Below are 144,179 nucleotides of genomic sequence, written 5' to 3'. Positions count from 1 at the left end.
TATAGGGTAGATGATCATGGATTTTCCTCCATATTAAACATCTTTTTCCAGAAACAATACATGTTCTTTATATAATTATTTTGGTGGCACATTTCATAAACAGAAAAATTTCCCATAAGGACATTATCTCTATACATGGATTTATTTTACATATTTGTTTCATAACGAATAAGTTATAAGTGTGAAATTGAGCCAAAGGCTTTGTAATAAGCATCAAAATTGCTTAGTTTATTTTTATATGACCTATATATCATGTTTTTTCAATGTTTAATGGAGTTTTTTGACTGATGCAAACTATGAATGCTTCGCATAAGATATATAAACATCAATTGACCAGTATTTGAAGTTAATGGTGTTTTCATATTCTGTTAAGAAAGTGAGATCAGATTTGCATTGTTAACAAGCTTTTTAAAGGATTTTACTAGTCATTCAAGCACTACTACGAAACATTTGACCCACCAATCATTGACCTCTTACAGTCCCACCACTTTATAGTTTGGCATAGAAATTGGAATTTCATTCACATACTCTTTTGTTTATTAAATTAATGGCATATGAGCTTTATGTTTTTCATTTCATCTAACTTCAGAACTTAACATAGTGCCTGGGATACAGCAGGCACTTAATAAAGACTTGTTGACTTGACTCTCATTGTACTGAAATCTTACAAGCACATAGGCAGCCAGAATTTTTGCACCTTTCTTTGTAAGTCCTTACTTGCCTCTGATTTCTTTTTTTTTTAAGTCTTTGGATTTGTAGTAGAATTTTTAAAATCAATGCCAAATTTCCTACTTTTCTCTTTCTACTATTTTCACTCTATTTTTGCCTTGACCTGTGTAATTTACTTTCATTTACTGATTGAATCTAGAATTTCTGACATACTTTCCTATCTCTGGATTCCCCACCTACCACTCCCCCTACTGCCATTATTTGAAAGGAAATAGCACAGATCAATAAACTCCAGGGACCTTGTGTATCAAGGGGAGATTGTGCCTGCAGTTTATCATAGCTTTTGTCCTTGCTATATTTTCTCAGTAAATATCACTTTGTAAAACATAATTGATGAACACTGGCTGGTCATTTTTAGGGGGTGACCACACAGTATGTGGTTTTAGTAAATGAGTATTAAAAACACAGTGAATAGGCCTTTTTAAGAAGTGAGTCAAACTGGGAGGAGGAGCCCCTCAGGGTTGGTGACCAAATTACTATCTATGCACACTCTGAAACAGAAAGACCGTAAACTAGCCATTAAGTGATATTTGGATAGGGACCTCAAGATAAGAACCTGAAAAGACCTCAGTCTAAAAGGGCCAGGGTCTCCCATTGCATCCTGGGCCATGTACAGTCATCCTGATGAATATCTGATCACTGGACCCAGATGGCTCTATGGGAGAAAGTGAGACTGGTGACTTTACATAGTTCTCACTCACTCAAATCAAAGTCAACTGCAAGTCATGTTGTCATCTCCTTAATATCATGGTCCTCCTCTAGAGCAAAAGGACAAACATATTAAAAGCACAATCCTTTGAGAGTTTCCCCTAAAACCCTTAGAGAAGTAGTGTTTTCTTTTCTGGGAACCTAACAGTTCAGTTCTATAAGAGTTGGGAGTGTTAGAACAGAATGGGTACTTTTTTTATTTTGTTTGTTTGTTTTGGGGTGTATATAAGGGGGAACTTGCCCTTTAAAATGTGGCAATGTGACATTCAGTCTTTCTACTTCACACTTTCATTAGGTGATGATAATCATCTGACTTCTTGGCCATTTCCAAAATGTCTCCTTATTCTATCACCCTTCCAAATCTAATTCCTCATTTTTTGTTGTCTTTCCTATTGGAATATAAGTTTCTTTATTAAAGTAAGAGTCTGTCTGTATTGCTTATGTGTCCTCAACACTTAGCATACTGCCTGACTCATAAAAAGCAATTAATAAGTTAACTTATTTTAATTTAGTTAATTCATTCACTCACACACAATTATGCTTAGAGATAAAGTTATTACCCTACCCTGATTCCCAATACTTGGAGCTGATGGCAACATTGGTAAAACTCCTTGTAAAGTCCTTGCCTACAACTGGAAGTACTTTGTAATTATATGATGTTATAATAGTTGAGCATACTGAAAACTTCATGTTTTCAAGCTGTTTCAGGTACACTTATGGTTTACTTGCTTCATTTATAAGCTCCATCTACCCTGAAGCATTTCCAGTGCCTGTGATATTGACATTTCTGATTTAGTCATATATAGATCATTTTCTTGTGGTATCAAACCACAAAAGAATGCAACTAACGTCATTATCCTCAGTGTCAAGCTATTAATCATAACAATTTTTAAAAGAGTCAGTCTGCAACCCTAGGCTGTTCTGTCTCTTTCATTGACTCTCAAAAATAGTCACTGGGTCTTGTTTTGTAAATCTTTGCATTTTCAGGTTCACTGTAAACTGAAGTCAAACTTGCTGGAGCCTCAAAGATCTGAAGGAATGTTTAAGGATTGATTGATTAATTACTTCTTAGTTCTTTGCAGAATCTAGCAATACACATGCACACGTACACACACACACACACACACACACACACACACACACACACACACACACACACACACACACACACACACACACACACCCTCTTTCAAAACCTTGGTTTTGGTGTTGATTAAGCAAGAATCTGCTATAGATTCTTGTTTCAGAGGAAATGTATTTTCTCAAATCTTTTTTGCTTCATGTTGTTAAATCCTGTGCAAAATGATACTAAATTATAACTGCATGCATAAATTGCGAATATTGAAGAAAAACTTTAGTTTTGTCAAGATATATCTACACTTAATAACAATTCTTTAAAAAAACTCACAAAAAACTACGAAAAAAAGGTAAAATACATTTCTTGAAAGTTGCATTTTCAAAAGACATTTAAAATGTATATAAATCTACATCACTGATGTACTTCACCCAAAATCTAGGAACATCCTAAAGTCTTTGAATATTATACATATAGAGAAACCCTTAGATGGAGAGGCAGCTGTGATTGTTATCCTCAGATGATTATTTTATCAGTAGTTTCATATAATACAACAATTATATAAAATATGATGTAGTTCAAATAGATTTACTAACAGAAAAATAATTTCTAATTTTCTTGTTTCTATTTCATATTTTTTTATTGCTTTCTTCAGGTTGAACATCTAAAAGGCACTTGGAAATATTTGAAAGGCAAATAATGAAATAATGAAAGCACATTAATCAAATGTGCTTTAGATTGAATGCACTATAGCAACATCTTTAAACAAAGCAGACAATAACTGAAATCACAGAAATTTTTCCACTATCTGTAAGTGGAATGTATTAGGGGTGAATCTTATAATTGGATGAAATTTGAACACAGGGCAATACTGGTTTTTTAAACCTTCTTTTTGGGCACTTTCTCTTCTTTTCATTACTTACTTTATTGTCTGGTAGGAGTATAACAGGGTAGGTTGCCCAGAGTTCACAGATCAGGATGTTCTGTGGATGTTGGAAATATATGGCACTCTGACTTTGACGTTCCACTGCTGCTATGATTGGATGCCCTAAGACGCATAGTCAGGAGAACTTCCATCCAGGTTGCTCAGAAAACCTTTAAGACAAATATTTTAAGCTCAGAAGATTCAGGCAGGCAGCAGGAACTAATAACTGCTAGTGCTCTGAGTGTAGATGGAACAGAGAAAGTGTAAGCCACTGACAGAAGTCTAGAAATCTAGTTTTAGAATAAACATGGCCTTATGCCACTATCCAAGAGTGATAGAAGAAGAGGATAGCTAATCACAACACAAAATAAAAATCAGCCACAGAGCCTGGGGGAGAGGTATGCTGTAGTAAGGAGGACATTGGACTCAGAATAAGGAAGACTTAGGTTCATATCCCATATGGAATACTTCCCTTCAAAGTGAGGAAAATCAGTCCATCGGTAAGCAACAATGAGGCTCCCAATATTACGGGTACTGTGCAAGGCAAAATTATATATATATATATATATATATATATATATATATATATATATATATATATATATATATATATATATATATATATATATATATATATATATATGGATAGAGATATATAAAACATACACATATATTATAGACAAATACAAAGAGAATAAATAGAAGTGGATATGAAAGAGTAAAATAAGTATACAAGCAACAAGCATATATGTAGGCAAATACATATGAAGTTATATATTTGTGAAGAAGTAAATGTTGTATATATACAAGCACACACACACATATATAAAGAGAGAAATCTTCATATACAATGCATGCATATTTATTATGCCTATGCTTATTTCACTATTTCATATCCACTTGAATTATTCTTTGTGTTTCTTCCATATGTATATGCGTATATATGAGGATATGTATAAAATATACCTATATATATTCACATAAGCATAATTACATTATAGAAGAAACAAAGAGAATACAAGTAGATATGAAATAGTGAAATAAGTATACAAATTTATACAGCAAGTGTATATATGTGTGTGTATACATACATCCTACATATACTCACAACAGTTAAAGCGCAAAATATTTTAAATATGATCCCCTCTCCTTATTCACATAACAACCCTCTAAGCCAAGACTCTCATCACCTTTCACTTAAATGGTTTCAATTTCCTTTTTCATGATAGCCCTGTTCCAAATCTTTCAACAAGATATAATATTGTTCTGAAGTAATTTTTCAGGAACATCCAACTCTTTGTGACCCCACTTGAGGTTTTCTTGGCAGAGATAATTGAATGGTTTGCCATTTTGTTCTCCATCTCATTTTACAGGTGAGGAAAGTGAGGGAAATTGGATTAAGGGATTTGCTTAGAGTCACACAGCTAGTAAGTGTCTGAGGCCATATCTGAACTTAGGAAACAGAGCCCTCCTCACTCTAGCTCTAGCACACTATCCACTGTGCCACCTAGATATCCTAACATAATATATGATAAATATAATAGTATATATAATATAACATTGTACGATGTAGTATAATACACAAGTATCATCTATTGAAAAAATTCATTATTTATTCCTATAAAAATATTTTAAGTATGACCCCTTCTCTCTGCACACACAAGTAACTGCTTAGCCAAGGCTCTCATGAACTTTCACGTATATTATTTCAATAGTATTGTGATTGGTTGACATGCCCCAAAGCCTATCACTGCTCCAGTCCATTCTGAATGCTGATGTCAAAGTGATTTACTTTAAAGAGATATAAAACCATATAATTCCTCTAGTCAGTCCAACCCAGTAGTACCTTTGAGATAAAACTTAAATGACTTGTTTTGTTTTGAATTCCCTTTACAAACCAGAATGAATCCACCTTTGTACATTATTGTATATTATTTTCCCTTCTACTGTATATGATCCAATCCATTTGATTTCCTCTCTAATTCTTACACGTGACACTCCAACACTGATTCTTTAAGTTTTCAGTTGTCATTCTCCCTGTTGAGAATGTCTTTTCTCCTTCCCTTTATCACAGAATTCCTCTCTTCGATAATGTGTACTTCAAGCACTACCTTTAATATGAAGTTGTTGATTCTTTCCAACCACTAGTACTCTTCCTTCCAAACTACCTTGTATTCAACTATTACATTTTGTTGTTGAATTGTTTTTCAGTAGTCTCCAAAATTTTATGAACCCATTTGGGGTTTACTTGGCAAAGACACTAGGGTAGTTGCCATTTTCTTCTACAACTTATTTTATAAATAAGGAAACTGAGGCAAACAGGGTTTAAGTGACTTGCCCAGGATTAATTGATTTGAACAACTTGAGGCTAAATTTGAACTCATAAAGAGAAGACTTCCTGACTCCAGGTCCAGCACTCTGTCCACTGTGCCACTCATTTATTTTCCTTTTCTTTACTTCTTTCATATGCATGTTTCTAAGTATGTGTATATTGAATATATTATTTCAAGAAATGCTAGCTCTGGCTATGCATGTGTCAATCTCATTGTCAATGTGTACATCCCTGGAAAGTATGCTACCAAGGTAAGTGAATGAATCCACAGCATTCAAAACTTCTCCATTTATTGTAACCAATGGTTCCACAAAGGATGGTGTGCTGGTGGTTGATGGAGTACCTGTTTTCTTGGTGTTAATTATTAGGCCAAAATTAGCACAGGCAGCAGAGAATTGATCCATACTTTGTTGCATCTCAGCTTCAGAGGCTGCACTGAGTACATATTCATCTGCAAACAGATAATCATGCACCAACACTCCCTCCATTTTGGTCTTGGCTTGTAGTCTTTTCAAATTGAAGAATCTATCATCAGTACAGTAGCTGACCTTGATATTGCATTCATTCTTATTGAAAACATTTGACAACATGGCAGAAAACATTATGTTAAAAAGCATGGGAGCAAGCACACAGACCTGTTTCACTCCAATGGTGACTAGGAACACACAAGAGCATCATCCACTGTCCAGAACCCAGACAAACATGCCATTTTGAAATTGATATACAGTACTGATGAACTTCTCTGGGTAACCAAGTTTTGACATAATTTTCCATAAGCCCTCAAGACTAACAGTGTCAAATATGTTGGTCAGATCTACAAACATTGTATACAGACTCTGTTTTGCTCCTGCCATTTTTCCTGGAGCTGTCGGGCAATAAACATCATATCGACTGTTCCTTGGCCCTTTCTGAAGCCACACTGGCTCTCAGGTAATATGCTCATCTTCCAGGTGAAGGATCAGCCTGTTAAAGTGGGACCTAGCAAGAATCTTGCCAGCAATGGCTAAGAGAAGAGCCCCCTGTGATCTATTCCCTTTCCCTTTATAGAGATGGACAGTGGAGACATCCTTGAAGTCCTGGAGGTTATATAAGTTTAAATTTCAGTCAGCTTTTGTATGAGCAATTGTCCCCCTACCTTGTAAACCTCAGCTGGAATAGAAGCAGAACCAGGTTTTTTGCCACATGAAAGGAGCCTAATGTCCTTCAAAACCACTTCTTCAGTTGGAAGTTCATCTAAGGAGGGACTGATTTCAACCTGAGGTAAATGGTCAGTGGCCTCAGCATTGATTGAGGATGGTCTGTTGAGAACACTATAGAAATGTTCAACCATCTCTCTAGGATCATTATTACTAATCAATGTGGCTCCATCAACACTGAGTAGTTGTGATGTACTATAGTTTTTTGATCCATAACTAGCTTTCAGGGAATCATAAAAGTGCTTTGGATTGTTACTATCAACATCAAATTGAATTTCATCTGTCTTCTTACTAACCTGGGAATTCTGCATGTCTCTAAGCTTTGCTTGTGCTTTACTTTTGATAGAATTAAATGCTGCCTTCTTAGAAATGGATGAACTATCCTGCTGGTAAATCCTGTAGAGTTCTGGTTTTTCTTTTAGCAGCTTCTGAACTTCCCCATCATTTTCATCAAACCATTCATGGTGTTTGTCAGTATTCTGACCCAGATGAGCAAATGCAGTGCTGTACACCAAATCCCTGAAAGCTGCCCACTCATTTTCTGTTCCACTGTTGCCAGCAGTGTTTTGGTTCAACTTTCCCTCTAAGTTAGCAACAAACTATTTAAGCTCAGAGAATAGCTCTAATTTGTTGATATTAATTCTTCTGGTAGTCATTTTGCCTCAGGGATGGCACTTTTGATAAATGTAAATATTTAGCTCGGAAAGGATAAGTCTATGATCCCTCCAGCACTCTGCACCACACATGGCCTTAGTCATTCTCACATCTTGTCTGCCTCTTCTCTTTACGATCACATAGTCTGTTAGATGCCAATGTTTGCTGTAAGGGTGCATCCATGAAATTTTACTGCATTTAGGGAAATGGAAAAGAGTGTTGGTGATGAGAAGGTCATGTGATGCACAAGTCTTCAGCAGTAGACCATTGCTGTTGCTGTTTCCAACTTCATTCTTCCCTTGGACTTCCTGCCAAGTCTGCTAGTCTGAGCCTACTCTAGCTTTGAAGTCTCCTAGAATTATAAGCTTGTCCTCTTTTGGCACACTGATGATAAGGGTCTCTAGGTCTTCAAAAATGTTTTCTTTGGTTTCATCAGGGTTTGTCATGGTGGGAGCATAGGCATTGATGATGGTGACATGACATTTTCCTGCGAGTGACAATCGCATTGTCATGAGCCTGTAATTCTCTTCTTTTGGCATGTATACCAGCTTGATGACTAGATTAGTTTTGATTGTGAAGCCTTTGCCAGCTTCACAGCACTCCCTTTCACTGTAGGAAGAAAGAGAAAGGGAGAAGTAGAATGTAGTAAATCATCTTATGTAAAAGAGGCAAAAAAAGAGCTTTTACAATGGAGGTGAAGAGAGTGGACATGACAGGGAATATGTGAACCTTACTCTCATTGTGTTTGATTTTAGGAGGGAATAACATACATACAATTGAGTATGAAAATCTATCTTTCCTTTCAGGAAGGTAGGGGGGAAGGAATAGCAGAGGGAGGAGAATAGAAAGGAAACTTATTGGGGGAAGGGATAATCAGAAGCAAATACTTCTGTAGAGGGACATGTCAAAGGAGGGAATACAATATACGGAGGGTGGGACAGGATAGAGGAAAATATAGTCTTTTATAATATGACTGTTATGGCAGTGTTTTACATAGCTACATAAGTATGAGCAATTACTTGTTTGCTTAATGAAGGTGGTTGGTGGGGGAAGGGAGAGAATGTGGAACTGAAAGTTTTGAAAATGAATGTTAAAAATTATTTTTAGATGCATCTGGGAAATAAATTGTACAGTCAAAGGGATATAGAATTCTATCTTGCCATCCAGGAAATTAGAGGGGAGGAGGATGGAAGAAAGGAGGTGATAAAAGTGAGAGCATATTGGAAAAAAAATGTGTTTTGAGTCCATGGTGTCCTGGAGTGGGGAAGGGGAGGGATGAAGAGATTATTTGGAATTCAAAATCTTGTGGAAAGAAATGTTGAAAACTGAAAACAAATACATTATATTATACTTACCTTAAAAAAAAGAAAACCTAAATTTTGTCATGAAGACCTAGATACAAGCAAAACAACTGAACCACAACAAAATTGTATTGTATTGGTAAAGCATTTTTGCTTATTTTTAATGTAATTTGCTTCTCAATGGGAAGATCTTTCCCATTCATTAATAGGTTCATGGGAACTGCTTAATTTACATGGAAGCCTGAGTCACATAACTCAGGTCACATGGAACAAGAAAGGATTGTGCAGGAGGGGTGGAGTAGGAAGGGTAGAAGAGGCAGAGGCAGAGCTAAAGTAGAATGAGAGGAAGACAGCAATATGAACTGTTAAAGGCAGCTGGGTTGTATAGGTGAGAGAATTTGTTTGTGATTTGTTTAAGGGAGCTGGATTGTGGGAAACTTGACAGAGGGATGGCTTTTGGATGGTTTTTCTCTTTGCATTGTTGTTGTGTATAGATTTCTTTGTTAGTATGATGAATTTGGTTTTCTGGTGTTGGGATCTGACTTTTTGATGTCTGAATAAATGTTTTGGTTCTGTCTTACATATGGAGAGTGTTTTATTTCATGAATCAGAATTGTGCTGACATATTTATGGCCATTGTAGGAGCTATGAATGTCATGTTGGTGCTACAAATAGGAATGAGGATGAGATTGTGAAATATCAGACCTCTATTTGGAGACTGAAAATCTTTAGAGGAAGAAACAGATATCCCAAGATGGGAGGATTTACGTTATTCCTCCCCAGTAAGAGAATGGGCTAAAAACACAGTGATCTGTGAAAACTGGGAACTGAAGTTACAGAAGGGAGGTCTCAGAGATTTAGAAAGATGATTGCAAGGAATACCAATGGAACCAGGGAAAGAAATAGCAGGGGTATGTAGGAGAGGATTGTCCTTTCTAACGAGTTATCATATTATGTGTAAAAGCAGAGAAAGTTGTTGAAAAGGAAGACTCAAGTAGAAAGAGAGTTGACTGGTTTGCATGAAAAACTTTTTATGCTGCAACATTTAAATTCTCCTTTAGAAGAGCAAGCTGTAAAGCCTCAGGTGGTAGAAGAAAAAGCTGTTGTTAGTTTAGCTCACCAAAAGAAGCAAAAGGTGAATGCAGCCCTTACACAATCTGGGCTTGATTGGGGCCCAAACACCTGCCAAGAGGAGGCATGGGAGGAGAATGAAACAAAGTGAAAGGAAGAGGCTGAAGTTCATCTAATACAGCAGGAGAATCAGGAGGGCCACGAAGTGTTTGGGGAGGTAATTGAGAATTTTACTCAGCAGGAGGACACAGATATTTTGAGTCAACATGTGCAAAGCATGGGAGGGTAGCTTGGATGGTGAGAATCAATGAAAAAGACACATTTCCTATTTGAGAGAAGAGTAAATAGCCAGCAGATTAAAAGTCAGCAGAGACTGATAAGAAAATAATTGTTTACTTTTATATTGAGAGTAGGGATTGGTTTTGGAAGAATAGATGGCATTTCAATTAATGAACTATACAAAATGTATTGTGAAAAGAGGCTTGATATTAGACTGAGCAGGGAGATGAGAACTGCCCCTACAGATTGTTCTGAAACATTGTATTCAAGTTCTTCACAGCTTTAGGGAGAATGGGCGATTATCTAGGCCTCAGCTGAGATTAAAGAAAGCTCTAGCCATAATTATGACCCCCAAACTGCAAACTGGAAAATAGTAAACAACCATGAATGAGGCTATGATAGTGGGTTCATGGACTTCAGAAGCATGAATGACCCTATATCTAACCTGCTTCTGATTATTGTCTCCTTGTTTCTTTTTGGATTTTTGTCTGTTCAACTTGTTCTCTAAATTTGTTTTCTGCTGGTTTAGTACCCTCCACCTGTAGATGCTTGATCACTTATGCCAAATATCACCCTGGTCCAGGAATATAGTGTTAATGAGATTAAAGAATCTCTTCCCTACCCATTAATGGGCTTGACCATTAAGGGGAGTTTGATTGGGGAAGATTTGTAAGCAGGCCCTGCAACTTTTGTTAATGAGGCACTGGTTCTCAAGGCTTGTGGTGCCCTTTGGCTCTAAAAAATGTAGAAATATTCTGGGGTGAGGTTTTACTTTGGGGCTTAGTTTTTGGAAGGAGGTTTTTGTGCCAGATGAGACTCTAAGAAGCTGCTAAAGAGTACGCTGCCTTTGAAAACCTAGATGCTGGTTCTTCTCTTTCTGGTAACTATGTGTGTTGGATCTGTCTGATGATCTTTCAGGCAACTGGAAGCACTGTCTGTTGATTTTGATTTCTCTGTTTTCTCTGAAGTTCAGGGTTCTGAGTGTTTCCCCTGAACTAAGTGAATGATATATATGCTTGGTGAAAGTCATTGTTGATCCGCCAAGAGTTGCCTTTCCTTCAAGGAAAGCAGATCAAAGAACCTGTGATAGCAGGCCATCCTATGACGTGTCGATATGGCATGGACCAAACTTCAGATGCCAACTAAAGAATTGATCTATTGAGTGGGACTCTTGGGCCAAGGAGAGTTATATGTCCAATTTTAGCAGGAAGTAGATATGGAAGAAGAGACCTTTGCTCCTTACCCCAAGATTTTTGGTCCCATTCATTCAAAGGGCGAATGATGAGGAATTTGTACTCAAGCCCCACCATAAGATGTTGTTTTATGTGCTTATTTTGTGAGATCCCTGTTATATTGCAATAAAGTTCTGTTGACACCAGTTGCCTAAGATATTATTTTATATACTTACTTTCTGTTATCCCTGTTAAAGTTCTGTTGATACCAGTACCTCCTTGACCTATGCAATGGATAAGAAAGATCTGGGGGCTGAATGTATCGATAATGCATTTTTGCTTATTATTAATGTAATTTTGTTTCTCAATTAGAAAATAGTTTCCATCCATTAATAGGCCCATGTGAACTGCTTAAGTCACATGGCAACCTGAGTCACATGAGTCAAGTCATATGGAGCAGAAAGGAGTGGTGTAGGAGGGATGGAGCAGGAAGGGTGGAAGAGGAAGAGGCAGAGTTAGACCAGAAAGAGAGGAAGTTAGTCAGACACAATCCGAACTAAGAAAGGCAGCTGACTAGCGTAAGTAAGAGAGCTGGTTTGTGGGAAACCTAACAAAGGGAGGTTTAGGGATGATATTGCCTTCAGTATTGTTATTGTGTATAGATTTCTTTGTTAGTATGATGGATTTGGTTTTCTGGTGTTGGGATTTGTCTTTCTGATGTCTGAATAAATGCTTCGGTTCTATTTTCCACATGGAGAGTCTGTTTAATTTTGAGATTCAGAATTGTGCTGGAATATTCATGGCCACTATAGGTGCTGTGAATATCTACAGTGCCACTGTACATGGTACTACATGTATCCAAATTCACAGAAAGAATCTAAGCTCTTATATGTGTGTGTGTGTGTGTGTGTGTGTGTGTGTATGTGTCCTTCATTGCCAAAGAAGACCATGCCACCAGAGAAATGATGACATGATTTGCACTTGACTTTGTTTTGAGTGAGGGAGGGCTATGCAGGTCACCAGCCTCACTTCTCCTCCAGAGTCATCTGAATCCAGTGACCAGATATTTATCAGGATGACTGGAGATAACGCAGGATGAGGTAATTGGGGTCAAGTGACTTGCCCAAGGTCACACAGCTAGTGAGTGTCAAGTGTCTGAGGTGAGATTTGAACTCAGGTTCTCCTAACTCCTACACTGGTGCTCTATCCACTGTGCCACCTAGCTACTCCAGTCATCCTGATGAATGGTCACTGGATTCAGATGGCCCAGGAGAAGTGAGGCTGGTGGCCTGCACAGCCTTCCCTTACTCAAAACAATGTCAACTGCAAGTCATGTCATTATTTCTTTGATGGTATGGTCTTCTTCAACAATGAAGGATGAACACACATACACACACATTATTTCAAGTAGCTTTTACTTGATTCTCTGCAAAGGGTAATAATTTAGTTTCTTCTTGACCTATTCTAATTCCTTCAATTTCTTTTTCTTCTCTTATTGCTACATTTAGCATTTCTAATACCATATTGAATAACAGTTGTGATAATGAATATCCTTGTTTCACTCCTGGTCTTAATGGAAATGCACCTAGCTTGTCCCCATTGCTTATAATGCTTGCTAATGGTTTTAGGTAGATACTGGTTATTATTTTATGGAAAGTTCCATTTATTCTTATGCTTTCCAGTGTTTTCAACAGGAATATGTGTTGTATTTTCTCAAAAGCTTTTTCTGCATTTATTGAAATAACCATGTGGTTTCTGGTACTTTTGTTTCTGATATGATCACAATAATGCTAATAGTTTTCTTAATATTGAACTAGGCCTGCATTCCTGGCATAAATCCTACCTGATCATACTGTATTTTTCTCGTGATAAGTTGTAGTATTCTTTTTGCTAATATCTTATTTAAAATTTTTGCATCCATATTTATTAGAGAAATTGGTTTATAATTTTCTTTCTCTGTTTTGGCTCTTCCTAGTTTAGGTATCAGAACCATATTTGTATCATAAAAAAGGATTTGGTAAGACTCCTTCTGTTGTAATTTTCCCAAATAGTCTATATAGTACTGGAATTAGCTATTCTTTAAATGTTTGGTATAAATCCATCTGACCCTGGAAATTTTTTCCAAGGTAATTCATTGATGGCTTGTTCAATTTCCTTTTCTGAGATGGGGTTATGTAAGTATTCAACTTCCTCTTCTGTTAATCTGGGCAGTTTATATTTTTAAAATAAACCTCTATCTCATTTAGATTATTGAATTTGTGGGCATACAGCTGGACAAAGTAATTTATAATTACTGTTTTAATTTCTTCCTCATTGGAGATTAGTTCACCCTTGTCATTTTTGATATTGGTAATTTGGTTTTCTTCTTTCTTTTTTTTTAATCAAATTGACCAAAGATTTATCAATTTTCATTGGTTTTCATAAAACCAACTCTCAGTTTTATTTATTAGTTCAATAGTTTTCTTAATTTCAATTTTATTAATCTCTCTTTTGCTTTTCAGCATTTTAAATTTGGTGTTTACTGGGGGATTTTCAATTTATTCTTTTCCAGTTTATTCAGTTACATGCACAATTCATTGATCTCCTCTTTCTCTACTTTATTCATATAGGCATTCAGAGGTACAAAACTTCCTCTAACAACAACTTTTGAAGTATCACATAAAATTTGGTGGGTTGTCTCATTGCCATTCTCTTGAATGAAGTTGTTGATTGTTTCTATAATTTGTTGTTTAACCCATTCATTCTTTAGGGTTAAATTGCTTAGTTTTCAATTAATTTTTGCTTTATATTTCCAAGACCTTTAATTACATATAATTTTTATTTCATTTTGGTCTGAGCAGGATGCATTGACTCTCTCTGCCTTTCTGCACTGGGCTATGAGGTTTTTATGGCCTAGTACATGCTCACTTTTTGTATATATATCATGTACTGCTGAGAAAAGGGTATATTCCTTTCTATCCCCATTCCATTTTTTCCCGAAATCTCTCATATCTACCTTATCCATAATTTTATTCACCTCCTTAACTTTTTTCTTGTTTATTTTGAGGTTAGATTTATCAAGTTCATAGAGGGGGGAGGTTGAGGTCCCACTAGTATAGTTTTGCTGTCTATCTCTTCCTGTAACTACCTTAACTTGTTTTCTAAGTATTTGGATGCTATACCACTTGGAGCTTATATTTTTGGTAATGAAAATGCTTTGCTGTGTATGGTGCCTTTTAGCAGGATATAGTTTCCTTCCTTATCTCTTTTGATTAGATCTAATTCTGATTTTGCCTTTTCTTAGATTAGCAATGCTACCCCTGCTTTTTGTACATCAGCAGAAGCACAATATATTCTGCTCCAACCTGTTACCTTTACACTGTGTGTTTGCCCCCACTTCAAATGCATTTCTTGTAAACAGCATATTGTTGTGTTATGGTTTTTCATGCATTCTGCTATATCTCAGTTTTATGGGAGAGTTCATCTCATTTACATTCACAGTTATGATAACTATCTGTGCTTTTTCCCCATACCCTTTCCTCCCATCTATGTTTTTAGCTCTCCCTTCTCCCTTTCTCTATAAAATAAAGTTTTAATTTTGATCACAGACTCCCTCAGTCTTCCCTCCCTTCTTTCAGCCCCCTCACTTTCAATCCCCTTTTCCCCATGGTACTTCTTTGCTCCTTTTGAGCCTCCCCTCCCTTTTCTTTCCCCTTTCCCCTCCTACTGCCTATAGAGCTAGTTACATTTCTATACTTAGCTTCATTTGTTGCATGCTCCTTGAACTGAATCAGATGAGAATAACTCTCAAACAATGCTCATCCCCCTCCCCTCTTTCCCTCTACTGTAGTATATTTTTGTGCTTCTTCCTGTCACATAATTTACCTTTTTCTGACTCCTCCTTTTCACATTTCCCATTACAATCCCTTCCCACTCTGAAACCATATTTTTATTATGACAGCATTTACTTTATACCATTCCCTTTATCTACGTATATAGATAGATCCTCTTTATATATATCATAATAAATATACAATTCTCAAGATTGACAAGTATCATCTTCCCTTACAGGGATGTAAACAGATTGCCCATAGTGAATGAGAAATTGGCTTCTCCCCCTCGCTCCCCGTTTAGTTTTCTATCCTTCTCTTGACAACTGCATTTGAAGATCAGGTTTTCTATTGAGTTCTGGTCTTTTCATCAGGGAGGTCTGGAAATCCCTAATTTCATTGAATGTCCATCTCCTTGACTGAAATATTATGCTTAACTTTGCTGAGTAATTGATCCTTGTAACTGTAGTCCTAGCTCCTTTTCCTTATGGAATATTGTATTCTAATTCCTTCAGTCTTTTAATGTAGAGGCAGCAAGGTCCTGTGTCATTCTGATTGTAGCTCCTCGCTATTTGAATTGTTTCTTTCTGGCTGTCTGCAGTATTTTCTCCTTCATTTGATAGTTCTGGAATTTGGTAATAATATTCCTTGATGTTTGTAGATTGGTATCCCTTTCAGGAGGTGAATGGTGGATTTATTCCACCATTATAAAATGACTATTTTGCCCTCTGGATATAGGACTTCTGGACAATTTTCCTTGATGATTTCTTGGAAGATATTTTCCAGGTTCTTTCTTTCATCGTGACTTTCTGGTAGACCAATAATCCTAAGATTTTCTCTCCTGAATCTAATTTCCAGGTCAATTGTTTTTCTAATTAGGTATTTTACATTTTCTTTTATCTTTTCATTCCTTAGATTCTGTTTGAATAATTCTTGATATCTCATAGAATTATTAGCTTCTACTTGCCCCATTCTAATTTTTATCAAATTATTTTCTTCAGTTAACTTTTGCATCTCCTTTTCCATCTGTCCTATTGTTCCTTTTAAATAGTCATTTCCTCCAGTTACGTTTTGAACATCCTTTTCCATTTGTCCAATTTTCCTTTGAAATTCTTCTGTGATTTCTTTTATCCCATTTTTAAAATCATTGATCAGTTTTTCTTCTATTTCTCAAATTTGGCTTTCAAAATCCTTCCTGTGCTCTTCCAAGAATTCTCTTTGTGCTTCAGAGCAGTTCATATTCCCTTCTGAAGTTTAAGATGGGAATACAGGCTCAATGCTGACCTCTTTGATATTTGTGTTTTGGTTCTTGTCCTCATAGAAAGATTCTACAGTCCTTTCTTTTCTACTTTCCTTCTTATTCATGATGATCACTCTTTTCCTGACTTTTAAAGTAGATCTCTGCATCTGGGGTACTGGGGGATATGTCTCACAGTTTTTGCGCTTCAAACTTGAGGCTTTGTGTGTTGTGGCCTCTGTTTTTTTCAGCTAGAAGCTAAAATGCTGCAGCTTACCTGTTGCTGAACTGTCTGCTGTTGGAAAGCAGAGGCCAGATGAAGTCTTTTTGGATTTCCCTAGAGTTACCCTAGAGCTAGCTGTGTTAATTGTGGGGGCAGGGTTGTTTGGCCACAAGAGGGCTCCTCTGCTGAGCTAGAGCATAGGCAAGATCAGTGGTTTGTGCTCCCATCTGCACTAGTGTCTTCCCAATTCCCCTGGGATGCTGAGGCATGTCTGTGGTCCTGGTGTTGGCAGTTGTGGGCTTCACCCTCCTTGGGCTCAGGATCTCTTCCCAGTTTGCTGAGGTGGGGTTATCTGGGACTGCTCTGGTCCTGCACTGCTCCCCTTCATCCACAGCAAGAGGGACCCTCCTTAGAGACTTTCCTAGCCTCAGGGACTAAGAGACCATTTACCCCCTCTGTTACTCCCATTTTTCCAGGATTTTTCCTAGGGAGATATTCTCTGGGCTCTTCAAGGTCAACAAGGGGAGGGAGACAGCAATTACTAATCACTCCACCATCTTGGCTCCTAGAACCAAGAATCTTCAATAGGAATTATTAACATTTTGCATATCAGGCCTCATTTTGAGCAAAATGTTCTTTTCAAGGCAAATAAAATTAATGACAAACAAATGGGACTAACTGCTTTCACACAGTGTGCATAAGATTGGATTTTTCTTTAAATATGTGTAAGAACGTCATGAGATGTTGGTGGAAAAGAATCAATAAAAGTGTTTGCTGGTCATTGATATAGGCATATGTCTAATATCATTAGAAGTAGAACAGTTGCTGATCTGCACTGATAAAAGAGAAGGTTCAAGGAGCTCCCTACACTGATGAAATCACAAGTCCAAATCCCCCTCTGTTTAAAAAAATGGAAATGTCAGTTGTTTGGTTGATGCAAGGAGAAATACAAAACTAACCAGTATAGAGTCACTGCAGCCCTTACCCTCAGAAAGCCTGTAAACTAGCAGAATTATTCCAATATTATAATAATGTTTAAAAGATGAATTTTTGTTCCAAGAAGCTGCTTGAGAATGATGCTACTATTGTACTGTAAATCAAATAAAATCAGCTAACTCCTGCACCTACCAAGCTCTAGGCCTAGCTAATTTCCTTTTGTTGGATATTTCATTTGAATACTTAAGTTGAATAACTCAACCTTGAATTTGTAATGAGTATATTGACTCTCAGCCCTTAAATTACTGTAAACAAGTTCATTGCATAGATCAAATAGCCAGATGCTTATGATGAGCATATGTTGATCATGATTAAATGCTATTGGTAGTGGTCAGAATGGACAGATCTATTTATCATGAGATTAGCTATTCTTAAAATTACAAATCAATTATTTTCTTTCTCTTCATACTTCTTCTACCTTTATTAAATGAGAGAAAAGGAGGAGTAAGAAGGAAGGAGAAGAAACTGTGGGAGGAAATGGGGAAAGAATGGACAGGGTAGATTTGTGGTAGTCTACATAGCTAGGGATGGATTGCTGAACTTCCTACCAAAGGGGCAGTGTCCTCTCTGTCACCTGCAGGAAGGAGAAAGTGAAAAAGAAGAAGGAGGAGGATTTGGTGCCATTTACTTCTAGTAATTTCGATTCTCTTCTTCCTGATTTAGGAAGACTGGTTCCTTTTTAAGCACCAAATACCTGAAGCAATACCTAGCACAAAGCCCTCATCTTCCTTGAAAAAGCACTTCCCTTCACCCATAGGAACATTCAGTGGATTAAGTTTCATCCATTACCAATACAAGGCTCTTCTCCCACCACCAACAGCAGACACTTTTGAATTCTTCCTCCCTTGTATTTAAGCATTCCCCCAGTAGGTACTTCCCTGCTCCAGTGTTGAATAATTTCATGGTACCATAGCCTAGGTCTCTGCTCCAAGTGATTTGGGGCAGAAGGGCAAGTGAATGGAACTGGATCCAGCTGGATTCTGGGATCTTTCCCCTGGGCTTTGTGGAGTTGACCTATATAGAACTTCACACATGGTGTCCTATCCAAGTCTCTCTGCTCCTCAATTTTCTGGGCCTGTAGTTCAGAATGTTGCTACACTGTAATCAGTGTAGTCGAGGATAATTTCTGTCATTTGGAGTTTGGAACTCCAAGCATTTGGGAGGATTGGGGGTGGGGTTGATCCTTCCTTCTGCTCTTCACTATCCTGAAGAAATATTTTATGACATAGAATTCTCCTACTGTGCTGACCACTGAGGTCCCAGAAAATGATCTCCATGGCACAGGGAAGAAGGAGGTGTTGCATTTTGTGTTGCATTTTGTTGTGAGACTGTGGTGCAGTTCACTAGTGCAGTCTTACCGCCAGGAGCATAATGGGTGATGGGTGAGGGAGTTCTTTAGGAGTACAAGTGAGCATCACTTCATGTTTTGTTTTGTTTGTTAGCCTTTTGTGTTCTAGGTTTCTTAGACCAGAGATGTCAAACCCTCAGCTGCCCACAAAATTCCTTCATGTAGCTGGAACCAGATTAAAATAGAATTAGAAAATATTTAACAGAATAAGTAGAACTACAACAAAAATGATCATAATCAGTGATTTTCTAAGTCAATATATAGCCCACAGGGAGCTTTTTCTACTTAAATTTGATACCACAGAGCTACTACAAGTTGTTTTGTATTTGACCTATTTTTTAAAGATGTTTGAGAAGTTATTGGAGAAAACAGCATCCATTTTGTTGATCACATGAATCTGAAGTCCAGCCTATACCTCTTTCTAAAAAAAAAAAATTAACTCAATATTTATTAGGGATATTTATCTGTATACTTCTTTTTAATATTTTACTTCTCTGTGATTTAATGTTCAAGATTTTATTTGTTTCCCAGAAGGATTTTGGTAGGACAAGTTATTCTATTTTTTCAAATTGTTTATGTAATATTGAAATGATATAATATTAGAAATGGTTGTTTTTAAGATCTTTGATTATCAATAGTAGCTGTTGCTGTTTCTCTCCCAACCTGATATCTTCCTTTTTCTTGACCTTATTAAAGGGGCCATGTCCTGGCTACTGCTTAAACAGTCATATTCAATGAATGGGCATTACGTCACCCTAAGGAAGTACCTGCAAAGGCCTTGGTCTCGAGGGGCCAAGGTCTCCCAGTGCATCCTGGGTCATCTCCAGTAATCCTGATGAATATCTGGTCACTGGATTCAGATGGCTCTGGAGGAGAAGTGAGGCTGGTGACCTGCACAGCCCTCCCTCTCTCAAAACAAAGTCAAGCGCAAGTCATGTCATCATTTCTCTGATGGCATGGTCTTCTTTGACAACAAAGGCTAAACACAAGAGTTGTAATATTGGGCACTACCAAGAAATAATATATTTCTTCTTGCCTATTTTGGTAGGGTTCACAGAAGTTCGAGGACTCTTTTTCATTACACCTTTATTTTAAAAGGTTAGTAACCTTGATAATATGGAAATAGGAAATGAATATTCAAATATATAAAAAAGTTTGACTTTTGTGAATTACCGAAAAGAAAATAGTATGTGATGCTTTACATGTGAATAAGCCTATTGGATGTATCTTTCTATAATGATTTTGCAAAGCCATATTCAAACTAGGATACATTTTCCTGAATAAATAAAAGAGGTGCATTTTGCTAGTACACAAATCTTATTTATAACTAAGGCTGTGTCTACATAAAGCCTAACAAACAATAAATTCTGGCAGACAATCAGTCAACCTGATTATATGACTCAATGAATCAGTTCGGTAAAATGTTAAATGTTCACAGCCTAAAGGAGTATTTCTTAAGATCAGAACATCATCAAGACCTGGGAGGAAACTTAGGAAAGAACTGAAATTTCTCTCAATGCTACTTAAATTCTCTCATGTTAATATGATATATATCCAACGTCGAATTAAGCTCATTGAATAGATATTCCTTCAGATAACACCTTCTATTCATCCTAAGTAGCCTAGTGATGTCTATTTTAGTCCTTAAACCTCAGAGGTTAAAGGGGACAGGACGTACTTGCTTTTCTGTTAATTTGTTCATTTCATGTCATTGACATCTTCTATCTAGAATTACACTCATGTCATCTATCTCATTTAAAATGATGAATATCCTGTGAATGTTGTTCTAGCTATACATCTTTGTGTGCCTCTCTTTCTTTGTCTCTCTAATATTTATATGTATATGTATGTGTGTGTACATATAGGTGTGCATATACATACATACATATAAATATATATATATATGTATTAAAACAGATATATGTCTGTATTACAATTTCGTCTGGCAAGAGAACAAAACTCTGGGATAACTATGTACAGTATATTTGTTCAAAATTGCATTGAAAGTCATCTCACATGTAGGATGACATATGTGTTGTGGAGGGATTAGTATTTCTCATTTTAGGTCTTGAATTTTCCTACTTTGAAATGTTGATTTAAGTCATGTGGGAGAGATTTCTCACTTCATCATGAACCTTCTGGCTTTTTGTTGATTGAAAGATCCTTGGCTCTACAATCTAATGAATTAAAAATGAATTTTTAAAACTTAGGTTGACCCTATATTTTGAATATGCAGTAGTATCACCTAAATCAGGACAACATTCATTAATTCACTACAGAAATTTAGGCAATGTCACTTTCTAAACTCATGACTGTTCCTAAACATTATGTAAGTAAACATTCGCAGTACCTTACAATGCATGGTCTTCTATATTCAGAACTAATTTTTCAAGCCTTTTTTTTTTTTAATACAAACTTAATTGATGTCTTCCTCCCTTTTTATTACAGTCATTTTTGGAAACAAAAGCAAAACAAAACTTGACACTCTTCAGCTTGAATCCTTCCTTGTGACCAAAAGTCATTAAACTAAAACATCTCATATAATGACTACATCTCTTAATATATACAACATTCTATTCTAATAGTTCCCAATTCTTTGCCAGGAGCAGGGAGTTTATATTTCATCATCTCTTTTCCAAAACTTCATGGGTTTTCCAGTTCTTAGGAATCATATTTTCTCTTAGACATCTCTTCATTTGGAGGTCATTATGAATATTTTTTCTTTCTGCTCATATTACTCCATATTACTCCATACAAATCATTTAACATTTCCCGGAATTCCTCAAAGGTGCCATTGCTTACTGAACAACAATATGCAAACATATCCATATAATGTAGGGCTTAAAAAATAGCCATTCTCCAATTGATGAACGTTTTATGTACATTTCTTGGCTAACACAAAGAGTGTAGGTATAAGTATTTTGATAAATACTGGATCATTTTTTTCTGCCCTTTGAATATATACCATCTAGTGGTCCTTAATTCAAGCACTCAAACAATTAATCATAAAGCATTTATTAAACAATTATTAAACTGTGCTTGGTGATGAGGGAATAAAGACATGAATTCAAGTCCTTACCATCAAGAAGCTTATATTCTGCCAGTGACAAGAACAGCTACATATATAATAAGGACAACCTTGTTGTGTTTGAGTTATCTATACTTACTCTAGTAAATTCCTTCTTTCTTATCGGTGTCTGGACATCTACCTGCCTGTGAGCTGCACTGTTTTCTACAATTTCCTTTCACAGTGACAGGACAGGTCTTGGTTCAACTACCATGTTGGTATGTAAAAATTCTTTCAGAGTCTTAGGGCTAACCTTCATTTGGGGCAATACTTTCTCCCTTCTACAGTTGTTGTTCAGACTTTCAGTCATGTCCAACTATTTGTTACTCCATGGCTCATAGCATGTAAGGTCCTTCTATCCCACTCTCTATCTTGAAGTCAGTCCAAGTACATATTCATTGTTTCCATGACACTATCTATCCATCTCATCCAGTACCATCCCCTTTTGCCTTTGCCTTCAATTTTTCCTAACATCAATGATTCTTATCTTGTTATTATGTGGCCAGAGTATTTAAGCTTCAGTATTTCACCTTCCAGTGAATAGCTTGAACTAATTTAAGTATTGACTGATTTGATCTCCTTGCTGTCCAAGGGACTCTCAAAAGTCTTCTCCATTACCACAATTTGAAAGTATTGATTCTGTGGCACCCAACTTTCCTTATAGTACAGCTCTCACAGGTGTACATTGCTTCTGGGGAAAAAACACACACGTAATTTTGACCAAATAAACCTTTATTGGCAAGGCAATATCACTACTGTTTGGTATGCTATCCATATTTGCCACAGCTTTCCTTCCAAGAAGTAAGCATCTTTTAATTTCATGGCTGCTGTCACTGTCTGTAGTGATCTTTGAGCCCAAGAATATAAAAAGATAACACCACTTCCATTTCTTCTCTTTTATTTGCCAGGAAGTGATGGAACCATTTGCCAAGATCTCAGGTTTATTTTTATGTTAAGCTTCAAGCCAATTTTTACATTCTCCTCTTTCACCTTTACCAAGAAACTTCTTAATTCTCCTTCACATTCTTTCATTTGAGTGTATCATCAGCAGATAGGAGTTTGTTAATATTTCTCCTGGCAACGCTGATTCTAGCTTTTCATTCAACCAACCTGGTATTCTCCCTACTCATTACTTTTCCCCTCTATTAGCCACTCACATTGTTGATAGTTGTTGATTTCAAACATAACTTAATAATAATGTAAAAGTAAAAAATGTAACATTGCCGGTTGTCACATAATAAACCAAATGGAGAACAGAACAGGTATTATGATAAATGTACCCATAAAGTTTAATTACATTCTCCCATCAGTACACTTAATACCTGTGGGAGAGAGTGGGCACATATTATCAGAAACCTGGTAGGGAAATAACTGAGATAAGAAAATTCATATTTTCTTGAGAACTCACAATTCTGGACTGCAAGCTTTGATGTCATTAGTACATTCAGGATTATCCTTGCTACACAGAACTCTTTCTCTGCTAATTGCTTTTCTGATGATTCTTGCTGTTAACCAACTAGTCTGAACCACAACTCTTCAGAATACAATTAATCAAATCAAATTGTAGCAAATAAAATTTAAAAAAACACTATTTATATTGACACTTTAGGCAAAAGAAGCAAGCTTATTATGCATCTCATCATTCACCAAGTATACATATTTTTTCATTAAACCTCAGCAGTTTTTCCTATATAGCAAAACAGGCTAAATATCTTTCCCCATTCTGTTTTTCCATATAAAACAAGATAGGTGCCAAAAGAGCAACAGGTGACTCTGAAAGACTTCATATCTCTTAATATATAGATGATGCTAACAATGAAAGCTGAAATCTAGGTCTTTATCCAGTCAATCGGAAATTAAGAGTCAAATTTTCCTCTACTCTAACTGATACTCCTACTGTTTTCTCCAGATAGCTCTTAGAAAACTGGGATTTGACCCCTTTCTGAGTATATGTCTTTTACAAAGTTTTCAGTCTTAATCTATGTCCTTGACATTGTATTGTTTCATAATCCCAGCTAGTTTTAGTAAATGAAATTGATTTTTCTGCATCCTTTAGACCATCAAACTTCAGTATGACATCTTGCATACTGTATAGGAAAAATAAGTAATGTTTACATTAGTGTCACAGTTCATTTTCAATCCAAAATTTTTCAAATTCTCACCTCCTTCTATTTCTTTATATTCATATTTATCAGGTTTTATTAAAAGATTTATTTGCCTGTTTGTGATATTGAACTCTGTATCTCTAAAGAGGCAAAATCTTGCATCCCTCACCAGTTGATTTTAACCTCTTTCTTTTATGGAAAAGTACTTTTTCTATCCCTTTTGGCATTAATCTACTGCATATAAAAGGAACAATACCTTTAACATAAATAAAATATATAAAATGAATACCAAGTAATTTTTTGGAGGGAAAGAATATACCTAATTTTGGGGAGTATGGAAAAAGTTTCCATAGAAAGTAATGCTTCCACTGAGTTTAGGAAAAAACTAAAGATTTTAAGAGAGATATTTAAGCAGGAAGTACTTTCCAGGAATGATATGTATGTAGTCAGTTCAAAGACACAGGGATGAAAGAAGAGTTGCATGTACATAACAGCAAGAAGATCAGTTTGACTGAACTTTACAATTCATGAAGAGTAGTGTGTAAAGTATCTGGAAAGGATTGGGATCAAGTTTTGAAGAATTTTAAGTACCAGACTGGAGGCAATAGTGTGTCAATGGAGCTAATTACACTTAATTAGAGTAGTAGAATAACATGGTCAGATCTATACATTATGAGTATTTCACTGACAATTTTGTGGAAGATAGTTTGTAGAACTCTGCTTGAGGCAGAGGCCAATAAGCATAACATTTCAATTATCTAGGCCAAAGGTGATAAAGGCTCAAACGTAGATGGCAGCTGTGTGTTTGGGAAGAAAGAAACAGATGAGAGAGATGTGTGATTGATCACACAGTAGAATTAAGGAGATGAGGAAGTCAAGTGGCAAGTATAGTATAAAAAGTATACTATAGAAAGAAAAGAAAGGAGAGGTCCCAGAACAGAACCCTTTATTCTCATTTATTTTTAAAAATATTGCTTTTTATATTAAGTTCAAATATCCATTTTCAGTTTATTGCAGTCTCTAGTGTAAGATTTGTTCTAGACTTCTTCTGCCAAACTGTTTTCCAGGTTTCCCAGCAGTTCTTATGCAAGAGGGAGATATTAGTAATTTTATGCTCTTGGATAAATTTTCAATTCTTAACACTTTACTCATTACTATAACTTGAAAAAAATTGCTCTGTTTAGCCTGAGTGTGGAATCATTTTACTACTTAGTAATTAACAGATAAAATCTGTCACAGTAATGTCATTATAGATCATTACCAAATAAAAAGCACGTACCAGATGGTATACTTTTTTTGTTTAACAACAGTACACATATATTAAAGCTTTCTATTCCAACCTAGGAAAATTACAAGTTCTTTTTTATGGTAATAATCTTCTTTATGCTGTTGGATGCTATGGAATTGGAGCTATTTTGCTGCATTAATATATGAATATTAAAATCTTCCTTTCCTACTGAGATGATTTGCATTACAGGTTTATATGAAGAAACCAAATATTTTGTCATTTTTTCATATAGACACTTGTCAGAAACATGCTGCAATTCAATTTTTGTGTTTGTAAGGAAAGGTATGATTCTAGTGCCTGCGAGAATGTAGGACAAAAGTCATCTATTCCATCCCTTTCTTCCTATCCTTCTTAAGTAAACACTTGGGTAATTTTCATGGTCCCAGATTTTCACGCTTATAATGGAAGTTGAAATGCTCAATTTACCTCCAATTGTTGATTCAGTTTGAGGGCAGCATCCAAAGCAGAAACAAATGTCATACACATGCATACCTACATGCGTATATTATATGTATGTGTGTGTGTGTGTGTGTGTGTGTGTGTGTGTGTGTGTGTGTGCGCATGCACGTGCATCTATCATGCTGGCTGGTCAGGATAGTGCTTCTGATCTACAAATGAGCTTAAACAGACCTTCATACTATACTTGGAAAGAGCTAAGATCTCTCCTTTGTCTGGAATAGAACACTTAGCCTAAATTCAGCACAAAACCAGTGAATGGCGGTAACATCAAGGACCAGCAGATGTCAGGATAGCAGAAGAAATAGCCTAGGAGACGACACCAGCACATATCAGGTTGGCAGAGAAATCAGTAAAACGCAGTATTAGAATAGAGGGCTTCCATCCAGGATAAAATCCTGAGATGGTCAATTGCTCACATCACACATGTTCTGGAGGCGTCTCTTCTATAGGTGCCCTGGTTGAGTGTGTTCCTACTGTATGTACCCTCTCTGTTGGCAGCATGGGAATTTGTGAAGGAGTGTTCTCCTATGTGTATGCGAGGATTTTCCTTGATATTTACCATGTTTTGCTGTTTCATTGAATACCATTTATATTTCTGATAAAACAAAAGTTTTGGTGCAGACTCAGCCATGGTCTTGAATAGCTGTAAAACCAAAGAGTTCCTGAACCTGAAAGAACTTTTCAAAGGCCCACATGAACTCTGAGAGGCCTGAGTAAATGGAGTACATGAGCAATATCAATTGCCTTTAGCTTAGTTGTACAAATAGTTCATAGCTGAATGTGCTGCCCTGCTTTCAGGTAAACATTACCATTGACTTTTAATAGATGATGCTATGTACTTACCTATAGTTATTAGATAAAAAGAATCAAGTTGTGAAAATTCTATGTAATTCCTTTTTTAAAGTGTCTAAAGCAATTATGTCCTAGTATAAATTTGAATTACTTCTCCCTGTAACTTGCAACTGTTGTTTGTAATTCTACTGTCTGGGCAAATCAGAAGAAGCCTCTTTGCTCCTCTACGTGACAGAACTTTAAATACATGTGTACCCCAAATGTCCTCTTGGTTAGTCATACCCAGTAACTTGATTCAATCTTCATATAGCATTGATTTTTAGGACCTTCACCAAGGTTCTCTTCCTGCAGATGTTTTTTTAGCTTGAACTTCCTAAACTCTAGCACCTAGGACTTAACACTATAATTTAGATATGCCTGCTAGGTATAAGCAGATTGCAGAGCGATCTCTTCCCTACTTTTGGACAGCAAGCCCTTTTTAATGAAGATGAAGATTCTGAAAGCAAATATTTTCTGAACTTATTTTAAATCTGTTATTGCCAGTTTCTTTTCAATTTTTTACACCTCAGTAAGAATCCCAACTTACATTTATACAGTAATTTAAGGCTTTCAAAGCACCGTACTAATCAAACTTTCTGTGAGGTAGGTAGCATAATTACTGTTATATCCATTTTGCAGAGAGGAATCTGAGTCCGTGAGACATTAAGTGACTTGTCTATTGTCACAGAGCTAGTAATTGTCTAGTCGGAATTCAAACCTAGATGTCCTAGTCCAGCGATTTTTCAATGACATCACCCTGCTTCTGTCACTCAGACCTAAGTTTCTGTTCAAAGCTTAATGTACAGAGATATGTTTATCTCTTCTGTGAAAGGAACAGAAGCTAAAATATTGCCTAAATGTACTTCCATCAGTTAACGCTATGATTTTGAGCATCATTTTCTCCTTTTGGGGCTGCAGTTTCCTTATCCATAAAATGAGAGCTGAACTAGGTGTATTCTAAGATCTTCTCTATCTAGAAATCGAACTGTCATTAGATTTTACTTCTGATGCTGACATGGAGGAGACCAGCACTAATCCCTTTCCTGAACCCAAACTATTAAACCCCATTCTTCAGACACTTTCCCACAGGAATGAATTTCTCTCACATCCAGATCAGTATAAATTATGGGAGGGTGGGTCTCTAACATAGAAAGATCACAGAGTCGCCTTTAACTATCAAAGCAACCTTCCTTCACCCGAGGTTGCCTCTTTTAATATTCTTTCAGTCACAACAATAGTAATTAACAATCATATAATACTTTGGAATCTAAAAAGCAATGAAAATTGGATTTTCACAACAACTTTGTGAGGTAGGAACTAAAAATGCTATTTTACTTACAAGGAAACTGAGGTTGATAAAAATTAAATGACTTGCCCAGGGTCATACCTCAAGTATATTTATGAAACAGGATTTGGATCCAAGTTCCAAGTGTTCCAAGTGTTGTAAACAATATTGCTTCCAGAAATGGAAGCTTTCCATCAGACAATACATCTCGTAGTACCTTCTCCAAGAGTGACTACTCTTTCTCCCCAAATCCCTATTAAACTCTTTTTGCCACCTCACTTAGCAACAACCTCTATTCCATCCTGTCTAGATCTTTTTTTTTTTTTTTTTGCTATCATCTATGAACCTCTGGGTCATTCCTCACCATTGTGTATATATTTAATACTTGTCTCAAGGTCTTTTTCACTTCTCTTCTTCTTGCCACTTTTAAAGACCCTGACATCTCAATTCCACAACCTCCTTAATTACTATGACTTAACATGCACCAATCTACATATAACATGACACTCTGGTGCCATCTCTCAGGACCAGGTAAGTTTGTCTACCTGTCAGGCTTCTCAGGCATCCTGAACATCTGTGTAAGTATCTTTTTTCTTTGTTCTTAATTTGAGCCCCCAACTATGCTGCCCCAAGTGATAGGGGGCTAGTGACTAGCACCCCAGTTCTATTTAACCACTTAATGTTGATTATCTTTTACAAAGGGATATTAACCTCAATGATATAGCAAGAACAAACATGCAACATTTCTTCCAACACCTCTGTAAGGGCAAGTAAAATAGGATCTTTTGCTGTTTTTGTTTTAGTATAATCAAGAGGTATAATTCCCCTATTTAGATGTGACTGAGGACGTTCCTTCCCACCCATTGATGGACCTGCCTGTTGTGGGAAGCTCGATTAGGAGAATTGTATTAGAAGAGGGTCCAAAGTACTTTCATTTTTTCTATTGAGGACCTGGGTCTGAGTGTTATGCCCTCTAGCTCTAAAAAGTATATAAATACTCTGAGGGTGAGACTTTACTTTGGGGTCTACTGACTGGAAGTGTTTGTTTGGTCAGAGGAGGATTCTGGGAAAGCCATTAAGAGCCACCTCCCCCCCACCTATGTATATTGGGGTGCTTACTGATACACTTCTGATAAAAGCATAATAACTCTATGCCAATTTTAGTCTCTGTGGAGGGTTAGACTCAAATCCTGGTTCAATTGCTAAATAATATTGGTCCTTCCAAACTCACTTCCAAAAGTGGCATTGATGCAGAAGATTTCTTCTGCTGATCTGTTATCCGGAAGGTCTTTCCAAAAATTGTTCCTTGTTCCTCAAGGTTTTGGTACTGGACTGGCTGTAATATGTAGTCTGGATTACAACTCTCAGATTCTAAAGGCTCATTCTCCAGCCTTTGACACTTCCAGGGTCAGAAACTCTACCCTTTGAGCCTAGAATGGAAAAGGACAAGTGAAAAGGTGAAGGAAGTCCTATTTCTTGGGTGCTATATAACTTAAGAGGGGCAAAGGCCCTGGAGACCTACCCTTTAATGGAATGTTTCCACCATCGGATGCCATCACACCACCAATGGGCAGTAGAAGACAATGAGGGAAGGAGTGACAAAGAGGAAGCTGAAACCAGCACCAGCCTTTAAAAAAAATGCTAACAGTTCTAGCCATACAGCCAAGTAAAAAAGCTCCTCTCAATCAAAACAGGTCAACCAGAAATATTTCCAGAATTTACATGCATTCTCTAGTTTCTTCAAGGAATTTTCCTCACACATCACCTCTATCCTCCTGGAAGCAGCTTTCTAGTCCTCCATGTAAAGATGCCATCTTAGTAAGGTGGAGGAATCTACGCATGAACTAGACCTGAATCAGACATAAATCTTGAACTTCACCTCATCCATTTTCTATTTGATTTAATTTACTCCAAGTTTCAGAATTCCTAGTTTCTATTCTGATTTCAACTGTGACATCATGTGATCTAAATGCTGAACTGAGATTTAGGAAAACAGTTATAGGTCCTGTAAATGTCCCTTCACTTTTCTGGGTTTACTCATTGGTAAAATAAGAGTGTTGGAGTAAATAGTTCTTCACAGATCTTCAATTACTAAATATTTGAGATTCTAATCAGGGCTATTTTGTTATATTGCTTCTTTTAAAGTATATTCTGCCTTCTTGGGGAAGTGGAGATTAAAGGTAGGTAGTTTTTGCCCTGGGGAAACTAAGGGACCTGAGAGACAAAGGGCTAATCTTTGGGAGCTGGAAGAAGGGATTGAGTCAGGTGACTCTAGGACATGGAGAACAGGAAATTTGGAGATGGAAAGTAATGACAAAGCAAGGAATGTCCTATGGAGTGGTCTAGTAAGTGAGCGACTGTAGTGAAATGCGCTAGTGAAATGCACAAGTCCTTCAGCATGGAGTCATTCTGAACACTGCAACCATCAGTGGATATGTGTGGCTATGCCTCCTATTTCTTGCCTTTTCTTTCCACTCCCAGATAGTCAGTCCCTTCTCACAATGTTGTATTATAATATCCAGCAAGGAGGATCTCAACAATACCATCCTTATCCACATGATAGAGCAACTTGCTGGACATGCTGCTCTAGCTCTAGATGACAATGCTGACTGTTTAATACTATCTTAATTATAGCTACTACTATCTAATTCATGTTTACTAAGTAAGGCAAAAGAACTATAGATATTGGATATAAGTTAGAATTGATTGTAAATACAGACAACTCAGTTCTCAATGTATTATATTAACATTTAATACCATATCGATGCTATATTAATTAAAATTAATTATTAATCTATTGAAATATGCTACTGTATCTGCTTACATATTAATTCTATTGTCCTAAAATCACTTCTCTATAGATTTACTACCCAGGGTAATACCAGGCTGATGAGAGTAGAAGCAGACACAGTTAAAGATGGTTCTGACATTCTCCATTATAGAGAACATTTCTTCCTAGGGATCTAAAGCCTTCACTATATTATTATTCAATAAGGTTTTTATTTATATGAAGTTTAATACAGCATGGGATGTTTGTTGCCTCACAGCTCAAAACACCCCCTGAGGATAATATTAAAGAAAATACTTTATTACCTGCCTCTAGTTATCACTTCCCTTCTATACTAAATGCTGACTGATGTAATATAAAGTTTTGTTTTCCAGGGTTCTAAGGGTAGTCCAGGTCAAGGGGGAGCATTTCATGCCAGCAGTAGTCCTCCAAGTCATCTGTCTCCATGTCTCAACAGTTGTCAGTTAGTACCTTTCTACATATTATAACTACCCTGTCTTCCTCACCCAGTCCCTGACACCACTGCTAAGAATTCTCATTGCCTTAGTATCCCACCCCTAGAGCACACCTTCCCACACCACCATACTTCTTACCTGCCAACTCCTCATTTTATACTTTCTTGGGTGGGGGGTGATCTTTCTTTCATAGCCCCTGAGTAGCCCAAATCAATTTTGTTTGGTTTTAGTGACATAATGCATAGGTTAAAGAACCTTTCAAAGACCCTTATATCTAGAAAATTAATACCATAAGCCACAGATTTATATGTAGAGAAAATCAGAAAGAAAATTTAAAAAAAATAAATATGAGTCTCTATCTTATGGGAGCACTTACGAATCTGATGCATCTCAGTGCCTATTTAGTCTATTGAAAAAGTCCATTCATTTATCTTGCCAAGTTAGAAGTGGTAATCCAGGACTATGAAGTCAAGAAAGCAATCAACAAACTCCTACACATCCCTGGAAACCCTTGTTTTATACTTGGCAGTCACTGATACTTAGATGACTCTGTAATCTATAAATGATGAATCACTTGACCAACCAACCATTTATTAAATACCTACTTTGGTGCCCAACACTGTGCTAAGAGAAGTGAATTTGCATTGAAAGTAGTACTAATATTTTCAATATCCAGTTGCCCCCAGCCTAGGTCATCTATCCATCCATCCATCCAACCATCCAACCATCCATCCATCCATCCATCTATCCATCCATCCATCCATCCATCCATCCATCCATCCATCCATCCGTCCAGTAGAAACAAATGAACAAATAAACAAAAATATTCCCTCTTAATCCCCTAATAGTTTACAATAAGTAGTTTAAACCAAGGAGACAATAGAACTTATGGGAAATAAAAAAAAAATCAATAATAAAGAGTGATCTCTGCCTTAGTGAGAACATATTATTCCTAAGTCTAAATCAAAGCCCAGTTTTTCAGCTGTGGAAACCATTGCCAGAGTGCTCCATGCTTAGCTATTTCCTATTGGAATACTGTTATTTCTCAGAGATGTTTGTTCTGAAGTGCTCCTAAGGGATACAACCTGCAGAGAAACTGCAATGACAAAAACAGTAGTTGTTCTGAAGCATAATAAACAGTATATCTATCTTTCTGTCTCATTAAGTGCAATTGCACTTGATGACTTATCTGACCCGATATTTAAATTTCTTACTGCTCACTGTTCCAAGGAATTTGAGAATGCACAACAGCTTTTATAACTCTACTTTAAAGATAAAATGAAAGAGGAAAGTTTAATACCTTAAAATAAATAGAAGTGTCACACCAGAGATTCACTATTTACTCTGAATTATATCAATTTTATTGGCTACTATAGAGCTCTTAAGGTTAAATAAACAGTTTGAGGAATTGACTGACTCCTTCATTTGGATATAGTGTGCTCAAGTGCAGTAATAGCTTTAGAAACTTCATAGTAATGCGTTCTTTGAGCAAATGCAGGCATTGTGTCCTCAGATGCTATTTATTCAACATTTGTCGTGCATTTTCAATGACTGTACATCTCAGTATGCATAGAAAGCACTTCTCTCAGAATCACCATCCAGAGATTCTTATCTTCTCAACAGAAGCCAAGCAAGAGAAATATATCTGAAGAAATCAATGCCACTCTCTGGCAAATACTGAATAAACTTGCTGCCAGTCAAAAATGTGTATTTGAGTAAATTGACTATAAGTAAATTTCAACTAGTTAACATATTCACACACGCATATACACACAAACTGAATTTCAAAACATTCAATGTTTTTGACCTTCTGCAACCTTGCTCATACTCTTGGTCAGAGGATATTGGTTCCCTGCAGAAGCAGAGGCCTACCCCTACTTTTTAAGCCACCCAACATACTTTTTAGTCATTCATTTCAATTCAACTGAACAAGCATTTATTAAACAACTGCTATGTGGAATAGGCTACACTAGGCCCTGGGACTGGTAAAGACAAAAATGAAAGCAATCTCTGCCCTCAAAGGCATTTAGATTGCTTTGAGGGTGAATATTATACATACATCAAAGTCTACCATATATGCAAAGGAAACAGAGAATGATTTTGTAAGTGGGGAAATGTGACAAAGGGTTGTGGGTATGGGTGGGGAGGAGTAGAGTGGAAAGGAAAGGCCAAGTGTAGTTGTCCCTTGAGCTGACCTTTAAAAAGAGCTCAAGATTCTAAAAGAAGGAGGTAAAGAGGAACAGAATTTCAGCCTTGGGGGCACCTTGTACCAAGTCTTGGAAGCAAGGGGCGGAATATTTTATAAATAGCAAGAAAAATAATTTGACTAGAATAGAAAGAAACATTGTGAAGTGATGGGGAAAGGGATTTGGAGCCAGTTTGTGATGGGTGTTAAGTTCTGTACAGAAGAATTATCCTAATGCAGTGTGAAACCTTCGAACTTTGTAAGTAGGGAAGTGAAAATATTTTGGCAGCTAGCTAGAGAATGGATTATGGTGGGAGAGGCTGAAGGCAGAGAAACTATTACAGGTATTGATTAAAAGGGGTAACAAGGGACAGGTTAAAGATGATGGCCATATACATGAATGGATGCTGTAGAGAGGATCATCTTGGGGACGTGACTATAAAACTTGAATTCAATTCAGTGTTTTGTTTTGTTTTGTTTTTTTTAAATTTATTAGTATGCTTAAATTCCTGACCTCAAGGAGCTTACATTCTGACAATGGGGAGGAGGGCAGATAAAGTAAAACAAGGCAATTTAAGGAAGAAGACAACATTAAATAGGTTTGAGGAATGGCTTGTACAAATAAAGATTTCAGGGAACAGGTAGTAACCATTTAGGGAAAATGTAGAGTGTTCCAAGTGGAGTAATATGTCATGAATTTAAGTTGAAATAAGTCAGGAATAGAAGAAGGGTTGTGGATAGGTTGTAGAGTTGTTGTGTTTTGTTTTTTTTTTTAATTCAAGGCTGAGAAAAGTATATTAGCAAGTTTTAATGATGATTAATGACTGTTTTTCCCCCACTGACTTGAAAGTATATGTATTATACAGCTTCTACTTAGTATGCTATATCATTTGAATAACTTTTGTTATTTTCAATTTTAAAAAATCATTTTTCTTGTGCAGTCCTCTTGATGCAAGTTTGATGGATAATCATCTTTAAAATAGATTCTAATTTAACAAAATATAAAACAATTCCTAACATAAGCTTATTATTAGAAACCCAAAATCAGAAAGAAAGGATCAGAACGGAAAAATTAACTCTCTCTTCACTATATGACTATGTTTATAATCTACTCAATAGTTTCAGTCCTTTGTATTCCACAGGATTTCCTTCTGTCATAGAGATCCTTTGAAATGTTTTGCAGCTTTTTAGGTGAAAACAGTTCAGAAATAAGCAAATATGTGAGAAATAATTTTTATTATCATGTGCATCTGGTCTGATTTAAAAAAACTGTTCTTACTTTCACATATAATGTTTTATTTCAAGATTTAATTGCATTTTTGAAGAAAAATTCAAATGATAGCATTAAAGAACAATATTTATTTCATGGAAACTCATGAAAATTTCTTGATTTTAAAGTGTAACTGGGAGAGAAATGTATGTAAAGACAAACTTTTAACAGAATTTTATTTATTTTATTCTAACAGAAGTTTATTGAACTTTCATCATTAGTGGAAATTTAAAAGCAGAATTTTGAAATTTTCAATGGGAAATAAATTATTTCTTTCCTAAAAAAACTAAAAATGGCACATTTTCCCCTAATTCATTAGCATGAAAGCAACAAATGCTTGCTTTTATCATTTTTATAGTTACACAGAAATTTAAATTCTGTCTGGCCAATAAAAAACAAACAAACAAACGTGCCCCGTAGTAATAACATAGAACTAGTATATATGTCATTGGTCATGTAGCTTTTTTTGTTCAAAATGAGACTTATGGTCTTCACAAGTTCATTGAGTTTTAGTATTTCAATCTTCTGTGTGGAGTAATATTTAGCCAGAATACATTTATAGCTCTTTCATAAATATCTATGAATGAAAGTTGATTTATTGGTGATATATCAATGACTTCCAGATATGACTTCTCTACTTCGTGACAAGGTCCATTACCAAAACTGTTGAGTTCATGTTTTCTTCAGGGTCTTATTTAGGGAAGTTTGAATTTTCAAGTTACCGTAATGATAAGGGCAAAGCAGTTGACAGGTGGAAGCAGGAAGACAGCAACTATTGCCAATATTATTGGCACAATATTACTGTCTTACTCAGCCCAGGTGGGAACATACTAGAATATTTTCTTCAGTTCTGGGAGCTAGGTTGTAAAAAGAATAATGATGAATGATGCAATGTATACATGAATTGGATCTGAAGGTTAAAGTTCCTTGATACTTAAGAACTGGTTCTTTGAATTGAAGATCATTTATCCAGGAAAAGAAAAGACTTAGAGGAGGCATGATTGCTCTCTTCAAGTATTTGAAGAACACTAGTGAAAGTGAACTCACTTCTAGCTTTTCCATATTTTAATGACTTTTTTGGGAATCTTTTCCTTGCAGAAAAACATAAATCTGTGTCATTTCATCTTTGTTCCCTTGTTCCTCAGTCTACCTTCTAGTACCACACAAAACAAATGCAATCCCTTTTACTAATACTAGGCATTTTAGGAAAATAATTCATTTAAATAACATGGCAGGATGCGAGAAATCTGGGTAGATTTTGATATTATCACAACTAGAAACACAGAAGCTGAACTAAGGCAGGGTTCTGCCAGCATATTTGAGGTCATAGATGCTGTTGTACAAGCTTAAGAATGAAAATGGTTTGGTGTGGCATTACCCATCTTGATCAAATTTGTAATATTTTTCACAAGGTGAATTGGTAATAGAACGATTAGAAATTTCCTGTCTAACACCACTAGATAGCAATCTCAGGCATAAATTCTCTAAGGACTGATTAAGTCCATAATGGAAAGAAGTCATGCACTTTTTTCTGGTTATTTCAGCTGCTGAAATGGAGCCACTTGTCATTTCTGCATCTATTAATTTAATATAGACACATCATTATAAAAGAATACTCCCTTCTTGGCAAACAAAGTATTGTGTGACCACGTAGGGGAATGGGAGTTGGCATTAATTGTTTTAGGAAATTCTGTGACACAAAATTAAATTTAGTTCAATAAACATTTGTTCATCTTTTTGTAATTACTACAACTTGCACACCATACAAATTAAACAAGGAGGTTGTTGTTCAGTCATTCATTAGTGTCTGATTCTTCATGGCCCTGTGAACCATACTATCCATGGGGTTTTCTTGATAAAGGTACTGTAGTGATTTGCCATTTTTTTCTCCAGTAAAAATGGAGATAACATGGATTAATTTTTTTATCAGTGATTGTGTCATTTTGAAGATCAACTTCCCTAACTGCAATGTGCTTTTTGGTAACATAGAACCCAACAGTAATGACATAGTGAAGTTTTTTCCCATGAGAACATTATGAAAGTATACCACTCATCCACATACATACCTCAAGGCCCCAAAGTAATTTTCTCCTAAACAGATTAAGAATATTTCTGGTTGCAGTACTGTGGGCATAGATTTAGACCCCCACTTTCAGTCCTTAAATACTCCTCTCCTATACCAAATGTTGAATCTTTTCTCTTCGTAAGGAATTTATTTGTATTTCTACTTATACTCTCTCCTCTACACAGACCATTTTAATTCCTGAGCACTGCACTCTAATAGCTTTTTTTAGTCACTCAATCTCATTGAGATTATTTTCCCCAAATAATTACCAACTATGCTACAATACTGACACCCAGTTTAAGTCTCTTCTTCCAGCAAAAATGGAGCAAATTCTAAGAATCAGTACCAATCCTAAGGTGACTTTATGATTGCCATAAATACCTCTAGGGAATCATTGGACTATAGCTTATTCGTCCTTTGAAAATGTCCTCCACATCTGATAATTTTAAAACTAATGACTCAAGAAGTATTAAAATGTTTATTCCATGCCTGGTACTGTGTCTAAATGCTGGAAATGCAAAAACAAATCAAAAGAAAGATAGTTCCATCACTTAAGGAACTTACATTCTAACAAGAGAATACAAAACATATAAAAAAGGGTAGAAAAGGATAAGGGAAAAGTACTCACTCAAATACATGGTTACAGAATTGAAAAAGTAGTGAAGGATTTGGGCCCTTCCTCAAAATGGAAGCTCTGGAAGAAACTCACCAATGAGAGAAGTGAAGATTAATGGTGGGAGAAAATGGTTGAGGCATGGTGGCAAAGTCTAGGTTTACGCCTTCCTACAAATGTTCCAGGAGGAATGGTTCTTTATACATCAAAAATATAGCTCTACTCTTGTCTTTTTAATCTTATTTACTAATCAAAATACTTCAAAAGCAGTTAGTTAGAAAATATTATTTTATTTGTTCAAGGATCTTTTATATTTCCCTGTGCTTTAGCCAATATTTTATATTCATTCATATAATTTAAGAGCATGGGACAAAAATAAGTAGATGTGACATGTCTTATTGATAATCCACTAGCTAGACAGTCTAAAAGATAAGCAGTACTGACAACATCTCAAAATGAATGTGTCCTAAAAACTAATATTGGTTGACTACTTTCAGTAGTAACAGTATAGTAACAAAACAGTAATTACACCCCTTAATCACAGGCAAGCATAGAGCATGTAACCAAACTGAGACCACATTACAATTGTTCTTCTAAGGGAAAGCAATTCACAGAGATGCGTATGCATATGCACACACACACAGAGTTGTTTGTGTCTGTATGTTTGTGTGCACTACCTTTAATATCTTATCAAATTGTTTAATAAATGAATTGGTAGCTATAGACAAAAGGCAGATGGATTTCTCATCATCATTAGGAAGTGTTATCATTAAATAATGTTTGTTTGATAATAGGGGAGTGACATTCTGTAGTGAAAGGAGTATTAGACTTGAAGTTAGTAGAGATATGGGTTAAAATTCCAACTCCTGTACTTACTAGCCATGTGACCATGAAAAAAAGTCACTTAAGCTTGCTAAATGATAGTCCTCTCATCAGTAGATTGGGGATAATACCTTCAGCACTTACCTCATATTTATGCTGTGAGGACGAGTTATAGAGAGTATGTAACATACTTTTCAAACCAGAACTTTTTATACCTGTCTTTTAGCTATCATTTTTACCTATTGACCATTCATTGGCCCATATATTCTTTGGCAACTAAGTGGCACAGTGGACAGGGATCTGGACCTTGAGTCAGGAAGACCTGAGCATAAACCTGACTGTAGCCACTTACTAGCTGTGTGATGCTGGGCAAGTCACTTAACTTCTCTTTGTCTCAGTTTCTTTCATTGTAAAGTGGTGATAACAATAGTAAATATCCACCAAGGTTGTTGTGAGGATCAAACAAGATACTTGTAAAATGATTAGCACAGTGCCTGGCACATAGGTCATATAAATGAAAATTCACCTCCCCTTCCCTTTTCCCTTTAAGAGTAAGAAAACAGACACTATCCTATATCCTGTGAAGAATATGAAACAAGTAACATGTAAAAAATGATAAGGACATTACAGATTATATTCACAGGATTTTAGTGAGTATAACATTAAGATAATATACTTACAAGAACATTATAGATCCTTAAAGAATGATATAAACAACATACACACATAAAACATGTGCTAATATGTATACATATATGCGAACATATGCATAGTTGTATGTGTGATAGGTTGATATAGCCAAATAATTCATCCTCTAGTGGTTAGCTTACAGAATATTGCCAACTAATGTTTTGGGGAAGAAATGCATGGTAAGAAATGAAAGTTTAGTCAGTCATTTAACAACAGTGAGAGGTTAATGAACGAGGCCATTTGCTCTCTCTCTCTTTCTCTCCATAAATATATATATACACACCCATATATATGTATGTATATATGTACACACATATGTATATACACATATGTGCATATGTATTTATACACATGTATATGTGTGCATATATGTACATGCACACATATATAAATGTCAAGACATCTGAATACGGCCCCCAGTATATCGGGCTGCAAATCCATGGAGAATTTGGGCAAGGGTCACAAGATAAGAAAGTATGGCTATATTTTGATCTGCATGCTGCAGTGAACATTCACATCAATGAGATGAAAGATGCACCAAAATAAATTGATAGCAATTGAATAAGTCATCTGAGTTAATTTCTGATTGATCCATTATAAACAGGAAATTAGGTTGCTACTTCATAAAAATCTTACCTCACATTTTAACATACCATGGAGTACGTTTGTACGCAACAAAAATAGTTTTACACAATGCTTTTAGTGAGGTCAACCATCTTGCATTATGTGCTGTTTCTTGTTAGTTAAAGATAGTGCATTTGCTGATTTTTATATCTAATTTTGGAATGTGCCTTCTTTTGCGAAATCCACTCTTCATTAAACATTCTTTTGAAATAAAGAGTACTTCCTTTCTACTAATGTGAAAGCTACACTGGTGATAGGAGAAGAAATAGGAAACATGGTGACATTGTTAAGTCACAGTTACTTAAGGCAAAAACTAGATGAATTAAATATTGTCATATACTTGAACTAGAACAAAAATGCATAAGTATTCTTTTTATTTAAAAAAAAATATTTCTTTACATAGCATTGAGTGTTTTTCCCCTCATTTTTTTAGCTCTTCTGTCATAACCAGATGTTCCTCTTCCTCTATAAAAACTGACATACTTGCTAAAACTGTGGGAAACTATTTCCCTATGTAAAATAAAAACACATCTTAGGTTCAAATCATGTTTCTGACACATACTATCAGAACATATGATCCTAGACAAATCACTTAATTTCTCTTTTCCAACTGCAACTCATTAAGGTTATAAATTACTGAATACTTATAGGTATTACATAGGTAGAGAGAAATTCCTCATCAGTGGTTCCCTGTACCAATGAAATCACAGGTCTGTTTTTTCAAATGAACAAGTCAAAATTCATAAAGATTTTTCTTCTGAAGTTTTCAGAAAGTAATTTTTTTCAAAAACAACACAAAATATTAGCTTTATTAAAGATAAATAATGGAGAGATAGAGTCAAGATGAGAACAGCTGAAAAAAGAGAAACACTTTATACTGAATGACCATTTAGAACGCCAAGACAAAGTTACATTGAGCCATTTTTCCCTCCAGCCCAGGAAATCTTAAAAAAAACAGAGAATTCTATGAATACTGGGATGGGGGCTGCTCAGAAGTGCAGTATAATGGTGACAGTAGCAGCAGAGGCAGCAGCAGTCAGAATGGGGAACAAATCACCCATTTAAGAAGCAGAGGAACAGAAAGAGATCACAAGGGATCCTTGAACCAATGCTGGGAACAGGAATGGATTCCAGTTGGCAGCACTATTGCCCAGCACCAAGTTGTGGCAAAAGTTCCAGGGCATAGAATGGCAGTCTCAAACAAGAGGGGCCTAGGTTCTGTATTGGAGTAAGAAATAAGTTCCAAAAACATAAATGTGTGACTCTAGGCTCAAGAGCAGAAGGGGAAGAAGACTTAGTTCTAACCAGTAGCCCTACACATATGTCTACAGTGGAATAACCAGTGCAGGAAACTGACACCAAAAAGGAGTTAAGCAGCCAGTAGCTCTGAGTGCAGCAGCTGTCTACTAAAATCCAACCACACACAATCCAACAAATCCAAACCTGTGTCTCTCATAAAAATTTGATCTGGAGGGCAGGAACTATTATCCATAGATCACAGCAGCTTGGAAGCTTTGAAAACTTGTAGGATCCCAGAATGAGCTGCGAAAGCAGCAAAAGGTTTAAAAAGACAGAAGGTCTGACTAGGCCTCCCCAAACCCATCCCTGTTCCACCCAGAAGTAAGCAGAATTCAACAATATCACAAAATTCAATTAAGAAGGAGAATGAAGAATGAACAAATAAGCAAACAAATTAATAAACAGAAACATGAGCATAAAAGCTACTTTAATAATAGGGAAGCTCAAAACACAAATACAAAAATAGACAATAACTTGCAAACACCTACAAGCAAACCCCTCCCAAAATGCAGACTGGACAAAAGGCCAAAAAGAAGTTTTAGAAGAGCTAAAAGAAGATATAAATATAAAAAAAGTTAAAATCCATATGCGAACAATAGAGGGATAAGATGAAAATAAGAGCTGTGCAAGAAAGCTTGAAAAACTAAATAATACCTTGATAAAAGATGTACAAAATGTTACTAAGAAAATAAACTTTTTTTGGAGAAAATAATTCTTTAAAAATGATATTTGGGTAAATAGAAGCCAATGACTACACGAGACATCAAGAAATAATAAAATCAAAAGACTAACATAGAGACAGAATATGTGAGATGTCTCATTTGAAAAACAATTGACTTGGAATATAGATCAAGGACAAATAAATTAATCATTGTACTACCTGAAAGCCAAGAAGAAAACACAGCTTAGAAATTATATTATAAGAAATTATCAAGGAAAACTGCTCAGATTTATTAGAACCAAAGAGCAAAATGGAAATCAAGAATTCACTGATCACCTCCCAAAATGAGAACTTCTAGGAACATTGTATTCAAAATCCAGATCTCCCAGATGAAAGAAAAAAAGTAAAGGAAAGAAAAATGCTAAAGAAATATTTCTCCCTTAAAATTTTTGTTTGAGAGAAAAATTAAAGGAATGAAATTATCCTTTTATGGCAATGTATCAAAAAGTATTATGAACAAAATATTTTCATTTGTAACTTTTCTGTTGCACACCAACTATAGATTTGTCATTTTTAAGCTTGCATCTTCTTGCATGTTGATGACACATCAGAAACAACCAAGAGGTGACTCTTAAAATGTCTGCCTAAGAAAAAATATTGATAATATATTGGCTAATTTATGCTTTAAATTAGAATGAAAATGATTTGAACATGTTATTTCATTTAACATTTCATTTCTAAGTATTACATTGATTATGTTTAGTTTGCTTGCATTCTACTGAAATATTCTCTCCTCACTGTTAATATTTCTGCATCCCAAGTCAATCTATTTTCCCGAATGTTCATTTTAACTTCCCTAAAGATTGCATTTTACAGTCTGTCTCTCTGTTGATCTCTGTCTCTGTCTCTCATTAAAAGAAAATGCAAGCAAACAAGTAAACTGCAATGACTACTCTAAATTATTACAAATTAAATTAACATATTGTTGGGAATCACCAATCCATTGATGTATTTCCAATGATAAAAAACAAACAACCTTTTTTATAGGGAGGGTTGCACTGGAGTGCATCCAAAGTAGTATGCACCAAACTCACCCAAATTCAACAGAAATTCCCAAATTATAGGATAAATGATGGCACACATGTTCTATAGAATTTGCCAGAAGAGTTGGGGAACATTCCAGGGGATACATTTCAATCCAATACCCATTATATTCCTTAAAATAAGAACTTTTAAAATTTAATAGCTAAATGCACATCAGCATTATTACAAAAGGGTGCATTTTTAATATCAAACTCATACAATGGTCATTGAATATGTAAAATGTAGCCTTTACTATTGTACTAGTAGTGGTGAAATCTACACTATAGTCAGTTTAGGTTATAGTATAGTATAGGTATACATTAATGCAAGGATCAAGTCTGAAAAAAAAGAGTTTCTACTTCATAGTGAATTGTGAATGCAGATTATATTTTTTAACTTTCTCTTTAAGTTGGAGTTTCATATCTTGCTCAAGAATGAGAGTATATAGCACACTCATATATTAATTAGTATAAGTGAAAAAAATCAATTGGATTTGGTCCAAATATTGATGATGATGATGATGTTTAGCAGCCATGTATACAGAAGAAAGAAGAGATATATTTCTTCTGAAAGCCCAGGGAAGGGACTTGCATACAATATATCCCAACTGATGTATTTTTCAATGATTTGGATACTCCTTCTAATGTACAGATGATAATATATTATGTTGTCATCCTATGTGATTATTGTTATCTAACATAAGTTCTGATAAGTGTTTCATAGAATATTGACTCCTTATACTCAAGGCTAAGCCCTCTATGTCTTGCAGTATTTCACTGATACCCATTTACCATTAAAGTTTTCTATCTTTTTTCCCCTTCTGTAGAAACACAGTTAATCTACTTATTTTTCCTTTGTACTTTCTAAGTGCTGAATAAATGTTTCTTGGTTGCAATTCCAATTTATTATAAACACACTCATTCTCACATATTGAATCACACTACGTCCTTGAAGTTTACACGTGCTTTCTTTCTCATGAAGTAGAGAGAGTTGTCCATGTCTGTATTGATTAAATGTCCCCGTATGGACATTTTAGTCTCTCAAAGAACATAATAAAAACAAAACCTTGTTTCATCTCTCTAGTTCACTTTATCTGCTTAAAAAGAACTATTTTAACTCATTAAAATCGAGGAGGAGATCATTAGACATCAGAACTGGAATTAATCTTTGAGATTATGTAGTCACATCTCTTCCTTTTTGTAACAGAAGAAGCTAAGGCTTAGAGAAGAGAAGGGACTTAATACATTCCACATAATCCTTGGAAAGAGCAAAGACTTTACATTTATCCTTTGTAACCCTTGGAAAGAGATTACCTTACCTTAATAATGAAAAAAATCAAAAATGGTTATTAATAATGAATACAGATTAATCTTTATTATAATGTACATTTCCTTTACATAAGATTTATAATACAATATAATTTTTTTATAAAACATTAATTATTTTGCTCAGGATAGTTCTATTTAATGAAGCTGGGAATATATTAAATTTTATTCACAGGTTATTGAAAACTAAAGTTCAATTTTAAGTAAGATTCCAGTATCTTATACTTCAGTTAGCCTGAATTCATTGCCTACTATGTGCAAAGTACTGTGTAAGGATTTCCTCTACAAAGACAAAAATGAAATAGTTTCTGCCCTCAAGAAACGTCTGTTCTATTTTAACATATAAATAGGTAAGAATACTTTCTGAAACATTCAAATGTACCTTTGATCTCCTGTATGTTGATATTACTTCCAACCTTTTCCTAATACCCATATGTCTATGTCCTTAAGTTCATCACAAAACAGGCTATAAATCTTCGGTAAATTCTCCTTTGATCGATACCACTGAACTGTTGAGACTTTCTTTACCCCATGCCCTGTTATTTGACCAGTCAATAATCTCTTTTAATGGGACGGTCCTTTGGGAATATCCTTTGTAATGGGAGTTAAAAAGCTTCCCTGCCCATTGGCCCATTGATAGGCCTCAGGTGGGATTATTGAGGGAGGATTGATTAGGGGAGGCTTGTTTCCTATGAAGGTCCACACCTTTTGCTGTTGCTAATGAGGCACTGGGTCACCAGTGGTTATGCCCTCTGGCTCTGAAAAGAACATACATACTCTGAGGGGAGGTTTTGCTTTGTGGCTTAGTTTTGGAAGCTTTGTGTGTCAGATGAGACTCTGAGAAACTGGCAAGCAGTCCCCAAGCTTTGAAAAGCCAGATGTTGGCTCTTCTCTCTCTGGTAACTATGTATATATGTATGTAATGATCAGACATTTGGAAGCCTGTCTGTTGGTTCCTGTATAATGAATGTAATTAAAGAGATGGTTGACCCCTCAGAAGTTGCCTTTCCTTTTATAAATACATGTCTAAGAACCTGTGATAGCAGGTCTCCCCATGTAGGTCGGAGTGCTTACTGATTCACCTTTTTATTGCCTCTCCACAATTTCTATTTATTAATCACTTGGTGCTCTATTGTGTTCACTGTGTGCTTCTTCACTGCCTTTTGAATGATCAGCATTAATTTTTCAGAGACCAGAGTTTTCAAGCTCTCCCTCCCATACCATATCACCAGAGAATATCAGTAATAAAAATGTGGGATAGGTCTTGGCTTTAGGAAGAGCATCTGAGTCATGAAAGAATTTTAATTGTCCTAGGACTTAGGTAAGCCTTCCCACTCTTCCTATTTATTTGTAGTGTCTGTTCAGGAGAGAAAGAACACACACACACACACACACACACACACACACACACACACACGGGGAATAAGAAAAGACTTCCTATATGAGACAGAATATTAGGTGAGCATTGAAGAAAACTAGGGACACTAGGAGGTGTAGGTGATGAGAGAATATTCCAGGTACATGCAATATACCACCTGTTCAAAGGTGTGGAATTGGAAATGGAAGGCCAAGTAAAGAAATCAACAAGGAAATTTGACTCAGATATCATAACAGAGTCTATGAAAATTTAGCCCAAGTAAAAATCCTCAGTTTCTCCTGGGAAAATAAGGTTTCATACTTTATGTTTATTATGAAGATTTATCTATATCTTTACTTAATCATTCTGAGTTAGCATGTTACAAAAAAATCAAATGAATATTCATTAAATAAAGCAATATACAGTCTTCAAATTATGGTCATAATTGCAGTCATTGTACAACTATTCTAACTATTTTAATCATTGTTGTGGAAAAATCTCATTCATTGAAATATTTTAATTACATTGCAGAACTACATTAATAAATTTAATCTGCTAAAGTCTATACAAAAATTAAACAAATATGGATGCATTTTTGAAAGCATCTTACTGTAGAAACTCTAATAAAAAGTACTTTTCTGATCATTTTAGTGGTTTTCATCTCAACCATATTTTTCTAAGCATGATTTCTCAATAATCTAATTCACTTCTGAAGTATTTAATTCAAGGAAGAGATTGAACTGAGTTAGTCTGATAATGTATTTTCATGGGTCACTATGACATTCTGTATACTATTAAGGAGTTCATCTTACATGTCAGTCACCTTGAAAAATTGGAGACATGTAAAAATGAAGTGGCAATCTCTTTGTTATTTTTCTTTTTGAGATTCTAAGTTTAAAGAAAAAAGTAGATATATGCCTTTTCACATTTATTAGTAATTTTTCCAAAATTTCCACTCTATTGTTAATATTTTTCAGGGGTCCAAGATATATATTCTTAAACTATCCAAAGTAAAAAGCAATTTTTTCCTTAAAAAAAAATTATATGTAGATTTGTCAGGTTAATGTAAAATTTGTGGTGGGTAGGGCGAAGACTTAAAGATCTTCCCTGCACATTAGTAGGCTCAGACATCTTCTTAATTTCTAATGAGGCACAGGGTCATGAGAGTCATGCCCTCCAGCCCTGAAAAGAGTATATATACTCGGAGGTGAGGTTTTACTTCATGGCTTATTTTTTGGAAAAAGCTTTGTGTGTCAGATGAGATTCGAGAAGCAGCTAAGCAGCCCCTCAGCACCCCAGATGCTGGTGCCTCTCTCTCTGGTAATGATGTATGTATTGTCTATGGTCAGACTGTTTGTATTTTCTCTAAAGTTCAGGGTGCTGACTTCTCCCATGAACTAAGTGAATGATATATGTGCTTGATTAAAGTAGATCATTGACCCCTCTAAAGTTACTTTCCTTTTAGAAAAGCAGATCTAACCTGTACAGCATGCTTTCCTGTGTATGCAGGTGTCCTTGCTGATATATGATTGTCAACAACCCAATAATGTTAGGGAAATTATTCTTCTCTTGCTAGTAGTGGGGATGTTTAAAATAGCTCCAATTTCTTTTAATTGAAAGAGTAGGCTTCTGGAAGAAAACTTATCTAAGTGGGGTAGAAAGGGGTACTTGAGGGCCTGAGAAAAGTGGTTAGAGTTAATACTATGAGTCCAGGAATGGCTTGAGTGTTCATTGAATGCAAGAACAATTTATTCTCTGTTCTGTAAATGAGGTAAGTGTTAGAATTAAGATTGTCCGTCTGATTGAAATATAGAACCCAGCTCAATAACATGGGTCATGCCTCGGGTAAAATAAGTCTGAGAAAGATGCCTACAGAAAGTGATCATGTAGGAATCAGATTGCTCCCCAAAGATGGTTGCCATGAAGATACATGACCTACAGAAGAAATTAAAACTAGATAGTAGCTTAAAGACAGAGGAAAAGAAGTTCAGTTTGACTTAAAAGTTGGTATATAGCAAGATTATTTGTAAAAGGATTGACCTTAACAACAATCTGGGGAAACTGCTTGAAACAAATAAATCAGAGCAAAAAAGGAAAGGATCAAGAGATTTAGGAATTTATGAGTGAGAATCATTGAAGCTTTCAACTGGGAATGTTCTGAAATGCCTAAATTTCCAAGAGAAAATTTTTTTTAAGGTATGACGTAGGAAAGGTTGGTTCTTGACTAGAAAATGTTTGAATCTCAGTGGTACCTAAGAAGAATTAATGATAGTAATAAGCAAAGAAAGGAGCTGATAGGTCTAGCCCCAGGACTGATAGATCTAAGAAAGGATATGTAGCAAGATCCATTTCTGTGGAACTCTGAGCTTCAAAATTGGAGATATTGAATAAAAGTACATCATATAATCTGTTCCTTTAAATACATATGTATGTACACACACACATATGTGTGTGTGTGTGTATAAGTACAGACAGAGGGACATTTACACTACATATAATGAGAGACTGGTCAATGGGGGTTTTGTTGTCAGAGGACATAGAGACACTGGCCTCCTCACTGTTTTTTGCACAAAACAGTCCATCTCTGCTAATTCTGGGCATTTTTATTGGCTCGCCACATACATGGAAGTTTTTCTCTTCTCAACTCTGCTTCTTCATTTCCCTGATTTCTTTCAAATCTCTGCTAAAGTCTCACCTTTCAGAAAACCTTTTTTCCAGTCCTTAATCTTGGTTATTTCCTCTTGAGATCAGGTCTCTAACCTGATCTGTATATACCTTGTTTGTAAAAAATTATTTGCATGTTCTGTCCTTAATTAAACTCTGAGTTTTTGGATGTTAGAGAACGTGTTTTGCCTTCCCTTATATCCCCTGAGGCTGGCACAGTCCCTGGAACATAGTAGGCATTTAATAAATGTTTATTGTTAACTAGACTTAGCATGTAAGCCTCTAGATGGGAGAAAAATCTTGGACCCTGCTCTTCCTCATTGGTCTGACTTAGTAATAATGTGTGTAATGTCAGTTCTCTGCCTCTTCATTCTCATTTTAAGTCTTCCCTGACTTTCTTTAATGCTTAGCTAAAATTTTACCTTTTCTAAATTTTACCTTCAGCTATAATTTCACATTTCCTCTTTTTCTTAAATATTGAGTTACTTCTGAAATTATCTACAATGTATCTTTGTTCTTTGTATCCCCAGTTTTATCATAGTGCCTGGCATATAACTGGTGCTTAATAAGTGCATGCTGATTTAAGACTCTCCCAAACCAAAGGTACACCAGCAGTTTGGGTCCCCAGAATGAGGTTGGATACATTTCTCTACCAACATTCCTAAGATATCCCAAGGGAAAGTGGGGTTGTATTAATACTATTGGCTTAAGTTCTCATTTGGTGTGTATTCCTTATCTCCTACATCAGTTGTGTAATGTCAGTAAATATCTTTTCATTATCATTGATTTCAGTGATTAGTGCCTCATTTAATCAGGTGTTTTTCCTCCTCAGTGTTGATTAGTTCAGTGAATCAGTTTTTACCCTACTGTATTTTATATACATATGTGTATGCATATACAAATATACACATACATATACTTACACACATTTGTGCATATATAATATATGTGTGTGTTTATATGTATGCGTATACCTATATATACATATACCCATATCTGTATATCTATATGTGTACATATATGTATATACACACATGTACATGTGTGCATAATGCTACAGCAAGAAAGAACCCTAGCATAAAAATGCCCCTCCCCCCCCAACCAGGGCACATTCTTCCATTTACGCTTTGGTTTCCAGAGAGGGTGGGCTTAAACTTGAAGTGCTGAAACATTCTTCCCATCATTGAATTCACTTTCAAATGGCATGTGGAGATGTAAATGGATGCATTTCTCCTTTGCTTAGAGAAATATCATCCCAAATACCAAGTTAAGCCATTGTTTTACTGGTCCAGCAGGTCACTGCTTAGGGTTGATTCTTTCTCAGAATTAGCCACTGGAACTCTAGTGGCTCATCTAATCTTTTGAAGCACACAAGAGTGTGGTCTGGTCTATTTTGTCTCAATATTCATTCACTCAAGAGCTAGAAAGAACAGACAGAAAGAAATTAAAAATGTAGACATTTTATGATCATGATCATGGGTTGGATGAGGTCAGAAGAGTACTTCTTCCGCAAATATGAGGCTTATAAAATTTCATCCCATATTAAATAACAGTGATGATAATGGACATCCTTGTTTCACCCCTCATCTTATTGGAAATGCATCTAGCTTATCCCCATTGCATATAATGCTTGCTGATGGTTTTAGGTAGATACTGTTTATTATTTTAAGGAAAGCTACATTTATTCCCATGGTCTCCAGTGTTTTCAATAAAAATGGGTGTTGTGCTTTGTCCAAAGCTTTTTATGCATTTATTGAGATAATCGTATGGTTTCTGTTAGTTTTGTTGTTGGTATGAGCAATAATGCTGATAATTTTCCTACCGTTGAACTAGCCCTGAATTCCTAGTATAAATCCTACCTGATCATAGTATATTATTTTCAAGATAAGTTGCTGTATTATTTTTGCTAATATCTTATTTAAAATTTTTGCATCTATATTCATTAGAGAAATTGGTCTATATTTTTTTTCTCTCTTTTGACTCTTCATGGTTTAGGTATCAGAACCATATCTGTATCATAAAAAAATAATTTGATAGGACTCCTTCTTCATCAGTTTTCCCCAACAGTCTAATATGGTATTGGAATTACTGTTCTTTTAATGTTTGATAGAATCCGGTTGTAAATCCATCTGGTTATATGATTTTTTCCTAGGGAATTTATTGATGACTTATTCAATTCCTCTTCAGTTAATCTGGGCAATTTATATTTTTCAAACATTCATCCATTTCACATAGATTGTCAAATTTATGGGCATACAGTTAGACAAAGTTATTTCTAATTAATGTTTTGATTTCCACCTTGTTGGAGGTTAGTTCACCCTTGTCATTTTTGATATTGGTAATTTGGTTTTCTTCTTTCTTTTTTTAAATCAAATTGACCAAAGATTTATCAATTTTATTGTTTTGTTTTTACAAAGCCAACTCTTAGTTTTATTTATTAGTTCAATAGTTTTCTTAATTTCAATTTTATTAATCTCTCCTTTGCTTTTCAGTATTTCTAATTTAGTATTTACTTGTTTTCAATTTGTTCTTTTTCTAGTTTTTCAGCTGAATGCCCAATTCATTGATCTCCTCTTTCTCTATTTTATTCATATAGGTGTTCAAAGATATAAAACCTCCCCTAAGAACTGCTTTTGCAGCATCCCAGAAGTTTTAGTAGGTTATCTCATTATTGTCATTCTTTTGAAAGAAGTTATTGATTGTTCCCATCATTTGCTGTTTAACCCACTAATTCTTTAGGATTAGCTCATTTAGTTATCACTTAATTTTTGGTCTATCTTTTCATGACCTTTTATTACATATATTTTTTATTGCATTATGATCTGAGAACAATGCATTGACTATCTCTGCCTTTCTGTGTGGTTTTTATGTCCTGGTACATGGTCAATTTTTCATATGTGCCATGTACCACTGAGAAAAAGGTATATTCTTTTCTATACCTATATTCAATTTTCTCCAGGAATCTACCATATCTAATTTATCCAGGGTTCTATTCACTTCCTTAACTTTGTTCTTATTTATTTTGAGGTTAAATATATCACCTTCAGAGAAGGAGAGGTTGAGGTCCCTCACTAGTGTAGTTTTGATGTCTATTTCATCCTGGTTAGTTTTAACAACAAGAGAAGAAAAAGAAATTGAACTATTTACAATAGCAAAGAAGAAACCATATTATCACTCTTTGCAGATGATGTGATGATATACTTAGAGAATCCTTGAGAATCAAGTAAAAAAACTACTTGAAATAATAAACAACTTTGGCAAAGTTGCAGGTTACAAAATAAATCCATGTAAATCATCTGCAATTCTATATATTACTAATAAAGGCCAACAGCAAGACATAGAAAGAGAAATCCTATTGAAAACTAGAGAAGACACTATCAAATATCTGAGAATCTATGTGCCAAAACAAACCAAGGGGCTATGTGGACACAATTATAAAACACTTTTCACACAAATAAAGTCAGATCTAAATCAGTGGGAAAACATCAATTATTCCTGGGAAGGCCAAGCTAATACAATAAAAATGACAATTTGACCTAAATTAATTTACTTATTCGGTGCTATACCAACTAAACAACCAGAAAATTTTTTGCTCGAAGTAGAAAAAATAATATCAAAATTCATCTGGATGAACAAAAGGTTCAGAATATCTAGAGGATTAATGAAAAGAAATACTAGGGAAGGTGTCCTAGCCTTACCAGATCTCATTGTATTATAAAGGACCAATCATGAAAATCACTTGGTACTGGCTAAGCAATAGAGGGATAGATCAGTGGAATCGGTTAGGAATAGAACTAACTTATAGTCAATAAATATAGCAATCTACTGTTTGATCAACCCAAGGACCGCAGCTTCTGGGATAAGAACTCACTATTTGACAAAAGCTGCTGGGAAACCTGGATAACAGTGTGGTAGAAACTGGGCAAAGATCAATGCCTGACACCATACACAAAAATAAAATCCAAATGGATACATGACCTAGTTATAAAGACTGATACTATGAACAAATTAGGGGAGAAAGGAATAATGTATTTATCAGATTTATGGAGAAAGGAGAAATTTATAACCAAATAAGTGATAGAGAACATTATGAAGTACAAAATGGATAATTTTGATTACATTAAATTGAAAAGTTATTGTGCAAACAAACCCAATGCAACGAAGATTAGGAGGGAAGCAGAAAAATGGGAAAGAATTTTTACAACTAGTGTCAGTGATAAAGGTCTTATTTCTAAAATATGTAGAGAACTGAGTCAAATTTACAAGAATATAAATCATTCCCCAATGGATAGTCAAATGATATGAACAGGCCGCTTTCAGAGGAAAAAATTAAGGCTATCTATACTAATATGAAAAAATACTCTAAATCACTGTTGATTAGAGAGATACAAATCAAAACAACTCTGAGGTACCACATCATGCCTATTAGATTGTCTAACATGACAAAACAGGAAGACGATAAATGTTGGAGAAAATGTGGGTGAGTTGGAACACTAATTCATTTTTGGTGGAACTGTGAGCTTCTCCAACCATTCTGGAGAGCAATTTGGAACTATGCTCAAAGGACTACAATAATGTGAATATCCTTTGACTCAGCAATATCACTTCTAGGACTTTATCCCAAGGAAATCATAAAAATGGGAAAGTGTCCCAAGTACCAAAATATTTATAGCAGCTCTTTTTGTGGTGGCCAAGAATCAAGGGAATGCGCATCAATTGGGAAATGGCCAAGCAAATTGTGGTAGACTAATGTAATGGAATACTATTGTGATATCAGAAAGGATGAACAGGCAGACTTCAGAAATACCTGGATTGATTTATATGAACTGATGCTCAATGAAGTGAGCAGAACCAGAAGAATATTATACACAGCGACAGCCACATTGTGTGAGGGCTATTTTTGATCAACTTAGTCCTTCAGAGCAAGACAAGGACCTGAAACATTCCCAAATTACTCTGGAGGCAAAATGCCATGCACTTCTGAGAAAGAACTATGGAATTGCATTCAGAAAGCAGCAGACTATTTTCTCTTACGTTTTGTTTTGGTTTCATTTTTCTCATGATTTCTCCCATTCATTTTAATTTTTCTATGCAACATGACTAATGTGAATATGTGGTTAATAAAAATGTATGTATAGAACCTATATAACATTTCATGCCATCATAGGGAGGGAGGGAGGAGGAAGGGGGAAAAATTTAAAACTTATGGAAAAGATTGTTGAAAACTGAAAACAAATACATTCATTTAAATATAAACAAGATGTTTCACTTTGATTGCCACCAGAAAAGGGAGAGGATGAATTGCTCTGTTGGAGCCTTTTATATGTACTCTCATTTCCTACTCAGCAGTCATGCAATGGGTAGAGAGATTACAGAATACCTGGACATATGCTGAATAGAGGGGAGACTCTCTCCATTGTATGATTGGATCACAAATGAGCACAACTGCTTCTGTCTTAGTGAACTGTGCATAGCTCCCTCTATCTTGTGTTAAAAATCAGCTCATCACTTAAAGGACTCCCTCGCCATGCTTCCCACTCCAAATACTCCTGCAGAAGAACATCCAGTGTGATAATTCTCATTTAGGGAGACTTCAGATTTCCCTGATTTCAAGAATCTGTTTCATCCTTTAGGCCAAGGTGTTTATTCAGTCAACCAGCTCTTGAAATATTCCCTCCCAATCTCTTTTTGCCTGAAGTCTACCCTCTCCTTTGTGGCTAAACGTATATACTCTTTATTCTTTTGCTTCTTCAGAAAGTCTCTGTCCAGTCTGAATGGGGCTCCTTTGCTGTTAAACTCAGCAAAGCCCAAGATAAGTTTGAAACCTTAGGGTCTGGTTATTCATACACGTCCAAAAGTAGGTTTATCAAGCTACTCCCACATGTTGATTTGTGTAAATGGTACACCTTGTGAGTGTTCCGAGACCCAGATTCCCATTGACCAGTCCTATGCATACAGAATAAAGGGATAGTAAATGAATTATGATTTCACTGGCTCAGGGAAGTCCTGGATGATGACTCTCCCTCCCCCCACCAATTCAGATAGGGCCTGACTTCACAAGTTAAGGAAATAGACAGTTGCCCAGAGTCATTTTAGCACAGGTTACAGATGAAATTTGAAAATAGATTTTCCTTGTTCCAAGACTAGCTCACAGTATTAACCAAAATGCCAAGTTTAGACATAATTGAGATTACTAGAGAGGTTACCTTCCATAAAATACATGTATACATATGTATATGTATATATTTATATATGTATACACATTTGCATATGTATGTGCATATATATGCATGTGTATATATATATTATAATTTCATTTATTTATATATAATTTATTGAGACAACTCAAAAAAACAGATGTTTATAGTCGTGTCATTGCAAAACTATTCCACTCCTCAGGATGTTAAATGAAATGGTTAAAAGTATATACTTCTCAGTCTTGTACCTCAGGCTCATGTATCTGACAACATTCATTGCTGAGTACAATGTGACAATCTCATCCTAAAAAATTAATTGGAAGTTACACCACATTAAAGATTTGTCTACTACTTTAATAGATAATGTAAGACAAAGAGGAGTATTCATTAGCCCTCTTGCCCTAATGATTCTGAATCAATTGGTTAATGAGATATAAAGCCAGCAACCATCTCAGTGAAACAAAAATGATAGAACTGACGGCAGGAGGATTTGTTTTTTGGTCTTTCCCACAATTGTGCTCACTTCTTCAACTAACTGTGAAACCCAAATAATGTCCCTCACATCCTTTTCCACCTGTGGCCAGAAATGAACTTGTCTACTCTCATAGGCATAGGAAACATACCATTGAAATATTTTATTTCCATATTTGACCTTTTTATCACTATACATTACGCTATTTTATTTAATGAATGGATATATAAATTATTTTTGTTTGTACCAGAGAACAGGAAATCCTAAACTTGCCTTACCATAAACATACCTAATTATATTTTATGATAATACTACATTTCACTATATAATGCTTTAAAAATGTTTCATATAAATTCATAACAACAACCTTGTATCTGCATTTCACAGATGAAGAAAGTGAATCTCAGAAAACTGATCACTTTTCCAAATTTAATGAGTTATTGTCCAAAACTTGGTCTTCAGACTTCAAGTTCAGCATTTTTTCTAGGTTAAAAATAATTCATCTAGATTTATTGGAAAGTTTCTTAAATAGGAACTCAGTGTATAGGAAAAAAATCTGCATATGTTTAGCAAATAATTAAAGGATGAATATTCATTCAGGCTGTGAGCTAGGTCTGTGGTAATAAACTTTCTTTTTCCACAGGGCCATTCTTGCAATTTTCACTCCACACCTCTGCTAATTATGTAAGTTATTAAGTCACCCTTACCTGTGAGGATGTGTGGTAGGTAGATGGTATATGTTTTCATGTTTTCTCTTGAGAGCAAGGTTGATAGAATTAATAACATAAAGATGTCCCCCTGTTGCATTCCTCCCATTATGCCCTCTCCACAAAAGACACAATTACTGTAACAACAAGCCCCAGATGCTCTAAACACTGTTTTTGGGGGCATAAAGAAATGTCATTGAGCTCACTAAACTTCTGGGCAGCAAATTCTTTTTGTACCATAAAAGCTCTTGACCTTGCAGTATATTAAACTCTAACAAGAGTCTCTACAAGTTCAGAGTTCCAATTATGGCCCACTTTATTGGACTCCAGCTACTAACGCAGTTTGATTTATCCCACTGTGACCTGAACTTTGATTCTGCAGTTTCCAAATGAACATTTAACTGGAGGCCAAAATCTAAATGTAAGAGCTTTTTTTGTTTGTTTGCTGATGAAAATAAGGACTGTGATTCATCTGTACTACTACCTGAGGATGGTATTTATTCTTCTTCCTGAGACAATCTAGCCCTTAACTTTTTATTGACAAGTAGGAGCACTGTAATATTAACTATGTAGATGTATAAGTATTTATTTACTTGGCAGAAATGCATGAATTATTCACAACTTAAATGTCAAATTGCTGTGTTTTTATGTGTGTATATTTTTCTAACATATGGTATATATTTTATGTTTATCCATAAGTATAGACACCATATTTCTTACACACTGTTACGTAACGCTATGAATTATTTGTGTAAATATTAACTAATTGTGGAGAAGGGACAGACACACTATATGTTCTTCTCTACTTCCAAATTCAAAATTATCTTTCTAGCTTCATTGGTGTATTGCTCTAGTAAAAGATTCAATTCTGGTTACAGAAATGAGTGAAACAACTACAAAAATGTGAAATCCTTGTTTGAATACTAGCCCTTAACAGTTTAAACATGGTGAAAATCTATTTACACATTATTTTTTCTGGACAGTCAGATGAGATAGTATTTTTAAACTGTTTCCACATTTCTGGATTTTAAATTTATATGACATAAAATAATCATATAGTAGCTTTTTGAGAAATCCATAGTTTGACTGTAGGGAGTCATGGAGTACATAGAAACAAATCTTGCTATTTATTCAGATAATACATTTTTGAAAAATTGAGAATTGATATAAGAAGAACAAGGAATTAAACAAAAAGATCTAGTATAGAGAATAGGGATAATTGTGCAACAACTTGCATTTAATGTATGATGTTTATTTCTTTGTCGCAGCCTAATGTTTGTTTCTGTGTAATTCTTCAGATCCCAATCCACTGTCTGGTGAGTGTTGCCATAGAGATGTCAGACTGGAAATGGCTAGACAGTGTCTGTTCCAGAATTCATCAGTTTGGTGATTTTTTTAACTTGGCATACAAAGTCATGAAAATAATAGGCTGGAAAAATTCCATCTTACACTCAGTAAGGTGGTGGATAGAGTTGAGAGTATGGTTCTGTCTCTGAATGATTGACCCTTTGGCCTGCTTACTCTGTGGCTCTAACTGGCAGCTGCTATTGGGTGGTGAATAGGAACTGATGGGAAAGACAGATGGATAAGAATTGACTGGCATTCTTCTGAGGAGGGTATCCTCTTTATTCTCAGCTACACTGTGGAATGTTTACAACTAGCTCCAAATTTTTTCCTGCTCAGTTCAGGGAAGAGATAGGAGTGATAGAGGGTGAATTTTCCTGTCTACTAGTCACAGGTAGTCATTCAAGATTTACCTACATTGTTTACTTCCTGACAATAATCTTCCTCATCACAGTTTTTAATGGTCACTTAAATTCTAGTCATGTGATTTATCCCATTATGGATAGAAATTCGAGAAATATTTGGCAATTTAAAAGGGATGGGACCCATTTTTTCCCCCTTTTTAAAATTATTTTAACTGAAGGGCTAGGAGAGAGGTATGGAATGATTGCATTGAGATTTCCAGTAAATAGAAGAACATGTGATCATAAGGTATAATTAAACATCTTGACTTAATATTGCTAAATATTTGAGACAAAAAGTAAGCCTTTAATAAAAGGTTAATCTCATTTTATGTCTAAGGAATCTTGGAAGTACTTTAATAATGAGCACCCTCTTTGGCACCTCAACAAAACAAACCATATTCTTACATGAATTAATTATTTTTAATGGGAACTTTTTACCTAATACATTAATTTTCTGTATATAAGGTGATCTCCCTCCTGGAAGAAAGAAATGAACATACTTGAGGAATGTTTTTTCCATATTCAAATAGTCAGGGACAAGGAAGTGTTCATAAAGAAAATGAACTAAGGCTTTATGTTGATGAAAAGCAATCTGAAGTACAGAAGAGCAAACTTGATCCTTGTTAGGAGATTAGAGAGTGCAAGCATGTTAAAAAAGGAAAATGGGAGAGGAATAAAAGATAGTTGTACTAACAGAATTAAGACCGGAGACCTGTGCCTAAGAGGAAGAATTTGAATGTTCTGAAGAGGAAGCAACTACTTGTCCTTCAAAGAATGATGTAATAGAGTCACAGATCCCATAAGAACAAAGAACACCCAATAAAATGGTAGGGAATAAGACATTGGTAATAATAGATGGGTACTGTCTGTTCAAGGATACTGAAAGAATTATTTGTCAAACTGGTTTAAAAGTAGAGAAGAATGTTGTTTTTTTCTAGCACAACAATCAGGACACATGCTGGATACATCCAGGACGTTGGAGAAAATCTCTTGAGTCTTATCAAAATGGATAATGAGTATTTTAGTGGTTCCTGTGAATATAATTAACACTTCCAAAAAGAACCTAAAATGTATTACCAAAGATTATAAAGCCTTGGGGGAAAAAACCTGAAAGCCATGGCCATAGATTTAAACACAAGGGATACAAAAGAGAAAAAAGAGTTCTTTGAGAAGAACACTGGCTAAGAAAGTGAAATCTTAGAATAGCAAACTTACAAACATAACTTAAAATTTAAAGATGACAATTAACTGGCCAAATGTGGCAAAAGATGCAGTATGATTAAAACAAGGATACAATTTTTGTTCAGTGCTTTGAAAATCGAATGTGAAAGAATTTAGAATAAATGAATTAATTCCTATGTATAACTCCCAACTAGAAACTGCATGGAGTATCCACAGTGAAGTATAAATAGCAGTTTTAATACCCAGAATTTCACAGTAAATAAAATTCCAGAAAAGACATCAAAAAAAGGAATTCCTGGCCTCAACTGCTACAATCTAAGGAAAAAAGAGGACTTACAGATTGTAACACAAAAAGGGAAATTTTAACATATAAGCAATAGTGAAAATTGTGGGGATAAGACACTGGAATGAAATATGACTTTGTATGGTTATGCCATATTAAAAACAAAAAAAAAAGAATAGATAAAAAGGGCCTAAGTGAAGATAGTTTCAAAATTTCTTTTAAAGTTCTATTGATGTGAGACAAGAAAACATAAAAGGCAAGAATTGTGAATTGAGTAAATGTCAATGGAGGGAGAAGCAAAAGATATTTTGTCCTTAGAATATCCCACTGACTATCCAAAAAGAAAGATTAGAGGATTCATTTGGAAAGCATCAAAGTCTAGCATCAAAGCACACAATAAAGGATCTTAACATCACAGATTTAGAGCTAGAAAAGAGAGAGCTAGAAAAGACCTTAGAGGCCATCAATTAGTCGAAACCTCTCATTTTATGATAGAGAAATCTTAAACTCAGAGAGGATAAGTGACTTACCTGGGGTAAAGTAGTGATGGACTCCATGCAAACAGGCATCTACTGAGTTGTTTTTGAGCCAAAAGCAAAATGTTGATAGTTTCTCTATTTGCTTTAAAGAGAATTTTATTGTACAAAAGATGGAGGAAAGAAAATGGAGAAATGATATTCTGGTTCTGAGTCTCCACTATCAGGGATGAAGTGCTTGCAAGAATATGAATGATAGTAACCTTGGATGCAAGAGACCTTTGTCTTGGAGAGTTTAGGATAGAGCAGTGAGAATTCAGGTATAGTATGAAATGCATCCTAAATTTTGAAAACATATATTTGAAGAGTTCTTAAAATTCCACATAGAGTAAAATTCTACAGGTAAATCCAGCCCAAAGCTTTTAGGAAATGCCCAAGAATAAAATTCTGAAGACACAAACAATTTCAATTCAAAAGGAAAATCTAGGCCAGCCAACAAGAATTTAAATGTCAGCTATGAGCTAGGCACTATGTTAAATGCTGGAGATGCAAAGAAAGTCCTTTGACTTTCTTTGCTATCACAGAACTTACAGTTTGATAGAAGGGAAAATATGTAAACAAGCACATATGACCTTGGATGGTTATACCTTACTCATATATACATTATAGATTGGATGTAATCTCAGAGAGAAGTCATAAGCATTGAAGAAGAATGGACAAAACTTCTTGCAGAAAGGGGAATTTGAGCACAAGCTGAAATACTCCAGGGGATCCAAGAGGCAGAAATGGGGCAGAAGAATTCCAGTCATGTGGGACATTTAGGAAACATCTAAGAAGTTAGGGAATGGTGTGTCTTGTGTGAGGAAAAAGGAACCTAATATCATTGGATTGCTGAATATATGAGTGTGAGCTGTATGGAGTAAAGACTGAAAATATAGGAGGGGGTCTGTTTATGAAAAACTTTAAATACCAAGTAGGGAATCTTATATTTGATCCCAAAGGTAATAGGGAAGCCTGGGATTTGTTGAATGGAGGGAGGAGAGGTGCCATGTTTAGATCTGCACTTCAGGAACTTGACTGCTGAGTAAAAAAAAATAGACTAGAGTAGGAAGAGTTGAGCTAGGGAGACAAACCAGAAGACAATTGAAATAGTCTATGTGAAAGCAGTATAAGATGAGAGAATGGAACCTCTACAAGATTATATGAATGTGAATTCAATAGAATTTGACAATTGATTGGTCAAGGGAGGTGAGAAAAGGTAGTGGAAAATGCATGTTGTGGATTTGAGTAACTGGGAAGATGGTGGTGCCCTTGACAATAATAGAAAATTTTCGAAGAAGAGAGAATTGGGAGGGGAAAGATAATGAGTTCATTTTTAGACATGTTGAATTTAATATGCTTACAGGAAATCAAGTTTGAGATGTCCAATAAGCAGATGGAGATGTGAGATTGAAGGTCAGCAGAAAGCTTAGGGCTGAATTAATAAATCTAAGAATCATTAGTGAAGACATAACATTTGAATTTAAGGGAGCTGATGGAATCATTAGGTAAAACAATGTAGAAGGAGAAGAGAGGAGAGTTCAGGACAGAGTCTGGTGGGACACCGAAAATTAGTATATACAATCTTTATGAAGATCCCGACAAAGTAGACTGCGATGCAGCAGTCAGGAGGAAGGACAACAAGGAAACAGCAGTGTCACAAACACCCAAAAAAGAGAGAATTTCAAGAAGAGGAAAATTTATAATGTTAAAGGCTATGTTAATGTTATGTTAATGTTAAAGATCTATAATGTTATAATGTTAGAGGTCAAGAAGGATAAGAACTGAAAAATTATCATTAGAATTGGCAATTAAGGGAGAGTCTTGGCTGAAAGATGAGGTGCACAGCCAGACAACAGAGTTTAGAAATGAGTGAAAGGAAAGGAAAATGGAGATAATAATTGTAGATGGCCTTCTTAGGGAGATTAAGAATGGTATAGTGCATAGGACAATAACTTTTGGAACTGGATGGCTCAATCAGGGCAGAAAAATATAGAATTTTCAGAGATCAATATATCAAAGGGAATTCATGGACCAGTTTAGATTTTAAGGAAATATACAAGGAGCAATGAAACAAGGACAAGTATAAGCAGGTGAATAACAATCTTAACTACATTTATAAAGTCAGGAATGCTAAAATTCAGGAAAAAACTGGGACAATGGAGGGAAGCTAAGAACAACAAAAAGAGTTATGGATTTTTTTTGTTTTGCTTGTTGGTTATTTTAACTATGTGGAGTGAAAAGATAAATAAAGGATAAGAGATTCCATGGGATTTTGGGATGATGATAACTTTCAATAGTGAGAAGACGAACTTCATATATTTTATTTTGCTTTGATTTTCTCTGTTGAGAATGGCATTTACACTGAAAATGACAAAATAAGAGTGATTAATTGGACATTCATAACAAGGATAAGTAAAATAATAGAGCACATATAATTGTACAATATGAATTCATGTCACCTGGTTCATTTGAACTATAGCATTTAATGCAGAAGGAACAGGCAAATGTGATAACAGAACCACTGTCAAAAATATTTAAAAATCATGGGAAACAAGAGAAGTATCACAAGATTTGAAAAGGGGGAATATTATTGTGATTTTTTTAAAAAGAGAGGAGACCAATGAGATTGACTTTAACTCCTGGGAAAACTCTAGAATGGATCATTCAAATGATGGTTGGTGAAGATCTAAAATGGAAAGCTGTGATTACAAAGAACCAACATGGCTTAATGAAAAATGGATCATACCTGAATAATTTTATTCATTTCCATTTTTTACTAGAGTTGCTAAACTAGCATTTAAGGGGAATGTTGTAAGTATAATACATGTAGATTTTATCAATGCTTTTAATAAATTATCTTATACTATTCTTGTGGGTAAGATGGAAAAATGTGGTATAGACCAAGGTTCAACAAACTACAGCCTGAGGGCCAAATTTTACTTGCTCCTTTTTTTGTGTAGCCGGATCTTTATAATTTTTCTATATTCATTTGATGTATGTGTGTGTTTTTTCCATCTACACTGTTGTAGTTACCATGTAATTTGTTTTCTTGGCTATGTTTATTTCCTTTTGCATTAATTCATGTGGATGTTTCCATACTTTTCTGTGTTTAATTTTTTTGCCTAGGTTTTTAATTTTTGAAAATTTCAAATTATCTGTCCCCTCCTATTCGTTAAAAAGACAAGAAAAATAAAATACGTTGGAAACATGGAGAGTCATTTTCACGTTCACCATCTTTTTTTTTTTTTTTGAAAAAACAATAAGAGAAAAAGAAAGAGGTAAAAATGCTTTAATCTGCACTCTGAGTCTGTCAGTTCAATATCTGGATATGGATAACATATTTTGCCAAGAGTCCTCTGAAATAGTAATGGATCAGAGTTACTGTATTTACAGTTATTTTTACAAAATTGCTGTAGCAATGTAAATTGTTTTTCTAGTTCTGTTCAATTTATTTTGCATTAGTTAATATTTGTCTTTCCAGGTTTTTTTTTTTTCCTGAAAATACCCTCTTCATTATCTCATAGAACAGAAGAGTATTACATCATATTCATATAACATAACACATTCAGTCATTGACCTTTTAATGGGATGTGTTTTCTATTCTTTGTTGCTTCAAAATGAACTGCTCTAAATGTTTTTGTTTATTTTGGACCTTTAATACTTTCTCTGATATCTTTGGAGTATAGACTTAGTAAAGAACATGCACAGTTCAATGGCTTTTAAAACATTGTTCCTAATTGTCTTCTGGGATAGTAAAATTAGTTCATAATTCTACCAACAATGCATTAGTATACCTGTTTTTCTATATTTAATTCCATATTTGTCATTTTTAACAATGTGACGTGATACTTCAAAGTTTTAACTTGAATTTTACTAATTATTAGGGATAACTGATATTCTCCTCTGAAAATTACCTATTCACATCATTTGAACACATAATTTAATTGGGGAATGACTCTTATTCTTGTAGATTTGACTCAGTCCTCTATATATTTTATTTCATACACACACACATATTCTGAGAGAGAGAGAGAGAGAGAGAGAGAGAGAGAGAGAGAGAGAGAGAGAGAGAGAGAGAGAACTTCAAGGAAAGATTTTTTTCTAGTTTTCTAGTTTCCTTATTTTCTTTTAATTTTCGATGTATTGATTGTGTGTGTGTGTGTGTGTGTGTGTGTGTGTGTGTGTGTTTGTGTGAAAAGCGTTTTTCTGCTTCCTTTCTGTTCTGGAATTCTCACCTGCAACTTATTCATGCGCAATATGCCTTCTGGTTTGCACTCATTCTTAATCTCAACATTGTACCCCATGGAGCTATGTCATGTGCTATTTTACATTTTTATCACTGACTTGAATATAGATATGGATTTTTGGCTTATAAAATTTGCAAATGACTTATCAGGTGGAATAGCTAATACAAAAGATAAGTATCTAAAAAATCTTGACAGTCACTGGGTTTAATCTAATAAGATGAAAATCAATTGAGATAAATGTACCATCATACACTTCATTACACATATTTAATTTCATCAATATAAGATGGGAGAGGTCTATTTAGGTTTCAATTTATTGGGAAAACATCTAGGGATGGTAGTGAATTGGACTTCTGTTATAAGCCAGTAGTATGACATAGTAGTCAAAAAGCCAGCATGTTCTTGGATTTCCTTGAGAGGAATAGATTTAAGAAAGGAGGAGGTGATGATTCTTCCCCACTCTGACCTTGTCAGACCTAATAGAGAGCATTTTGTCAGTTCTTGGAGTCACAGTTTTAAATGTGACATTGATGAATTAAAGAGTGCTCAGAGGAGCCTAACTAGGATGGTGAAGAGTCTTGAATTCAGGTTGTATGAGGAATATTTGAAGGAATAGGTCTTTTTTAACCAAGGAAAAGATGAGACTCAGGAAGACATCATAGCCATGTTAAGTACTGGAAAGATGTGCTGGATGATTAAATTTGTTCTTTCCAATGGGGTCCATTTAGGCTCTATGTCAGAAAAACTTCCTAAAAATGAAAACTCTACTGAAATGGAATGGCTTTCCTCAAGTGTTGGCAGTTTACCTCATCTTTAGCGGTTTCTAAGCATTGAATATGTACAGTCAGGTATGTTGTAATTCATTCCTTTTGAGAATTAGGTACTTTCATAGGTTCTTTCCAGCTCTCACATACTGTAGAAAGTGATCTGTGCTATAATAGACTTCTCTACAATTAATTATTGCTTTGTAGCATCTATATGAATGGCAAGATTGGCAGTTATATAAGCTTCACAATTTCTGGGTACAAAATAAAAGTCTATCAAAAGTTACATTTATGTAAACTCTTACCATATATATATATGAAGTAAGAGTTTACATATATATGTATACATACATATATATATATATACACACATGTATATATATACACCTATATATCTGATTTTCTTGAAAAAGAAATATATTTCTTGTGGACAATATGGTAGGAAATTTTTCCATGTTTAACATGAAATAGAAATATTTGTACATTTTATATGGGACAGTACTCATTTATATTAAGAAAGCTAAAAGTTTGTCAAGTTATTTTTTAAAAGTCTATTAAATAGAAAAAAAATACCATTTAAATTCATTGCATAGCATTTGACTGTTTCCTTTGTTGTGTGGTTAGATGTTCAAAATAATAGTCTTTTTAGAAAATTTCCTTTACATCCTGGAGGAAAAGGAGAAAAAAATGATGGTATGTTTCAGTATAGAGAGAGCAAAGAATTGCCTGGAACAAATATTGACAGTCAGGTAGTCTGGAGGAGATCTGTAAAGCAGAGCCATGAAAGACATCAATAAGGGCTTATTTGACCATAGGGATGGAGATAGACATATGGCATTCACTCTATATGCTCACAGTGACATTTCTTTGTATGACTGATGGCATACTTTTTCCAATAGGACATTCATTGACAGTTCTTTTTCTTTATATGACCTTTCCTACAATTTTAGGGATCAAATGCATCAATAGTGGTAGGACTACCTTGGGAGCTTATGTCACAGAAAGAGATATATGGAAGTAATTGGATTCAATAAATTTCTTTTGTCTTCTATGGAGAATGTGTCTCAGAAAATAATAATCAAGACAATACTTGAAATGAGTAACACTTGACTGGAGTTTGAAGCTTAATCTTACAGAAAACCCAAGAAAAATTTCATTTAGATAAGGAAGGGCAAAGTATGTATTAGGGAAAACCACAGAGTATACAAGTAGTGCCCTAAAAGTGTGTAATTAAAAGCTACATGGCTCATTAGATGTTGGATCATCTTTTAAGAGAAAGCAATCATAAATGCTATCTGCTCAGCCTGTTTATTTATATTTCTGATAATAGAGTAGCTATTGTACAATGAAATGAGGTCATTCTCAAGGGTCTATAATCTGTTCTATCTGTAGTTAGTAAGAACTTAAATATCCTTAGTGCAAAATACATTTTTTATTCTTGGTTTTATTTGTGATGATGAGTTTCCCTATTTTAAACTAACTGGAAGTTTAGTGACCACTTATCCTTGATCCCACAGCTTGATCCCACAAAAAGCAAGCACAAAAAAAAGCAAAACAAAAATGAAAACACAAAAAACAAAGAAAAAAAAAGCCTATATCGTCCTTTTCACACTAGTCATCTTAGCACCCAGCAACTCAGAACTCCTGAGCTCAGGAGATCCTTCAGTCTCTGCCTGTAGAAGCAGGAATAATAGACTTATGCCATCATGCCCACCCAAATACATTTTAAAGGTTAATAGATATCCCTCAGAAGGAGTCAAAAGATAACAAGAAAGTCAGTACCTTGACACAATTTATTGATTTCCTTTTTCATCTTTTTTCTTCTACCCAGTCTTATTCAAGAGTCTGTGTGGAAGTTGAGGTAAGAAGTGTTAGCAAGCACAAGGCCAGAATTCTGATGGAAAGGTGAGGGACATAGAAGGAATTATAATGTAGTGTAGAGAAAATAAAGAATGACACAAAAATTTGAGATTACTCATTAGGGAAACTGGTTTCTTATCCAAGCTCAGTCACTAGCTAGTTGTGTGACATTGCATGAGCTACCTATTCTTTGGATTTCAGTTTCCTCATCTGTAAAATGGTAGAATTAAACTGTATGACTGTTAAAATCTCTTTCAATTTCAGATCCTGTAATCTATTGTCTATCAGTGCAGATAAAAATCTAATGTATACCCTCAGAAGTTAGCTGTGGTGAAGAAGTACTTAGTAAAAGTTTCTTAAATGATGCAAAAAGGAAATGTTGGGTTGATATTGACTAAAATGTGTAGATGGAATAAAAATGAATTATAAACCTCTATTTTGTGTTTATCTTATTGATAATATTTATTAGTAAGTATATTTGTTATATAAATATGTCCATATATATTAAAGTCTTTAAATAACTAAGAATTTATCTTAGTTAATATGACTTCCCAGTCATAAATTATCATGGAGTCTCTAAACTTTGAATGAAACCGTTGATCAAATTTATCTGTGAATTAAATGAAGATTTTCATATACAGCATTAGCCTCAGTAAAGAGTTCATCAAAGAGACACAAGGGAAACTGTGGCACATTTTTTTTTCTGACGATGTCTTAACATCTGTCAATGGATCCTAAATACGTCTACAGAGATAGATATAATTCAATCAAGAAAATTCTATGTGCTTATATATATATATATATGGCACCATAGTATGACTAATAAGAGCTATTGTTTCCTAAAGCTTTCAATAATTAATGAGAAAAAAGCAGAAACCATGTGAAAAGGACACTTTGAAAATAAACATTACGATGAAAAAGGCATTTATTTTTGGAACTGTCTTTGCTGTATGACTTACCTCATCCCCAAGTTTAACTGTTTCTATTATCATGCTCCTTTTTTTACCCCTCAAATCAGGTAAGTCCTTGCTCTCTCACTCTAGGAATAAAACTTGCAAGTCATAGCTTTTCTAAAAGCAGGAAAATTGGCATCTCCTGATCTAGAAGACAAGAGAAAGAAAGAAGGAAAGAAGAGAAAGGAAGTAAGTGCATATTGGTATGGGGTTGTCAATATAACCTACTACTATATCAGGAAACTGGAAAAGCAGGGTATGCTGGAAAAACATTGCCTTCATCCAGAAAATGCATTGTACATATGTAACAGTACGTACAAAACTATCCAGTTTCTCCCTCTCCTGCATACAGAATTTCCTTCTCTGTGGCCTCCTGCCTTATGCTGAAATTATGATAATGATAACATAAACACACTAAGTTTTGTACTTTACATCTTTTATTTCATTTTTTTTCACTTGATCTTCACAATGACTCAGGTAGATGCTATTGTTATCCCCATTTTATAGATGAAGAAATAAGCTGAAAGAGGTTAAGCGATGTGTCACGTAGCAAGTAAGTGTTTGAGGCAAGATTCATACTCAGATTTCCTTATACTCAGCCACCTTGTAGGATGGAAGAAATTTTGAAAGATTACTTAATCCTTCTGCTCTAGCTAAAGGTAGGTAAAACGAGTAGCTCATCAGGTGTGACTAGGCTACTGCAGTTACCAAGCCCCTTTGACACAGCTTCCAGTGGTTGAAATTCTACTTCTTCAGAATTTTCAGTGACAGAGAGAGAGAGAGAGAGAGAGAGAGAGAGACAGAGAGAGAGAGACAGAGACAGAGACAGAGACAGAGAGACAGAGACAGAGACAGACAGAGACAGACAGAGAGACAGAGACAGAGAGAGAGGGAGAGATTTCTACTTTCATTCATCTATTTCAGAAATTCATATCTTCAGTTATACACTGGCTGCCTCAATCAATTAAAAGTCTTTCACACAGCATATAGTAGACAAGAAAAAGTAAGAGAATACTTATACATGATCTGAAGTGGAGACATAAAGGGTCTTCCCTCCATCATGCAATTCTGGAAGAAGGTACACTAAGCTTCCACAGGGAGTGACACCAGACAGCGTTCAATGTTCATATTCAAAAGACTGCACCCCTATTAGCCCATTGTCCCATTACACTGACATTAGCCTGATTGCAATTCAATGAATTATTTATTATTGTTATGATTATTATTATCATGTTGTGTTTTTTTTTACATGCTCCTTTAGTCTATGGATTGGAAGATCTCTAAGAACTTCCTAACGTTACCATCCCTGCCCCTCATGAAAGGGTTCTGTTTATAACTTCCTTTCTCTCAATTAGGCACTTAATGAAACATGAATAAACTGAACTCTCTTAGTGACAGAATCATGTCAAGAAAGCCCTCAATGTGAATTCCCTCTTTGCTGAATCTTCATTGGCTAATGACGCCTATGGAAAATTTGAGTTGCTTTCCATTTTGTCTGGGCTGCACTCTGTCCTCCTGTTTGTTTCACATTGTGCGGTTAATTGAGCTTTTCTTTTTCCCTTGGTGTTTCTTTGGATTTAAATGGGATTAACACTGTGAAAAGCTCTTTTTAAATAATTAAGTTAATAATCTGGAAATTATGGCACTTCAAACAAGGCATCAAGGAGACTACTAATGTGAGTATACAAAGTGTGTAGTTCATTCAAATTCTCTTTGTGTCATGCTATAGATTTCTAACACGTACTTTCCCTGTGGGGGTACTGAGGACCTTGTTATCATTTGCAACAACATATATTGATATCCAGAGATCATATCACAACTTTTTCCATCATAAATCTTATTTAAAAGAATGTTTATACCTGATTGATATTTCCCAATGCCAACATAAAACACACGTGAATCCCTGCTTTTATTTTCTTGAAAGTACTAGAAAAATGCTGACATGTTATTTTTCACATATATTGTGCATTTGTTTGCTTAGGTTGCATAAAAAATTAGCTTGTTGGTCTTTTAGCGAACCATGGCTTTTGAAAGAATAAAATGTGCATAATTGCCTGATCTCAGGATAAGTAATTAATTGATGTGGGTACATTTGTATATTGGAGTGTTATATAAGATAGGTAGCCTAAGTTATTATTTCTAATGAAGAATCATTACTTAATATCCAAGATTTTAGTACTGACACTCATATACAGAGCTCATCATTTCTAACCTGGTATTCCAGGTTGTTTTAGTTTGAGAATGCCTGCCAAAGGATGTCTTGTTTTCGTATTTCATTCCTAAGGTTCCAGCTAATGCCGTTAATGCACTAGAAGAGGATTTAATATTGATGCTACCTTTAAATGCAAAAGTTTGATTATGATTGTTGTAATGACTGTCTGAGATAAATACATGCATATACAATGTGTAGGATATAGTGAATATTCACAATACAGAGACATCCATTTGTTGGCTATTACTGTTGTTGCTCTAAAGGGGACTACTACTGATTTCCCATTTATATATTAACTTATAGAAGCAAAGGAAAATTAAGACCCAGTTTTCCAAATTAAAAACAACAACAACAACAACATAGAACTATAAGGTTAATATTATGCAAAATATATAGAGAGATTCAAGATTTTCAGAAAAATTATTATGAAAAATCAGCTACATTTATATTTTTTTTCAGGTAATATTCCTACTTTTCTAAACATAGAGTTCCTATCTTAGAAAACAATCTAAAATACATTCAGCATATTTTCACACATTCATAAAAATCCACATGAGATGATGGCAATATAATGGCACTTGCCTAAGGAGACAACTCACTGATCTCTTGACAAAATATTTTTAATAGGTATTTTATATAGAAGTCATCTCCTACAAAAAAAGAACTCTCTCTTGTCTTGTTGCAAGTGTGTACATGTATGTATATCCATATACATGCAAATATATGTAGATAAATTTAAAGTAGGAGTTTTGTTAAATATTTGAGGGGTGGCTACTGTTTCAGATTTAGTTCAAAATGAATGCACTTAAATGAGCTATATTTCTTCCTTACTTGGAACTTTGCAAGGTGTAAAGTTTTCTGACAAATTTTACTATGATAAAATTGAAATTTATTTTTCATGGGGTCATTTTACTAAAATTCTATTGATGTTTTTAAATAACAAACGTCTACTCATTTTTAAGGAATCCCAAAAAAATAAACAAATAAAATTTTGTATAGTCCTTTTGAGGAAAGCAAGGAAATTTTTTTTAAAAAAGTAGCTCTACCTATTCTTTCATAAAAGGTATACGTATGAGTATGAAAATGTGTATGTGTGCATATATGCAAGCACATATACTCATATAATTATGAAATCTCTTTTAATTTGATCCTTTTAAACCTTTATACTTAGCTCTTTCTAGAAGATATAAAATATACCTACTTTTTTGTGTATTACTATAATGCAAGGACCCCGGCATATAGTGGGAAGGGGGAACTCCTGAACAGGTGCTTTAATCTACTTTTCTAAAAGGAAAGGTAACTGTTGAGGAGGCCAACAATCACTTTATTCAAGAACATGTATCATTCGCTTAGTTCAGGGGGAAGAAGTCAGCACAATTGAACCTCAGAGAAAATACAGAGAAATCAAAATCAACAGACACAGCTTCCAAATGTCTGACAGTAAGCAATACATACATCACAAATCAACAGACAGATAATTTTCTAACCATACATACATAGTTACCAGAGAGACAAGCACCAACATCTGGGTTTTCAAAGCTGAGGTACTGCTTAGCAGCTTTCCAGAGTCTCATCTGGCATGTAAAATTCCTTCCAGAAACTAAGCCCCAAAATAAAACCTCACCTCAGAGTATTTATACACTTTTCAGAGACAGAGGGCATGACAATCCTTGATAACCAATGCCTCATTAACAAAAGAGTGGAGAAGGTCTTTATTCAATCCGAGGAACTTGAATATACTAAAAAATATGTCAAAAAATCAATAAAATTGCTAACATATTTGGTTATATATAAGTCATATATAATAACTAAACTAAATTCAAGAAATTAGAATGTACTAAGACAGTTCTCTCAAAAGCTCTTTAAAAGGTGTATTTTAAAATTGAATGATTTTAAGAGCAGAGCCAAGAAGGTGGAGTGAAAGCAGGGACTCATATGAGCTCTCCCACAGATGCCTTCTAATATCTCTGGAAAGTGAATCTGATCAAATTCTAGAGCAGTAGAATCCACAAGCAGATAGAATGTGGCAGACTTCCAGCTGAAGACATTCTAGAGGGTCAATGGGAAGGTTCTATGCACCGAACTGGGAGAAGAGCACAATCTAGCACACAGGTTGCACCAGCACCATAGCAAAGCCAGAGTACAGACAAGGAGTCTGAATCACTAGAACTGGTGGTGATTCCAGATCTCTCAGTGCATGAGGAGGGTCTGTCAGAACTGGGTGTGAGAGAAACAGAGAAACACAGTCCTGCAGCTGCAGCAATTCCTTCTAGGGCTATTAGCCCACAGACTGAATGTTTGAATGTCACCTATTTAAACTTTCTGGATCAAAGACGGCAGAGTAAGCAATAAGTTGCTCTCACTCTCCCTTATACACTTTGAAAAACCCAGAGAATAATGGCCCAGGAAAAATCCTGAAATAGTGCAGCCAGCAGAAAGACAGGGTACAGAAATCTTTTAGCTTGGGTGGTTAGGGGGATTAATGGCAATGCTCCCTATTGCTGTGCCTGAAGGAGACCGAAACAGGGCAGGAGGCATCCCAGCAAACCAGCAGCAAGCCCCACCTCAGAGGACTAGCAGGAGTTCCTGAGCCCCAGGGTGGAGGAGAAGACAAGCACCCCCAGACACACATCAGCCACCAGCAGCAGCTCCAGTTCAGCACCAGGTAAACTACCAGACCACTATAACATCCAGTTGCCAGCACTTAAGGCCCCAGCACAGAAAACTAGTAACAAGGTCCCTATTACCCAGCATGAGAGATCTGGAACAGTGACCCCTGGGCCTCAGGAGCAGAGATCAAATTTGAAAGTCAGAAAAAAGGCAAACAACATGAGCAGGAAGAATCAAGGAAAACCAATAACTATAGAGAAATGTCTTGGTGACAGGGAAGATCAAAATAGAAATCTAAGAGAGGACAACATGGTAAATATACTCAGAAATGAGACTTCAAAGAGGAATATGGAATGATTTCAAACCCAAAAATCCTTCCTGGAAGAGCTCAAGAAGGATTTTTAAAAGTCCAGTAAAAAGGTAGAAGAAAAAATTCAGAATACAATAGATGCAATACAAAAAAAGTACACTGAAGAATACAATTCCTTAAAAAAGTAGAATTGGCCATATGGAAAAGATGATACAAAAGTTAACTGAGGAAACATTTCATTAAAATTTATAACTGGGCAAGAGGAAGCTGATAACTCTATGAGACATCAAGAATCAGTCAAAATTTAAAGAATGAAAAAATAGGAAAATAAAACATAAAATACCATATTGGAAAAACAACTGCCCTGGAAAATAGAACCAGGAGAGATAACTTAAGACTTATTGATCTATTTCAGAAAAATGATTAGAAAAAAGAGACCGCATAGCATCTTTCAAGTAATTTTCAAGGAAAATTGCCCTAAAGTTCTAAAACCTGAAGGTAAAATATTCATTGAAAGATTCCACCAATCAATATAACACAAAATGCAGCAGCTTCTACATTAAGGGATTAAATGGTTTGGAATATGATATTTGGAGGTCAGAAGAGCTAGGATTAAAATCAAGAATCACCTATCCAAAAAAACTGAGTATCATACTCCAGGAGAAAAAATGGAATTTTAATGTAATAGACAGCTTTCAAGCATTCTTGATGAAAAGACTAGAAGTGAATAGAAAATTTGACTTTAGATACAAGAATCAAGAGAAGCATGAAAAGTAAATAGGAAAGAGAAATTATAAGAGACTTACTAAAGTTGAACTGTTTATATTCCTACATGGAAAGATGATATTTGTACCTCATGAGACCTTGCTTAGTATTAGGGTACTTGAAGGAAATATAGATTGATTCGATAGATAGAAAGATAGATACATGGCACAGGATGAGTTGAATATGAAGGAATGATATCTAAAAATAAAATTAAGGGATTGATAGAGGAACATATTGGGAGAAGGAGAAAAGGAGAGATAGAATGGGGTAAATTATCTCACATAAACGATACCAGAAAAGATTTTACAATAGAGGGGAAGAACAGCAAGGTGAGAGGGAATGCATGAACCTTACTTTCATCAGATATGGCTTAAGGAGGGAATAACATACACACTTAATTGGGTATTTTACCCTACAGCAAAGTAAGGGGGAAGGGGGTAATGGTGGGGGAATGATAGAAGGTAGGACAGATTGGGGAAGGAGATAGTCTAAAGCAAACACTTTTGAAATGGGACAGAGTCAAAGTTGAAAATAGAATTAGTGGGTGGCAGAATAGAATGGAGGGAGATATAGGTAATCTTTTACAACATGAGTATTATAGAAGTGTTTTGCAGAACTACACATGCATAACCTATATTGAATTACTTGACTTCTCAATGAGCCTGTGTGGGGAGGGAAGAAAGAAGAGAATTTAGAACTCAAATTTTTAAAAGGAAATGTTAAAAATTGTTTTTACATGCAACTGGGAAATGAGATATATAGGCAATGGGGTATAGAAATTTATCTTGTCCTACAGGAAAGTATGGGGGAAGGGCATGAGTGGAGAAAAAAGGGAGGGTAGACTGGGGAAAGGGGTAATCAGAACGGATGCCATATAGGGAAGTGGGGAGGGTTTAGCGGGTTTGCTTTTTAACAAGACACATTTTAGATATTTACTGCTTGTCAGCTGCAAAACGCATCAACATATGGAACAAATGCAATTTTTGCATGAAAATGTTGCAGGTATGCAGAATCAAAGGCCTTCTTGAGTGATCTCTACACCATTTCTGTGACTTAAAGCAGGATTCATTTCAATACATTCTAAATTGTCTTCACCCCTTTAAGTGCAAATTTTCCAACTCAGTGAATATTTGTTCAAAAAGCCATTGAATAAACCCAAATTTATGAGGATAAAATAAGTAAAAAATATGAAATAATAAAGGTTACTAGGTGGAAGAGTGGATACGGTGCTAGACTTGAAAGCAAGAAGATCTGGATTTGATTTCTGCTTCTGTTAGTTTCTAACTACATAACTCTGGACAAATCACTTACACTCTATCAGTTTGAGTTACCTCCCATGATTGCTGGGAAAATCAAATGGAAAAATAAATGTAAAGCAAACACTAAAAGATTATATAAATGCTTTACATTATTATTAAAATTGTGTTTTAATATTAGGAGTGAGCTAATATTTTGGAAAATACACAATATTCCACCAAAAGTAATCAATTTTCACAGGTGTTCTTTTAGTATAAGGTCATACAAATTAATCTATTGACAGGTTATTGTAATTTTCTTCAAAGTATAGTTATTAATGATAGAAAATATCTCTCTTTGCTTAGTGACTATAGATAGTTTATTTTCTAATACCCTATGTGTGAGAAGTGCTTCATCCACCATCTCTAGAATCATTACCAAAAGTACCACCAGAAGAAGGGAAGCGATTTTAAGCTCACCTATCTTTGATTGTCCTTCCCCAATCTCAATGAAATGATTCCACTTTGATCGTGCTAACTGTTCCAATTTTTCTGGGATAGCCCTGACTCAATTTAGTTGTAGATTCATTTATATTCAATAATGCAATGAAATAAGGCACTAGCAGTTTATTTAGTAGTCAACAAAGGGAGATTTAGTTACCCCTAGCAAGAGAAGAATGTTAAGCAAGGACTGACATTTAGGACACTTAAAATTCTTTGAGATAAGGAAAATTCCTGTGCTTCTGAATTGTTCATAATAATCTGATAACCAAGCATCAGAACTTAACTGCAGCAACTTATGACTGTTTTATACTCAAGGAACCAGGAAATAATTTCCATAGCCTGGACCATTTGTCCTCATAGCTTACTAAATATTCATAATGCAATAATTTTTGGATGGCAAGACTAGCCTAAATTATGTGGTGAATGATGGGAGAGGGGCGACTGATTAGGATCTTGTTTAAACCATATTTACTAACCTGATTCATACAAGGTGGAGGATCAGAGTAATCTTAACTTGAATTTCTCTTATAATTACTTATTTGAAGCCTTTTTCATATGATTATTAATGCATTTCATTTCTTCATGTGAGAACTTCTTGTTCATGACTTTTGATATTTGATCTACTGGAAATGACTTGTATTCACATGTATTTGAATAAGTATGTATATGTATATTTGATATCAGACTTTTATCTAGAAAAAAGTTATTACAAAGATTTTCCCAATCAATGCAAACTTCACTGAACCAATTTGTGCAGAAGCTTTGCAACTTTGTATAATCAAAATTTTGCATCTATAATTCTCCCTTTCCATTGTTAGGTCAATAATCATTTCTTTTCCATATTTCTCAAAGGTATCTCCTTCACTGATCTTCTATTACACAAACACATACACACATATATATGTACATACATATGCACATACACACATATGTTGTAACCCTGCATATCTAATATCTAAGTCATATAACCACCTGTATTTTATTGTGTTATATGATATGAGTTGTAGATTTTAAAATAACTTCACTCTGACTTTCAGTTTTTCTAATATTTTTTTCTCAAATGATGAGTTCTTATGCCATTTGTTTGGAACTTTGGTCTATTTTAACACTGTGTTACAACATTAAATTGCTTTTGTGATATTGTAAATTTAACTTATTCTATTAAATCAGCTTTTCACCTTTGAGTTCGAAATGTCTTGTGGATTATTAGTTTGTAATACAGTTTCAGATGTATTACTACTCATCTTTCCTCTCTTTTTCTTCATTTTTTCCTTAATACTCTTGATCATTTGTTTCCCCAAATATATAATTTTATATTGCCTAGTTATTTAAAGAAGTGCTTTGATAGTTCAAGTGGTATGGCACTGAATTGTTCAGCTATTTTCATCAGTATATTGGTTATATCCTACTGATATAATGCGACAGGACCATTTCTTTTGTAATAATGATTAGCTTTCCCTATAAGACAAAAAAGCTGTCCCTGAGATTTGATTGGTTTCTGACTACCCTCATTTAGCTGGTCACCTAAGGGCATAAAAAGTCTTACCAAGATGATGGAGTGAGAGCACAGACTCACCTTAGCTTTGCCACAAATTCCTTCCTCAGGAAGGAGAATCTGAACAAATTTTACAATGGCAAAATCTGTTAGGAGACAGAGTGTGACAGATTTCCAGACCAGGACAGACTGGAAGGTTGATGAGAAGGATCTGTTGCATGAGGATGGGGGAGCACAGAGCACACAAGCTGCACCAGCACAGACCGCACCATAGCAGAAGGGAGCAGGAGAGCAGAACACCCAGTAATAGCAGCAGCTATTTCAACTACTTGAACTTCAGGGAAGCAAGATGGTGGAATAAACAATAAGTGCCCTCACCCTCCCCTTGCTGTCTTTGAAAAACTCAAAATAGTGCCCTAGGAAAAATGCTAGAATGGTGGGATCAGCTGAAGGGGTAAACCAATCTCTCATCTCCAGAGGCTAGGAAGATCGTGAAGGAGAGTCCCTCTTGCTGTGTCTGAAGGGAGCAGTGCAGGACATGAGTTGTCCCCAGCAGCCTCATTTCAGCAAACCAGGAGGAGATCCTGAGTCCCAGGAGGGTGCACCCAATAAGCACCCACACCAGGACCCCAAGCATGCCTTAGCATAGACAGGGGAATTGGGCAGATACCAGTACAGAAGGGTTTTCACCAGCCACTGAACTTGTCTGTGCTGTAGTTCAGGGAAGGAGAAGACCTCCTGCATCCAGACAACCCCTCCCCCACACCTAATTCAGTGAGCTTCAGGGCAACCCCAAGGAAACTAGAAACACCAGTTTCCCTGAGGAAAAATATCAGTTGCTCATGAATAGGTTGAGGTAATATAAAAAAAAATAGCAATTCCACCTAAATTAATTTACTAATTCAGTACTATACCAATCAAACTACCAGAAAAGTATTTTCTAGAGATGGAAAAAATAATATCTAAATTCATGTGGAAGACCAAAAGGTCCAGAATATCAAGAGATCTAATGAAAAGAAATGCCAGGGAAGGTGGCTTTAACCTATCAGATGTCAAATTGTATTATAAAGCAACAATCATCAAAACAACTTGGTACTGGCTAAGAAATAGAAGGGTATACCAGTGGAAAAAGTTAGGTGCTCAAGACACTCTAGTTAATGATTACAGAAATCTACTATTTGATAAATGAAGGACCCCTGCTTCTGAGAGAAAAACTCACTGTTGGACAAAAATTTCTGGGAAAACTTGATAACAGTGTGGTGGAAACTTGGCATAGACCAGTGTGTGATACCATACATAAAAATAAAGTCCAAATGGATAAACGATCTCGGTATAAAGAATGATACTATAAACAAAAATTAGGGGAGCAAGGAATAGTGTATTTGTCAGATTTATGTAGAATGGAGAAGTTTTTGACCAAACAAGAGACAGAGAAAATTATGAAGTGCAAAATGGATAATTTTGATTACAATGAATTGAAAAGTTTTTGCAGAAACAAACTCAATGTAAATAAGATTACAAGGGAAGCAGAAAGCTGGGAAATAAATTTTCCAACTAGTATCTATGATAAAGGCCTCGTTTCTAAAACATATAGAAAACTGAGTCAAATGTATAAGAATACAAGTCATTCCCCAATTGATAAATGGTTAAAAAATAAGAGCAGGTAGTTTTCAGAGAAAGAAATTAAAGCTATCTATAGTCATATGCAAAAATGTTCTAAATTCCTATTGATTAGAGAGATGCAAATCAAAACAACTCTCAGGTACCACATCATACCTATCAGATTTGCTAACATGACAAAACAGGAAAATGGTAAATGTTGGAGCAGATGTGGGAGAGCTGGAACACTAATTCATTGTTGGTGGAGTTGTGAGCTGATTCAACCATTCTGGAGAACAATTTGGAACTATGCTCTAAGGGCTACAAAAATGTGCACACCCTTTTACCCAGCAACATCACTTATAGAACTGTATCCCAAGGAAATCATAAAAGTAGGAAAGGATCCCACATGTGCAAAAATATCTATAGTAGCTCTCTTTGAGTTGGTCAAGAACTGAAAATCAAGAGGTCATCAATTGAATAATGACTGAACAAGTTGTGATATATGAATGTAATGGAATACCATTGTGCTATAAGAAATGATGAACAGGAAGACTTCAGAGAGGCATGGAAGGACTTATATCAACTGATGCTAAGTGACAGGAGTTGAACCAGGAGAATTTTGTACACAGTAACAACCACAGTGTGCTAGGAAGTTTTCTGGCAGACTTAGCCCTACAGAACCATGCAAGGACCTAAAAAATTCCCAGTATACTCTTGAGGCAAAATGCTTTCCACATCCAGAGAAAGTACTATGGAATTGAATCAGAATGAAACAGATCATTTCCTCTTGTGTTATGTTTCCTCTTGTTTTTATTGTTTCTCCCATTACTTTAATTTTTTTTATGCAACATGGCTTAGGTGAAAATGTAATAAGAATACATGTGTAGAATCTATATAAGACTGTATGCTGTCTTGGGGTGGGAGGGGGGAAAGAAGAGAGGAAGGGGGCAAAAATGTAAGATATTTGGAAGTGATTGTAGAAAACTGAAAATAAATATATTAATCAAAAACTTATTTCTCAAATATGTAATTAACTGAATCCAATTTATAAAAATAAAAGACATTCCACAACTGATAAATGGTCAAAGGATATGTACTGTTAATGTAATATTGATTGGAGTTGAAAGATCTTCCCTGGTCATTAATGGGCCTTAGGTGGAGCCCATTAAGGGAAGCTTGAGTAGTGGAGGCTTGTTCTGTAGGAAGACCCACATCTTTTGTTAATTGCTAATGATGTACTGGGTCAAGAGGGTAGTACCCTCTGGCACTGAAAAGTGTATGCATACTCTGAAGTGAGGTTTTGCTTTGGGGTCTTACTGCTTGGAAGAAGGTTAATGTGCCAGATAAGACTCAGGGTAGCCTTTAAGGAGACCTCCAGTCCCCACTCCCAGTTTTGATAATCCAGATGCTGGTGCCTTTCTCTGGTAACCATGTATGTATGTAATGTTGAGGAGGTTGGATCTGTCTGTTGATCTGTGATGTAAGTATTGCTTAGGATCAGACAATTAGAAATCTTGTCTATTGGTCTTTATTTTTCTGCTTGTATTTTTTCTGTTGGTGAATGTAAATAAAATAGATTGTTGACCCCTCAATAACTGCTTTCCTTTTAGAAAAGCGTATCTAAGAACTTATCAGATCATCCTGGATACGTCAGGGTGCTTGCTGGTACAGGATATGAAGAGGCAGTTTTCAGAAGAAAAAATCAAAGCTAGATATAGTCATATGAAAAAATGCACTAGAGAATGGGAAATTAAAATGACTCTGAGGTACCACCTTAGACTTAACAAAAATGACCAATCTTGGAGAGGATGAGAGAAAGTAGATATAAAACTGTCTGTAGCATAGTGAGTTAGCTCTGTTCATTTCACTTTGCATCTGTGTACAAGTCTTTGCAGGGTTTTTTTTTTTTTTTTCTGAAATCTGCCTGTTCATCATTTCTTATTGAACAATAGTATTCCTTTGCATTCATACACCACAGTTTGTTCATCCATTCCCCGTTTAATGGTCATCCCCTCAATTTCCAGTATTTTCCTACCATGAAAATTATTTTCCTTTTAGTGGCTTTAACCCATATAAACTGTATAATGCTTCCTTCTGATTCATGGATTTCATTAAATGATTATTCCTTAGTAATATGCCTTGTTAATCTCTGCTTCTGACTCCAGTCTTTCCTTCCTTCCTTTCCTTCCTACCTTCCTTTTTCTCTTTTTTTCTCTCTTCTTCCTTCCTTCCTTCCTTCCTTCCTTCCTTCCTTCCTTCCTTCCTTCCTTCCTCCCTTCCTTCCTTCCTTCCTTCCTTCCTTCCTTCCTTCCTTCCTTCCTTCCTTCCTTCCTTCCTTCCTTCCTTCTTTCCTTCCTTCCTTCCTTCTTTCCTTCCTTCCTTCCTCCCTCCCTTCCTTCCTTCCTGTTATCCAATCCTTCCTTCTTTTTTGTTGCTTTTTTTCTTTCTTTTTTTTCCTTTATTTATTTATATGCCTAAACATCTTTGTATAAACATTTGAGATCATAGCTATTCCTGATTCATTTCTTGAATTTTATCTTATGTGAAAATTTAGGTTTTTCAGCAGCATGGAAGATATACCTAAACACGATTATCCATCTCTCATTATGATTTGGGTCATATATAGAACAAGAAAAAAAATGGGGAAAAAAGCACAGAAGCAGTAATCTGACAATTTAGTTTGAGCTCCAACCTGCCACTTACTTGTTTTATGTCCTTGAGCTTATCATTTAATTCTTTTGTATTTTAGTATCATCATTAGTAAAATGTGGCTAATAATAACAATAATAATCCCAAATTATCTCATAAGATAATGTATAGACATAGTGCTTTATAATTATAAAACTATGTAAACGTGAGCCATTATTTTTATTATCCTGCAATGATTCAGATTGTAGAATCGTGATCAAATGATAATGAAATATGAACCTTAAGTTCTTTTCATTCTTCTAAATGATACTGAAAATTAAAAAATAACTATGGACAATGAATAAACCATCTTATACCTTTTTGCAAAGAACTCATTTCACAGTAGTCTTTTATGCATCATAGGAAATGAACCTACACTAAATGAAACAATTGGCCTATAGTGAAAGAAACGAGAGAACATGAGAATAAGTTGGTCTTCAATTTGCTATTTTTCTTCACTGATTTAATTAGAATAATTTTGCTAAGATATTTCTTGAAAAGGAACATGTAATGTACCAGAAAAAATAGTTATATAAAGAGATCAAATTGTCAATCAGCTGGAATAACATTTAATTGTGGTTGACCTGAGAATTTTTGCAATGGAACTTAATCACTAATGCCAAAAGAACAAGACACAGGAATGTGCTGATGTTAGCATTAGCCAAGTGCTGCAACTGCCTCGATATTATCCTAGAAGAACATGCATTGGTGTGCCAAAGTGATGTGCAGCTTAGTGTCAATGTTCTTTTTCCCCTTTCTTATAAGAAATGTGATCATTGCATGAAATTAAAAATAGTATTGTCAAAGAATTTTTCAAATTTTAAATTATACATATGATACATACATGTGCTCAATATTCATGACTGCATATTCACATATGTATCATATTCATATCTATACTGCATATATCATACGTGTATATATGCATATATACACAGAAGTTATAGCCTCTCAGGTAATGCCTTTCACAGCAGCTTTCTTTTTAACTGCACAAAAATGGGAAATGAAAAATTAGGTGTCAAAGAATAAATGTTCATTTTATAAACTGATTAGATTAAAATATCTAAAATATATAGTAAATGCATTGTATTTTCTATGTATTTTTATTTAATTCCCACAGCAAAATTGTATATGTTATAAATACATAAACCTATATGTATACATATGTACACATAGATATAAAAATATTTATGTATGGAGACAGAGAGAGGGAAAGAAAGAGAATGAGAGAGAAAGAGAGATAGAGAACTCTACCATTTAATAGCTATAAAAAGCCAAACTATGTAAGTTTGTTAACTTCTAAATGTTCAGATTAGCATTCACAGTTCAGAGGGTTTCTTCTAGCTTTGGCTCCTCTACTATAGGTCTTTGATTAATCTGTCATGTTCAGTGTGCTTACTCCTGACATTGTGGTTTCGACCATCCATTTCCACTCATCCCATTTAGTTCTTTTCCATTTCTTCTTGAAGGCCTTCGTAGGGAATTCCCTCAACATACATTAATGGAATTAGGTTATCTGGCACTTCTGTTTAGGTACTTTTAAGTTCTTTAAAGCCTGATTCAACTCTAGGTCTAGTCAAAATCCTACCAATAACACAACCACCACTACCACTTATGTGTTTTGTTTTATTTTTTAACAAATTGGCCAATGAATTCTAGTTCAAAGGGGAAAATACATTTATTTATACAGTTTAAATTGAACAAGTGATAAGAAATGGTACTGCATGCACATGGTTCTCTATTTCTTCATAAGGTAACATATTGCCAGTGAAACATAGATACTTGTTTGTAGGGAACACACATGTAGGAGGGTCATAGGTATATAGGGGATTACATATGTGAAATATGAGTGATCTAGAAAAACACAATTTATGCTCCTAAGATATTGTCCCCTTTGAAGCCTTCTTTATTTCTCCTATTCTTGATAGCATACCCGCCCTCACCTGTGCTTCCCATGAACTCTGCAGATACCATGTGCTGTTTCTGTGTATTCTGAGATCTGTTATTGATCTCTTTTCTCTTCTGTGCTGCTGCCTGCTAGAATCTTCATTGGTCTGTTCTGTGATTGTCTTTTGGGATATCTCTGCCGAGCAACTCTGCAATGAAATGGGCTCATGTGGAATAGCTCTGAGATATTTTTCCGCTAAGAAGTTGAACTTAACTTGTCTCTTTTAAATCATATACCCAAAATTAATCTTATTTTTAACCTTATTTTATATAATTCTCCGCAGTCTCAGCTATCTAGCTGGATAATCCCTTACATATTTAAATTTACCGTTAAATTCCCTTTATATAGTGTAATAAAATCTTTTTCAACTCCTTTCCACTTTCATGATAACAATTGTGGTCTAGGTATGTACATCTCAACAAAGGAACATAAATGAAATGGACTTGGTGGAGCTGACAACTTTTGTCCTATTTTCTTGGCAGTAACAAAGTGACAGTATATACTGCATGGTGTAAAGTATGCAGAGAACTTCATACACTGGAACTGAGAAGCCCTGGATTCGATTCCTGTCATCAACCCATACTAACTTTGTGACTAGTTGCAGTTCACTTAACTTCTCTCTACTTTGGGAAAAACTTTAAAATATATGGATTTTTTATAATAAATGTCAAACACACTGAATGCAACTTGATCCAACTTAAAATGCAATTGAGAAATGTTTAATAAAGTAAAATACAATTGAACATGAATGATATTAATATGTGGTTTTCCAAATCAATACATTTCCCACAGGGATTTTTATGTATACTTAGTGTCCCTGTTTCTCCCTGAGTTTTACATCACTGGCTTATAGGAGAATTGCTGCTCTGTATCAGGATGTATTTTCCACACTGAGAATTCCCTTGAGAACTAAAATCACAAGAATGCACTCACACATACCCACAAACAACATACAAATAAAACATTTTAAATCCAGTTTTGCTCTCTACATAGTTCTCTAATGAAGTGTCGTTGGAAAAAAATAAAATGCCATTGATTTATTTTTAAAGAAAGGGTCCTTGATGCTGTTTCTCCTAGACAACTATTCACCACCAATATGTGGCAGTCAAAGTACACTCTCCGTGTAAAAAACCTCTCCATTTTTCTTCAGATAACTCTCAACTTTAATTCTTCAGAGACTGCAGTATTTCATGATTTTTAACCTTGAAAGGCGAGCTGAAGAATATTAACATTGAAAAAATGAGCTTTTGATTCTGGAAGAAACTTGGAGTCATTAAAAGCACTATAAGGTATCTCAAAGAACACCTACCTCGCCCTTCTCCTCTCCCTGTTCAGTTCTAGGCCCAAATTATTGTCAATGGATCTATCTATCTCTCTATGTATCTATCTATGCATCTATGTATCTAGCTAGCTAGCTAGCTATCATCTATGATCTATCTGTTATGTATCTGTATCTACCATCTATCTCTGACTCTAACTCTAGTTATTTCTATCTTTGTCTACTTAGATATAGATAAGAAAAAGATATAGAAATAGATATATGCTTACATATATAAAAATATATGTAATATGTGGTTGTGTACATATACAAATGTCTGTAAACATATGGGTATATACATGTAGATATGTACATAAATCCATATATGGCATAGATTTATGTGTGCCTGTGTGTGCATGTGTGCATGTGCATGTGTGTACGTGTGTGTTTGTGTGTGTGTATGTATGTGTGTACCAGAGAATCAGTTTTCTGGTCGGTCTATCCAATTGCATCATATGAACAATAGACACTAATTGTTGACTTCTTTTTCCCCTTGTGGACAGTTTGGCTAAATTCTTTGGAGTGATTATGATTTTCATTTAGGAGGCCCTGAAATGTTTTGGAGCTCAATATAATCAACACAATATTATCTTCAAGAAGAAGCATTTAAAATCATTCACTGCCTATAGCAAATCACTATACTTTTAGACTCTGCACTATATATGCTTTATAGTGGCAAATGTCTTTTGTGAACACACATTTCGCTATTTTTCAACCTCAACCTTTACTGATTACAAGGTCGTCAAAGTTTTCTCCACTGCTTGATTCACTCAGGGAATCCTATAAGCTTTTGAAAAATACATGGCAGATGCTTGTAAGGTATTATTTTACTCTACCAAATCAATGTTCTGTTTTGTTTCTATTTTTAATTGTCAAAAACTGATAAATATAAAGGAATCTTATATGTTCTGTTCCCTTAGTTAAATCATATGACTATAAATATGTCATATGCCCATATGCATCATTTGGAAAAGGTTTCTTTCTTAAATTTTAATCAAACATACCATCAAATGCATACATAGATTATTCTCATATAGATTGTGTAGATAAAAGAAAATAAATATATAATTCATTAGTTATGGATCTTTTCTTGGGAGATGCTTTTTGAGTAATGACTAGGTGGGTGATTTTTACCCAGTACCAAGTATTTACCAATAGATGCCTTTTCAGAAAGCTTAGGAATTAATGTCCACAAAATTGAGTAACTTCCACCATGGACTTGCACACAGTTGAATTCAACTGCTCTTGATATATTTTTGCTGCTCTTTTACCTCCTTATGCAGTATATATTAGATTGTAAAGGTGATAACTACATTATCAATGATGGGGCGGGGATGCTATAGAAATATTTTTAAACATATTTCCACTTTATTCATATTGTGAAAGAAGAGTAATAACAAAAGGAAAAAACCACAAGAGAGAAAAAAAGTGAAATAGTCTGCTTTGATCTGCATTCAGACACCATAGTTCTTTCTCTGGATGTGGATAGCATTTTCCATCAGGAGTCTTTTGGAATTGTCTTAGATCATTGCATTGCTGAGAAGAGCTAAGTCTATCAAGTTGATTATCACACAATGCTACTGTTATGCCTGCTGAACTCCTGGTCCTGTTTATTTCTCTCAGCATCAGTTCATGTGACTCTTTTCAGGTTTTTCTGAAATCCACTTCTTCGTCATTTCTTATAGCACAATAATATTTCACTACATTCATATGCCACAATTTGTTCAGCCATTGCCCAATTGATTGACTTCCCCTCAATGTCCAATTCTTTGTCATAACAAGAAAGAGCTGCAATAAATATTTTTGAAATATGTGGAACCTTTTCCCTTTTTTATGATCTTTTTGGGATACAGAGCTGGTAGTGGTATAGCTGCATCAAAGGATATGCACAGTGTTATAGCCCTTTGGGCACAGTACCAAATTGCTCTCCAGAATGGTTGGATCAGTTCACAATTCCACTAACAATGCAAGTGTTCCAATTTTCTCACATCTTCTTCAACATTTATCATTTTCCTTTTCTGTGATTTTGACAATCTGATAGGTATGAGGTGGTACTTCAGAATTGTTTTAATTTACATTTCTCTAATCAATAGTGATTTGGAACATTTTTTTCATATGACTATAGAAAGTTTTAATTCCTTTCTCTTAAAACTGCCTGTTCATATCATTTGAATATTTTTCAATTGAGAAATGACTTGTATTCTTATAAATTTGACTCAGTTCCATATATATTTGAAAAATTAGGCCTTTATCTGAAACACTACAAGTCCAACTTATTTTCCAGCTTTTTTCTTTTCTCCTAATCTTGGTTGCATTGGCTTTCTTTGTGCAAAATCTTTCTAATTTAATGTAATCAGAACTATATCTTTTGCATTTCATAATTGTCTCCATCACTTGTTTGGTCATGAATTCTTTTCCCATAGATTGACAAGTAGAATATTCTTTCCTTTTCAAATTTGCTTATGGTATTACCTTTATGACTAAATCATGTACCCGTTTTGACCATAGAGGATGTGGGATGTTGGTCTATGCCTAGTTTCTGCCATACTATTTTTCCAAGTTTCCCAGTAGTTTTTGTTAAATAGTGAGCTTTTATCCGAGAAGCTGGAGCCTCTGGATTTATTAAACAGTAGACTACAATAGTCATTGACTACTGTGTTTTGTGTATCTAACCTATTTCATTGATCCACCACTCTATTTCTTAGCCAATATCAGATAGTTTTGATGATTGCTACTTTATGATATAGTTCTAGGTCTGGTATGTCTATGCCACTTTCAAATAAAATATTCATCATTTTCTTCTATTTTACTCATTCTTTTGCTGTTTTTGTTTAATAATTTTTTTTGATGTCTCATAGAGTCATTAGCTTCTACCTGACCAATTATAATTTTTAAGGAATTATTTTCTTCAGCTAGATTTTGTATCTCTTTTTCCATTTTACCAGTTGTACTTCGTATTGAGTTGCTTTATTCAGTGGATTTGTTTTCCATTTTGACCAATTGTATTTTTTAAAGTATTTTTTTCTTAAGTTAGATTTTCCCTTCTTTTTCCAAGCTGTTTCCTCTTTTCTGCATACCTTTCATTTCTTTCCCCATTTTTTCCTTCCTCTCTCATTTGATTTTTAAATTCTTTTTGAGCTCTTCCAAGAAGGCTTTTGGGGCTTGAGGCCAATTCATATTGACCCTAGAGGTTTTCTATGTAGGTATTATGACAATATTGGCCTCTTCTGAGTTTATATTTTGAAGTATAGTTGACTATTCCTCAGTCACAGTGGGGACTGTCCCAAGCTTCTTGACCAGTCAGAGGCCTGGTCACTGGCTTTGTGCACTAGGGCCTCAGGTGCTGGAAGCTTGCACACTGAGCTGAGGATGTCCAGCCTAGTCATACATTTTCTGATCTGGTTTCCAGGGTTGACAATTTTCCTTCTGTGCTGGGGTGGAGGCCTCATAGCTGGCCTGCTGTCCCACTGGCCTCCTGATCTAGAACCAAGGGGCCTTGACTGCTAATCTCTGCTGTGGCTAAGATTATTCTGCTGGCTTACTCCAACACTAAGCTGCATTCACCTTTTATCCAAGTGAGACAGACTTTTCCTGAAGTTCTTCTCAGTTATCTTAAGCTGAAAAGTTGTTTCACTCCACGTTTTGTAGGTTCTATCACTCCAGAATCCATTTAAATGCTTGATTTAATGTTGCTTCTGAGGGAAACTGGGGAGAGCTCAAGTAACTTTTCTTCACCATTTTGGTTCCACATACCCTATAAAAATCTTTACAGATATTTTCTATTTAATATCAGTTCATCCTCCTCCTCCGAGTTTAATTTTTAAATGCTTTTATGATGATTTAGTTTATTTGAGATTGAATTTTGCCAAGCTTGTATAAATTGGTATTATTCATTTGACTGATTTTGGCTCTTTTACATGGCAATACTATTCATACACTTCCACCATGTTCCTTCATACAATTTTACACATAATTTTATATTCTAAATTGCTACTGTCATTGACAATCATGCTTTTTTTTGGCAAAGCAATCAAGGTTAAGTGACTTGCACAAGATTACATAGCTACTAAGTACCAAGGTCTGAGTCTGGATTTGAACTCAGGCCCTTCTGATTCCAGAGCATATGCTCTATCTCCTGCAATATCTATTTATTTTTCAAAGAAATTAAGACAAAATTTTCCAGGTCAAATGAACACCTAGACACAGGCCTAGCCGTTTTCTCTTATACCAATAGCCTTTCAAAGTTCTTTAAAACAGAATTTCATGCAACCAAAATAAAGCAATTTCAGGTATTTTCATGATCTAGGACATTCAAAATTTAAACGAAAAGGTTAAGAAAAATGTGCTGATATTCACTAACTCAGAGCTCATTCCACATTCTTCTCCCACCTCCCACACTACCATCAGGAAAGCTCTGTAAGCTAGGACCTAATGCAGACTTATAATAAAATCCAAGCCCAAATTTCATCCTTCCTCTCTCTTTCTAGTGGTTTGGAAACCCTCACTCCAGTCTTAAAAATTTTGTCTGAGAGGTAAAAGACAGCAAGCATGAATTCAGATGTTCCGGATCAAAAGCTAGCCACGATCCTCCCTGAGAGCCAACCTGGAACCCTTCGATATTTACCTGCAAACAACTGTGAAAATTGCTTCAGAACCAATTTAGAAGTGGGGAAACAATTTAGCAGCAAAGCTGGAACAATCACTTTTACGGGGAAGGGAGAGGAACTCAGTAAAAAAACCAAAAACCAAAAAAACCAAAACAAAAAAACAGAAATGGCAGGTCACATCTTAGAGGACCAACAATGAATTTAAAAAAAAATAATTTTATTTGTTTTCAGTGTTCAACAATCACTTCCAAATAACTTAGATTTTTTTCCCCTCTCTCCCCATTCCTCCCCCCAACCTCCCCACTCTCTCTCTGATATGACATAGAATTTTATATATGTTCTACACATACATTCCTATTAAATACATTTTCACCTAAGTCATGTTGCATAGAAGAATTAAAATGAACTGGAGAAACCATAAAACAAACCAAAACATGATACAAAAGAAAATGATCTGCTTCACTCAGCAATAGAATTCCATAGCTCTTTCTCTGGATGTGGAAGGCATTTTGCCTTAAGAGACCATTGGGAATTTTTTAAATTCTTGTATTACAATGAAATACTAAGTCTACCAGAAAAAAATTCTAGCACACTGTGTTTGGTGGTGTCCTACGTTATATTTTCAAGCCCCAGAGCAATCTACTAGCAAGGCTGTGCTGCACCACCACCCCAAGCAAACCAGAGATCCAGAAGCAAGGCAGCAGTCCCAGAAGAGCAGTAAAGTGAGGCCTGGCCTCCCTCTGCCACAGTAGGTCACCAGCAAGGCCCTATCCATAGTGCTGACTAGGAGTAAGATCCTGCCTTCAGAGCCTGCCAGAAGTGATATCCCACCTCTGGGTCCAGAAATCAATGAAATTCTACCTCTTTGGCTGACTAGAAGTGAAACCTCACCTCCAGCATAACCCAGCAATTAGACCCTCAGGCCCAGTGAAGAGCAGCAGGAAGACCCCCAAGTCTTGGTGGAAGCAACTTGGAACAGTGCAGGAACAGAGTCCCACTCTTACATATAAGTCCAAAGTCAAAAATTAGGTAGAAAAGATGAGCAAACTAAAAAGAACTTCTCTATATAAAATTATTGTGCATGGAATTAGAAGACAACAGTATCAAAACAGCTACATGCAAAGAATTAAAGAAAATGTAAATTGCTTTCAGCTCACAAAAGAACTCTCAGAAAAACAAAAAAAAGGATTTTATTTATTTATTTTTTAAATTTTTAAAACTTTATTTTTTCTTGAGGTTCTTTTTTTTAGTCTATGTTTTCTTTCACAATATGAATAATATGGAAATGTTTTCCATGACTACACATGTACAACTTACATAGAATTGCTTGAGTTGGGGAATGGGGAGAGAGGAAGGGAGAGAATTTGGAGCTCAAAGTCCTAAAAGTGAATGCTAAAATTGTTTCTACATGTAACTGGGGAAAAATAAAATACTAAATAAAAAAGGAAAGTCATGTTGGCCAATTTTGTTGAATTACAGAATGTATATAGGAGAACAATAGTCTATAAACCTTGAAAGTTTCCAGCCTAGGCTGAAGATGAATTATAAGGGGCTTCAAATAAAAAAAAAAAATGTGTGTCTGGGAACAGAATTGTTCTCCAGATGACATCTGAGGGGAGAAGAGTAAAGTGAACTCTCACTTCCCCATTCTTAGCTGTGTCCTTCAGGAAAGCCCAAAACCAAATGAGTTTTTTTGGCTACTATATAACCCTTCCACTTGGTTGAGCATGGAGTCCACTAAAACCTCCAGATCTTTTTTGAAATAACAGATTCAGCTCTTTATTAATCATGTTAAGTGTGTCCTTCCCAGTCCAAAGATCACATTCCTTGGGACAGAATACAGAAATAAAGTGAGAGTTGTTGTTTAGTTGTATCTGAACCTTTGTGGACCGATTTTGGGTTTTCTTGACAAAGATACTGGAATGGTTTGCAATTTCCTACTCCAGCTCATTTTATAGATGAAGAAACCAAGGCAAATAGGGTGAAGTGATTTGCCCAAGGTCATACAGATAGGAAGTATCTGAAGCTGGATTTGAACTCAGGTCTTCCTGACTCCAGACTCAGCACCTTATTTTATTTTTTAAAAATTAATTAATTAATTAATTAATTTAACTTTTAACATTCGTTTTCACAAAATTTGAGGTTCCAAATTTTCTCCCCTTTTGTCCCCTTCCCCCACCCCAAAACACCAAACATTCTAATTGCCCCTATCACCAATCTGCTCTCTCTTCTATCATCCCTCTCTGCCCTTGTCTCCATCTTCTCTTTTGTCCTGTAGGGACAAATAACTTTCTATATCCCTTTACCTATATTTCTTATTTCCTAGTGGCAAGAACAGTACTTGACAGTTGTTCCTAAAACTTTGAGTTCCAACTTCTTCTCCTCCATCTCTCCTCGCCCCTTCCCTTTGGAAGGCAAGCAATTCGATATAGGCCAAATCTATGTAGTTTTGCAAATGACTTTCGTAATAGTCATGTTGTATAAGACTAACTATATTTCCCTCCATCCTATCCTGCCCCCCATTACTTCTATTCTCTCTTTTGATCCTGTCCATCCCCATGAGTGTTGATCTCAAATTGCTCCCTCCTCCCCATGCCCTCCCGTCCATCATCCCCCCCACCCTGCTTATCCCCTTCTCCCCCACTTTCCTGTATTGTAAGATAGATTTTCATACCAAAATGAGTGTGCATTTTTTTCCTTCCTTTAGTGGAATGTGATGAGAGTAATCTTCATGTTTTTCTCTCACCTCCCCTCTTTATCCCTCCACTAATAAGTCTTTTGCTTGCCTCTTTTATGAGAGATAATTTGTGCCATTCCATTTCTCCCTTTCTCCTCCCAATATATTTCTCTCTCACTGCTTGATTTCATTTTTTTAAGATATGATCCCATCCTCTTCAATTCACTCCGTGCTCTCTGTCTCTATGTGCGTGTACATGTGCGTGTGCATGTGTATGTGTGTAATCCCACCCAGTACCCAGATACTGAATAGTTTCAAGACAAATATTGTCTTTCCATGTAGGAATGTAAACAGTTCAACTTTAGTAAGTCCCTTATGACTTCTCCTTGCTGTTCACCTTTTCATGGTTCTCTTCATTCTTCTGTTTGAAAGTCAAATTTTCTTTTCAGCTCTGGTCTTTTCATCAAGAATGCTTGAAAGTCCTCTATTTCATTGAAAGACCAATTTTTCCCCTCAAGTATTATACTCAGTTTTGCTGGGTAGGTGATTCTTGGTTTTAGTCCTAGTTCCTTTGACTTCTGGAATATTCTATTCCATGCCCTTTGATCCCTTAATGTAGAAGCTGCTAGATCTTGTGTTATCCTGATTGTATTTCCACAATACTTGAATTGTTTCTTTCTATCTGCTTGAAATATTTTCTCCTTGACCTGGGAACTCTGGAATGTGGCCACAATATTCCTAGAAGTTTCTCTTTTTGGATCTCTTTCAGGTGGTGTTCTGTGGATTCCTTGAATACTTACTTTGTCCTCTGGTTCTAGAATCTCAGGGCAGTTTTCCTTGAAAATTTCATGAAAGATGATGTCTAGGCTCTTTTTTTGATCATGACTTTCAGGTAGGCCCATAATTTTTAAATTGTCTCTCCTGGATCTATTTTCCAGGTCAGTTGTTTTTCCAATGAGATATTTCACATTATCTTCCATTTTTTCATTCTTTTAGTTTTGTTTTGTGATTTCTTGGTTTCTCAGAAAGTCATTAGCCTCCATCTGTTCCATTCTAATTTTGAAAGAACTATTTTCTTCAGTGAGGTTTTGAACCCCCTCTTCCGTTTGGCTAATTCTCCTTTTGAAAGCATTCTTCTCCTCATTAGCTTTTTGAACCTCTTTTGCCAATTGAGTTAGCCTATTTTTCAAGGTGTTATTTTCTTCAGCATTTTTTTGGGTCTCCTTTAGCAGGGTGTTTACTTGTTTTTCATGCTTTGCTTGCATGTCTCTCTTTCTCTTCCCAGTTTTTCCTTCACCTCTCTAACTTGATTTTCAAAATCCTTTTTGAGCTCTTCCATGGCCTGAGACCATTGAGAGGGCTGGGATACAGAAGCCTTGACTTCTGTGTCCTTCCCTGATGGTAAGCATTGTTCTTCCTCATCAGAAAGGAATGGAGGAAATATCTGTTCACCAAGAAAGTAACCTTCTATGGTCTTATTTTTTTCCCTTTTCTGGGCATTTTCCCAGCCAGTGACTTGACTTCTGAGTATTCTCTTCACACCCACTTTGCCTCCAGATCTGCTTATGTAACTAAGGCATACATGATACTATATAAGTTCCTGAGCTGGTTTGAATAAACGGAGTTGCCTTACAACTTTGCCTCCCGCCTCATCCGTTACTCATAGTGAGCTCCTTCAGGGTCGACAGGCCCTGCTGGTCAGATAAACCTGTCAGCTCAGGGTGAACGGCCCCGATAAATCCCGTTCAATTTACCCTACAAAACACAGTATAACTCTTCAGGGGAAAAGTGAACATTTCACAAAATAAAATACTTTTAAGCATTCATAATTAAAAAAATGATCTCAACATAAAAAATAAGTGGGTCAAAGAACAAATCATAGCAACAATCAATAATTTCATTAAAGGGAATGACAGCAATGAGATAGCTTGCCAAAATTTATGGAAAACAGCCAAAGCAGTATTTAGAGGAAGAATACATCTTTTAACACTTATGTCTATAAAATAAATAACAGAAGAATGAATTAGGCCTGTAAGTGGAAAAAATGGAAAAGAAACTAATTAAAAATCCCCAACTAAACAGCAAATTGTAGATCATTAAAATCAAATGAGAGATTAATGAAGTTGAAAGAAAGAAAACCATTGAACTAATAAAATTAGAACCTGGTTTTATGAAATAGAAATAGCAAAATAAATAAATCATTGGTTAATTCAGTTTTGAAAAAAGAAAACCAAATTGCCTGTATAAATAAATGAAAGAGATGAATTCATTACCAGTGATGAGAAAATTAAAACAACTATTAGAAGATATTTTGCTAATTATATGCCAATAAATCTAATAATATAAGGGAATTCAATGAATATTTACAAAAATACAAATTGTGCAGATTAGAAGCAGAAATATCATACTTAAATAATCTTTTCTTAGAAAAAAGATATTGAATGACTCATCAATGAAATCCCAAGGAAAAATTCCAGAGTCAGAAGGATTCATAAGCAAATTCTAACAAACATTAAAAGAGCAATTATTTCAAATATTACATAAGCTATTTGGAAAAATAGGTGAATGAGAACTACCAAATTCCTCTTATGATGCAAATATGTTGCAGATATGCAGACCAGGAAGGGTGAAAACAAACAAACAAAAAAAGAAAACTATATGCCAGTTACCTTAATTAATATTATAGAAAATTTTTAAATAAAATATTAGCAAGGAGATTACAGCAATATATCATAAAAATAATTCACTATAGTCACGTGGGATTTATGACAGGACTCTAGGGCTGGTTCAATATTGAAAACAACTGTCAGCATAACTGGTCATATGAATAAAAATTTTGCATGATTAGCTGAGTAGATGGAGGAAAGTCTTTTGACAAAATATAACACTCATTTCTTTTAAAAACACTAGAGAGAATGGAATAAATGGATCCATCTTTAAAATGATAAAACCAATTAAAATTTTTGTCTGGATCAATCAGCAATCATTACATGCAATGGGATTAGCCATTAGCAACACTTTATGCAATATTGTACTAGAAATGTTAATTACAGCCATAAGAGACTGAAAATAAATTGAAGGAATTAGAATACGCAAAAAGGAAGCAAAACTACCACTTTTTACAATTGACATGATGTTATACTTAAAGAAGCAAGTAAAAAACTAGTTGAAATAATTAACAATTTTAGCAAAGTTTCAGGATATAAAATAAATCCACACAAATCATCCATATTTTTATATATTACCAAAATAAAGTTCAGCAGCAACAAATAGTGAAATTCAATTCACAAGAACTATAGACAAAATAAAGTACTTGGGAGTCTACCTGCCAAGACAAGCACAGGAATTGTATGAACAAAGTTGAAAAACACTTTCTCCACAAATGACATTGTCTCTAAAAAATCGGGATAAAAAGCATAATTGCTCATGGACAGATCAAGACAATATCATAAAAATGATAATTCTACCTAAATTAGTCTATTTATTCATTGTCATGGCAATAAAACTGCCAAACATGTTTTCTAGAGCTAGAAAAAATAACAAATAAATTAATCTGGAAGTATTAAAGGTCAAGATTATCAAGGCAAACAATGGGGGGAAAAGTGATAGAAAGTGGCCTCCTGTGCCAGATCTCAAACTGCATTATAAAACAATAATTATCGAAGCAATGTAGTACTGGTTGGCTGGAAATAGAGAGGTAGATCATTGTAATAGATTAGGTACACAGAACACTGTAGTCAATGTCCATAGTAGCTTTGTGTTTCAGAAATTCAAGTATCTAAGTTTTGGGAACAGAAATATATTATTTGACAAAAACTTCTGGGAAAATTAGAAATCATATGGCAAAAACTAGATATAAACCAACATCTCATATGATATACCAAGAAAAGAATAAATATACAATTTACACATAAAGGGTGATGTCATAAGAAAATTAGGAAAACATGGAATAATTTACTTGTTAGGTCTATGGATACAGGAAGAATTTAGGACCAAACAAGATATAAAAAGCATTAGAAAATAGAAAATAGATAATTTGATTATATGAAATGATAACATTTTTTATCATTTTTAAAGTTTCCAATGATAATTGGAAATAAAAGACAATTGGGATCGGAGGGAGGAATTACAGCAAGTATCTCTGATAATGGCCTCATTTCTCAAATACATAGAGAACTGAGTCAAATTTATAACAATATAAGTCATTCCCCAATTGTTAAGATATGAACAGGGAATTTTCAGACAAGAAGTCAGTTATCTATCCTTCAAGCCTGAGGGAAAAGACCAGCATTTAGCTGAAGTCAGGCTTGATCACTCAAAAATCAATTAAGGCACAGTCCTAAGCTAGTGGAGCATCGATTTTCCAGTGTTGAAGGAGGTTGAAACACTTTGACATCCAACCCCCAAGGAAACCATCATTATGGGACTGTCCCTTCTCAGGATAAATTTGGGGTCTTGAGACCATGTGTGGTCTTCCAGTTCCTTGGGTGCAACCTTTTGACTGAGTTCATATTTTACAGAACAAATCTCTTTTATTAAGGGGATTTGTTCTTTGAAGTCTGGATTCAGTCAAAGGGGCACACCCAAGAACCTAGAGGGCCATATGTGTCCCCAAGACCTGAGGTCCCACTCCTGGGATATTTGATAAAGGGTAATCTGATGTGGAAAAAAGACCAAAATTAGCCAATATCTCAAGATGTTGAAAACTCATAGACCTTGAACGTAAGCAAATTAAAAAAAAAAAAACCGTTGAAAGATTTACAGCATCAGGAAGTATGGCCTCCAAATCTAGAGAAGAATTTAAGGTATCTGTGAATATTATGATATAAAGCAAAATTATCTAACAACTGATGAGACAAAGAAACCTGTGTAACATGAGGAAAACATGTATCCATCACACACTGTTCATGAGTAGTTCACAAGGGAAATAAGACTATGAGACAAGTTTGAAATCATACTGAACACAAATAATGAGCAGTATAGAAAAACTTAAATTTGTAATGGCAAGCCTCACCAAAGAAATTTTAAAGAGCTCAAGATTGGAGGTGCAAATACATAGAAGTGAAGGGCAATCTAGAAAAAAGAAGTAAAAACAATAACATTAAATGAAATAGTGTAAGGAAAATATATTGATATTAAAGACAGATGCATAGTAATAACCTAAAAGTCCCAGAAAAACACATTACTACAATCAAATAGAAGTGCCCAAAACTTTTAAACTTAGAAAGTGAAATAACAATTCAAAGAATTCACAGATGGACTCTAGAAAAAATGATATTTTTCAGTCACGTCTGAAACTTTATAACTTCATTTGGGGTTTTCTTGGGAGAGATACTGGAGTAATTTGCCACTTTCTTATCCAGCTCAATTTACAGATGAGGTAACTGAGACAAACAGGGTTAAGTGATTTATCCAGTCATACAGCTAGTAAATTTCTCAGGCAAGATATGAACTCAAGAAGATGAGTCTTCTTAACTCTTAGTCTGGCATTCTGTTCACTGTGCCACCTTGCTGCCAATAGGACAAAAAAAATTACAAGACAAGAAACTCCCTGAAACATAGTGTTTAAATTTAACAATTAAATTGTGAAACAAGAAGTTCAGGAAAATGATGACAAGAAAGAGTTTTAAAATACAAAAGAAAGGAAGTTCAAATGTTCGAGAATATTCTGAACATCAACATAAAACACAGAGGAAATGGAATAGGATATTCCAAAGAGTAATAAATTTCAAGGTGCATTTCAAGTTGACTTAGCCTCAAATCTGAACTTAACCACACATAACAAAGATGGACATTCACAAATAGAGGTATTTGAATCATTTTTAGAAAGAAAACCAGAACTAAAAAGATGATTTGCATCTAAAACATCCTAGACAACAGTAATGCAGGAGTGAATAAATACAACCACCGGAGACAGAAATAGCAAAAAAGTGCCACCAGAAAGATCAGTAAGAAATCTCTTTTTTAATATACACAAGGATGCTGAGGTGAAGATGGAAAGGTGCAGTGAACAGGTGGGCAATGGCATTTAGGACTGAAATAGAGACATCCTATCTACAGGTGAACCATTTTGGAGTAGAGGACCACATGACAAAATGGGAAAGTACATAAAAGGGGAAGGAAAAGAAGGGGACAGAAAGGAATGTGTGATGTTCTGGGATCAAATAAAGCCCTGGTAATGAAGGAAAGGAGAACCCTGCAGTCTAGAAAAAAGACCCTACAGGAGAATGAGTTGTGAGAATGAGAAAAAGATTTAAAAGGAGAACGTGGAGAAGGAGACCTTGCTTTGGTGGTGGGAAGTGGTTCCACTGAGGAATAATCCTACAGGTAAAGAGAGATATTCTGTGAAGGGAGAGGGAGACCTTTTACATGATGTGGCCTGGGGGACATAGTGCTTAAATATTCTAGTTGTCCAACTTTGGAAGGAGAGGAGTTGAGGCTTCTGGTGGCAACTGGCACATGGAAGGAGTGGCAGAGCATGGACTGATGTGGTGATATTTGGGAGCATATGAGGGAACAGTGTTATCAGGAGAGTATATAGAGCAATGGTAGTTTGTAAAATCAGAGATATATTGAGGGAGGGGCCTTATCATGATATATGCCCTCGCTGACATTTACAATGGTTAGCATTTCTCTAGGAATGAGGCAAAACGGAATTGAGGAATCCACATGGTAAGCTCTACAAGGCAGTGACAGGAACCATCTTAAGGGAAGGGAATGGAGTGGTTACCTTGCAAGCTTTGCTTACATGTAGAATACCAAGAAAAGAGGGAGATCAGATAATTTTATAAGTCATAAATCGGAGAATGGGGGAGGATCTTGAATAGACAGAAAAGATGAATAGAAAAACAAAAAACTAATGAGCAGGACTGGTTCAGAGGAAAGAAAAGAAGGGGGGGAATCTGCTTGACTTAGAGTGAAAAAAGTAATATAACAGGATAAATGCAAGAGATAAAAGGAAGAAATAATCAAAACCCTAAATGGAAAGAAGAAAGAAGGGGAACTGATCAAGGGTAAGGACAATAGAGTCAGTGGGAACAGGATCACCTTTTAAAAAATTATGGTAAGGGTAAGTAAAGGAAGACAGAAATGTGTTCAATTATTTTTTATTTTTTTGAGAAATGTGTTTATAGCAGAAGATGGAGAAAATAATAACTGGAAAAATATTAAAGGCAGATGGAGGGAAATATAAACTTAACTCTCATAACATTAAATGTGGATAGATTAAACAACCCAAAAAATAAAAAAAAAAGAATGAGAAATTTGATAAGAAAACAAAACCCTACTATCTGTTGTTTACAAGAAACATTTTTTTAAAGAGAGCAACAGAAAATAAAATTGAGAGACTGGAAAAATGTTTTTACTGTGTTTTAAATGAATCCAAAAAATCAGGAGTTGTATCATTCTATCTGACAAATGCAAAATAAACATTCAAGGGAATGGGAAAGAGAATAAACAAGGAAACTTTATTATGCTCAAAGGAACCATAGACAGTAAACCAATATTAGTAAAAACGTATATGCTCTAAATGCCTTAGCATCAAAATTCATAAAAGAAACTTTATCTGAACTACATAAGACACAGCCAGTAATGCAATAATAGCAGACAACTTCAGTATCCCTTTCTACTTGGATAAGAAAAGGAAAAAATAAACAAAAATCAGTTCTTACTCTCAAGTCACTTACAGTTTAATAGGAGGAACAACAAGTAAACAGCTATGTATAAACAATATAATTAGACAAATAATGTATGTATGTATGTACGTATAGGTATACATATGTACATATGTGTGTATATGTGTATAATTTGGAGATTATCATTAGATGGAAGACATTAGCATAAAATGTGATTGGGAAAGGCTTCTTGTAAGAGACTGGAGCTTTGGAAGGTTTGAATTCATCCAGGAAAACCAGGAGATGGAAATGAGAAAGGAAAATTCCAGGCATTGAGGGATAGCCAGTGCAAATTCCTAGAGTTGGAAGATAGAGTATCTTGCTTAAGGTACATCAATGAGACCAGGATAGCTAATTGGTGGAAGCTATATGGAAGATGTATTGGTGTGATGAAGGAATTGAAAAAGGAAAAGCTATAAACAGGCCCTTGCAATCATTTAGAAGATAAAAGTGGTGACAACCTGAACCAAGTCAGTAGCCATGTAAGCAGAGAGACAAGGGCAGATGAAGAGAGGTTTTGGAGGTAGAAACATTAAAATTTGCAAATGACTGAATACATAACATGAGGGAAAGTATGAAGTTGAAGACAATGCTGAGGTTATAAAATTAGAAATTGGAAGAACTGTGGTGTCTTCTGTAGAAATAAGTTTCAAAGAGGGATGAGTTTTGGGGGAAGATAATATAAAATTTGGAATATACAATAAGTGACTCATGTGATTAGAGCTAAGTAAAGAGAATAGACCTAGGTAGATAGAAAGATGATAGATAGATAGATAGATAGATAGATAGATAGATAGATAGATAGACAGATACATACATACATACATATATACATACATACATACATAGTTGATGGACCGATAGGAAATACATAATTATATATGTATATGTCACTTACACAGAGGTGAAAATCTCATAGTATCATAAGAGATCATCAAGAGAATGTAAAGAAATAATATTACAGGCCTATGATAAAATTGTTACTTGAAGAATAACTATAATGAGGAGGAATGATTTGAATGAGGAATCAGCAAAGGAGCCTGAGGAGTGGGCAAATATGTAGAAGGAGCACCAGGAGAGAAAGATGCTATAAACATGTAGAAGCATGGTGTACAGGAGGAGGAGAGAGTGGTGAAAACTCTCAAATGCTGAAGCAGAAATAACTAAAAATTGAAAAAAAAAAGACTTATTTCGGAATTGAGAGATCATGAGTAATTTTAGAAAGATCAGTTTTAGACAATGTGTGTGACAAATCGCAAAGAGCTGAGAAATGAGGGAGAGGGAAAGAAGTCAAAGCAATTGGCAGGCTTTTCTAGGAATTTGAAATTAGAAAGGAAAGAGACTTGCATACAGTAGAATAACAGAATGATTGGTTGAGGGATTGCAATATCTAATGATGGTTTTTGGTTTGTTGTTTAGATTTTGATAGATGTGGGGGATGAGTATGTTTTAATATATTAAGTTAGGAACCAAGAACAAAAATCAGTTAAAAAGTGGGGCTGATGGAGAGGACAATCTCTTGGAGAGTAAGAGAGATGATGGAGTTATTTGTATACTGTGCATTGGTGAGCCTTGGCAAGGAGGAGAAACACTTCCTTATGAGAGAGTAGAAAGTGGTGTCATTGGGTTTTGAGATAAAAAGGAGAGATGAAGGTGCTCATGGCAAATGTTCATCATTATATCCAGAAAGTAAGAAGTAAGATGCTTAACTGAAGGCAGATGTTGAGAAAGTGAGTGAGTCTCGAATAAATACAATGTCTGGAAAATCTTTTTGGGGTAGTGAAGTTAGGTTGAGTTGAGGCAGCTATAGCAGCCTCCATGAAGGATGGCATGTACTGGGGCAGCAGTTCTGATTATAGATAGTTTAGACTCACAGAAGCAACAAAGGGGGGATTATGATATAATGATGTTTATAGACACTGAAAAACCACACAGTTATTTTGTGCTATGAGGTCAGGATTTAGAGTTCAGATATTGAAGGCTTTGCAGCTTACTCCAGTATTCCCAGTATGGAACTAAGAACTATGATGGGGGGAAGACTGGAATTGCCTGATATTGTTGGTTGTGGTCATTTATTGGGATCATCAAGACAACAGTAAAGTTTTAATTTCTTCTCCAGTGCTTATCCCATGTGAGCTCATTTTACATGAATTTTGCTATTTCTTTAATCTGTTTTCACTACCAGAATTTTGTCTTTTGTAAATACTGACTTTTATAAATTATTTTTTTAATTTATTTATTTTTAGTTCTCAGTATTCACTTTCACAAGATTTTCAATCACAAATTTTCTCCCCATCTCTCCCATCTGCTCAGCCCAAGAGATCGTGGATTCCTATTACCCCCTTCCCTCAATCTGCCTTCTGTTCTGTCACACCTCTCCCTTTTCTCATCTCCTTTCTTCTAATTTTTTTTGTAGGGAAAGATAGATTTCTGTACCCCATTGCCTATATATCTTATTTCCCAGTTGCAAGTAAAAAACAATTTTTATCTTTCATTTTTAAAACTTTGAGTTCCAATTTCTCTCCCTTCCTCTCTCCCCATCCATCCCCACTGAGAAGGTATGCAATTAGATACAGGCTTTAGATGTGTAGTCTTGCAAAACACTTTCATAATGGATATGATGTGAAAGACTAACTATGTTTTCCTCCATCCTATCGTGCCCCACCATTTCTTCTATTCTCTTTTGACCCTTTCCCTATCCAAAAATATTTGCTTCTAATTAACCCCTCCTCTCTTTTGACCTCCCTTCTATTGCCCCCCACCCCCACCGCACTTATCCCCTTCCCTCCTGCTTTCCTGTACTGTAAGATAGATTTTCATACAAAATTGAATGTGTATGCTATTCCCTCCTTAAGCTATATCCTATGAGAGTAAGGTTCACTTTTTCCCTCTCACCTCCCTCTTCTTCTCCTTCATTTGAAAAGCTTTTTCTTGCCTCTTTTATGTGACAGATAATTTACCTCATTGTATTTGTCTCTTTCTCTTTTTCCTAATATATTCCTCTCTCACCTCTTAATTTTTAGATATTCTTTCATATTCTACTCACCCTGTGCCCATTATATACGTATATAATTCCTCCAACTGCCCTAATATTGAGATTTACAAATATCAGTTCAACTTTAGTAAGTCCCTTATGATTTCTATTTCTGGTTTACCTTTTCATGCTTTTCTTTGTTCTTATATTTAAAAGTTGAATTTCAGTTCTGGTCTTTCAATCAAGAATGCTAGAAAATCCTTTATTTCATTGAATAACCATTTTCCCCCAGAAGAATTATACATGGTTTTTCTGGGTAGGTGATTCTTGGTTTTAATCCGAGGTCCTTTGACCTCTGGAATATCATATTCCAATCCCTATAATCCCTTAACATAGAAGCTGCTAGATCTTGTCTTGTTCTGATTATGTTTCCACAATATTTAAATTGTTTCTTTTGGGCTGCTTGAAATAGTTTATCCTTGACCTGGGAGCTCTGGAATTTGACTACAATATTCCTAAGAGTTTTCATTTTGATATCCCTTTTGGAAGGTGATCAGTGAATTCTTTCAGTATTTTATCCTCTGCTTCCAGTATATCAGTCAGTTTTCATTGATAATTTCTTGAAAGATAATATCTAGGCTCTTTTTTTGATCATGGTTTTCAGGTAGTCCAATAATTTTAAAATTATCTCTCCTGGACTTATTTTCCAAGTCAGTTGTTTTTCCAATGAGATATTTCACACTGTCTGCTATTTTTTTCATTCCTTTGATTTGTTTTATAATTTCTTGATTTTTTTATAAGCTTCTATCTGCTCCATTCTAATCTTTAAGGAATCATTTTCTTCAGTGAGTTTTTGGACCTCCTTTTCCACTTGTGTTAGCTTATATTTTAAGCTGTTATTTTATTCAACATTTTTGGGTTCTCTTTAGCAAGCAGTTGACTCATGTTTCATGATTTTCTTTCATCATTCTCATTTCTCTTCCCAATTTTTCCTCTACTTCTCTTGCTTGATTTTCAAAATGCTTTTGGAGCTCTTTCACGGCCTGAGAGCAATTCATATTTTTCTTGGAGGCTTTGAATGGAGGAGCTTTGACTTTATTGTATTCTTCTGTTTGTATATTTTGCTCTTCCTTGTCACTAAAGTAAGACTCTGTAGTGTGATACTATTTCAAATTTTGCTCATTTCCCCAGTCATTTAATTGATTTTTCAGCTCTTTGTCAAGGTATTTCTCTGCTTCCAGTGGGAATGAGGATGGGATATACTGTCAGCTGCTCGATTCCCCCTCAATCTGTGGATCTGTATCTCCAGAAACAGCCCCACTGCCTCTGCTCCTTCCGTAGCTACCACAGGTTCCTCCCCCAACCACCACTACCTGGGACCTGGGGTCTGACCATTCTACTCTCTCACACAAGTCCAACAGGCTTTTTTCCATTCACCTTCCAAGTTGTCCTTGGAATTTTGGGGTTGTGAAGTCTGGAAACTGCTACAGGTGCCAGAGATTCAGTACACATGGGGCCTGCTCAGGTCCCATTTGTGCCAGCACGGGCCATGATGGACTGCACTCTGCTTTCAATGTGGTGCAATAGACATTTCCCAGTGACCTACCAGGCTGTCTTGGGCTGGAGTTTTGCTTCATTCCATCATTCTGTGCGTTCTGCAGTTCCAGAATTTGTTCAGTATAATTTTTTATAGTAATTGTCTATGTTTAGGGGTAGAGCTCCAGCAAATCTCTGCTTCTTCTCCTCCATCTTGGCTTCAACCCTATACCTTCTTACTTTAAATTAGTCATAAATGAACCAGTGAATTAATCTTGTTGCTTATTTGTGGGGCAAAGGAGAATGCAATGGAGAATGTCAGTTATTAGCTGTATATGCACAGAACTAAAAGAGATCAGAGGTATGAACATTTATTTAGAAGACCAGGATTTCCTTTGCTAGGGACTGAGTTTGAGACTTTTATGGTTGTGAATTTAGTAATAACTTTTATAAGGTACTAAGAACAGAAGTAGACAAAGCACATGACGAGTCTATGCACCTTTAATCTACTATAGTCATTGGTGAAGCAGTTACATGTGACTTAGAGCTTTATCCCTAAAACAGTGGGGTGGGGGAAAGTGTACAATAATGAACTGAGGGAAAAATTACTTCTTTGGGGCTTCCTGTAGTAGCTGAAAGGTGTCTCCTGGGAAAGAAGACTTGGCTTTCTTTGTCATACTCAGCTTCTTCTGAATTTCTTTTCTTATACTATTTCTGATACTATTTTTAAATAAAGTACCATGCTTCTTTATTCTTCCTTCTATACTTGTTCTAACTTCCATCTTCTGTACACGTATTTTAAAAAGCCAAGTTGGATGATCAAATAAATTGATGATCCATATTGCTTAATAGACAATACACCTTTATCCTCATTGTAAAGATTATTAATTTTTGTCTTTGGAAGTATATTGTCCAGAACTTCACAATAATGCTTTGATGACTTCTGCTTAATCGATTCATGGGCTCTTGTTTAGCATATATCTGAACCAATTTGCTATCTACTCTGTCCAGATGTAGAGTATGTGTCAGATTAGCCATCTATTCTTTCTTTGTCCTTCAGAAATTCTAAGACAAAAATGTCAATTTTCTTCTGCTTGGTAAAAATAATTGCCAGAAGAGCATTTCCCCTTGTTGGTGCCCCTACTTTTATTAAGTATGAAGTTGTTTTTAAAACGAGCCAAGACAGTCTTCTGTCAGAGTAGTGTGTGTGGGGGGGTGACTTGCTGGAACTTGCTAGAGCTGTTCGCCCAAGAGGGAGGGGGAGAGAATTTTTGGATAATTGAAGTGATCCATCACTACTCTGTCATATCTCATTGTCAGGCTTATGATCTCTTTCCTAAAATACTTTTTCAGCTCCATCTTCTGTTCATGTGGTCTATGTTATATTTTTATTAGAATATTTATTTTGTTTGATGAACTTTTATTGCAAGTTTTCTTCATACAAGTATTTGTTTTTAGAGTGTAATTCTACTTTTTAAAAACCTATATATTCCCTATGAATGAAATATGCTTGCCTAGGACCACATTCTAGTGTGTTTCCATCCCATCTAGTCTCAGTGAAATCTGTAAGTTATCATTATGATATTTATGTTAAAATCACCATTTTGTCTTTCAGTGTACCCACATTTTGTGCATTTTTGTCGAAACATCTGAGAACATGGGTTTTCAATTTTATTTTCTATAAATTTTTAGATGTTTTCTTCCTACCAACTGTAGCTATGTTTTATGCAATCCAGTATGCTGACTTTAAGGAAGTATAAAGTAAATCATGACAGAATACCTGAGCACTGCTGCTGTGAATGATTTTAAGGGTCCAATCATGTAGTACAATGAATTCTTTATTCAGTAATAAAATAAACATTATTCAACAATGTAAAACATGACATTCATTACAACAGCCTCAAGCAAAACAGGTCATCTAATACATATATGTATCTCATAACACTCAGTATTTCATATAGTGCATTGTATCCCCAAACTCAGAGAGTCCCAGGTTAGAGTCTTCCCTAGCATGATGCATCCTTAAAAGGTAGTGGAAAATACCATACTGTCCACTCCTAAGTCACTTAATCAATCTTAATCAATACAAAGTGTATGAGTAAAGTCCTCTCTCATCTTGACAAGAGATCTCTGCTCCTGCTCCTTATCTCAGCTCACAGAGACTCTTCCACTCCAAACTCCTCCTGCTTCTTCCTGGTAGCAAGGTCTAGGGCCCCTGCCTGGTGCTTCTGTTTCTAGGAAAACAAAGTTTAACAGGGATATAATATTTATACACCTTACCAGCACCATCATCTCAATCCACTCATGAATATCAATAGACAGGATCAACAGACAGAGCATTGACATCACTAGTATTCTTTCTCTAAGGCCTCCCCACAACTAAGTTCCCCTAGGCTGTTCATGGTCACCTCTGTCAGCTCTGCTTCTCTCTCTACTCCCTCTCTCCCTCTCTCTCATTCTCTCTCTCTCTCTCTCTCTCTCTCTCTCCATATATATATATATATATATATATATATATATATATATATATATATATATATATCCTATTTCTAATGAAAAACACTTGATTGATTTAATCAAAGGCACTCAAGTGGCTAAAACTCAATCCAGAAAAACAGCAAAATATCCTGCTTTGCTTGCCATTACATTAAGAAAGGATTTTTCCTTAATGAATTATTTTCAGTTACAGTCCTATCAATTAAATTTTCCAAGATTTCAAAAAAATGTATGCTTCCCAGTCACAGTTAGGAGCACTCCAACAAATGTTCAAGAGAATCTCATACTTTTACTTTTAACTACAGTCCAGAAATCTTAGCTCTCATCTTCTTAATATAGTAGCTTCCTAACCTTAGAATTATCATTTATTTTGGTTATTTTTGTTTACTTTTTGGTGTAGGGGGTAGAGAAACATATTTGTATTTTTAGCTATATGGAAGATTTTCCATGTGGAAAGTCCCTCCACCTATGTGGATGAACAATTACCTGAAATATATGGTCTTACTTAGATGCCTGAATCATGAAGCAGTTTAGTGATTTACCCAGTGTCAAACAAATAATATTGGTGAGAGACAAAGACTGACACCAATTCTTCCTTATCCCAACATTGGCCCTCCATTTGTTATTGTATCAATATTGCTTCTAACAGTTATTATTAATGTCATTTTATAGGTGAGTAAATGCAGTTGTAAGGGGTTATTTTATTGGCTCAGGGTTAAAAAGGACATATCCAAACACAGACTGGTGCTCAGAGCTCTCTGGACTCTAAGCATTCTCTCTCTGTCTCTGTCCATCTCTCTCTCTCTCTCTCTCTCTCTCTCTCTCTCTCTCTCTCTCTCTCTCTCTCTCTCATCTTGCATCTCTTTTCCTGAATGTTCTTGAAGCAAGCCTAATTCAATTGAATGCATTGCTGTTTCTGTTGTTACAGCAAAATCTCACTCAGAGACTGAAATAAATTGTTATAACTATTCAACATGTGAATATCTTTAACATGTGAAATTATATAGCATTACATTTATAATTTTAATTATAGTAAAAAATTTGAATAGCTTAAATTAGAATATTTTTGGATCCACATACATTAGAAATAAGTTTTTCCTCAATATAACATAAAAAGTTTAATTTTATTACATAACTAAATTCCAATTTATCATAATGACATTTTCTTTCTACCTTAAACAAAAAAAAAAAAAACTGTGTTGACACACATAAGTGGGGGATTGAGCCTTCAAGAAGAAAGGAGGAAAATAGTTTGCCAACATCATGTATATCCTTGTAGAGAGAGAAATGATTGCACTATAGTCCACAGTCGGCATTTTTTCAATCTAGAGATCCTTTTTTAATGAAGAGTGTTCATTCTACATGTTATGTTCTCAAGCTACAGCTTAAGTTTGTGGTAAAGAAATGCCAATGGAAAGGAATTTACATTCTGGACTTATGTGAGGATAGTAAATCAAAACCAGATGTGAATGGTTTTCAAAAGTAAGATTTTATTACAGAAAATTTACTTAACTTTTGAAATATTGAAGTTTAGTCTGAGGTTTGGAGAGACATAGAGAAAAGTTCGAAGGTTATAATTTTGCCAAAATACAGATTTGCATTTTAGTCCAAATGCCTTGTCCCCCTTCCATCATTGTGGACACAAGATTTTGTGCTCAGTAGGACTTTTAAGTTGCTATTTAAGATACGACTAACAATATTGAAATATAGCAAACAATATTGAAAGTTGTATTCTGAAACAAACACTCCAATCTAATTCAGATGCTGAGTTGAGATTACCACCGAGAAGTATCAGTCTGGATTAGTCAATATATAAGCAAGATCAATAACTTGAACTGGTCTTCCTTAGAGAGCAAAACCAAAGTTTATTATAGTTTGAATTTGTAGAAATTGGGACAAAAGGTGCAGTAGAGGGCTTCTTATTAAGACTGTGGAGTGAGTAGAAGTAGAATAAATAGTATGAATTGGAATTTGTTTAGCACTTCGCAAAAATGATCTCATTTTATTTCCTCATGGTAATCCTGGGAGGTAGGTGATATTATTTTCTCCCTTTTAAAAGTGATAAAAGTGAGTCAGGCAAGGGAGAAGTGACTTTCCCAGGGTGACACAATCTGTAAATGTCCATGATCTCAAACAAGTACTCCAGCAATTTTTTTAAAAAATCAAATCAAATTATGTCCAAGAAATCAAAAATAGAATTACTGTACGATCTTTCGTCCCAGGATTGGAAAGTGAAACAAATAGCAACAACAAAATGGAAGCCTATAGACAAAATGGAAGGGATCCATGCAGGAAGGGTAGGTCAAACACTGAACTCAATCCTCCAGTACAAATCTGTAACATCTGGAGCTTATGGTACTATGGGATGAAAAATATAAAGACCAGAATACTTCACCTAGAAGTGGCCAGGTCAATCAAGAAACCAGAATACTCTATCACTGGATCTAGGAATAGGAGAAGGAGGTGTAGAGCTCTCCAAAGAGGAAATGCCAGGGCATTAAATATCCTGAATGTTGTAATGAAAATCACCAATATGTATGACATTAATCAGTCTATGTGACCTAGGGATTCTTCAAGTTTGTAATACACTGAACCATTTAGGTGAACCATGAATAATAGATTTAAAAAGGCAGCATTATATTCCTAAAGGATGCAAATATACTTGTAACCTTACTACACTGTGAATGCAGACACCAGTAAAAGTGAAAAGCAGTAGCAGAATTCCAGTTAGTTGAGACTGGGACCAACAGGAACCGAATATACCCATGTGACTTCTACAAGAAGTCACAATTCAGGAATTAAATAGAAACTACAAACACACTAAAGAAATGTTATAGTAATTTGGGCAAACTGGCAGGACATAAAATGAATCTGCTAAAATCATCAAATGTCCTGGATAAAAATGGAAAAAAACTCAGATAGAAATACTGAAAGGAATTCATTTCAAAATAACCATAAAATTATAAAATACTTGCATATCTAGCTACCAAAACACATGCATGAACTATATGATTACTAATAAAAAGTACTATTTACAAAAGTAGATCACATAATTAGAGAAATATTAATTCCTCAAGTGTTAGAGAGCCAAACCTAACAACAGGAATCAGGTAATTCTATTTTGATGTTGGGATAAAATGTGACACTCAAAAATCATGAATCAGTAAATAAAATGAAGGTTATTTGGCCTTAATTCAGGAAGGATTTAGAACAAGCATATAGATGCACTTAGTTTCTCTGGACTTACCCCTCACCTTACCTTCATATGACAACACACTGGGTGTGCAAAGAAAGGTATGGTGACTGGTGATTTTCAGAAATCCGCTAAATTGGAAAAGCCTCTGCTGTACCTGAGTCAGACTTTTAAAGAATATAATTAATTCATTTGTTTGCAGTTATCAATAATTACTTCCATATGTCTTAAATTTTCTCCCCCTCCCTTTCCCCATCCTCCCTGAGACAGTTACAGTCTTATATGGGTTCTACTCATGCATTTTAATTAAGCACATTTTCTCATTATTCATGTTGCATAGAAGAATTACAACAAATGGGAGAAACCTGAGAAAAACAAAAACAAAACAAACACAACACAAGAGAAGATAATCTGTTTCATTTTGTGTTCTGATTCCATAGTTTTTTTTTTCTCTGGATGTGGATGGTGTTTTGCCTAAGGAGTCCTTTGGAAATGTTTTCGGTCCTTGCATTGCTGTGAAGGGCTTAGTTCATCAGAAATAGTCCTCCCACACTGGAGCTGTTACTATGTATAATGTTCTCCTATTTCTGCTCATTTTACTCAGCATCTGTTCATATAAGTTCAGGTTTTTTTAAAGTCTGACTGTTCACTGTAAGAAATTGCAGCACAATAGTATTCCATTATATTTGTATACCACAAGTTGGTCAAACCTGCCCCAGTTGATGGGCATCCCTTTGATTTCCAGTTCCTGGCCACCACAAAAAAGAGCTGCTACAAATAATTTTGTACATGTGGGAAATTTTCCCATTTTTATAATCTATTTGACAGACAGCCCTAGAAAGGGATAATGCTGGGTCGAAGGGTATGCACATTTTTGTAGCCCTTTGGGCACAGTTACAAATGCCTCCCCTGATTGGTTGGATCAGCTCATGGCTCCACCAACAATGAACTAGTGATCCAACTCTCCCACATCTCCACCATTGATCATCTTCCTGTTCTGTCATGTTAGCCAATCTGATTGGTGTGATGTGGTATCGCAGAGATATTTTGATATTTATCTCTCTAATCAAAAGTGATTTAGAACATTGTTTCATATGACTATAGATGTTTTTAATTTCTCCCTCTGAAAACTTCCTGTTCATATCTTTTGACCATTTATCAATTGGGGAATGACTTGTACTGTTGTACATTTGACTCAGTTATCTATATATTTTAGAAATGAGGTCTTTATCACAGACACGGGTTGCAAAAATTCTTTCCCAGTTTTCTGCTTCCCCCCAATCTTAGTTGCATTGGATTTCATTGTGCAAAAACGTTTCAGTTTAATGTAATCAAAATTATCCTTTCTGCACTTCATAATGCTTTCTTTCTCTTCTTTAGTCAACAATTCTTCCCTTCTTCATAAACCTGATAAATACACTATTCTGTGCTCTACTAATTTGTTTATAGTATCATTCTTTTTACCTATATCATGTACCCATTTGTACTTTATTCTTGTGTACAGTGTCAAGCAGTGGTCTTTGCCTACTTTCTGCCACACTTTTATCCAGTTTTCCCAGCAGTTTTTGTCGAACAGTGAGTTTTTATCCCAGAAGCTGGGGTCCTTGGGTTTATCAAACAGTGGATTGCTATATTCATTGCGTACTATGTCTTGAGTACCTAGCTTATTCCACTCATCCAGCCTTCTGCTATTTAGACAGTACCAAGTGGTTCTGATAATTGCTGCTTTATAATACAATTTGAGATCTAGTAGATCTAGACCACCTTCCCTAGCATTTCTTTTCGTTAGTTCCCTTGCTATTCTGGACCTTTTGTTCTTCCAGATGAATTTTTTTTTTTATTTAACTTTTAACATTTATTTTCACAAAATTTTGGGTTACAAATTTTTTCCCCTTTTATCCCCCCCCCCCAAACCCAAGCATTCTAGTTGCCCCTGTGACCAATCTGCTCTCTCCTCTATCCTCCCTCCCTGCCCTTGTCTCCGTCTTCTCTTTTGTTCTGTAGGGCCAGATAGCTTTCTTAACCCCTTAACCTGTATTTCTTATTTCCCAGTGGTAAGAACATTACATTTGATCCTAACACTTTGAGTTCCAACTTCTTTAGCTCCCTCCCTCTCCACCCCTTCCCCTTAGAAGACAAGCAATTCAATATAGGCCAAATCTGTGTAGTTTTGCAAATGATTTCCATACTAGTTGTGTTGTATGGGACTAACTATATTTCCCTCCATCCTATCCTGTCCCCCATTACTTCTATTCTCTTAAGATCCTTTCCCTCCCCATGAGTGTCGACCTCGGATTGCATTCTCCTCCCCATGCCCTCCCCTCCATCCTCCCCGCCCCCTGCTTGTGCCCCTGTCCCCCACTCTCCTGTATTATGAGATAGGTTTTCCTATCAAAATGAGTGTGTATTTTATTCTTTCCTTTTGTGGAATGTGATGAGAGTAGACCTCATGCTTTTCTCTTGCCTCCCCTCTTTATCCCTCCACTAATAAGTCTTTCGCTTGCCTCTTTTATGAGAGATAATTTGCCCCATTCAACTTCTCCCTTTCTCCTCCCAATGTTTCTCTCTCACTGCTTGATTTCATTTTTTTTTTAAGATATGATCCCATCCTCTTCAAATCACTCTGTGCACTCTGTCTCTATGTATGTGTGCATGTGTGCATGTGTGTGTATGTACTCCCACCCAGTACCCAGATACTGAAATGTTTCAAGAGTTACAAATATTGTCTTTCCATGTAGGAATGTAAACAGTTCAACTTTAGTAAGTCCCTTATGACTTCTCTTTGCTGTTCACCTTTTCATGGTTCTCTTCATTCTTGTGTTAGAAAGTCAAATTTTCTTTCCAGCTCTGGTCTTTTCATCAAGAAAATTTGAAAATCCTCTATTTCATTGAAAGACCATTTTTTCTCCTGAAGTATTATACTCAGCTTTGCTGGGTAGGTGATTCTTGGTTTTAGTCCTAGTTCCTTTGACTTCTGGAATATCCTATTCCATTCCCTTCGATCCCTTAATGTAGAGGGTGCTAGATCTTGTGTTATCCTGATTGTATTTCCACAATACTTGAATTGTTTCTTTCTAGCTGCTTGCAATATTTTCTCTTTCACCTGGGAGTTCTGGAATTTGGCCACAGTATTCCTAGGAGTTTCTCTTTTTGGATCTCTTTCATGCAGTGTTCTGCAGATTCCTTGAATATTTATTTTGCCCTCTGGTTCTAGAATCTCAGGGCAGTTTTCCTTGATAATTTCATGGAAGATGATGTCTAGGTTCTTCTTTTGATCATGGTTTTCAGGTAGTCCCAGAATTTTTACATTGTCTCTCCTGATTCTATTTTCCAGGTCAGTTGTCTTTCCAATAAGATATTTCACATTATCTTCCATTTTTCGAATCTGCACCCTATGTTCTGAGATATCTGTCTTTCTCATAAAGTCCTTAGCGTCCATCTGTACCATTCCAGTTTTGAAAGATCTATTTCCTTCAGTGAGCTTTTGAATCTCCTTTTCCATTTGGCTAATTCTGCTTTTGAAAGCATTCTTCTCCTCATTGGCTTTTTGAACCTCTTTTGCCAATTGAGTTAGGCTAGTTTTCAAGGTGTTAATTTCTTCAACATTTTTTTGGGTCTCCTTTAGCAGGGAGCTGATCTGCTTTTCATGCTTCTCTTTCATCCCTCTCATTTCTCTTCCCAGTTTTTCCTCCACCTCTCTAACTTGATTTTCAAAATTCTTTTTGAGCTCTTCCATGGCCTGAGCCCATTGGGTGGGCTGGGGCACAGAATCCTTGATTTCTGTGTCTTTGCCTGATGGTAAGCATTGTTCTTCCTCATCAGAAAGGAAGGGAGGAAGTGTCTTTTCTCTGAGAAAGTAGCCTTCAATAGTTTTATTTCTTTTCCCTTTTCTGGGCATTCTCCCCAGCCAGTGGCTTGACCTCTGAATATTCTCCTCACACCCACCTCGCCTCCTGGTCCTCCCAGCCATCGTTTGGGGACTGAGATTCAAATGCTGCTTCCCGCCTTAGGGCTTTTGGTGGGGGCAGGGCTGCTATTCAGTGTGAGAATTAAGTTCAGATGGTCAGGTCGGGGCAGGGCCGCCTCTCAGGCACCCTTCCCTTAGGGGGTTTATGCACAGACCTTCCACAATGGATCCAGGCTCCCTCCTGCTTGGGGAACCCCTGTCTGCAGCCACCTTTCAGCTTCTATCTCCTGGGGGGGCCCGAGCCATGGGGGCACCCTACTCCCCTCTCGAACCACCAAAGAGACTCTCTCACCGACCCTCGTCACCTGTGGGTGGAGGGGCTTGTGCCGCCGCTGGATATCCCGTCCCTGAAGCCTGCTCAGATCTGTACTTCTCGGAGCCCCAGCTGCCGCAGGTCTGGACTGGGCTCCTCATCTGCAGCTTGACGGACCTTTTGCGAGAGGTTTGCAGGTCCCTCTGTGGGTGGAGGGATCCGCGTGGCCGTTGGAGATCCCGTCTCCGTAGCCCGCTCGGATCTTTTCCTCACGGTGTCGCGGCTGCTGCAGGGCTGCCCTCTGCTCCCATTCCGGCGCCCAGTCCACAGTGCGAAAGACCCCCCGCGAGAGGTTTGCAGGTCTCTCCAGAACAGAAATCTCCCTCGCTCCAATATTCTGTGGCCTCTGGGTGCAGAATTAGCCGTGAGTTACTCCCCTCTAGCTGTTCTGTGGGTTGTGGGTTCAGAGCTATGTGTATGTGCATCTTTCTACTCCGCCATCTTGGCTCCGCCTCTTCCAGATGAATTTTGATATTATGTTTTCCAACTCTAGAAAATAATTATCTGAATATTTGATTGGTATGACACTAAATAAGTAAATTAATTTAGGTAGAGTTGTCATTTTTATTACATTGGTTCAGTCTACTCATGAGCAACTGAGGTTTTTCCTCTTATCTAGAGCTGACTTTATTTGTGCATAAAGTATTTTCTGAACAACAATAAAAAAAACAAAACTTTTTCTGCTTCTATTGAGATAATCTCATGGTTTCTTTTAGGTTTGTTGTTGATATGATCAACAATGCTAATAGCTTTACTAATACTGAACCAGCCTTGCATTCCTGTTATGAATCCTATCTGATCATAATGTATTATTCGAGTGATAAGTTGCTGTATTCTTTTTGCTAAAATCCTATTTAAAATTTTTGCTTCTATATTCATTAGAAAAATTGGTCTATAATTTTCTTTTTCTGTTTTGTCTCTTCCTGGCTTAGGCATCAAAACCATATTTGTATCATAAAAAGAATTTTGGAAGAATCCTTCTTCCCCCATTTTCCCAATTTGTCTGTATAGTATTGGAATTAACTGTTCTTTAAATGTTTGTTAGAACTCACTTGTAAATCCATCCTGCTATGGAAAAATTTCCTAAGAAATTTATTGATGGCTTGCTCAATTTCTTTTTCTGAGATAGGATTGTTTAAGTATTCAACTTTCTCTTCTGTTAATCTGGACAATTTATATTTTTTAAAGTAATCATCCATCTCATTTAGATTGTTGAATTTATGGGCATAAAGTTGGGCAAAGTAATTTCTAATTACTGTTTTAATTTCCTCCTCATTGGAGGTGAGTTCACCCTTTACATTTTTGATATCGGTAATTTGGTTTTATTCTTTCTATTTTTTTAATCAAATAGTCCAAAAATTTATCAATTTTATTTGTTTTCAGTAAAACTAACTCTTTGTTTTATTTATTAGTTCAATAGTTTTCTTAATTTCAATTTTATTAATCTCTCCTTTGGTTTTCAGTATTTCTAATTCGGTATTTATTACCCCTCTGTTTCTTAGCCAGTACCAAGTGGTCATGATGATTGCTGCATTCTAATACAATTTGAGATATAGTAGGGCTAGACCACCTTTCTTAGCATTTTTTCATTAATTCCCTTGATATTCTGGACCTTTTGTTCTTTCAGATGAATTTAGTATTATTTTTTCTACCTCTAGAAAATATTTTTGGTAGTTTGATTGGTATGTCACTGAATAAGTAAATTAATTTAGGTAGAATTATCATTTTTATTATATTAGCTCATTCTACCCACAAGAAACTGACATTTTTCAAGTTGCATCAATCTGACTTCATTTGTGTGAAAGGTGTTTTGTAATTGTGTTCATATAGTCCTTGGGTTTGTTTTGGCAGGTAGACTCATAGATATTTTATAGTGTCTACTATAATTTTAAATGAGATTTCTCTATCTCTTGCTGTTAGGCTTTGTTAGTAATATAAAGAAATGCAAATGATTTATATGGGATTATTTTGTAACCTGCAACTTTGTCAAAATTGTTTATTATTTCAAGTAGTTTTTTTTTTCCTAGTCATCTAGGATTCTCTAAGTATAACATCATATCATGTGCAAAGAATGATATTTTTATGTCCTCTTCTCTTAATCTGGACAATTTAAATTTTTAAAATATTCATCCATTTCACTTAGATTGTCAAATTTATGGGCATACAGTTGGGCAAAGTGATTTCTAATTATTGCTTTAATTTCCTCCTTGTTGGAGGGGAATTCCCACTTTTCATTGTTGATATTGATAATTTGGTTTTGTTCTTTCTTTTTTCTAATCAAATGACCAAAACCTTCTCAATTTTATTGTTTTTTTCATAAAAACAACTCAATTTTATTTATTGGTTCAATAGTTTTCTTAATTTCAATTTTATTAATCTCTCCTTTGGCTTTCAATAATTCTAATTCGGTATTTACTTGGGGATTTTCAATTTGTTATTTTTCTAGCTTTTTCAGCTACATGCCCTATTCCCTATCTTATTCATATAGGCATTCAATGAAATAAAAATTCCCTTAAGAACCGGTTTTACAACAACCCACAAGTTTGGGTAAGCTGTCTTATAATTGGTATTCTCTTGAATGAAATTATTGATCATTTCTATGATTTCTTGTTTAATCCACTCATTCTTTAGGATTTGATTATATATTTCCAATTACTTTTTGTTGCATCTTTCCATGGCTCTTTATTACACAAAATTTTTATTGCATTTTGATCTGTAAAGGATGCACTTTCTATCTCTGCCTTTCTGCACTTCATTGCGAGGATTTTATGTCCTAGAAAATGGTCATTTTGGTTAATGTGCCACATACTGCTGAGAAAGAGTTATATTCCTCTCTATCCCCATTCAATTTTTCTCCAGAAATCCATCCTATCGAACTTATCCAGAGTTCTGTTCACCTCCTTAACTTCTTTCTTGCTTATTTTGAAGTTAGATTTATCAAGTTCATAGAGGGGGAGGTTGCATTCTCCTAGTAGTATTGTTTTGCTGTCTATTTCTTCCTGTAACTCCCTTAACTTCTCCCCCCAAAATTTGAATGATATACCATTTGGTGCATATACGTTTAGTAATGATATTGCTTCATTATTTATGGTGTCTTTTAGCAGGATATAGTTTCCTTCCTTATCTCTTTTGGTTAGATTTATTTGTGTTTTTATTTTGTCTGAAATTAAGATTGCTACCCCTGCTTTTTTACATCAGTTGAAACATAATATATTCATCTCCAATGTTTCCCTTTACCTTGTCTGTATCCCCCTCTTTCAAGTGTGTTACTTGTAAAGAACATAGTGTAGGATTTTGGTTTTTAATCCATTCTACTATCTGCCTGTGTTTTATGGGAGAGTTCATCCCATTAACATTTACAGCTTTGATTATTACCTGTGTCTTTCTCTCTGTCCTATTTCCCCCAGTTTATGCTTTAATTTCTCCCTTCTCCTTTCTCTTCCACGAGTGTTTTATTTTTGACCACCACCTCCCTCAGTCTTCCCTCCCCTCTATCAGTCCCCCTCTCTTCTATTCACCTTTTCCATTACTACTTCTTCCCTCTCTTTTAACTTCCCCTCCCTTTTCTTTCCCCCTTCCTCTCATACTGCCTATAGGACAAGTTAGATCTCTATACTCATCTGAGTATGTTGTTCCCTCCTTGAACCAAATCAGATGAGAATCTCAAACAATGCTCATCTCCCTCCCCTCTTTCCCTCTACTATAATATGTTTTTGTGCCTGTTTCTGTGATGTAATTTATCCTTTCCTACCTACTCGTTTTCTCTTCTCCTGTTATAATTGCTTTGCAGAATTGAATCACGTTTTTATCACATCAATTAAATTTTATTCACTCCCTCTATCTATGTATATCAGTTTTAAATAACATAGTAAATATATAGTTCTCAAGAGTAACAAGTATGATCCTCACATATAAGAATGTAAACAGTTTCCACATATTGAATAACAAGTTTATTTTCCTTCCCTCCCCTCCCTTCTGGGAACCTTTAACCTACTGCACTCTGAAGCTGGGACACCAATGGGTCCCTGCCTAAGTGTTCCTCTAGACCCTCCTAGCTTTAGAGTGATTATCAATAGCAACTATTGCTGTTTTTCTCCCACCCTGATGTCTTTTTTTATCTTGGCCTCATTAAAGAGGCCATGACCTGGCTAATTCTTAAATAGGCCTTTCCAATGAATGGGTGTTGCCTCATCCTAAGTACCTTGGCCTAAAGGTCTCAAGGTCTTCCAGTGCATTCTAGGTCATCTCTAGTCATCCTGATGAATATCTGGTCACTGGATTCAGATGGGTCTAGAGAAGAAGTTAGGCTGCTGACTTGCTCAGCACTCCCTCAGTCAAAACAAATTCAAGTGCAAATTATATCATAATTCCTCTGATGGCATGGTCATCTTTGGCAACAAAAGATGACCACACAATCATATTCCAATCCTTCTGATATTTTCATGTAGAAGCTGCAAGGTTCTGTGTAATCCTGACTGTAGTTCAGCCATGTTTGGGTTGTATTTTTGGGGTTTTTTTCTGGCTACTTGCAGTATTTTCTTTTTAACTTGAAAAATCTGGAATTATTCAACAGTATTCCTTGGTGTTTTCAGTTTGGAATCTCTTTCAGGAGGTGGTTGGTGGATTTTTTCGATGACCATTTTGCCCTCTGGATCTAGGACCTCAGGACAGTTTTCTTTGATGATTTCTTGGAAGACATTGTTCAGGTTCTTTTTTCATCATGACTTTCCAGTAGACCGATAATTCTTAGATTGTCTCTCCTGAATCTATTTTCTCCGGGTTTTTCAAGATCAACAAGGTTGGGTGGGGAATAACATTTTCTGATCACTCCACCATCTTGGATCCTGGAAGTTCAAGTAGGTGACTTACAGACATTTAATATGTCGGCTGATCTCAGGAGCGGCTGCTGCAATTAACTAGGGTTCTGAATAAGTTTTTTTCTTATCAGAGTAACTTCCTGTTAAATAGTTTTATATCACTTCATTATCTTTTTAGTGAAATGTTTTCTTTTTATTTCCTTCAATTAGATCTATTCTTACTTTTGCTTTTTCTAGGGTCATGACTACTATCACTTCCCTCTCCACTTTAGCTAAGACATAACAGACTCTGCTTCAGCCCTTCTTTTCAACTCCATGTGTGACTTTCTTTATCAAGTGTGTCTCTTGTACATAATATATTATTATATTCTAGTTTTCAATTCACTCTACTATTTGCTTCCATTCTGTGGGTTACTTAATTATATTCATATTCACAGCTATCATTACTAACTGAGCATTTCCCTCCATCTCATTTTTCTTTGTTTATTCTTTTCTATTTTTCTGTCATAATCTCTTCAAAAGTCTTTCTTCTGATCACTTTCTTCTGATCACTCTCACTTATATTATCCCCCATGTACTATCTCTTATCTGCTTCCACATTTATTTCCTTACTGGGTAGGATAGAGTTCACACACATGCACATACATACAATTCCCTCTGAATCAGTTTCAATGACAGTGAGATTAAACTATATGCTATCCCCCACCATTTTTTCCTCCACTATCAAAGCTATTCCCTGCAAACATCTTTTATGTGAGAAAATTTGCCCCATTCTTCAACTCCCTTTCCCCTTCTCCAAATGTATCTCTCTTTTTCGCCCAAAATTATTTTCTTGGATATCGTCTGAACATAATTAATTTACAACCATGGACTCTGTTTATGCAGACTTATTCTAACTGCCCTAATAATGATAAAGTTCTTAAAGGTTGCAATTATCTTCACTTACAGGAATCTGAATAGTTTAACTCTATTGAGTCTCTTATAATTACTCTTTCATGTTTACCTTTTTTTATTTCTCTTGACTTTTGTATTTTAATGTCAAATTTTTAATTTTGTTCTGTTTTTCTTTAATGAAGAATGATTTTTGAGGAAGAATTATTTTTAACATTTCATTAAATATCCATTCCCTCCCTAAAAGATCACACAGAGATTTTCTGGTTAAATTATTTTTGTTGGCAATCCTAGCTCCTTTGCCCTCGAGCATTCCAAGGCCTTTCCTCATTTAATGTGTAATCTACTAAATTTTCTGTGATCTTAACTGTGGCTCAATGATAATTTAATTGTTTATTTCTGACTGCTTGAGTTATTTTCAACTTTATCTGGGAGTTCTAGAATTTGATCATAATATAACTGTGAGTTTTCATTTTGGTATTTTTTCAAATAATCAGTGGATTCATTCACTATTTTACTTTCTGCTTCTGTGATACGAGTGCACTTTTCCTTGATAAATTCTTGAAATATGATATCTAGACTCCTTTTTTAATCATTGCTTTCCAATTTTCCAGTGATTCTTGAATTATTTCTGCTTGATCCATTTTCCAGGACAGTTGTTTTTCAAAATAAATATTTCACATTTTTTTCTATTTTTTTCATTCTTTTGACTTTGTCTTATTGTTTCTTGAAGGCTCATGGTATCATTAGTTCACAATTTAATTTTTATAGAATTATTATCTTCAATTTGCTTTTGTACCTCCATTTTTTTTTAATTTTTCCAATTCTGCTTTTTAGTAAGTTCTTTCCTTCAGTGAGTTTTTGTGTCTTTTTTTAAACATCAGACATTCTCTTTAAGGTGATATTTTTCTTCACTATTTTTTTTTTGCATCTTTTACTAAACTATTCTCATTTCATGGTTTCTTGTATTATCCTCTTTTCTTTTCCCAGTGTTCATGTCTACAAATTTTATCTCTTTCTTTAACTCTTCCACGAATTCATGTTGGTGTTGTGTTCAATTAATATTTTTTCTTTGAAGCCTTGATTGTAGCTATTTTCACATCATATTGTTGTTTTCTAAGTTATTATCTTGGTCTATCCTGTCACTGTAGTTTCTTTTTATGACAGAGGTTTTTTTTGCTCATTTTCTCAGACTATTTTTTTCACTTTAAATTTTATTTTTTAAAGCAACAAATCACTTCACTCTAATTATTTGTCAAAATAATTTTAACATATTTTTTAAGTTCAGAGTTCCAAATGCTATTGTTCCTTCCATACCACTCTTCCTCACTCTCTGAGATGGTAAGAAATCCACAATAGATTATTATTATTATTTTTTAAAGATGTTCTGTAAATAATGTATTTTCATTTCTCAACATTCAATTCTACAAGATTTGAATTCCAAATTTTCTCCCCATCTATCCCTTCCCACCACTCCAGAACTGCATGCACCCCAAGTACTCAATCCTTCAATTTGCCCTCCCTGCTATCACCCCCCTTCTCCCATTCCCCATTCTCTATTTTCCTGTAGGTCAAGATAGATTTCTATACCTCCTTGTCTGTACATATTATTTCCCAGTTGCATTGAAAAGCAATTTTTGATATTTATTTTTAAAGCTCTGAGTTTCACATTCTTTTCCTCCCTTCTTTCCCACCCACTCTTACTGAGAAAGCAAACAATTTTTTATAGGTAATAAATGTATAGCCATGCAAAACACTTCAGTAACAGTCACGTTGTGAAAGACTAAGAACATTTCAACCTATCTTGGCCTGCCCTCCATTTCGTCCATTTTCTCCCTTGCCCAGGCCCTCACAATAGTATTTGCTTCTGATTACCTCTCCCTGCAATCTGCTGTCCTTTCTATTATCCTTCCTCTCCTATTTAATTCTCTCCTGCTTTCTTTCATGGTAAGACAGATTTCCATACCCTATTGAATGTGTGTTATTCCTTCCTTAAGCCAAATCCAATGAGAGTAAGGCTCATTTATCCCTCTCATCTCTCCCCTATTCTCCTCCATTGTGAAAGCTTTTTCTCTCCTCTTTTATGTGAGATGATTTGGTACATTCTTCCTCTCCTTTTCTCTTTGTCCCAGTACATTCCTCTATTATCTATTATTCCTCTATTATCTATTTATTATCCATCATTAACACATATATATACACACACACACACACACACATACACACACAAACATTATATATATATATATATATATATATTTGGAAGTCCTCTATTTCACTGAAATTCTATTTTCCCTTATGTATTATACTCAGTTTTCCTGGGTAAGTGATTCTTGGTTTAATTCTACCTCCTTTGACCTCTGGAATATCATATTCCAAGTCTTCTGATCCCTTAGCAGAGAAATTGCTAACCCTTATTTTATCCTGCTTGTGTTTCCACAGTACTTGAATTGCTTCTTTCTGGCTGCTTCTAATATTTTCTCCTTGACCTGGGAAATCTGGAATTTCACTACAATATTCCTGGAAGTTTTTGTTTTGAGATCTTTTTCAGGAGGTGATCAGTGCATTCTTTCATTTCTATTTTACCCTCTGTTTCTAGAATATCAGGGCAATTTTCTTTGAAAATTTCTTGAGAGATAATGACTACACTCTTTTTTTCATCATGGTTTTCAGGCAGGACAACAATTTTAAAATTATCTCTCTCCACCTATTTTTCCAAATCAGTTGTTTTTCCAGTGAAATACTTCACATTGTCTTTATTTTTTCCATCCTTTTGATTTTCTTTTATAATTTCTTGATTTCTCATAAGTCCATTTCTTGCATTCTAATTTTTAAGGAATTATTTTCTTCAGTTAGCTTTTGGATCTCCTTTCCCATTTGGAAAATTCTGTGTTTTAAGGCATTCTTCTCCTATTTTTGGACTTTGGCTTTTTGGACTACTTTTGTCATTTGAGTTAGTCTATTTTAAAGGTGTTATTTTCTTCAGCATTTTGGGGGACCTCTTTTAGCAAGCTGTTGACTTGTTTCTCATGATTTTCTTGCATTGCTCTTATTTTTCTTGCCAAATTTTTCTCTATATCTCTTACTTGATTACCAAAATCCTTTTTGAGCTCTTCCACGACCTGAAGGAATTTTATATTTTTCTTGCAGGCTTTGGATTTGGAAGTCTTGACTTTGCCTTCCTATACATGTTGTATGCTTTGATCTTCCTCCAGTTGTATGCTTTGATTTTCCTCATCTTCAAGGACATAAGAAAATGCCTTTTGACCAAGAAAGTAACCTTCTACAGTCTTCTCCCCCTTTTTGGTCATTTCCCTAGCCAATTACTTGACATTGAGCTCTTTGTTAAGTGAAGGGTGTACTGCACCAAGTTTCAGGGGTTTTGTGCAGCTGTTTTCAAAGATATTTCTAGATACCTGCAAATTCTCAGTTACTCCAAAGTGGTATGATCAAATGAGAGATATTTACTCCTCTCCTGACCTGCACTCTGGTATGTGAGCATCCACAAGCACTCTTTTCTGCCCTGAACTGCGTTTAAGATTCCTTCTACACAATTGCCACCAGTTCTGCCCAGCCAGTGTTATTGTCACCTCAGGACCACCACACAGGAGAGTGACCCAGATTAGTCACTCAATTATCCCATTGTCTGTTGTGTGAGAGCTCCAGAAATAGCTATTTCTGCTGTAGTCCCTGCCACCACTCTAGAGCTGGGGCCATATCATGTTCATTTCTCACCCAGGAGACCTTTCCCACTGAACTTTGAATCTGTCCTTGACATTTGTGCGTTGACAAGTCAGGGAACTTCTGCAGCTACCAGTGATTCATCACCCTGAGGTCTGCTCCAATCCCATCTTTGCTGACATGGCCCAAGCTGGGCTGTGCTCTGTTCTGAGCCTGGTGCAATATACCCTTCCTGTAAGCCTTCTGGAATGTCATGAGCTGGAAATCTGTTTCACTGTCTTTTTGTGGCTTATGTTGCTATGGAATTTTTTGCAGTCATTTTTATAAGCATTTTAAGGAATTTGTGGGAGAACTGAAGTAGGTCCCTCCTTCTACTTCACCATATAGGCTCCACCTCCTAATGTGGATTATACATGTGCATTCATGTAAAGCATTTCCATATTAGTCATTTTGTACAAGAAGACTAGAAAGAAAGAGAGGAAGGAAGGAAGGAAGGAAGGAAGGAAGGAAGGAAGGAAGGAAGGAAGGAAGGAAGGAAGGAAGGAAGGAAGGAAGAAAGGAAGGAAAGAAGGAAGGAAGGAAGGAAGGAAGGAAGGAAGGAAGGAAGGAAGGAAGGAAGGAAGGAAGGAAGGGGAGAGAAAGAGAAAGAGAGAGTATGCTTTGGTCTATTTAGAGACATAATTAGTTCTTTCTCTGGAGACAGATAGCATATTTCATCATGAATCTTTTTGAATGAGTTTGGATCATTGTAATGCTGAGAATATCAAAGTCATTCACAGTTCTTCATAGTATAACATTGATATACAATGTTCTCCTGGTTCTGCTCACTTCACTTTGCATCAATTCTTATAAGCCTTTTCAGGTTATTCTGAAATTATCCTCTTCTCATTTTTTGTAGCACAATAATATTCCATCACAAACATAAATTGCCTCATGCTAAGTCATTCCCCTATTGATGAACATCCCATTGATTTCCAATTCTTGACCTCCACTGAAAGAGCTATTGTAAATATTTTTGTACAAATGGGTCCTCCCCTTTTTTGACCTCTTTGAAATGTATACCTAGAAATGGTATTTCCACTTATTAAGGGAGAGCACTTTGGGCATAGTCCCATATTACTTTCCAGAATGGTTGAGTCATTTTACAGATCCACTACCAATGCATTAGTATTCCTTCTGATATTTATTAATTTTCTTTCATTTGTCATATTAGCTAATATGATAGGTATGAGTTAGTACCTCAGAGTTGTTTTAATTTTGCATTTCTCTAATCAATAATGATTTAGAGATTTTTTTTTCAAATTGTTATAGAAAGCTTTAGTTTATTTGTCTGAAAGTTGCCTCTTTATTACCTTTAACCATTTATCAACTGGTAAATGACACATTCTTGCAAATTTGATTCACTTCTCCATATATTTGAGAAACGAGGTCTTTATATGAGAAACTTGCTATAAATCCCCCCCCCCTCAGTTTTTCTGGTCTCTTAATCTTGGTTGAATTACTTTTATTTATGCAAAAACTTTATGACATTTTACAAGCAAAATTATCCAATTTGTCTTCCATATTGCTCACTACATATTGTTTACTCCTAAATTCTGCCTTTTTCCAAGGATCTGAAAGGTAAATTTTCCTATGGTATTCCAATTTGCTTATGATAGTACGCTTTATGTGTAAATCATGTTCCCATTCTGACCTAATCTTGGTATATAGGGTAGATGCAGGTCTATCTATACCTAATGTCTGTCCCCCATTTTTCCAGTTTTCCCAGCTTTTTTGGAAGACAACGAATTTTTGTTGTAAAAGTTTAGATCTTTGGGTTTATCATATACAATTATACTATGGTCATTTACTACAATATATTGAATTTTTATCTATTCCACTGATTCACCTCTGTTTCTTAGCCAGTACCATATTGCATTGATAATTACCATGTTATAATATACTTTGAGATTTGCATACAACTAGATCACCTAGCTTCACTTTTTTCTCATTGGTTTCATACACACACACACACACACACACACACACACACACACACACACACACACACACACGTTCTTCTTCCTAATGAATTTTGTTATTATTTTTCCTAACTTTATAAAATACCGGTTTCCATAGTTTAATTGGTATGACACTGAATATATAGAATAATTTAGGTAGAGCTGTCTTTTGCTTTAATTGACTTGGACAACCCATGGACAATTAAGATTTTCCAAATTGTTTAGATATAACTTTGGTTTTATGGAAAGTGTTTCTTAATTTTATCCATATAGTTCCTGGGTTTATCTTTGATGGTAGATTCCCAAGCATTTTATATTGTCCATGACTATTGCAAGTTGCTATAATCTTTTGCTAATATCTTTTTTAAAATTTTTGCATCTGTATTCATTAGCAAAATTGGTCTATAAATTTTTCTCTGTTTTGGCTCTTCCCGGTTTAGGCATCAGCACCATATTTGTGTCATAAAAGGAATTTGGTAGGACTCCTTCTTTGTCAATTTTTCTAAATATTCTATATAATATTTGAACTAACTTTAAATGTTTGAAAGAATTCACCTGTAAATTCATCTGGACCTGAACATTTTTTCCTAGGGAGTTCTTTATTGGATTGTTCAATTTCTTTTTCTGAGATAGGGTTATTTAAATATTTTACTTCCTCTTCTGTTAATCTGGGCAATTTATACTTTTGTAAACTTTCATCCACTTCACTAAGATTGTCAAATTCATAGGCATATAATTGGGAAAATAACTTCCAATTATTGTCTTAATTTCCTCTTCATTGCAGGTGAATTTATACTTTTCATTTTCAATATTTGTAATTTGGTTTTCTTTTTTTTTTTAAATCAAATTGACCAAAAGTTTATAAATATTACTGTTTTTCTGATTAAAACCTGCTCTTAGTTTTGTTTATTAGTTCAATATTTTCCTTAATTTTAATTTTTATTACTGTCTCCTTACATTTTCAGAATTTCTAATTCTATATTTATTTGGGGATTTTCAATTTGTTCTTTTTCTGGCTTCTTTCAGTTTCATACCCAATTCGTCGATCTCCTCATTCTCTACTTTATTCATATAAGCATTCAGAAGTGTAAAAATTCCCCTAAGAACTGTTTTTGCTGCATCCCATAAGTTTTGGTATGTTGTCTCATTATTGTGATTCTCTTGAATGAAGTTATTGATTGCTTTTATAATTTGTTGCTTGACCCACTGTAATGGTTATTTAAATGGAAAGATCTTTCCCATTCATAATGCACTCCTGTGACTTGCTTAAAATACATGTAAGCCTAAGTCACAAGTTGTGGGAGGATCTTGATGAATGGATACAACAGGTAATGTGGAGCAAAATGGGATGAAATTGGTGAGAGAAGCTTGGAGCAGAGAAGAGAAGAGACAGGGAAGCACAGCCAGTCTTATGAGTCTCTGTTTTGGGTAAGGCCCCAGCAAGGGTCGGAGGGAGGCTTGGGACCGGTTTTATCACTTGCAGTGATAATGTTTATTGCCTTCTTGGTTACTATGACAGATTTGGATTTCTTGTGTTGAAATTTGCTTTCTAGTGTCTGAATAAATGATTTTTTTCTGCCTTGTATATGAAGAGTTTGTTATACTTTGTCATTCAAAACTTTACTGGCATATTAATAGTCACTGTTGGTTCTGTGAATATCACCTTGGTGATACATTTGGCGTCACAAGCAGGATTGCTGGGTATAAAATCTCTATTTGAAGGTAGAACAGCTTTAGAGAAAGAAATGGATATCCCAGGATGGGAGTATTTACCTTATTCCTCCCTAACAAGGAAATGGGCTGAAAGCACTTAACCCCTGTGAAAACTGGGAACCGAAGTTACAGGAGGGGAAACCTAGAGATTTGGAAATATTTTTGCAAGGAATGTTTGTGAGAAATTCCCAGTGTGGGTTGGGGGAGACTTGGAAATGACTTTGTCCCCTGCAGTCATAATGTTTACTGACTTCTTGGTTACTGTGATGGATTTGACCTTCTGGTGTTGGAATTTGGCTTTCTGTTGTCTGAATAAATGTTTTTTTCTTTTGCCTTGTACATAGAGAATTTGTTATACTTTGTGATTCAGAACTTCCCCGACACATGCATTATCACCCTCAGTGCTGTGACTATTGTCTTGGTGATACACTTACTCCTCTTTTAGAATTAGATTATTTAGTGCTGATTTTTTTTTTTTTTTTATCTTTCAATGGGACCCAAGAAGTCCCATTTTGAAAAGTCAGTTCTTTAGTTGGCATTTGGAGCTTGGTCGACCTCAGGTCCAGGTATGATATGTCACAGTGATGGATAGGGGGTGTATATAAGGCCAAGTTTATCTTTGACTCTTTCTTTGTTACATATAATTTTTACGCCATGATGTGAAATGAATGCATTGACTATTTCTTCCTTTCTGGACTGGATTGTGAGGTTTTTAATACCTTAGCACATGGTCAACTTTTGTGTATGTGCCATGTACCACTGAGAAAAAGTCATATTCCTTTCTATCCTCATTCAGTTTTCTCCACAGGTCTATCTTATCTGCCTTTTCTAAAGTTCTATTCACCTGATTAACTTCTTTTTTCTTTATTTTGAGGTTAGATTTGTCAAGTTCAGAGAGGGAGAGGTTGAGTTCCCCCACTAGTATAGTTTTCCTGTCTATTTCTTCCTGTAACTCTCTTAACTTCTCCTCTAATAATCTGGAGGCTGTACCACTTGGTGCATATATGTTTATTAATGGTATTACTTCATTTTCTATGGTGCCTTTCAGCAGGATATAGTTTCCTTCCTTCTCTCTTTTAATTAGATATATTTTTGCTTTTCCTTGTCTGCGATGAGGGTTGCTACCTCTTTTTGTTGTTGTTGTTGTTGTTGTTTTGTTTTCTTTTACTTCAGCTGAAGCATAATATATTCTACTCCAACCTTTTACCTTTATTCTGTGCGTACTTGCCTTTCTCAAAAGTGTTCCTTGTAAACAAAATATTATAGAATTACAACTTTTCACCCATTCTGCTACCCAGTTCCATTTTGTGAGAGAGTTCATCCCATTCACAATCATGCTTACTATCTGTGTCTTTCTCTCCATCGGATTCCTCACCTTTGTACTTTTATTTCTCCCTTCTCCTCAAAAGATTTTTGCTTTTGACCATTGCCTCCCTCAATCTTCCCTCCCTTCTATCAGCTCCTCCCTCCTTTTCTTTCCCTTTACCCTTACTATTTCTTCTCTCCTTTCTTTTTTCTTTTTTCCTCTTACTGCCTATAAGGCAAGACAAATTTCTGTATTTAACTGAGTATGTTACTCTCTCCTTGCACCAAATCTCATGAGAGTAAAGCTCAAACAATACTCTTCTCCCTCCTTTCTGTCTACTGTAATATGGGGTTTATTTTTGCCTCTTCAGATGATGTAATTTATCCTTTTCTCCCTCCTCCTTTCATCTTCTTCCTTCACATCCCTTAATTAGTTTTTATCATCACATCAGTTAATTCATACCCACAACCTCTGTCTATGTATATCACTTTTAAATGTAATAATTAATATACAACACTCAAGATTAACATGCTTCATCTTTCCATATAAGGATGTAAACAGTTGAATAACAAGTTTATTTTCCCCCCTTTTCTGATTTACCTTTCCATTGTCTCTTGAGTTCTGTGTTTGAAGACGAAATTTTCCATCAAGTTCTGGCCTTTTCATCAGGAAGGTCTCGTAATCCCTTTTCTCATTGAACGATCATCTTCTTGCCTGAAAGATTATGCTCAGTTTTGTTCTTAGCTGATCCTTGATTGGAGTCCCAGCTCTTTTGCCTTGTGGAATATCTTATTCCAATCCCTCTGTCCTTTTAGTGTAGAAGCTGTCAGGTACTGTGTGATCCTGACTGTAGTTCCATTATATGTAAATTTTTTCTTTCTGGCTGTTTGCAATATTTTCTTCCTGACCTGATAATTCTGGAATTTGGCGAGAATATGCCTTGGCATTGTCAATTTGGGATCTCTTTCAGGAAGTGATTGGTGGATTCTTTCAGTGACAATTTTGCTTTCTGGTTCTAGGACCTCAGGGCTGTTGTCCTTTATTTCTTTTTACTTATTTACTTTTTAAATTTATTTATTTAACTTTCAATATTCATTTTCACAAAATTTTGGGTTCCAAATTTTCTCCCCGTTTGTCCCCTCCCCCCACCCCAAAACACCAAGCATTCTAATTGCCCCTATCACCAATCTACCCTCTCTTCTATCATCCCTCCCTTACCTTGTCCCCATCTTCTCTTTTGTCTTGTAGGGCCAGATAATTTTCTATACCCCTTTACCTGTATTTCTTATTTCCTAGTAGCAAGAACAGAACTCAACAGTTGTTCCTAAAACTTTGAGTTCCAACTTTTCTCCATCCCTCCCTCCCCACCCATTCCCTTTGGAAGGCAAGCAATTCAATATAGGCCATATCTGTGTAGTTTTGCAGATGACTTCCATAATAGTCGTGTTGTGTAAGACTAACTATATTCCCCTCCATCCTATCCTGCCCCCCATTGTTTCTATTCTCTCTTTTGATCCTGTCCCCACCAAGAGTGTTGACTTCAGATTGCTCCCTCATCCCATTGCCCTCCCTTCCCTCATCCCCCCCACCCTGCTTATCCCCTTCTCCCCCACTTTCCTGTAATGTAAGATAGGTTTTCATACCAAAATGAGTGTTCATTTTATTCCTTCCTTTAGTGGAATGTGATGAGAGTAAACTTCATGTTTTTCTCTCACCTCCTCTCTTTTCCCCTCCACTAGAAAGTCTTTTGCTTGCCTCTTTTATGAGAGATAATTTGCCCCATTCCATTTTTCCTTTTCTCCTCCCAATATATTTCTCTCTCACTGCTTAATTTCATTTTTTTAAGATATGATACCATCCTATTCCATTCACTCTGTGCTGTGTGTGTGTGTGTGTGTGTAATCCCACCCACTACTCAGATACTGAAAAGTTTCAAGAGTTACAAATATTGTCTTTCCATGTAGAATGTAAACTGTGCAACTTTAGTAAGTCCCTTATGACTTCTCTTTGCTGTTTACCTTTTCATGCTTCTCTTCATTCCTGTGTTTGAAAGTCAAATTTTCTTTTCAGTTCTGGTCTTTTCATCAAGAATGCTTGAAAGTCCTCTATTTCATTGAAAGACCATTTTCCCCCTGAAATATTATACTCAGTTTTGCTGGGTAGGTGATTCTTGGTTTTAGTCCTAGTTACTCTTACTTCTGGAATATCATATTCCACGCCCTTCAATCCCTTAATGTAGAAGCTGCTAGATCTCATATTATCCTGATTGTATTTCCACAATACTTGAATTGTTTCTTTCTAGCTGCTTGGAATATTTTCTCCTTGACCTGGGAACTCTGGAATTTGGCCACAATGTTCCTAGGAGTTCGTCTTTTTGGATCTCTTTCAGGAGGTGATCAGTGGATTCCTTGAATACTTATTTTGCCCTCTGGTTCTAGAATCTCAGGGCAGTTTTCCTTGATAATTTCATGAAAGATGATGTCTAGGCTCTTTTTTTGATCATGGCTTTCAGGTAGTCACATAATTTTTAAATTGTCTCTCCTGGATCTATTTTCCAGGTCAGTTGTTTTTCCAGTGAGATATTTCATATTATCTTGCAGTTTTTCATTCTTTTGGTTTTGTTTTGTGATTTCTTGGTTTCTCATAAAGTCATTAGCCTCCATCTGTTCCATTCTAATTTAAAAAAAAATACTGTTTTCTTCAGTGAGCTTTTGAACCTCCTTTTCCATTTGGCTCATTCTGCTTTTTAAAGCATTCTTCTTCTCACTGGCTTTTTGAACCTCTTTTGCCAATTGAGTTAGCCTATTTTTCAAGGTGTTATTTTCTTCACCATTTTTTTGGGTCTCCTTTAGCAAGGTGTTGACCTACTTTTCATGCTTTTCTTGCATCTCTCTCATTTCTCTTCCCACACGGGGCTCAGTTCCCTCGGGGCCTTTATGCAGAGACCTTCAACAATGGATTCGAGCTCCTGCCTGCTTTGGGAGCCCTGGTCTGCTGCTGCCTCCACTGCTGCCTTCCGAGGGGGACCGAGCTATGGGGACGCCTCACTCCCCTCTCAGGGAGCTGAAAAGACCCTCTCACTGACCTTTGACACCTATGGGTGGAGGCCCCCAGGTGTCTGTTGGAGATTCTGTCCCTGAAGCCTGCTCGGATCTGCTTCTCTCGGTGCTGCATGGCCAAGGCTGGACTGGGTTCTGCTCCAGGTCTGGTGCACGATGAACCTTTCATGTCAGTTCTTCAGGTCTCTCGGGAACAGGAAAATCGTCCACTCCATTGTTCTGTGGCTTCTGATACTCCTGAATTTGTTGGGAGTTCTTCTTTACAGGTGTTTTATGGGCTGTGAGTTTGGAGCTACCATATGTGTGTCTTTCTACTCCACCATCTTGGCTCCTCCCCCGTTGTCCTTTATTGCTTTGAAGATGCTGTCCAGGCTCTTTTTCTTCTTCATGGCTTTCTGGTAGACCAATATTTCTTAGATTTCATCTCCTCAACCTCTTTTTCAGGTCAGTTGTGTTTCCAATGAGATATTTTTTGTCTTATTCTATTTTTTAATTCTTTAGATTTTGTTTGACTGATTCTTGATGCCTTTTAGTCATTAAATTCTACATGCTCTATTCTCATTTTTAACAAATTGTTTTCTTCACTTGGCTGGTGCTGACCTGCCCCAGGGCCACAGCCTTGCTATGGAAATAGAACTTCACTGTTGCCTGGCCCTGGGAGAGTAATCATGCTGCTGGGCAGCCTCTGAGGGCATGATATTATTTTTGCCAATCCCCATGTCTGACATCTCTCTGCTGTCCTGTGACAAGGGCAGGGTTTCACTACTGGTCAGCATGGGGGTGAAGTTTTGCTGGCATTGTGTGTTGGGTTGGGGCTTCCTGTGCTGCACAGATGGCTGTTGGTGTGGCGATTGACCAGGGCTTGGAACCTTGCTGAAGGATGTATGCTGTGAGACTGTTTCCTGATCTCTGATCTAGCTCCCCACCCACTCCAGTGAGACCTTTCCTGCAGAGCTTGTAAACATATCCTCCACCCCTAAATCAGTTCTGAGATGATTTTCAAGTTATTTAAAAGGGAAGTTAAAAGAGTTCCGGGGAGTTCCTGCCTCACTCTACCATCTTAGTACTGGATGTGCACAAGAACTGTGCCAAGATTAAGATATTTTTCTTTGCACTGCTGTTTTCAGAGCTAGTTCTGGGGGGTCTGCAAACTTTCAGTACTTCTAAGGTGTTATGACAAAGGAAAAGATTTGGTGATTGCTCTCCTGGTCTGTGTTCTGTTCTTTAATTAGGATGGGTCCCTTCAACTATTGTAAAGCTAATATGATTAAAGAACTTCCCCTCCCTTTATTGGGTCTGCCCATTAAGGGGAGTTTAATTAGGGGAAATTAGGGGATTTGATTAGGGGAAGGCCCACACCTTTTGCTAATGAGGCACTGGATCTCAAGGGTTGTGATGCAGTCTGGCTCTGAAAAATGTATAAGTACTCTGAGGTGAGGTTTTACTTTGGGCTTACTCATTGGAAGTGTTTGTTTGGCCTAATGAGACTCTGGGAAACTGCTAAGGAGTCTCTTGGCCTTGAAAATCCAGATGTTGGTGGTTCTATGTCTGCCAATTAAGTATGTATGGTTAGAAAGTTGTCCGTCTGTTGATCTGTAATGTAGATATTGCTTATGGTCAGGCAGCTGGAAGCCCTATATGTTGATGATTAATACTTCGTATTTTCTCTGAAGTTCAGGGTACTGACTTTCTCCCCTGAACTAAATGATATATAAATAATATATTTGTGCTAGATTAAAGTTGCCCTTCCTTTTAGAAAAGCAGATCTAAGAACTAGTGATAGTGACCCTGTATGTCAGGGTCCTTGCTTTTACACATCTGCAGCCAGAAGTACTAATGTTCCCTGGAATTGTAAACCTGTCTCTTGGTCTCCTGCAGACTCAAGTGCTAACTCTTCTTTTGGTCCTGGAAGAGTTACCAGGGATGTTGCTGTCTTGTAAAATATTACAAGTGCTCCTCTCCATCCTAGAAATGTGACCCAGAATTACTCGTGAGAAATAGAGTTTCCTATCAGCATAAGCTGTGCCTAGATCCATCAAAGGGTTCCTTGCAATTTTTTTCTGAACACTTGAATAACCCATTTACCATGTCTGGGCTGAGAGTTTCCAAAGCTGTTGCTACTCCTACTGTAATGGCTGCCTCCAAAGTCCACCACTGATCTGTTTGTCATTCTCTAGACCTGCATCTACCCCAAATTTGTAGATCTTTCCTGTGGACTTCTTAAGTTGTCTTGGACTAGAAAACATATCTCCCTCTGCACTTTTGTTGCTTCTGCTGCTCAAAAATCTGTTCTTAAGCATTGTTTTAAAATAATTTGGAGGGGAATGGTGGGAAAGTTCAGCAGGCTCTTCACCTGCACTCCACTATCATGGCTCAGTTTTCTAAGCAATCCTTTAAAACAACATGAGGAGTGCTAAAAATTAATACTGAAATGTGACAGTGAGGAAGGTAATATTATAAATAAAAATGATAGGACTTTAGCTTGGGTAGATGGAACTATTATAAATTTCACAGAGAGAAGGCAGAGCTTCTCAGTTTTTATTTTGCTTCTTTTTTTCTCTGCCAAAGAATATAACTGGAGATGACAGAATAGAAAGAACTAACATGTAGTTGATACTATAAGTAAAGAGATAACAACAGAACACTCATCTGTTTTTGGTATAATCAAGTCACCTGGTCCAGAGAAGCTATATCCTTTGACACTGGCAGATATAATTGTTGAGCTACTATTAATTATATTTTCAGGATCATGGATATAAGGAAAGTTATTACCACTTTGGATACTGGAAAATGATATGGTGTTATTAAAAAGGTGGGAAGGTGAGAGAAATGAATCAGAAAACTATAGACCAGTAAGCTTGTCTTTAATTCTTGAGAAAATTTTAGAATGCATAATTACAACATGGTGCTAAAAAAAATCTAGAAAGAGAAGTTGAAGTTACAGAGTCACATTTCCCTCCTTCACTAGTTTAATAATCAAGGGGTCAGAGGGAGGAACATTTCCAGTCATCCTGATCTATATCTTGCCACTGGACCCAAATGTCTCTGGAAGAGAAAGTGAGACTGGTGACTTTGCACTGTACTCCTTCACTTAAATACAACTGACTTGAAAGTCATGACATCACCTTCTTGATGTCATGGTTCTCTTTGAGAATGAAGGACAAGCAGTAACAACTATCTAGGACAGAGGAAAGAAGGAAATCAGTTCAATTTATGATGACTAGTGGCTGAGGACAATGACCTAGATATGCTTTTATTAGATTTATTGAAAAGCTTTTTACAAATTTATTTTTATGGAGCAATACATACTAGACAATATTAAATTGGATGGATTAGAGCTGATCCAATGATCTTACTTGAATCATAGTTTGCAGTGGTTTACCAACAAAATGGCATGAGGGCTCCAACTGTACACCTCAGAGGTCTGTTTTTGGCCCTGTGCTTTTCAACATACTTAAAAAAAGCAAAAGAATGTTTCAATAAAGGCAGAAATATCAGGGTCATCAAATTTTCAGATGACATAAAGCTGAGAAGGTAAGCTAACAATGAACTATATAATCAGAATCCAAAATATCTTAACATACTTGAGTATTAGATAAATTATACAAAGCCAATATTTAATATAAAACCTCCTGCTTGGTTAAAAAATAATTAGTGCAAGGTGGAGAAGGCAAGTAAAGACAGTAATTTTCCTCAAAAAGATCTGGTGGTTTTAGTAGATCCAAATCCAGCAGGGTGATGCATCATATGTTGGGTGGGGTGGAGAAGCAGAAACAATATGTTTCTCAATAGTATCTCATGGTTTCCCACTAGCATTATTCCCCTCAGTTATTGTCAAGAGTAGTCAGAATAAATTATTTTTTGAGAAATATTTACTAAAATGATATGTTAAAAAGTTGATAAAAGCCACTGTGGTGGCTTTTTAACAGACACACTGTTGGTGTGTCTGTTACACTCTCCCACAAATATCCAGGGAAAAGTGGGATGAAACTTAGAAAACATATAGTAGAAAAAGGAAAATTCACAGCTTCTGGTTGTTGGAAGTTCTTTATACATGAAGTTCCCCTTAGTTATCATGTAGCTCTTTTGCTCTTTCTTGCAAAACACTCAAAACTGCCTTTCCTCAGTTTATCTACTTTATCCTAAACTCTAAATGATGATTCCATAACTAGCTACTTTTGCTTTGGGTGCATTGTTAAGATTCTAATGAATTATGCGAAATCTCCTCACCCTTGGAAGTTCCAAAGGTCTTCCTCTATTCAAACATCCTCCTCACCAGCCTTGGGGACTTGGCTGAAGGCTTCTACTGCTAACCAACCACATGCTTAAATGTAAAATTCCTACCAATCTCAAGGATTCTATACAAGCTCCACAAGATCAAGTCTCTATCCATCTGAAGGAACTTCTTGTCAAACCTAATTAAAATGCTTTGATAAATTGATCATCAACAGAAGTGTGCAGACCTTTATATATAGTTGAAACTTCCCATTGATTGAATTGATTTGGATGTGTTCTCAACTGATAAAGATACAAAGACTAAGTGGGGACATGGAGTGGAGAGGGAGAGGATGACTGATTGATTCAATCAGCCTCAGTCCTTAAACTGAGATTGGGTAAAAAAATGAAATATTTTTAACTTATGAAAGAGAAATTATAGTGGAGATAAGATAGATATGTCCCATTGCTTTAAAAAAAAGTGACATATGGAGAAAGGGTAAGACTTATTCTGTTTGGTCTAAGAGGCGAGCCAAACCAGGAGCAATGGGTAGAATTTATAAAGAGAAAAAATTAAACTTTATGTTGTGAAAGACTACTTAACAATTAGAGCTATCCCAAAGTGGAATAGGTCAAAACAAATGATGGTGGGTTCTCCTTCCTTGTATAATTTGAATGAAAGGATAGATGACCATGTATAAGGCATGGCAGATTTGGAATTTCTTGTTTGCATGTGTTGGATTAGACAACTGCTGACCTCTACTTCATCTCTCAAATTACGTGCCTTTGATTTGGCAATGACGATGCAGCATTCTCAGCTTCGAAAGACAACCTAAGTGGGTTTCAGGAATACAACATGATGTAATTGGGATTTATGCTGCTTAAAGGCCTGGAATTTAAGCTGATTGCTTTGAGTTCTGTTTGCTTCTTTTGATCTATAATTTATATTCTGGGCATGCTGTTCTACAAATTGTTTACTGTTATAACTATTGTTAAAATAAAGTTATAGAGAGAAGAAGCTAATTATAATATTATAACTTTATTAAAAGCATCTGGGTGGCCTAGTGGTAGAGATGACAGATTTGGAATAAGCATGAGTTTAATTGGTGTCTTGGATAATTTATTAACCTCAGGTCATTTAACTGTCTGCCTCAGTTTATTTATAAAATAAGGTAATAATAGCACCAACCTTATCAAATTGTGCGAAGTTCAAATTAGATAATATATTTACAGTACTTTGAAAAACTTAAAAACCTAAGCAAAGGTTGCTCTGATCAGCCACATGTCATAGAATTGCAAAATATAAGAATTGCAAGGGACCTCAGTTATAACAGGTAGTCCAAGACATACATGAAAAAATGCCTTTTAAATACCTGATGCCCTGAAATTTCTACACCTTTATAGCTGTCCACTTGGGTGACATCATTATAGGAAACTTTTCTGTAACATCACACCTGAATTTGCCTCTTTGCAGTTTCAACCTATTGGTTCTGATTTTATCCTCTAAGGCCAAAAAATACAAGTTTAATTCTTCCAAAAGACAGTCTTGAAATATTTGAAGGTACCTGTCATGTGCCTTTTAAGTCTTATTGTCCCAAAGGAAGAAACAGTTCAAACCCTTTAAATACAACTTCATGAGAACAAAGATCAAGAGCCAGAAAGGACCTCAAAAGTAATTTACTCTACTCTCTGAAGTTTGCTGCTGGCTTGCTTGGATCCCCACCCCCATCCTATACTGTTCTCCTTCAGTCACAGCAAGAGGGACCTTGATCCTCCCAAGCTAAGTCTGCTGTAATTTGTCTTTCTAATGGCTCCACTATCTCAGGATTTTCCCTGCAGCAATATTCTCTGGGTTTTTCAAGGTCAATAAGGGAAGGTGAGAGTGACTTACTGCTTACTTTTCCATCTTGGCTCCAAGAAGTTGAAAAAGGTTACTTTCACATATTCTGTCTGTGGACTGATAGTTCTAGGTGTAGCTTCTGTCTCTTGCTAATTCAGTCGCTCCCAAGATCTACTCCGCATTTGCTGAGGCTAGGGCTAGATTGGCTTGCCCTGCTCTGGACTGGGCTTTTCTCTTACCCAGTTCTGGTAGATCACTCTAACTCACCTTCTAAGTTGTCTCCAGTATCTGTGGGTTAAGAAGACTGCATGCAGCCACTGCTGCCAGTGATTCAGTCCCCTGAGGTCTGCTCCTGCTTTACTGGGGTCAGTCTACACTGGCACAACCTGAGCTAGATTTCCCTCCTCTCATAACCTGGTACAACTGACCCTTCCTGTTGACTTTCCAGGTTGTCTTTGGCTGCAAATCTGCTTCACTCTGTCTTTTTGTTAGTTCTACCTCTCTAGAAATTGTTCAATATCACTTTTTAAAGGAATTTGAACGAGTTTAGGGGAGAGCTCAGGAAAGTCCTTGCTTTTAGGCTGCATTCTTGGCTCTCTTGTTACATGTCATTATGATATGAACTGGAGATTCTTTGCTTTCTTCTGGACATGTTGCAGTTTATCTATGCCCAATAGGTCAACCAAAATTGAACATGGTACTCAAGAAGTGATCTAAGTATTACTGGCCAAAATATATTTTGTATCTATTGAATAATGTTTTATCATGCAGAATGACTTATCAAATAAAGGGAAAACTTTCATTTTTTTGCTCTTTGCAAACAGATTTTTTAAGGCTAGAGAAGATACCCTCTTCTTCCTAGTAATTGGTCTCTCATCTAACATGTCAATGTATACATTTTAAATAATATTTAAGCTTTGTTGAGGAGTACTAGGCCATTGTCATCCTTCCATGTCACTTTTATTTCACTTTACCTTTAAAAGAAAAAAATGTGGAAATGATGAAATGAATTCTACACCTGCATAGCTAAAAGGGATTTTATATTTCAGAGTCTCTGGGGCTTTTCAGGTCTGCAGATTATAATGTACCAATTAAAGTTAGCACTGTAGTAGAACTCTCATTATCTGAGTAGAACTCTATCATCTGTAATTGACAGAGAATGTTTAATTCCAGACATTCTTAAATACTGTCTGGAACTCTTGAATTAAGTAAAGGAGAAGCCATACAGTGGGTCACATCACTCTCAGGAAGATTAAAGAAGGCATTATGGTAGAGAAACTCAGGTTACTTCCTTGTTACAAGAAATGAAGGTAGGAAGCTCTTACAGGAAGATTTCAAATGCCTGTTTAGTGTTAAAGTGGCATGTGAGTAAAGAGATTAACTGATGGTATTGACAGCATGTAGCTACTAAAGCTAACCATGCATTTTCTCCATCTAGGTACTAGTTATCAGTGTCAGTTTATGAGCATGAGTACCTTACTGTCAAGAAGGGAATTAGGGAATAGAAAAATGAAGACATAAGAAAAGAACCTAAATCAAAGGTTCCTTTTTTTGATTCTTGCCATCCGAGAACAAAAATATATGAAACCTCCCTTCCCCCCCACCCAAGGGGGAAGAATTACATAAAAAAAAAAAAAGGTAGCCATAACCTCTTCTCACTATAGCTAAGCTTCAATTATTATCTTTAATTTGGAAATTTGCAGTGATTCTTATGCTAGGTGCATTTTCCAAGAAGGCAAAAGACAGAAATATACTATACTATATTATATACTATACTGTATACTATATACATCAAAATATTCACATTGTGAGCAAAAAAATGAAAATAAATTTGATGTTCATTGGTTGAGTAATATAACAACAGGTTTGTGAATATGGCAGCATATTAGCACACCAAGAGAAATGATTAGTATGGTTGATTCAGAGAAGCATGGAAAAACTTAAACTAATATAGATTCTAACAAGAACGTAGAAAGTAACATACAGGACTACAGCAACATAGATGAAATGAACCAAAACAAAATTGAGCACTGAATATTTACAATGACTAAGAAACTTAGTTCAGGAAAAGCATTGAAAAAATATGCTTTCTTCACTTCTTTGAAGAGATGGGATGCTATCGATAAGAATATCAGATATACTTGCAAGACTTATTTAAGATCATTGGTTTTGCTGAACTGCTTTTAAAGTACATTTTAAAAACCATTTATTATAAAGTATGGTTTATTGAATAGGGAATATGCTCAGACATAAAGGTTAGGTTAAAAAAAAAAACCTAAAAGAAAATTGTGATGATACATGTTCTGCTAAGGGTCACCTGACCTCTGATATATCACAGACATACTTTAGAAAATAAAGGAGCCATTGCAAGTTGTCAAGACTAGAAATGCTATTGAAGCCTTGTGACTGACATCAACGACCACTATCTCTATTTTTTCAGTGCCTAAACTCTTAAGCAACTTGCAGCAAATTTTGGTACATGGGACATCTTTGAGGATACACACAACACAGTAGAACACTGAAACACATACAGTATACCACAGAAAAATTATACATCCCTATGATACACTGTTCCACACTGAAATATCTCACTTGGCTAACTTTTTCTCCTTCTTTCCAAAATAATTAGGTTCTGCAATAGAAATGGAATGAGCCAGCTAACGGCTAGTAATCCAGATGTTTTGATTCCCCTCAGAGTTAATAAAAGGCTAGTGGGCTACCCTGGCCAATGTCTACAGCTGCTTTTTTGCACCTCCACACTCAGCTGTTAACTTGCTTCAGGTGTCACGGGCATAGTAAAGAGATTTTTAAAGAACAAAAGATCCTGAATTCTTTCATGTAATATTAATCAATGGAGTTAGTTTATTGAGTATGATATTAACTACAAGTATCTATAAATGTTTAAGGTCAGAGTTATTTGATAATCTACTTTGAAAAAAAAAAGTCTGGGCTGATGTGCAATTGACTGTGAAAGGTTACCCTGTTCAGTTCCATTTCTTCTGGCTATGACTCATTCACTTGTATTAAACTGCAAGAGTACTTCATAAAATAAAGACATTTTATCAAGATCAGGAACTTGTTAAACTAAATGTGAACTGTCATGTTCTGCCTGGAACTCAAACCCACAGCTCCTATTTTAGGAGATTATTATCTTTTCCATCAGTTCATTTGCTAGATGTCATTGGCTTGATTCTAAACAGATTCCTGTTAGCTGAGAGAGAGAGAGAGAGAGAGAGAGAGAGAGAGAGAGAGAGAGAGAGAGAGAGAATGTGTGTGTGTGTGTGTGTGTGTGTGTGTGTGTGAGACAGAGACAGGACACACATACAAGACAGACAGACAGACAGACAGACGGACAGACAGACTGAGAGACATAGAACAAAACACGAGAAAGAGAAAGAGACAGAGACAGAGAGATAGAAACAGATTGAGACAGAAGAACAGAAATACACAGAGAGATGGAGACACAGAGAGAGAAAAACACAGAGACACAGAGGGAGACAGAGATAAAGAAAGAGACAGAGACAGAAGCAAAGGAACAGAGAAAGAGATAGAGACAGAGAAACAGAATGACAAAAGGGGAAATGGTGATGAGAGAAGTGAAAGGCAGATTTCTAGGTGTGAAACTCCTGAACAAATGAGATTAAGCATTTTTAAAATTTGTATTTTATTTAATTTTTGTTTTTCTATTGTTTTATATATTTTCCATTTATTTTTAATATTTTCCCAGAGGCAGGAAAAGATAACTTTTAACATTCATTTATAACAATGAGTTTCAAATTTTCCCTCAAATCATCCCTCTAGCTGCCACAGTAAGCAATTTTATGTAGTTTACACATGCTGATTCATGTAAAACATATTACCATAATGGTCATGTTGCGAAAGAAAACAGGTCCAAAGAGGGGAAAAACACAAAACAATACAGAATGTCAAAAATAGCATGCTTTCATCTACATTCAGACTCTCTCAGTTCTTGTATGGAGGTGGATAGACTTTTTCTTCATGAATCCTTTGGAATTGTCTTGGGTGACTGAATTACTGATAGTAGTTCAGTCATTGATAGTTGATCATCACAGAAGTTGCTCTTATTATGTACAATATTCTCTGGGTTCTATTCACCTCACTTTTCATCACTTCATAGAAGTGCAGCTGAAAAAGCTTGAAGAAGAGCAAATTTAAAATTCCTAAGCAAATATCAAATTAGAAATACTGAAAACCAAAGGAGAGATTAATAAAGTTGAAATTAAGAAAACTATTGAACTAATAAATAAAACTAACAGTTGGTTTTATGGAAAAAACAATAAAATCAAGAAACCTTTGGTGAATTTGGTTTAAAAAAAGGAAGAAAACCAAATTACCAATATAAAAATGAAAGGGATGAACTCACCTCCAATGAGGAAGAAAGTAAAACAATAATTAGAAATTACTTTGTCTAATCTAAATGAGATGGATGATTATTTTAAAAAATGCAAATTATCCAGATTAGAAGAAGAGGAAGTTGAATACTTAAATAATCCCATCTCAGAAAAATAAATTAAACAAGCCATGAAGGAACTCCCTAGGAAAAAATATACAGGGCCAGATGGATTTACGAGTGAATTCTATAAAACATTAAAAGAATAGTTATTTCCAATACTATATAGAATATATGAGAAAATTGTGGAATGAGGAGTCCTCCAAATTTCTTTTTATGATACAAATATGGCTTTGATACCTACACCAGGAAGTGACAAAGTAGAGAAAGAAAATTACAGACCAATTTCTCTAATGAATATAGATGCAAAAATTTTAAATAAGATTTAGAAAAAAGAATACAGCAACTTATCATGAGAATAATACATTATGATCAGGTAGGATTCATACCAGGATTGCAGGACTGGTTCAATATTAGGAGAAGTATTAGCATTATTGATTGTATTAACAAAAAACCTAACAGAAAGCACATGATTATCTCAACAGATGCAGAAAAAGCTTTTGACACAATACAACACCCATTCCTATTAAAAACACTGGAGAGCATAGGAATAAACGGAACTTTCCATAAAATATTAAGTAGTATGTACCTAAAACCTTCAGCAAGCATTATATACAATGGAAATAAGCTAGATACATTTCCAATAAGATTGGGGTGAAACAAGGATGTCCATTATCATGACTATTATTCAATAAGGTAGTAGAAATGGCAGCTGTAGCAATAAGAGAAGAAAAAGAAACTGAAGGAATTAGAATATGCAAAGAAAAAACTACGTTATCACTCTTTGCAGATGATATGATGCTATACTTAGAGAATTCCTGAGATTTAATAAATAACTACTTAAAGTAATAAATAACTTTGGCAAAATTTCAGGCTACAAAATAAACCAGCACAAATCTTCTGTATTCCTATATATTAGTAACAAAGCCCAACAGCAAGAGATAGACAGAGAAATTCCATTTAAACCTAGGGTAGACATTATAAAATATTTGGGAGTCTATCTGCCAAAACAAATCCAGGGACTACATGAACACGATTACAAGACATTTTTCACACAAATAAAGTCAGATCTAACTAAGTGGAAAAAACATCAGTTGCTCATGGGTAGGCCGAGCCAGTATAATAAAAATGACAATTTTACCTAATTTAATTTACTTATTTAGTGCCATACCAAACAAACTATCAGATAAATATTTTCTGGAGGTGGAAAAAATGATATCAAAATTCATCTGGAAAAACAAAAGGTCCAGAATAACAAGGGAACTGAGGAAAAGAAAAGCTAGGGAAAGTGGCCTAGCACTACCAGATCTCAAAGTGCATTATAAAGCAGCAATTATCAAAACCACTTGGTACTGGCTAAGAAACAGAAGTGTAGAAGAGTGGAATATGCCAGGTACTCAAGACGCAGTAGGTGATGAATATAACAGTCTACTGTTTGATAAACCCAAGGACCCCAGCTTCTGGGATAAGAACTCACTGTTTCACAAAAATTGTTGGGAAAACTGGATAACAGTGTGGAGAAAACTAGGCATAGACCAATGTCTGACACTGTACATGAGAACAAAGTCCAAATGGGTACACAATCTAGGTTTAAAGATAGATATTACAAACAATTAGTGGAGCAAAGCATAGTGCATTTATCAGATTTATGGAGAAGGGAAGAATTTTTTACTAAACAACAGATATAAAGTATTATGAAGTGCAAAATGGATAATTTTCATTGTACTGAACTGAATAGTTTTTGCACAATTAAACACAATGCAACTAAGATTAGGAGGGAAGTAGAAAACCGCGGAAAAAATTTTGCAACTGTGAAAATGCCTCATTTCTAAAATATATAAAGAACTGAGTCAAGTGTACAAGAATACAAGTGATTCCCTAATTGATAAATGGTCAAAGGATATGAAGAGGCACTTTCAGAGGATGAAATTAAAGATATCTGTAATCATATGAAAAAATACTCTAAATCACTATGGATTAGAGAGATGCAAATCAAAACAACTCTTGAGACACAACATCACACCTATCAGATTCACTAACATGACCAAACAGGGAAATGATAAATGTTGGAGAAGATGTGGGAGAGTTGAAACACTAATTTGTTGTTGGTGGAGCTGTGAACTGATCCAACCATTCTGAGGAGCAATTTGGAACTACGCCCAAAGGACTACAGAGTTGGGCATACCCTTTGGCCCAGCAATACCGCTTCTCGAACTATATCTCCAAGACATAAAAATGGGAAAGGGTCCCACATTTATAAAAATATTTATAGCAGCACTCTTTGTAGTGGCTAAAAACTGGAAATCAAGGGGATGCCCATCAATTGTGGAATGGCCGAATAAATTATGGTATATGCATGTAATTGAATACTATTGTACTATAAGAAATGATGAACAGGAAGACTTCAGAGAGGTCTGGAAAGATTTATACATCTGATGCTGAGTGAAAATAGTAGAATCAGGAAAACTTTCTACACAGCAGCAACCACAGTGTGTGAGGATTTTTTCTGGTAAACTTAGAACTTCACTGCAATGAAAGGACTTAAATAATTCCCAATGATCTTTTAAGGCAAAATGCCTTCCATATCCAGAGAAAGAACTATGGAATTGAATCACAGAATGTGGCAAAACATTTTTTTTGTATTATGTTTTGGTTTGTTATATGATTTCTCCCATTCATTTTAATTCTTCTATGCAACATGACTATGGTGAAAATGTATTTAATAGGAATGTATGTGTAGAACCTATAAAAAATTGTATGCTGTCTTGAGGAGGGAGGAGGTAAGCAGAGGGGAAAGAGGTGAAGGAATGGAAATAAAAATCTAAGTTATATGGTAGTGATTGTAGAACACTGAAAATAAAAAAAAGAAGTCTTATCAAGTTTTCCTGAAATCCATCTGCTCATCATTTCTTCTTTTTCCTTAAAAGCAATTTTTGAAATTATATGTAATGATACTTTGCAACATTAATTTTATAAAGTTCTGAGTTTCATTTTTTCTCTTTCCCTCTGTTCCTTCTCCCTTCCCCAAGACGGCAAGCAATATTATACAGGTTATACATGTACATGTTTGTGACATTCAACATATTTCCATGTTAGTCACTGTGTGAAAGAATCAGAACAAAAGGGAAAAAACACAAGAAA

This window comes from Notamacropus eugenii, chromosome 3 (assembly GCF_028372415.1).
Source record: "Notamacropus eugenii isolate mMacEug1 chromosome 3, mMacEug1.pri_v2, whole genome shotgun sequence".
In the NCBI taxonomy this organism is placed as follows: domain Eukaryota; kingdom Metazoa; phylum Chordata; class Mammalia; order Diprotodontia; family Macropodidae; genus Notamacropus; species Notamacropus eugenii.
The sequence above is the reverse complement of the archived record's forward strand: the minus strand, read 5'-3'. Positions refer to the sequence as shown.